The sequence below is a fragment of the Mercenaria mercenaria genome, chromosome 3 (assembly GCF_021730395.1).
Source record: "Mercenaria mercenaria strain notata chromosome 3, MADL_Memer_1, whole genome shotgun sequence".
NCBI lineage: Eukaryota > Metazoa > Mollusca > Bivalvia > Venerida > Veneridae > Mercenaria > Mercenaria mercenaria.
Window position 1 is genome coordinate 36,818,687 of NC_069363.1, and position 128,394 is coordinate 36,947,080.

General features: G+C 33.8%; 2 protein-coding genes across 7 annotated transcripts; one reads left to right on the forward strand and one right to left on the reverse strand.

Annotated features, from left to right (window-relative positions):
* Positions 1-18,092: 18,092 nt before the first annotated feature.
* Positions 18,093-112,391, forward strand: LOC123525061 (uncharacterized). 5 transcript variants are annotated; one of them, XM_045303767.2, is made up of 2 exons: positions 18,093-18,246; positions 109,314-112,391. In XM_045303767.2, the coding sequence occupies exon 2, from the start codon at positions 109,387-109,389 to the stop codon at positions 110,035-110,037; it is 651 nt and encodes a 216-aa protein (XP_045159702.2). In that variant the 5' UTR covers positions 18,093-18,246; positions 109,314-109,386; the 3' UTR covers positions 110,038-112,391. The 5 variants fall into 5 exon arrangements, with proteins under 5 accessions (XP_045159702.2, XP_045159704.2, XP_045159703.2 ...); XM_045303769.2 differs by lacking the exon at positions 18,093-18,246 and adding an exon at positions 38,799-38,917; XM_045303768.2 differs by lacking the exon at positions 18,093-18,246 and adding an exon at positions 94,474-94,616.
* LOC123551820 (uncharacterized) lies at positions 29,025-32,188 on the reverse strand. Of its 2 annotated transcripts, none has more exons than XM_053538206.1 (2): positions 29,966-32,188; positions 29,025-29,802 (listed from the first exon to the last, which is right to left on the reverse strand). In XM_053538206.1, exons 1-2 carry the CDS (start codon positions 30,077-30,079, stop codon positions 29,533-29,535), a joined length of 384 nt encoding a protein of 127 aa, XP_053394181.1. In that variant the 5' UTR covers positions 30,080-32,188; the 3' UTR covers positions 29,025-29,532. The 2 variants fall into 2 exon arrangements, with proteins under 2 accessions (XP_053394181.1, XP_053394182.1); XM_053538207.1 differs by having other exon boundaries at positions 30,053-30,774.
* Positions 112,392-128,394: the final 16,003 nt, after the last annotated feature.

The following is a 128,394-nucleotide window of genomic DNA, read 5'->3' on the forward strand; positions in this document are numbered from 1 at the left end:
TCAACTAAGGCATATGAGGTCAGAAACTGGCATTCTTGCTGATTTCGTTTTTCTTCTTCTCAACTTTGTGTCACCAGAGTTTTGTGATAATAGGGCCGAATCATAAATTATAAACAAGATATTTCACGCGTATGATGTTTTATGTATTTGTGTCGAATAGCTTTTTGCTTTTTCGAGAACATTTATAATTGTATCATACTGAGCAAAAATATAACTTCGTCTTTTTTACACCAAAAACCGGCACCGGACCTCGCGCAACCCATTTTAAGCGTATTCCCAGCGGGCAATGGATTGCCCGTTTACCACCTGTATCGTTAGTGTACTCGACTGTTGATATTTTTGTCAGTGTTTGTTCTATTTCTGCTTTGGTTGCTTTAATACGGGTTCCCCTCCTATAACAAGCTACATTGATATTTGGAAGAGTTAAAAATAAAAAAGTGTGGAATAAATGCAAACCAGTTAACTCATTTTGATAATCGATCCGTCGTGTCATTCTTGAAACTCGTTTAAAGCTAGTTATCACTCATTAAAAACGTTGTTATAGTCTTATCTAATTCCTGGTAGTATTCTTGTAATTTTTAACATTGCTTGAATGTCATCCAAACAATAAATATCAATTCTCTGAAAGTGCATCATTCTGTGTAATGCCAATGCCGTCCTTGAACGTCTGCCTTCTCTCTAGAGACAACACGTCTGATTGCATCAGAGATAATTTCTGAAACCCATTTAATCATTTGTTTTCATGGGAATCCATGCCGCGATCCATTTTAGATATCTCACAATATCAGGTTTCACAATGTCAGCCTTAACTGCTAGCGTATATAACTACATGAGTGTGTACGTTTAGTTCACAGTAAGTCAAATAGCAGTGTTTGAAAATTTGTTTCGTATTTCTATCTCGAGGTAATAAATGAAGTCAATTTTAACCAAATCATGCTTATGAAATGACGCGCGTCCTTTAGTCTGTAATGTCTACATACTGTTATTTTCTTGCTCTTTCGTTTTGTAGTGTTGCCATACTTTTCAGTCTGAATTCATAGAGCTGCAAACGTATTCAAACTATAACACTCGTGGTAATGACATAAAATGGTGACAAGAGACGCTTTTAGTTGTATCTAATTATTTCCAGTAAATGTATATTTATACTATGCTATAAAGTGCAACAACTGTTTGTTTTGAAGGTAAAGTTTAGCATGTGTGCTATTATATGTTAAAATTAAGTAGGTAAGGACATGGTAATTATTAATATGCAAAGAACATAACGTATGAATGATTTGTTTCAATACATACAAAACTGTTAAGAATTGAACAGCAAACTGGAAACAGAATGAAAAACCTCTTTTATTATTACAAACAGTAAGAATGCCAAACTGTCACAATATACGTCCATCAGAACCAATTACTTTTGACTAAACAGCTACATATAGAACATGTCCGTAATATCATGCCCATTGTGACCAAGTATTGTAACGTTAGATAAAAACTGCAACAAATTAGAGAGAGGACACTGTCAATGTTTCCAATTTTGAGTAATACAAGGGTCGTAACTGCAGGAAGGCTAAGACGCTTAGACGATCCAAATGGTTATCGAACTTGGCCAAGATATTGTGATCAAATTTAGTAAGCATTGGATAAAAACTGTTCTAGTTAGAGAGCGACATCTTTTGTGCATTTAGCACACACACCCACACACATAATATATCCCATTTCATAGACGTATTTAACGTAATGAATTGACTGTAGGGCTAAATAACGAACCGAGACTGAGAAAAATGGTATATTTTCACGGATGTTTGTTGTACAAATACCTAAAAGACGTGGAAAGAGGGCTTTACCTGCAAGCTCATGCAAAAAAAAAATGTCTCATGAGATTTTGACATGGGACATAGCTCTTTTCTCTTTTCTGCATGTTGTATCAAATGTCAAAACATATAATTTTGTCCTTGAAAATACCCACCAGTACAATACATAAACATAAAAGCTTGCGTTTATACAGGTTTTAACTACATTTACTCCTTTTGGTTTTTCATACTTTAAGACACATAGATAATACAAGTACTTTGAATAAATGAAAGGTAAGTCTTAGGGTTTATTTCCCGGGAGCACAGATTACCCCAAACACAGCCAGAGAGCCATGTATAGCAAAGTAGATATGTCAGACTGGTTGCTTCAAAAATCTAAAACGAGTAAATTGTAATTATATGCAAGAGGGGTTTGACAAAAGGGTGAGGTTGGTTGGGGAAGTGGAAAAAAGCAAGGATGAGTATTCAACAGGGAAAAATGACAACATGTACTCTTCTTGGCTAGTCAACATGTATCATAAAATGATAACGAGGGATAAAATTAAACAATCTACTTTTGCAGCAAATAAAAATATCGGATATACATTGACTGGTGCACAACCTAACCTAGTAATTGACAATTACATCGTAGATAATAAATATCAGTGTTGTTATTTGCGAGATAACGGTTTGAAGGTATTATGTAGGGAGAACACCACTAAATCCGGCTCTTCCTTGTTGCATGTAAAATCTATTTACTTGACAACATTATTTCGATCTTTTCTTGTATATCACATTTCCAGAGACTAATTTCTCATAAAGAACTATATCCCTACTATAGGAAAAGAAAAAATAGGGGTGTTTATATAAGAAAGTAAAATAAAACCCTCTGAATTTACTTCTTTTCGCTTCCTTAAATGCCTTTTTGTATAAACTTTTTACGCAGCCATTTTTACCTTACAAGTGATATGAGCATGCATAGTTCGGTACAATGCTTTCTATACATACTGAAACGCAGTTGAGTAAGAGAACACGCGATGCCTATATGAGAAAGGGCAAATAAAACATGAAACATTTTGTATTTCTATAAAGTTTCCGTCCTGTCTTCAAATTGAGTTAGGACAGTAATCTAATACCAGTATGCAAGAGCATTTAATGCACCCATGAGAGGAAGAAAGAAAATAAACTTGTTTCAAATGACAAAATTATTGTAAAAGCTGTCTGTGCATACAATAAACTTGTTTGTTCCTGTATGTTTTCCTGTATAGGAAACTCCGAATTGCCTGCTTTTCCATGTTCATGGGGTTGTCAATATAATAGTAAACATTTCAAAATATTGCCTGGGCCGTGTACAAAATCCTTAAAATTAGACTAAGGCTGTATAAGTATTTATGGATGCTTTATTCATGCTTTATTATGCGATATATCTGAGCATTGAAAAATAAGATCGCAACTGTCAAATGCTGACACAACGACAGCCTACGAAAATGCTTGACAGAGTAAATATGCCAAATGTGGAAACTAAATATACAGAACAAAAGTGTTATATTCCAATCTTTTCATATTCAAAGGAAGTGTAGGGGTGGACGCGTCTAAACTTTACATGAATCTAAACAAAAAAAACAAATATATTTTTGGCACGATGAACCTTACAGCCTGTATGTTGATTACATAATCATTAAGAGATAAAAGTTATCAAAAAAGACAGTCATAAAAGAAATATAGAACTTTACCTTCTATAAAGACGCAAATGCACATAAAATGTTTAAAATTTGTATTCATAAATTTCCATTGAATTTCAAAGAATGTAGAATAGTATGAAAATATATATTTAAGTTTTTCATTCAGCATATGAAATTCAAACCACTGCTTATATGAATTTTTAAATGTAAAGTTTTATCGGGCATCAAACTTAAGATTTTCTGCGTGTTAAATTAGTTATTTGTCGTAGAAGATGGTTCAGATTTATACTCTATTTGATAAGAATGAAATTTTCTTTCTACACACAATCTGAAATGGATGAAAGTTGATGATTAAGTTTGTTAACATTTAATATTGAGGTGTTTCTGTGGCTTTGTTTTGTCTCCTCAAATAGTCGCAAATGAGAAATGTTTGTGTATTGAGTGTTATTTCTCTCTTAAAAATTGACACATGAAGATGATTACTTTAACAGAGCAGTGCATTTGAATTTGCACTGATGGTAGAAAAAATCTCACGAGGATTGGTAAAGTGTGAAAATTAATTACACATGGTGACAGGCTATTTGTTCTGTTCAATCTTAATCATAGGAAGTATGGAATCGGAAACAAAAAACAATTGCAAACATCCAACAGAAATAGCAGTGTTCGTTCTGAGAATGCAGTGTCTCCGGAACCAGACCTTTTGGGGAGCGCATCTAAAGATGTTTAAATTATAGACAATAACACAAAATACGTTGACAAAGTACACTTATAAGAGAACAAGGATCAAACAAACAATAAAGGAACTCAGAAGCGCATTGCCTTAGAACTGTCACTGGGTCTTTGAAACCAGTATATGGTGTACATCAAACGTCACATATCAGTCACAGCAGGCCTTAAAAGCAGAGTCTTCTTTTGTTCCGTAAGACACAATCAAGAAAAATAGATATGAAGTTGCACTTAACACGTTGTTTCAATATCATCTACAGAATTTCTTTGACAATGACAAAGTATAAAGTTGTTTACAGAATTTTATTTATAAAGCTGAGCATGTATACTACAATAACTGATCAGATTTTAATAATCTTTGAACAACACACTTAGTCTTACTGCCAAACTGGCTATAATGAACAAATGAGATTTCTTCAAAAAAGTTATTGGTGTTCCCACGTGTAATATTAAATTTTCGAAACATTATAGAGACGCATAAACTCTCATACAGCGCATTTAAATGAACAATTACTGTAAAAACTAATATAAGGTTTTATGACAGAAAACAGTAGCTTCTAGAAAATTTGATACAACTTCTATACAAATGTTGGGATATACATTCCGTTTCTGTCGATGATATGCAGCAAATAAATATTGGTTATAGCGTTACTGATGAGATAAATGACTGTCATTAATATGGAATGACGTAAGCTAAAAAAAGAAAATAAAAAATGCATACAAGCGCAGAAGTAGTTAGGTTTACAGTTTGATAGTTATCAAAGCATGTTATTAACCGAATTTTATGCATTTCGGTTGAGAAATATTTAAATACTCTAAAGTCTGTTCCTGGTATACTGTTTTTTAATATTCCTTATTTTTACATATGTAAGTATAAGCACTATTTTCTTAGGTCATTTCCCAACGGATGATCATGGTTTGGATTCAATATTTGATAATACGTTGTATCAGAAACTTTTGGTGCGGAGAGCAAAATCATTAGAAAATAGCCAGAGTACAAATATTCTAAATATTTTACAGGGTACATAGGCACGCACTAAGGATGCAGAAATAAATCATCAATTAATTTTGAAATTATTACTAGTTGTCAGCATTTTAAATTTAAAGCATTATAGGTTGGTTTTATAGAATTAACCACCCAAGGCATTTTTGGCTGTATATGCAAATAGAGACTCAATATCACAGACATTATTAAACGACTCCAAAATACGCTGTTACAACCCGTTTCCGGCAGTCTAACGGTTAATCGCTCCGTATTTTAAGTATGTTAGAGAAAGTATATATATTATTTAGAACATCTCTACTTTACGCAAGAAACAAATTAAAAATTCTTACCTTGCTTTTTATTTCATTTATGTTTATCCTAATTGGCTGACCAAATTTGCCTTAAAAAAATTCAATACAACCACTTTCCAGCAGTTGTAGTAAAAGTATACTGCACAAAAAAGTCTACGTGTCACTAAAACTGGAACTTGTACATGTTAACTTTAAATAAATTATCAACTGTTTTTGAACTCTTTGAACTGTCAGTAACGTATATACAATTGTCTTTTTATTGACTGAAATGTCTAGTTGAGTTGGTGAGCTCACTACAGTTAGGGCAAATGAATTTATCTCCCCTTCTGATTACCCTGGTACTACTTAAAATGACAAGTGTACCCATCCATTACAGGTATCACACTGTCCCCAGTTTACTAAAATAAGTTCAGGCCTCTTAGCACCTTATACATACAATGCACTTGTCATTTTCATGCATGTCACCATCTGATTCTGAGCTGGAAAAATTCTCACTTAAAGCTGGTTTCTTTGTCTTAATACCTAATGTTGAAAGTTCTACATTCATGGTTCTTTTACTTTTATTACTAATTTGATTAACAAATTTCTTTGGTTGTTTACATTTTGAGTTGTATTTTTTTTGTCATGGTCAATGATTTTATCAAGAATGTCATCTTCTGTGATACATTTCCCACCAATTATCTTACTTAAAGTATTCTTTGTTTTGGCCTTCTGAACATTCTACAATATTTTCCACCTCTATTCAGTAGAAAAGATTCAGCTACATCTGAGTGTGCAGGGTCTCTTTCAAAGGATGTTGATGGTGCAACTTGACAATCTGTGATCACACTCTGGTCAAAGGGATATATTCCACTTTTTCTGAAGGCAGATTGAATATTACCAGGAGTCAAGGTGCTGGAATATACTTTACAAGCCAATCTGCAGACTTCATAGCGTGTAACTACACTGCCACCAGATTCCCGGATGAAATTGTGACAAGTAGAGTTACCGGATGTCATGGCGTACAATTTTGAGAATTTCCCACCTATAACCTTTGGAGGCTTATGCGCAGTGTCCAAACCCTTCTCATCAATGTTAAAGATCCTGTGTGGCTTGCCATGTAGGTTATACTTGGTAAGGATATAGTCAAGCTCTTGAAAATTGTCAACTGCTCCCCAAGTTACTGACTTTGCCCTTGCAATCTCTAAGCTACGAGGTTTCTTCACACCAATGTCAGGCTAACTGCTCAAAAATTTGTACAACCACCTGTCAGTGAGTGGATGGTTCTTGTCCTTAATCATAATTCTACTGCATAGTCAGATGCTAAATGTATAGTATCCATAACCTACATCATCCATAGTCTTTAAATGGCCAGCTAGAAGTGCCTCCTGTTCCTGGTTAAACAAAGGTTGAGGTCCAGACTTAATTGTTTCAAAATTAACTTTACCATAAAGTCTATTTTGAAACGTGGTTCTTGGCACGCAGAATAGTTTTGATGCTTTATTTGTTGACATATTATTTTCTTTGACAGCAATGTAAGCCTTGGTCAAGCTATCTGGGTCATATGACCCCCTTTCAGGTATATGGTGCTGAAAAAAGAATGGAAACACATTAGGATTACAAAAGCCAAATAATCAATTAAATTTCAATTAGTAAACAAGTTTCCAATATGTTGATAAGGTACCAGTTACATATTGTCGCGTTATTTTTTCCGTGAAGTATAGAAATGATTGACGGGGGCAGTGTTTAGACATTAATCTAGCGAGCTCACTTGGGATTGTAAACATTCAGTCTATATGCAAGAAATATTGATTTACTAGTGAGGAAAATTTGGGAATAGTAAAATTATGCAAAAACACGTGCGACACATAATTTTTAAAAATACTTATGGTTCTAATCTCAATTTTGACTCAAAGAAAGTTGCGTGACATTTCCGTGTTGCTTGTAAACAAAACGCGCACACTTGACCCGGATGTGATGTATTTCAAGGGGATTTCCGGGGTCGTCAGAAACAGGTTGTTGCCGAAAATAGGTTGTCTCGGGATATATGATTTTCACATGATCTCGGATCACCTGTGAGCCGATTTTGAACTATTTACATTTATATTTGCCAAAATATACAGTGAATTATTAGACTCATGACATTTTTACTTCATCAAATAGAGAAAAGTGGAAACTTCACAGGTCGCTCAACACGACAAAAACGAAAATGATGCAGGCTGGGTTTGATTGAGCCTGTTCATGGACGGTAGTGGAAATGCATGCTAACGTCCACGGCCTCTAGATCTTGCCCCGGGTTGAGCAGAACATAATATTTACACATGCTAACAGTACAAAAAGCAATTTAGAGACATCCGCAGATGTATTCAAACGGCGCTGAACATGGAACCTTCAATGATACACGTGTTGAGGCGTGTAATTCCATGAAGAACGGCGTTTGGTCCCCAGATAAAGTAAAGGGTTTGCCCCAAACGAGAAAACAATGGGCAGAACTAAACAAACTTCACAGGTCGCTCAACACGACAAAAACGAAAATGTTGCAGGCTCGGTTTGATTGAGCCTCTTCATGGACGGTAGTGGAAATGCATGCTACCGTCCACGCCCTTGTTTATGCATTTTCAGTTTATTGCATTTTTTTAATATAAATAGACACTGTTGGTTGCAAGCAGGATTGAGGTATTTATGAGATGAGATGTGCCTTTGTTGAGAGTTGTCATGGTAGGTAGGGATAAACAGTAAGGGTTTAAATGTTATTAACCAGTTTAAGGTCCCCAGTGGTATTTTTTTTTCATTTACTGTTCCAAGGCGACGCCTACATGTGTTCATTTACGTGTCGTTTTTCTTGTCCTTAAACATTGCCTATATGTTTTACTTTGTCCACGTTTTTATGTTATCTGTCTATACATACACTGCTGCGTGGGTTTCTTTTTGAAAGCTAAGTTCTTTGATTCACCTATTCGTACTGGATCTTAGTCCTTATTTTTTCTTGTACAACTTTAAGTATGTCTGATACTTGGCTTTCCGTCAACTTACAAATGAAAAGCAATTCTAAACAACTTAATTATCTCTTCTTGAGGTCTTTATACACTATTGAATTGTTCAACAGTATCAAAATATAAAACACAAATAAGAAAATACAATAAACATTGGATGAATGATCGTAAAATGACGCCGGTAGCATGATGGTAATTAGAGAAATGTCACATTTATCCTTTGTTCATTTATAAATTAAATGGTGTCAAGAATAATCTATCTAACAGGGAATCTTAGAACTGTTTACTGGTATGTAAGAGGAGAATAAAGGTTTGCAGCAATCCTCCCGGTTTTTACTCTAGTAACAGCGAGACAAACAATTATGGTTTTATTTGCATTTAATTCTTAAGAACTTGTTTTGTTGTAAAATTATATTACCATTGCTGTGACTACAGTCAAACGTAATCCAGTTTGATAACTTTTATTATCTGTTAATAAATGTCAGAGAGCAACGTCAAAGCATCTGCATAATAAACTGATTAAGAGCTATTGCAGCGCAGTTGCAACAGATTGCGTCTGAAGATATGACAGAAAACTGGACTGAAGACTACACATATATTACATGTATAAGAGTTTGAATTTTAGGAACACTGTTCAGTTCAGAATAGTTCATCAAATTGTTTTACGGCTGGCATGTGCTTTTTAACGTGTAAAAGTAATAATGATTTAATTAAATTATATCATTGTCTTATATTCTAGACAAACAAGGATCTTAACCTGATATATTGTATGTTTAACTAATGTTTCAGCCGAGCATTTCCTGTCACTTTACTGGCTTTTTTGATCTACAGGGTGTAACTAAGAAACATATTAACGTCGATGAAATACACCTTAAAGACACAAAACAACATAGTGACCTACTTTTCTTCCCATACGAACTTTGTGAAAAACATTCCGATAATACTGGTATATTACAGGTATAATGCAAGGTGACAGGTGAACAATTTAAGCCCTGCCTGAATAAATGTACTTTACAATTACATCCGCAAACGTATTCAGTCAATTTGTTTTCGGTATTAAAAACATAGATACCTAATTATCTTACACTGTAGAAAAAGGTGGTCTAAAGTCAACTTAATACATCAAATGCTGTGCTTACTGCTTTATTTATTCAATACAATGTTTAGATATTCGTGTATGTCTCATATTTTTCATGCAAATCATGTATAATGACCATCATGGAAATACAAAAGAATGTAGTTATTCTGTGGCGCGTCTTTAAGGTATGTTTTTGTTAAATGTGTTAATGACAAAAAGTCAAATTTAAATAGGCAAAGAAACTGGCTTGAAGTCTAGACAATTTGTAATGAATTAGGGTTAAATCTTAGGTATATGTTAGTTTAATTTTCAGTAACAAATCGATGACAAGTTTTAGAGAATAGCACTCATATTATTTCAAATAGTTGCATTTCCTGCCTTTTTTCGTTACATTTGGTTTTGTTTCAAAGATTATGCAGTTTTACGAGCTAACTAAGATCAAGGACTGTTAAAATGTCATGCAACAACTTACACATTAATCTCATTATCTAAATTAGCAATAAGCAATTTTAAGTTATTGTTCCCATTTCACGATGAACATTTACCATTTATCATTTGACAATGGCCATTTGAGGATACACAAAAACATTTACACACATATACATCAATGGCGTTGGCATCACTATATACCAAACGATAACATTTGATGAGGTAAATCAAATTTGCATCATTAAAAGTTTGCATTAATATTGGCAAAATTGTCATTTTAAGCAAGGGATAGCTGGTAATATATTTAGGTTGTTGGTAGCTTTGTCATGGCAACTGAAACAAGATTTGAGCCCTTTCAAAGCACTTTGTATCTACGGTTAAGGAAATATAAAACCAAAAATGTAACATACCAGATTTATATTTAAAAAACCGAAAGTTGAAAAATAATGAGTCAAAATTATCTTTTTAATGTGTATTAGTTGAAAATTTTTACAAGAGTAAACAATTATTACTACAGATAAGAGAAAAAATGGAATGGTAATTATAGTAAATAAAACTTTAAAAAATGAAAAGAATTGCAGAAATATCATACCTATAGCTATATATTCTTACATATGAGAACCAAACAGTTTTTCCTCCGATTATATATTAGTAAAATATCCAATATTGACATGATTCGATTTGCAAAATGTATGAGTTTATGGCTACTTATAAAAATGAAAGTGCAAACCATTATTCTACCCGAATAAAATCATCGAAGAAATACTGAAGAACTAAGATGTCAAACGTGTTTTAACTGATGAAATGTTTCCTCAAAAGGCCCCAAAATAGCCTTGTAGGAAAAATGATCTTAATAAGGCAACACCAATATCGCTGTATCACTTCAGATTCAATTTAACAATTATGCCGAAGTATACAAACACAATCTTTAAACACTGCTTAAAATGGGTAGAATTTTGAATTATCTTGATTTTAATTACTATCAATCTGTGAGTGCCGTATGACAATCACTAAATAGTTCCTTCTAGTTGTACTTAAGGTTGTTATTATACCCTCCTTCGCAGAAGGAGGGTATATTATTTTGCAGATGTCGGCCGATCTGTCTATCTGTCGGTCCGTAGACCAATGGGTTTTCGGATGATAACTCACAAATGCTTGAGCTAAGGATCATGAACGTTGATAGGTAGATTGTTTATGACCAGCAGATGACCCCTATCGATTTAAAGACTGGTAGGTCAAATAACAAGGTCACAGTGACCCGGAACAGTTAAACCATTTCCGGATGATAATCTGAGAACGCTTAGGCCTAGGATGACGAAACGTAATAGAGAGGTTGACCATGACCAGCAAATGACCCCTACTGATTTTGAGTTCAGTAGGTCAGAGGTCAAGTTCACATTGACCCAGAACAATAGAACATATTTTGCCAAATAACTAAGGAATGCTTTGGTCTAAGATCACATTTGATACGGATGTCACTTATGACTCAGTCTGGTAAATGACCGTTAATTATTGATTTGAGGTCAGTACGTCAAACGTCAAGTGTACAGTGACCAAATACTTTCAATACTTGTGCAGTTACTGAATGCATAAAGGGGGGCATTTTCGTGTTCTACGCTCTTGTTTTACTAGTTATTGTAGATTCTTGTGTCCATTCAGTTACTTTATACAAAACAATTCCTATTAAGACAATGCTAGTGGTTTCCAAAGGGTCTTATTACAGATTTTATTTTACCATAAAGACAACAGTTAAATAGTTGTAAAATGTCTCCCCGTATTTATACCGTGTGTTGTTATTATTTATGGTCCGTCTTAAGTTGTTTTGAAGGGCGTTGGACATTTAATTTCCTCTCATGAATTAAAAAAACAAACTGTTTAACGCATCTGTTCATATCTTGTCTTTGAAATTCCACATCATCTTTAACAAATATATAACGTAATGATGTCCATAAAACAGAATTTATAAAATCCTTAGCCAATGTATCTGAAAAATGTTTGTGTAAGCGGAAGCAGGTTCCATGTCGCATCAAAATATTCAAGATTGCATTGAGAGATTCAGAACGATGTAAGCGGGTACATTTACTTCAAGCATAATTGTATAAATTCTTGAAAACATGGCATGAATAAATAATTGTATTTTGCAAACCTGTTTCAAAGAATTTTGTATATGAAACTGAATCTAGATTCATAAGACCCACCTACGTTAAACAAGACGATCAACAGGACTTGATTTTTCGACCATCTAACGGAGAGCCAGCTCCAGCTACTGACATGAGTCTGCCATTGTGTAAGTATTAGCATACCAATCCACTTCATACTTGCATGAACCTCTGCAGATAATGCCTCCTTGCGACATGATCACTGATGTTTGCCAAGCATTTCGGATGATGTTGGACCGTCGAAATATATCTCGGCCGCTATCAGTTTTAATCCTCTAGCGTCAGCCCTAGTTCCATAGGGAAGGAAGCGAAGGGTTTGCTAAATTTCTGGTGATCCAAACTTTGTACCATTTTTCGTAAACTTTTCTTGCAAATGCGGCTTTAACAGAAAATCCCAACACAAAAATGCAACAGTTTAATAGACCTTCACTCTGCATAATGCCATTGCACTCCGAGAAAATCTGAAGTTTCCCATGAGACAAAATCTCAGATTGCAATTGCTCGAGAAGTAATTATTGAAAACTAATTAAAAATGGATTTGCAGAATAAGCTATTTGAAAGGAATTCTTGTTGGCATTTAAACAGAAAAAAAGATTATAATACAGGAAAGCAAATTGCATACTGATAGAACACCAGCCTATTATTCGAAAAATTATTTCTTTCATATCGGAAATCGCATATTCTTTAAGGAGATTCATTAAAACATACTTACATTTAGCTGAAGTTAAGAGTCCGTAACTTGTTTTCCTGAGTCATAGTGGACGCTTTAATAGTTATTGCTACAAACAGAATATAAATTAAGCAACTGAATATAACAATCACGATCACGTATGCCAACCAGGGTCTGTGAGTGTTTGCAGTAGATTTAAAGTCAGGATTTCAGTTTTAGGTTCAAAAGTGATATCTATAGCTTTTATTTACATATTTATTCGAAATCATAAACGCAATAGTGGGTTAAAAACTAGTATTAAGCGCACCAATTAGCATAGTTATCTACAACAAGTTCTTAAAATGTATATTATGAAATTTAAAACAGTGTTGTTATGTTTTCTGGTCCTTTGGGAGTCCATTCAACATATGTGTAATAGAGTTCCGCTTAAGCCGGTGCTAGGTGGCGTGAGAGGTGTTGCACATTTCATTATCTATCATGAACAGATTCAATCAAACCGAGTCTGCTATTCTTCTTTATATTTTTCTTCCAAAGGATCTATTTAAAGATTTTATTCTTTGTCCATGAAACAATGCAAACATATAGATTAAGATAAATTTGTACAGTGCATAGAATGAATTCGAGTATATAATATTACTATTTTTACTACAAATTCCATTTCTTTACCTGTACAAGCCAAATTCAAACTTAGATTTAAACGGTTTGAGAAGCAAAGGGCATTATTTTACAGATATTTGAATTTCTAGTGCTAACAAACATGGAGTCCGAATACGGACTACTTTTGAATTCCTATGGAGAATTGTAAGACGAAATATTAACGCTAAATCAGAATTAGTTAGAAAGGATTGTTGTCAACTACGTGTGTATTTAAGAAGATTCCTTCTGTCCACATTTGATATCCAGAAGAAAGTACTACCGCATGCATTGTGTCAAATTGATACAGAATGTGTAAAGATTATCGTGCCTGCCCTAATAACTTCCATAACAAATCAAGGTTCAACAGAACAAATTATACATACCAAATTAAGATATGTTTAAGGTGACACGTTTACAGATAAATGTACATCACTAAATCAATATATAAAAGATAATAGGCAACTGTAAATTTCTCGGAAGCACAGAGCACTTAAAACATAGCCACAGAGCCACGCATTTGCAAAGTAGGCCCACAACAAAAAGAAGCTGTAACGGAAAAATATTACATTTTGCAGCATTGATATGTACGTTTCCTGCAATCCTTGACCACTGCTTTTCCTAACTTGTAATTTTAAACACCCAAATGCCATTTGCAGCATTTATATACATGTACGTTTGCTGCAATCCTGGATCAATGCTTTTCCTGTTTTGTAATTTTAAAGAGCCAAATGCCATCAAATATAACATGTACAAGCCCATTTCATTAATGTAATCCTGATAACTACAGCCGGCCATTCAATTAAGTCTCGTACGGTATAAAAGTATTGCATCGAAGTCATAAATCATAATATTACGGATGATTTATATTTATTGTCGAGTGCTCCACAAATATTGCGTCTGCGAACCTCTCATTAGTAATACTGGGGTTCTCGGAGAATTGATCCAAAGTATTGAGCGCAAGGATCATTACATATAGTTTATATAATATATATCAAAATTACTATATTTCATAAAAACCTGAAAGACGTTTCACACAACATCTTATCAATAGATGATATTATTTGTAATATTTGTTTTTCTTGCTGAGTTCGAAGGTAGGACATGCTATTACATATTTTGTTCTGATGTTGCGTATCCTTAAACATAGCCTATTTCTTTCTCAGATATACCGCCATTATTCTCTGTATAATGGTAAAAAGGATACTGATGTTGCTTTCTTGCTGTATATATTAGTGGTAAAATGACACACTGAAATATTTGTATTTGCACAAGTCTTTGCACGTGCATAACGACAAAGCAGCATAACGATTTACGTTTTGTTTCATTATTTCAAACACAGTACAATTCTTTCATGTAAGTGAAGAGATTTTGCAAAAAAAAAAAGAAATCTGACAAGGTACTGGTTTTAATGTCCACGTTACAGTTTTAACATCGCACACAAGTAATGGCATGTAAATTTGAGAACTTTTAAAAAGTATGGTCGCAATAGCGTACGTTGATAAATTAGTAAATAAATAGCTCTCTAACTATCACAATTACATCACAATGTGACTCCATGGCCGAGTGGTTCAGGTCGCTGACCTCCGCTCAAGGCGTTGAATTCTTAATATGAGGAAGCCATCCAGCTGTCTTACGGATAGTCAATGGTTCTACCAAGGTGCCCGCCACACGAAAAGACACCTAGGGTCATCCTCTACCATCAGAGGTAGTTGCCATGTGACCTAAAATTAATATTTTTGTATACTTTCAATGAAAACTAACTTGGAGTTCATTGATACTGATTATTTTTTTCATTTCAAAATTGTAATTTAAACTTGTACTTAGTCTATCAAACTGTGAAATGAATACAGAATTCAGACTTTCGCTTTTCTATCGACTTGATGATAGAAATCATCGCACAAATAAAAAATATCTGTATTTTTTTCTTGCAAGCATAACTGATTTTTAAAACTTGTGATTACAAAGACTTGGTATTGGTATAAGTTTTGAAAATTTGATTCATGGAGTCAATTCATTAAAAAGAAAATGTTGTTACGGGGTGAGAGGGAAGGAGTGAATCTGTGTCTTATATTAGTTTTCTCTTTTAGACGACGAAATATTGTTATTAATTTTTCTTTATCCCCAAACTGAGGATAGCAATGTTGAATAATACAATAGTAAAAAGAAAAGAAAAAAAAGATGCCATAGTTCATATACTCTGTCTTAAAAGTTCTGGACGTCAATTTCCGTTCGGCATTCTTAGGATAATTATATATCCATATAAATTCTGTCAAAATACGGTTTGTGGTTTACAAATATACGTACAGGTAGAAAACATTCGAATTATATCTTTTGTATTACATATTCCGGACAACCTTTATTTAATATGCATTACCTGACACAGTCCTATAAATACTAGTAGTGCACACAAAAGCTGCTCAGTTCTATTTTAACATTAATAAATTGTTAAAAGATTGGAGATAACAAAAGGACAAACAAAAAGGTGGAGGTGTATAATAAAAGGATCAATATAACAGTGGCTGGGAATTTGTATTCGGCTAGTGTTATCCGAACTGGCAAAAGTCTCTCGAGCCGAATTCAGCATCCGAGATCAAGCTACTATTATGAAAACCCGATTTTATAACATATAGATAAATTGGATACTGGATGTGGAAGCTGCTGGAAAGATGACGTTTAGGACAAGAGCACATGCATACATTCTCATCTATTTGTGGAGTTCTCAACAACAAAGATGAAATAGCTTTAATTTTCTGATAAAGGAACTGATTACAATATTTATTTCCCACAAGAATTTATAAAATCCATGTTCCTGGCAATAACGGGTGAACAAAAAATTGCAGAAAAACTATAATCGCCAGAAAATCCGATACAACTTCCTTGCAAACGCTTCATATCTGTAGATCATCTGCAGCAAATGAACAAACTTGCATAAACTAATGAGACGTGTTGAATATAGTTCAAAATTCGCAATTACGACAACAGAACTTGGTTTGTAAATTGGTTTACGAGGTAGACAGAAGAAATATAATATATTCAAACAATAATTTGTGCATTAGATTTTTAAAGAAGGAATCATATGACAATAAAACTCAATTTCTTTCAATTTTATCGCACATCTTTCTTATTGATTTTTGAGGAAAGATGTTGTATGTTTTCGGAGTTCATGCGAAATAAACGACATAATGCAATTGTTTTTTCATGATCTTATTCTGTCTATCGTTTCGGATGAGCTAGATTATATATCCCAACAACCTCTAGGTAAAATAAAATCCTCACACGTTAAATTGTAATCCGCCTTCCGCTAAAAAAAGTAGTTCCCGATTTAAATGTAAAGTAGCCTTAAATACAATAAAAATCACATGTTACCGTTTTAAAATGGGAATTAGCTAATACTGAATGTTCTGTTTGAATGTCAGTTGCGATTTTGACCGCACTTTCTGTCAAATGACTCCAGTTTATTTATGTTTTTGCGATTGACATCAAATCACTCTGGTAGTCTAGCGGAGGGTTCTATTTGATAATATTGCATCAATGATGTTTATACGAAAATAAACGTTTTCATCTTTCTATTCAAAATGCATGGTGAATTTAATAATTTACGTTCAACATATGCGATGGTCAAGAATTTACATTGGCGCTCTTAAGTGTGTATACCGTTATAGATGTTACATCGTAGGCATCCCTTCTATCTAATGTCACTGTTTGTTAAGTACAATAAAGGTAACAAGATACTAGAATACGTTGATACTTATGTACATGACGTCAACCGCCACTAGTACGTTACGTATGCAATTTAGGCGGCACTCCCTTCTATTTTTTCATCAAATGCAGCAAAAGTACGAACTAGTGTTTTAAACTGAAATAAATTCATTAGAGTAAGAATTACGTTTACACGTAAATGTATGTTTTCTTCGGAGGTCAAATTTCATTCTTGCGTGACGGCTTTTGTCTCGTAAACACCAGTCACCCTTGCACATGAAATATATACATTTTGGGGAATTCGGTTGTATTTATCAGGTTGGATTAAATTTGATGTCACACTGGAATAGATATTGTGCGACAAATGTATTTTTGAATGAATGTAAGAGATAACAAAGTATTCTTACAATTAGAAACAAACGCAAAACATTCTTTTTGTACTGTGTTCGTAAAATTGTTTAAATGATGCTGAAATACACTTAAGATGCTAGTCTTATAATGAACACCAGGCACTTTCAGCATCCATTGATATTTCTTAAATATATACTCCTAAGTTACAATGCTGTTTTCAGTCCTTTGTTGAATTAATTGGATACTACATTCCAACCTTATACTGTATATTTCAACGAATTAAACAATCTTTATTATTTACCATTACGAATAAATGCATTTCCTAGGTATTGCTCTCCTATTATTAGAATCAGCATTGCTATTTTATGCAATAAACCCAAGGAATCTTTGTGTTAATATGCAGTTTCTGTTAAATTAAAGTTAGACTCTAATTTCATGGCAAGCATCAAGAATTAATTAAGAATTAATTACTTCGTATTTACTTAAAAACAATTAATTTGTGATTCAAGGTCTGTGACAATTATGTTACTGGTATTATAATTTCTGCTGCAGTAATTGGAAATCTGTTACCATACAGTACAGCTGTCTCTCCAGTTGCTCATTGTATTTATCAATATGTCAGCAGATTAGTTTTTAGCGCTTGTTTTGTTTTATTATTGTCGAGCGGCTAATTTTATATAAATGCTCATTATATAATTATCTGGATATTACTACGCGCTATTGCAGTTGTTTATAAACAGGACTTTGCTGGAACTTGATTATAATAGGTAAGTTTTATTTTCACGTGATTAATGTTTATATCGGCAATTATAACACATTTAAACGTTTAAATATCAATGTGGCACCGAGGTAACTGGTCTTGGAATATAATAAACACAGTTCTAAACTAATATTAAAAAAGATCCAAAACCTATGTTAGATTGCAACATTTATTTGCATCTGACTATTTAAAGTCTACCGCAAATAAAACATAGTTCACTTTATTTGTAGGTTTGACTGTTATAACATTATTTGGGGTATAGCATATTTAGTGTTTCTTTTATTATTTATCGTAATATATCTTGATGTCTGAAACAATGCTGGTAAATTCTTTGAATTATTGCAACCGTATGAGAATTTATGCATTAAAGCCTGGGCTCGAACCAATGGTCTCAGAATACAAATCCTGTGCTATATCGGCTTCCGTTCCATGCTGTGAGTCAAGTCTAAAACCGATATAAGCATTCTCACCTGACCATGACATAATTCTGTTTCAAAACGTTTTTTTTTCGTTTTGCCTATACGTTTTAAAAACGCACATTTTTGAGGTTCTACCCAATCTTGTTGTGAATAGTTAAAGTAAACGTTATAAACTCTGTAAAAAGATCCTTATGAAGCATAGGATGCAACCGAGCAGAATGATAGCAGACTCGGTTTGATTGAGTCTGTTCATGAGAGGTAATGAAAAGTTCCAACACCTCTCACGCCCCTAGCCCCCTAGCACCGGCTTAAGCGGAACTCTATTACACATCTATTGGATGGACTCCATGATCCCAAAGAACCAGAAAATATAATAACACTGAATCCAAGTACGGGGAGACTTTTAAAAGCACAATTTTAGACAAATATCTTACAATATTTAATGTATAATTATGAAACAATTCATGTGTGTAAATGAAGTGGGCGGTTTGACGAGAAAATCATTTTTTGATCTTCGATGTATTAGATGCGATATAAAAGGTAAATAAAGACAGATTTGATCCCTAGAAATTGCCAGACAGGAAAAAAGAACAAAATTTCATTAAAAGATATAATCTGACGTTTCGGCATTTTCCTGCCATGAACAAGTAACATCACATAAGTGTCTGTCACTGTTAATGGCAACAAAATAGAATATACGTTAAAATGGTCTGAAATGTATAAAACGTACTGATTCAATGTATTCTTGTCAGTGTGGTGTATTTGAACAAGTACGATATTTATAGGTTATTGGCTTTGTATCGGGAAATATGCACGAGTTCTTCAGCGGAAATATTGCGCGACTTTATGAGCGCAATATTCTTCCGCAGAAAACGAGTGCATATTTCCCGATGCAAAGATAATAACCTTTTTATTACATACTCATCTACACGTATAAATATAATGTAAATATCATGAATTTGTTCAATAGCCTGAATAGGATTGACAATACTGAACTAAATAGAAAAAAATAGTGCAACAGCACACACTGAATTACGTCACGCACCCGATATGAAATTCAGGCGTCAGTGTATGGAAAAATATTGACGTTTCCGGTACCAGTGTAACTTAACGGGGAATAGAAACGAGTATGTAATAAAAGTTATGATTTTTGTTTAATCAATGTAGAACCAAACTAATGATATTCAAAGCTAGAGAGATCAAAGGTTACGAATAAGTAACGTAGAGTGTTTAGCGTATTCTTTGGTAATCATGTAAAATAAACTAAAGGTTTTTCAATAATTATGATATTAAATCTGCGTTTTAAGAAAACATTAAAATAGTTATTTATATCTAGAACTGAATTACACGAAATATGTCATCATTTGGCATTTAGGTTTTTTATATGACAATCGATAAGTGACGCCAGACCTTTCAAATGACTGTTTTTATATTATGATACTTTAAAATTATTCAGAGTTATGTCTCCTGCCTGTCTTCCAATTGCATCAGTGCGATACTGGTAATGTAGCAATTGAGATTATTCAAATTCACTAAAGAAATCTCTTGGTTCTGGAAACTGCACAACATGTGAAAATGTACAGATTTTCAAGAATAAGAGATTTATTAGGTTAGTACATTTTCAATCGATGCATATGTTTCAAATGTATCTGACAATTTGACACAAAAAAAACAATATATCAAACAGGGAATGCAATGTTCCAAAATCGCAGCCTCCCCAAAACAAAACCCACAGCACGCACACACACACACACACACACACACGCACACACACACACACACACACACACACACACACACACACATACAAAGTAAACACACGAGGACAAAACGAACAAATAAAGGAACACAGTGGGGCACCGCCTTGGAACGGTCAGTGGCAAAAACACCACTGGGGAGCTTAAACCGGTTTATGGTGTGCACCCAACCTCACTCTTACCCCCACCATTTTTCAAAGACACGGGATAGTGTAAATAAAAGTGATCCCCGCCAGGTGAATCTCTAACACACGTAGTGGAAACAAAAGGGCATGACATGTAAAACACTGTATAAATATATAAAAAGCAAACCTTAAGAACCAAAAACGTATGTACTCAATGCCTTTGCAGAAGACAGAGCAACAAGAGAAACACCCATAAGGGCTCGAGGAAACAGGATAGAAGACAGACATCAAAACAGTTCAGTCCTGGTGGGATTTAAAAACTGCTTATCATAGAGTTCTCCCCCTCTTCCGTCAGACACAATCAAAGAGGAAAGTGTAGTGTCCAACTGTAAACGGGTTGAACACTAGACATGCGGTATGTCTCAAAACAGTTGGGTCGTAACCTCTTAAGACACAAACCTTGTCTCTTATCCTTTAGACATATGCACTTAAATAGACTACCAAGTTGCGTAAATGAATTCGAGACTTCAGCATGTGAAATAAATTAAGTAAAACGCACATTAAAGAGAAGACACAAAGTCAAATTTTAACAGTTTTTACCTTTAAGTAACAGAGAGTTGTAGAATAATTACATTTTCATACGGCTGGAAATACAATTTCACAAAGAAATAGTGTATAGTTTATTGCATTGCCACAGTATTTGTTGTTAAGTGTTCAGCAGCTGAATGTCATCTACATGGTTTTAAATATTCGGTAGATTTCATTCTGAGCGCTTCTGCATCTTGCAAAAGCAATACATGTAAAAAATAAGCATCCATTATTGTAACAATAGTTGTATGAATTATTCATGATATTATACATATTATTTGCCACTTTGTGGAAAGACGACAACTTTCATTCATCATTTTATATCTTGTTTGCAAATTAGCTTTTATCTCTATCTGTCTGAAGGCAAAATAGACATTTATGATTACATCTTAATACTTCCTACATTATTATGCGTTTTTTAAACAAGCAAATTCGATGAATTGGTATACGTCACCGAATGGGTTTGTGGTGAGGAATGGCAAAGAAATATATTCCGGCAAAATGTTAAGGATGTTACAATGAAACAAATAATTTCATTACATTTGAAATTAAAAGAACAGATGTCCTTAAGAGAGCGTAGGGGGTAACGTGGGTGGGGGGTTACAACTTCACATGTTGATAAATATTCATGGAAGGTTTGAAAAAAATAAAAAAAGGAATAAAAAATGTGTTTGTGTGTTTGGGGAGAGGGGGGAGGGTGACCGTGTGAGGGTGCAAAACTTCACGTTTGTTGAAAATAAATATTGATGAAAAATGGGAAAAAATGTTGAGAGTGGGGGGGGGGGGGGGGCGCATGATCGGGTTGATGGGGGTGATATGGTGGAGGAGTGAGGTGGGGGAAGGGTACAACTTTGCATGTTAAATATTCATGGAAGGTCTAAGGTTTTTAAAAAATGAAAAAAATTGAGGGGGAGAGGGATGGGGAGGGGAGGGTGTGTGACCAGGGAGGTAGGGGTGACTTGGAGTTGGTACATAACTTTACATGTTGATAATAAATGTTCATGGGAAAAAAATTAAAGAAGTTTAATGAAATTCTTCTATTGGTTAGTTTGTTATGTGGATTTTTAAACAATTAAAAGGCAATAAGAGATCCTGACGAAATTGTGTGTGCACTACCACTTTATGGTGATCTAAATTCAGTTAAAGTTTCATAGTTCTACGTCAAGTATGTCACATCTTATGAAGCAGAAATTGCCATATTTATAGTACCCTTAGGCTATATAGTTAACCCTAGAAACTACTAAGGGCCATAACTCTGGTGTTACTTGCGCAGTCTGACTGAAACTTGAAGTGCCGCATTTCCCTGTAGTGGTGAACATGTTTTTTTTAAAGTTTTATTCAAATATTCCAAACCACTTCCTGGATATGGCTCCGGACGGACGGATGGACAGACGTCGACTGCCTATTTTTTTGAATTAGGGATAAAACTTGCAATATTTTTTGGAAAGAATACTTCCGGTTCAGCCTGCAGAAGTAAGTGCGTATACGTTTGCAGTGTCTCGGTCCAAGTTGAGAAAACACGAGAGCAATTATGCAAAATATTTAAACATTTTAAACATTTTTGTGAATATAAAGCTAAAGCTTGTCACTGGCACCAGAACAAAAAGACAATGTCTCTGTACGTGTTATAACCCTACCCCTAGGTATTCTATAAGAACCATGGTCATGAACCAGAAAGTGCACTAACCCATTTCAATCGTACATTTCTCACCTAAAACGCGCAGTTCGGTGAATGGGTACCTAGCATATTAAACAAGCGGTAATTTATCTTCCATCGTGCACCAGTTACATTGTCTCAATATTTCATATTGCAGAGATACTCCACATATTTTACGCTTTCGTCAACGTTACAGAAAAACTTGCGTGAACTTCTCTAATGAACATCCGGTCTAGAGGTCACAGCAGTGTGCACATATTTGGCGAAATGTAAACAAACAAAAACAGAATGCAATTTATCAAAGTTTTACATTAAAGCTCGAAATGATGAATGAAATTAATCTTAGTTATGATTTTGAATTTGAAGTCATTCATTGGTATACACCTGTACTGTTTATCTAATCCATATTGCACATTTATGCTGCATATATACATTTTAGCGTACCCGTGTAGTTAAACAACGACTGACATACATTTTCACATCAGCAAGTCAGAATGGTTTTATAATCTAGACCGGAACTTCACCAGGGAAGTTCAACCAAGTTTTTTTGTGTAACGTTGAAAAAACTATAAATTACGCGTTGTTTCTCTAAGATAAGAAATATTGAAAAAAATGAGACCGGTATACAATGGAAGATAAATTACCACTTGTTCAATATCCATAGTACACATTTACCGAACTGCGCGTTTCAGGTATGAAATGCGCGATTGAAATGGGTTAATATATTTTCCCGTTCATGACCATGGTTCTTATAGAATACCTAGGGGTAGAGTATAACACGTAAAGAGGCATTTTCTTTCTGGTCTGGTGCCAGTGAAGCTTGTTTGGAAATTGTTTCTAAACAATTGATGTTTACAGTTCATTGCCATTAATTTTAGCTAGACAGTAATTTTATTCCTGGTAGGATAGTTTGTATATTTCTAAACATGCTCAGATAATAACATTCTTACAAGAATAGGTCTCAAACCATTCCACAATGGTTTTCAAGTTAGTTCCGAGTTTTTGTTTTTTGCTGATAACCTTGATGAAAACTTTCTGCCTTAGCTCACTGTACTTATTGCTTTAATGTCTTTATATGGCATTTTGAAAAAAAACTATTTTTATTAAATTTTATGTTTCCTTCTGTGTGATTTCATTGTTGTCCTTGAATATCTGCTGCAGTCGCATCTCAAGGGACATCATTTATATCAACTGCAAGGAGTGAGAACGAACATATCTTAATTTCTGTTTCTATTTGCGTTTAGATTAGTTTTGCTGTGATCCCTTGATTTGAGCAGTTTATGAAACTAAGTAAAAGATATTTAATTAATTTGTTTTAGTAGGGTTATGCTTGTTTCCATAAATTAAGTGTTTTATAGAATTGTCTTTATTACGTCCATATTCGTCGCCACATTAATATTTAATAAGGTTGATCGAGTATTTAGAGTTAATGATGTACTAAAGTGACTGTCTCGAAAAAGACTTTAATAATCATTATGGCAACAGAAACGTCATTTAGTAATGGCAATATTGTTATGAGAGATTCAATCTGTGTGCCATCCTACACTATGAAAGAAATTAAAACAATAAAAAGATATGACGTACATGCCATGTTTACTTGACTTTAAATCAAATGTAAATGGAGGAAGACCGATGCTTAATTGGTTTAAACAATATTTATTGACATGGTTGCAATTATTACAATATTACAAATATCAACATAGAGGATTGAGTAGGAAGTTATAGCAGCTTTTATTAGAAACTTTCTCCCTATACATAATGTTATTACAACCGGTGGTAAAACAAATAATTCATCCTACATGTTTAATTGCTATATATGCTAAATGCGAAATATTTAAATGTAAATGTTTTTTTGCCAAAGGCTTAATGTCATATAATGACTGTCAAATAATAATTGTCGATTGAAAAACACTAAGTTTCATTTAACGTGCATAATTATGTGGAAGATTTCTATTATATTTTTTGGTACTTTATTAACACACACCAAAGCTATTTGCCTGCATTCCAATTTAGATTCCATTAAGACGGTGCTAGAAGAAGATATGGTGCTGAACATTTCATTTCATCTAATTAACTTACAAACAAATCTTGCCGGTTTATAGCTCACCTGTCACGTAGTGACAGGGTGATCTTTTTGATCACCCTTCGTCCGTCCGTCCGTTCGTCCACAATTCCTTGTGAACACGATAGAGACCACATTTTGCAAGCAATTTTGATCAAACTAGTACAAAACTTGTATTGGCTTGATATCTCGTTTCCTTTCGAAAACTGGCCAGATCCCATCATTGGTTTTACAGTTATTGCCCCTTAAAGGGTCAGAATTTGCTATTTTTGTGCATCAACAATTTCTTGTCTGCTCGATAGTGGTTTCATTTATGATTTTATTTTAACCAAACCTGCACAAAACTTCTATCTCAATAAGATCTTGGTTCTTTTCTTGAACTGGCCAGATCCAATTATGGGTTCCAGAGTTATGGCCCCTAAAAGGGCCAGAATTAGCTATTTTGACATTGTCTGCCTGCACAATAGCAGCTTCATTTATGATTTTATTTTAACCAAACTTGCACACAACTTGTATCAGCATAAGATCTTGTTTCCTTTTTAGCTCACCTGAGCAATGCTCAGGTGAGTTTTTGTGATCGCTCGATGTCCGGCGTCCGTCGTCTGTCTGTCTGTCGTCTGTCTGTCGTCTATCGTCTGTCAAAATTTAGCTTGTGTATGCGATAGAGCTGTATTTTCAACTGATCTTCATGAAATTTGGTCAGAATGATATCCTTGATGAAATCTAGGCCAAATTCAAAAATGGGTCATCTTGGGTTAAAAACTAGGTCACTAAGTCAAGTCAAAGAAAAACCTTGTGTATGCGATAAAGGCTGTATTTTCATTTGATCTTCATGAATTTCAGTCAGAATGATTATCTTGATGAATTCTAGGCCAAGTTCGAAAATAGGTTATCTGGGGTCAAAAACTAGGTCACTAGGACAAATCAAAGAAAAACTTTGTTATCCGATAGAGGCTGTATTTTTCAAATGATCTTTATGAATTTTAGTGAGAATGATTGCATTGATAAAATCTAGGTTAAGTTCGAATATGGGTCATCTGGGGTTAAAAACTAGGTCACTAGGTCGAATAAAAGAAAAACCTAGTATATGCAATATGGGTTGCATTTTATACCGGATCTTCATGCAATTTGATCAGAATGTTTGTCTTGATGAAATCTAGGTTGAGTTTGAATATGTCATCTAGGGTCAAAAACTAGTTAACCCGGTCAAAATAAAGAACTGCCTTGTGTATGCAATAGGGGCTGCATTTTACACTGGATATTCATAAAATTTATACAGAATGATTGCCTTGATGAATTCTAGGTCAAGTTAGAATATGGATCATCTGTGGTCAAAAACTAGGTCACTGGGTCAGGTCAAAGAAAAATGTTGTGTATAAAATAGAGACAGTATTTTTCAAATGATTTTCATGAAATTTGGTCAGATTGATAGCCTTGATGAAATTAAGGTCAAGTTCGAATATTGGTCATCTGGGGTCAAAAACTAGGTCGCTAGGACAAATCAAAGAAAAATGTTTTGTATGTGATAGTGGCTGTATTTTTCAATTGAGGTTCATGAAATTTGGTCAGAATGATTGCCATGATCAAGTCTAGGTCAAGTTCGAATGTATGTCATCTTGGTTCAAAAACTAGGTCACTAGGTCAAATGGAATAAAATACTTGTTTACACTTAAGAGACCACATTTTTGGTCCAATCTTGATGAAAATTGGTCAGAATATTCGTTTCTATGAAATCACTAGGTCAAACGTGTTTACACTGTTATGGTGTGTTTCTCAGGTGAGCGACCTAGCACCATCTTGGCCCTCTTGTTTGAGCTGGCCAGATGTCATTCTTGGTTCCAGAGTGATGTCCCCTGAAAGGGCCAGAATTAGCTATTTTGACCTTGTCTGCACAATAGCAGCTTTATTTATTGCACAAAACTTGTGTCACTATAAGATCTCGGTTCCTTTCTTGAACCGGCCAGATCCCATAATGGGTTCCAGAGTGATGGCCCCTGAAATGGCCAGAATTAGCTGTTAAGACCTTGTCTGCACAATAGCAGCTTCATTTATGATTTGAATTTAATCAAACTTGCACAAAACGTGTGTCACCATACGATCTCGGTTCCTTTCTTGAACCGGCCAGATTCCGTTATGGGTTCCAGAGTTATGGGCTCTGATAAGGCAAGAATTAGCTATTTTGACCTTGTCTGCACAATAGTAGCTTCATATATGATTTGAATTTAATCAAACTTGCACAAAACTTGTGTCACCATAAGATCTTGGCTCCTTTCTTGAACCGGTCAGATCCCATTATGGGTTCTAGAGTTATGGCCCCGGAAAGGGCCAAAATTAGCTATCTTTACCTTGTACAATAGCATCTTCATTTATAATTTGATTTTAACCAAACTTGCACACAACTTGTATCACCATAAGATCTCGATTCCTTTTTATACGCCCGAAGGGATGTATTATGTTATCGCCTCGGTGTCTGTCTATTTGTCTGTCTGTCTGTTGGTTAGCAATTTCCCTTCCGCTCTGTAACTCTTGAACCCCTTGAAGGATTTCAAAGAAACCTGACACAAATGTTCACCTCAACGAAACGACGTGCAGAACGCATGTTTCGGATGGCTTACTTCAATGTCAAGGTCGCACTTAGGGGTCAAAGGTCATTTGAATTTGTTTGGTGTGTATATTGTTCTGCATTTGCATTGCATTGCAGTGCTCTTGTTTTTGTTTGGCATATCCTTCCTTTGTTTACTTACAATAATTGTTTTTAATTACTCCCCTTTTATGTTACTATAAAATGATTCTTGTCCTTAAGAGCAGTGATAACAGGTGAGCGATATAGGGCCATTATGGCCCTCTTGTTATTTTTAGTTGTATTCTGTGTTCCCAAAGGACTGTCTCATAGATTATTTTTTTACTTTAATTTATATGAATTGTATGAGATTTTACTACGGAACGTTTTGGCAGAGAACGAACCCGTTAGAATAAATATTTGTAGATTTGTGTATGTTGTGTAAGGTCTATATTTGTTTCTGATAACTCCAGGACGTCAACATTAAATGATTGACAGTTTTCCTAGAAAACAAAGTAACATAGACCATGGCCTCAGCCCTGTCAAAAGACACAGTTGCACATATATATTTTTCCTAGAGCCATATCGTACTTCCGAGTGTCAGTTTGTATTACATTACTTTTTAAAGCTTTATTACCGTAGGAGTTACATGATGGTTCTTACATTTACATGGAAACAGCTTCATTTGCTGTACCAAAAATCTAGGGAAACAAGTATTGAAATAAAAAAAATAAAGTCTAGAATAATGTTCGAATACTTTCTTGTATAATGATAAATTATCTATTTTTGCAGAGTTGTTTATCCGGGTTAAAGATCATAAGTTGCTTTAAAATGCCTTTAATTATTTGGTAGATATATAACTGTGATATATATATATATATATATATATATATATATATATATATATATATATATATATATATATCGAGGGGTATATGCATAAACCACGTAAATCTGATTTTGAATTTTTTTCAGAATTAAGAAAAAACTATTTAGTTTTTCTTTGCACTAGAACTTGATGATACTACTTAATTGTTGGGTGTGTATAAACATTTGCTAAATGGTGTAATATTCCCTAGTACGTAGCATTATAGGAAAGGGTGATGAATATCAAACTCTGTTTATGCATGCAGGTTTTTATCATTTAATAATTTTCTTTCCGTGCGAAAACCACGTATTTTTTTATACTTCATTTTTCCACAGATATACTGTGCCACTTTAATGGTAAGAGTTTTATGCACAACCAAAGTATATCAATTTGCGTTTCTTTTGCAGAAAAGATTTTTCAAAAGTTTAAACATTTAAGTCTGTAAAAACCATGCATATATAGAGACGTTATTATTCCATGTTCACAAGTTTTCAAAAAGCGCAATGTCTACTCAAACAAAAAAGATGTGTCTGGATTTGCTCTTTTGTAGTATAAACTTTTTTGATAGTAAATAGCATATTTTGACCAAAATAATAAGGTAATATCAGAATACTTGTTTTTTCCACTAAACATTTCGTGACAACAGTATATTTTAAAATGTGTATAACAACGTCTCTTACGAACTATTTTACACATTAAATGAAATTATTGTTTAGCAATGATTATAAGTATAACAAAGTTATAACACCTCTCTGTTATGTTATTTATTAAAATATATGTCTGCTCAAAAACATATACAGTTGTTGTAGCATATTTTGGTGTCATACAGACAAAGAACATTAGGTCATTTAGTCTTATAGAGTCTTCATATGGCATCAAACCATACTGTTTCAACAAAATCTAATCCTAGATTCCGTGTCATTAAACTGGTTCTCATATACCATCAAACTCAAAAACTATCACAATGTTCTTTGCTTTGAGATTTACATTTCTTAATAGACATAGAATTATTTTGATATCAAATCTTGTGCAACATTTAGTTCCCTTTTCACTTCATGCTCAAAAGATTGTCATTTATCACTAAATTTTATAGTCCTTTAAAATTATGACTAGATCTTAATTATAATCTTTAGGTTTATGAATCGCTTCTGCAGTCAATACGTTTATATACAATAGTTAAGCAACCATTGATTTTCGGATAGTTGTCTGATTCATCACCATCAGATTCCTCTACGTCTGACTCTGGTAATCTATCCTTCACTGGGGCACTTGATGGTAAGTTTTTGTTATACTCAAGACGTGATAATCTTTAGGAATTGCTCCATTCTTACACAATGTCATTAAGTCTTTCTTCTTAGCTGCAGAGACAGGGAGTTTCTGTCTGTATTTGTTGGGTACAACCTCGTTGAGTTTGACGTCCTTTGCGATCTTAATCGCTGTAAAATCATCCCTAAGATCGTTCTTGAACAGCATAGTATCGGGCAAGTCTTTCACAAAACGCATGTGTCGAATCTGAATCCATGACACCTGAAAACAAATGTAAGAACTGTACATTTTTGCAAAATTAAGTTTACTATTATAATAAATATTTAGAAATAATAAACTAAAACTACTGTTTTAACAGATGCGAATTTATGATTATTGTTTTGTATGCAGTTAAAAATATGAATATTATAAGTTATGTGTATACTTTTACTCGAGCGTTAGTCTGGACCTTAATTTGGTTCTTCTTTACATCTTTGTAATCAAGAAAATCTGAGTATCTAAGTGGAATTACATGGTATGGATGTCGTCGTCGCCCCATAGTTATAACTTTTCCTGACTTTGAGATATACTGTTTTCCACTTAAGCGTAGTTTTGTCTTTATATTTCGTTTCCAGTTCTCTGGTGTAGCCTTTCGTTTTCTTACTAAATGCCTTTTCACGGGAGTGTTGTAATTTGCAGGCTTTCTCGGAGTAGCATTTACATTTTTGTTTAATGGTGTAGACTTTCTTGGAGTAGCACTGACATTTTCGTTTAATGGTGTAGACTTTCTTGGAGTACCATTTACTTTTTTGTTTAATAGTGTAGCAACCAGCTTGTCAATATTATGTTCATTTGCATTCTCTTCATTTACAGACTGGTTCTGTGTATCAATGTTATTGTCAACCGTACATGCGTCATAGTGTTCTATAAGTCCTGGAATAGAGATATATGCCAGGTTAATGATATCACTTGGCGCTGGTTCTGCAAGATTTGGTTGTATCTTTGTTTGTATAAATGATAACACATTTCTTCTCAAAATTTGCTAAAGATAGTGGCAAAAAATCAGCCACTCTGTTTGACCAATATCCATCACGTTTAAGATTTTCTACCTCATTTAGATATTCATTCAGAAAGACTTCGTCATCATCAGGTTTGTGCTTATTGAGTAGAAAGCAGGCATACTCCTCAGATTTTTCCTCAAGATGTTCACTTAATAGCTCCCTTAATTCCTCTGCGGTTCTATTTGTTCCACTTGATTTTATTGAAGCTTCAAAGAAGCAATTTCCATGGCCTTGTACTTTGACCCGTGTTAGAGAACTCTTTGTGAGAAGACCATCTATTGTTCTTTCAGCTACCCTGATCCTTGCGTTTTGTATAAGATTTTCCTTTATACTTGCATTTACTGCTACATACTTTTCTGAAATGTCTGATATTTTATTTCTTTTGCAGATGGAGAGTGTTGTTGATTCTTTTAATGACTTTATTTTGTTGTTGTGGTTGCATTTTAGGAAGCTTACGAGATTTCTAAGTGCATTTTCAATTAGTTTTTTAGTTTTCTTCTTTTGATTACGGTCTCTTTTTGTTTTTTCCGATGCATCTGACATAGATTCGGAATCGGTGGAATTCAGATCTTTGGATGAAAGATGATATGTTTATCTAACCCACTGTCACTATCAGAGCTATCCTTTTCATACGACTTTCTTTTTCCAAGTCCAACAAAATGGCTGAGAGGAATATTTTCGCTTTCACATCCACTATCAACGTCGTCCTTTCTTCCATTAGTATTTACATTGTCAATATACCCAGTAGGCGAGTAGGCTTTTTGCGCCAATTTTTTCGTTTGGGTTTAGGTGATTGGCCTCTGCACATGTCATCGTCATTACATTGCTTTCTCGATGCAACATTTATGACATTTTTGTCACAATCAGTATCTTGGCTTGCAATATAGTAACTTATAACTCTTTCCTGATAGTCTGCTTCGTTTTCAATAATCGTGATATTATCTGTCAGATATTCTGCATTTTCATCGACAGAACACTTATCTTTTGCATTTTGAGTCTTAATATAATAATTTATAATACTTTGACCATACTCTGCTTCAATTTCTATGACCATGCTATGGTCCGTCTGATCTGCAGCGTTTTCTGTGTCGTTTTCAACAACAATACTGTCTATCAGTCCCTCCGCTATTTCAACTACCTTACTGTCGTCTACCATATCTGCTGTGTTATCAATAGCTGTTGCCTTTTCATCGATCGTGCTTTTATTTGTTGGATGTACTTCACTGTCAACGGATCTTAAATCAGAAGTTGCAATGTAGTAGTTTATAACATTTTGTTCATACTCTGCGTCATTTTCAGCGACCACGCTAATGTTCGTCTGATATATTGCATTATTAACTATTGTACCGGTGACCATCAAACCTTTCAGATTTTCATCGATTTTAATATCATCTACCCGAGTTCTTACTGTATTAGAAATGTTGTCAATGTCCAGTGATTTGAAAAACTCATCTTCACTATCATCTAAAACAGAAGAAAGCGCATTTAAAATTGTGCAATGATTAATAAATATGATGGCATTAATTAACGATGCAAGAGAAAATCTTTGAAAAAATAAGTAAAATGGTAAATGTAATGGTCACTCTGTGTATATCATTAGTCATTTTGATTTCATAATAAATTAGTTAGTTTCATATTATTGTTTATTTTAATAAGTTTTACTATAATCCATAATATACTCCAACTATTCACTTATTAAGTTTTATATGGAATAAAATAATTAGAATTATTGGTAGAATTATTGGTATAACAATATGGCAAAACTATATTTGTAGCAACTTATAAATTATAATACATCAATTTAATATTCAAAATATTAAATATGCATACCTTTTTAATTGTTATCCCAGCAATTCTTTTTACAAATCTATGTACATTAGACTTGTTATTCTGTAAACTGATATATAAGAAAGTTTGGGAAACATTGTTGAGACATTCCAGATACATTGTTTTATCTTAGAACATGAGTCCTTTGTATTACCATGTTCTCTGGTATAACCAATTAACACTCATTAAATGTGTTTGTGTTCTGAATGGGGTGAACAACAGATGTTCAATTTGCAAAGCAAAACCACGTATTTTCATTTACTTTATTTATGCAGAAAAGATTCTTATGACAACATGAACTGTTTCTATGTGCAAAAGTGGTATATTTTTATTTGCGTTGTTTTTGCATAACTGAAATTAATACACTTGAAGAAAACGTTCTGTGCAAAAAGAGTGTGTCTGTATTTAATTGGTTTATGCAGAATATTCTTATACTATTTTTGAAAAAATATTTAATGCAAAACAATTGTAAATTTAAAGGAGTGTTTGTTGCATAGAACAAATACTTCAATACCGTTGGTAGTTACAACATATATCGCTTTACGTGATTTTTGCACAAACATTAATATGTGATATAATTTACGTGGTTTGATCACAAATCAATATCTCAATAACCAGTCGTGCTATAGCCATGAAATTTTGACACATTATGTATCACTCAAAGTTACACCAATTTTTCGCAAAAAGTCAATTTCACAAAATCCATCATTTACGTGGTTTATGCATATACCCCTCGATATATATATGTGTCGAAGACAGAATACAACATTTCGGAATAGAGCAGCGGACTGCGTAAGAAATTCCTATTAAAATTGTCGTTTTCACAGAATCTCGTACCTTTCAAAAAGTGTAATACAATTTTTGTACAAATACTTGATTAAAATGTTCTCCATTTCTGTCGGATATGTACAGGAAATTAAAAAATCGACAATATATTGATTTCATGCGTAGGAAACAGATATAATAACTTCAATATTAACGTTAAACATGTCAACTTCTTCATATTTAATCAAAACAACTTGCTGTATTGATTATGCTTTAGAAACGTCTATCTCATCAAGTACGAGAATGTAAAGGGCATTACACAGGTATTACCAGTAAGGCGACTCAGTATACGCCAGAGTTGAAAAAAAAATCATTATTGTCGTGTACAGATTTAAAGGCACTGAACTCCAGATTTTGGCTAAAAATAGTCTTTCTTTCAAATTGAAGTATGGTCATATTATGACCATTAGAATATGATTTTTTGTTTCTAAACTATTTTAAAAATGCCAAATTAAGAAAAACAAGATGACCGCGTCGTGAATCGAAACCGGACCGCCGCGGCAATAAAAATGCTTTTCGCTGTAGTTACCAATAGCGCATATTGGATGAGACTTAAATAAACGGAGGATTTATTGTTCTTGTGCGTTAAATTTAGAAATTTATACCCGAGTAAAGCGTTACAAACGCTTTCCGATTTTTATCGTAAAAAGTAGTAAAAACAACTACATGTAATTCTCGTGTGTTTCAGTAGCATATAGTCTGTCAGTAATCAAGTTTCAAAGCATTCTTAAGCAATACAGCATTAATTTTCAGATATCTAAAAAAGTCTTTCTTTTTTGTTTTCGAACGATCTGGAGGCCTATATGAATAAATATCAGCAAAATATGTTCAAGTTCATTTCAGTTGAATACTATATTTGCATTAAATTTCATGGTTTACTTAAATACTGTCAAAAATTCCCTATTTTTGTCTAAATAAAGGGAACATTCTGCTTGTACTTGGTCAAAGGGGATTATACAGGATGTGGGCAATGGTCATGTGCTACTTAATAATAATGTGAGGATTAATGATTCTAGCTGAAATACATTTTACAAATCATCAAGTTTAATTTTCTTCTCTAAGACCAATATACTTTTGTGACAATCGAACGGAGATGGCCAAAGCTCCCTCTTAAGAGAGTAATGACAGGCTTCCTTCCTCCTGTCTTCCGATTACCTCAAGACATTATAATCTAGCATAAAAGAGCATTCAAAGGAACTCAAAATAGAAATGAGTGATAGACAATGGCACAGCTATTGTAAAAACGGAAAGCGCAGACAAATTACTTGCTGTGCAAGATGTAAATTTTGGCCAGTTAAAAAAATGATGTTTAAAGAATATTTTGTGTTGTAAAAACCTTAAAACATAAGTTTTGTAAGTAAGGTTTTCGTAATTCAAGCTTAATAGTTATTACTACGTACTTACGGGTTCTTATAAAAATAGCAAATACGGATGTATTTAAGTGATAATTGAGCATTGAAAAAGAACTTGAATGTTTTTCTGACCGTCTGCCATATACTTTACAATTTCCTATTATAGAAAATTCTGTTTGCTTTTGTGACTAGTAGATATTTAAGAAGGATGACTAGTTAATTGAGAAAGCTTTTACTAAATGTGATAGATACTTTCTTAGTTTTTTCCACGCAAATATAGATGTTTGAACTTTTATAAATTGCATGAAAATAAAAGCGTTTACTAAGAACCTACTGCTAATGCGTTAATACCGTAATAACATCGTCTTCAACACCACATGTATGACTGACACAGTCAAGAAAAACAAGACAGGGATATTGAATGCAACATAAAAGAAGCAATGAACATTTTTAAAGGTGCAGTTACAGGATGTGTTCAGTTTGAATATATATTTTGAAAGTCATAAGGACAGACAAAGTCATACGAAAAAGCAATATGTCATAAACGCCTCACTAAAAAAAAGGCCATTAATTTCACAGACCATTGAAAATATAGAAACAATTACATTTTACACAGGCTGTAGCCCAAAAGAGGTAGATGTATTAGAATTTTTATATGGAAACAAACATGTCTGTGTACGAGTCGTAATGCATAAGTATTATCATTATGCGATGTCGTTGATTGTCCTCCTTATGCGTGCACATAATGCGTCGGTGGAGATGATGTACCGTTGTTAGTTCTAGAAATTCACGCAAGATGACCGGATGTAGTTTCAAACTTTCAGATATTGTCAAAATAAAGAAATATTCTAAGTTTGAAGATTACCCGGTCCGATTCTGTGAAATCACCTCAAACTGTAGAGCTTGCTCCAGATATCCGAACTTACTTGCTTAACTCCGTCGGTAGAGAGCGGATCTACGGATCGTGGAGTTGTGAGTTTGCTTCCCGGGCGAGGAGAATGCTCTCCTTGACGTTTTGCTTGACGTGTCTGAAATCATTTGTCTCCACCTCTGATTCATGTGGAAAAAGTTCGTCTTAATTGTAGAAAACAGATAAGTACTGGTAGAGAATCCAAGAACACTTGTTAGTTAAACTGCCCGCCGTTACATAACTATAATACCGTTGAAAAATAGTGCTAAACGCACCCCCACTCCCTCCCCCGCAAAACAATAACAACAACAACACACACACACCAGTAAATCGATTTTGACCCCGAACGGTAGCCAGGACCAACAACTTTCGTGTAGGGTACGGCTACATTTCCTTCGTATATGGGTCTCAAAGCGGGGAGAAAATCTTTCAGTCTAAAGCAGGGTTAAAATAGTAATATTTTGAATGTCATTTTATGACCCTCTAGGGCTACATGAAGTCTACACAAGGTACAAAATCTTGACAAAGACCTACATCTACGACCGAATATGGTTGTTAGTCAGCTAAACTTTCGAGTTACATAGGTCAAAATATCGAGCTGAGATAGGAAGTCAAAATTTCGAATAAGTTTGTAGAAACTTCGAAATAGTAATTTGAAAGTTCGAGCTTATAAGTCGATTGTGTATCCCAGTTTGTATTTACAGTTACTTATATTAGAATTCCTAAGTCGAAATTTGGAGTTATTGAAGTCAAAAGTACAATACTCAGTCGAAATTGCATTTTACATATCTCGAAATTTCGACATGTATCTCGATATGTATCTCATTCGCAATATGACTTCTTCTCGGCGATATATGACCATTTTGTGTCGATTCGCCATAAAACCCAACTCACTCACTCACTCACTCGATATGTATCTAGAACGTTCGAATGTTTAAATTAAAGCCCTGCTCCGCGGCTATTCAAATTCTATTGTGTGTATGCAACCCACGATTACAGTAGGTAACAGTAAACGGCCACGCGCCACACTTTAGCACGCAAAACCACAGGTATTTTATATAGATTTTATATAAAATAGACTCTATTTTGACAGGCGTCACTGTTCAGAGTCAGGATTTTCATGCTTTTTCAATGACAATTTAAGGTTAAAAGGTCAGAGTGGAGCAGGTCACGCAACATCGAAAAATTGGAAATGAGCAAAAATATGTCCGTGTATGAAAATGCCCTTTCTATCAACCTAAGGACGAGCGTGATTTATTTTCTCTTGCAATATCACGCACGGATAGGTCAGTGATGTTAGAAATCAACTTAATGATGCTCTAAAGCCGTAACGGCCTTATTTGTATTCATTTCTTGACACAAAAATAATTTCCGAAAAGTCTCACTTAATAATAAGAAAAAAGAAAAAAAGAAAATCCGACCTACCTACCCTAATTATTTTGAGCATGTTACCGGAAACAAAGATTTTTTTGTTTTTGTTTTAGGCCAGACCACTGAGAATATATGAACAACTGTTTTGTATTCTACATGATATTCAAACAGAAGAAACCTTCAGCGTTTGGAGACAAAGTATAACCTTTTCTTACATTTGTATATTAGTTACAGATGATGATTTTGGACATATGTATTTACAATAAGAAAGCAACTCAGTTGTTGTCTTCAATTACCTAATGAAAATAAGTATTTACTTTACCAGAAACATGTTTCAGTTTATCAAATATAATGATGTTATGGACTTGCACATTCACCTCCTCTTCTATTTATCTCGAGTTCTCGAGTTATTTGAGCACCCTAAACATAGAGAAGGATTTAACGCTAATATATAAATTCCCAACTCTGCCTATAAAGTAACTGACCAATTACAGTTTTGTCCTGGCAACAATTTATACTGCCTTTGCCAAGCTTATTCTACTGGAACATTACAAGCAGGAATCATTCAACACATTCTTAGAGCAGGGTAAAAGGAGTTCAACTCTCAAACAGTTTCACTAAAACCTCGAACATTCAGTCTGTGCGAGTCTCATGAAAAATAAAGCAAAACATGAAATTAATGAGTCAGGAACAAGAAAAGAATAATGGCAATGTTATCTCTAAAACGAGTACCGTACACAAAATAGAAAGAAGTAATATCAACTATTGTCATCACAAAATCAGCATGCAATAAGAAAGGTAATGATGTTCATTTAACATGTATACAATATGTTTGCAACAAAATTGATACCGTTTTAGTAATTATATAGAAGATAATCATTCCTCCCATATAACCATACGAACGCATTATATAGGGAGCAACTTCTGTGATATATTTTATTTCCGTGATATTCACTTAACGTATTGTGTATTAGCCCATTAGTCTGTCATCTCTGTAATGTAAAACTTGTGTACCTGAAGTTTGTCTTGAAACACAACAACATTATGACAGTTCTAACATTTTTATTTCTTACGAAGAGCAATGCACAGTTACTTATAAATGTTCAGTCGAATTTCAAAGATATAATCAATGTTCAATGAGCCTTTTAAAACAGTTCTGTTAATAACTCTATAAACACAAGTTCTTAATTATAAATGTACTTCAGCCTAGCTTTTAACAATGCTTATTAAGTTTCAGCTCATGAGAGCGGGAACATATATCCCTTGCCCGTCACCTGGACAGCTCCCTCTTTTACAACAGAATATATTGAGTTTATATAGTATAATACAGGATAACATTGCAGACACATTTTTCAACTTCCGTCAACTTAGTAATTAATACACGGATGTGACCCTCAAGGCACAAGTCAAGCTACTGAAGATTTGAGACAAGTTATGAAATGTACAGCTTTCATCTTCTATAATTTTTAAAATCTTAAACTTCTGAAAGAAATACCCGAAATAAAATACAAAACACCTAACCATTACACTACATCTCTATCTTTAAAGCAATTGTAATGCGTATACTAAGTAACTTTAATTAGACGACAAACTGTATTTAAATCTTTATTGCAAAAGATGAATGATAACCCTGTGTACATGTGAATTGAATAGTCTCATTCTGTCATCAACATTTAAATATTTCTAAGGTCACAAACATTGCATAACTTACCCGTTACCTCTGCAGGTTGGTTCCATTTGGCTAGTTCTACTGTGGTGCCTATAGATGCCAAAAATGCGTTTTTAAAACAAAACAAACACTGTAAATGTCACTCCTTCCACAATATTGTGACAAATGATAACTTCCTCTCTGTTAAATAACTGCTATTATATTGCAGAATTTTAAATTATTGGAAATCTGCTATTTGACAACACAGCTCAGTTGTCTGTAACATTTATTAGACCATATTTCATGAGAAAATCAGTTTCTGTTGAGTTGCATTTGTTTGAACGATAAATTTTCCACGTTTATTGAAACTGAAACTACTGGAACTGGATAACTATTACAAAACGTAATTTTGACAATTTAGATTTTCAGTCAATACATGACTATCTGTATTTTGCAGCAGGTCTTATTATGATAATGATAAAGTTATTTACGCGTTGTTGATGTTCTTCTATCCGATATTTAGTCCATAAATAAATGTATTTCTGCAGCGGATGTGTCGAACCTGATGTAAATTCAGACTTCAATATGGAAAAAATATTGACGCTTTCTTAACACAGAATGTAAACGAGTATATAATAAAAACAGTATCAGAATTTTAGGTAATTATGATATAGTTTATTTATTTGTTAGTCTAAGAACCCACGAAACATTTCGTTTGTTACTGTAAATGTAGAACGGCATGTTTTAAAGATATAATATTAGAATTCACATGATTTCTAAATGATATCGGTACAGGGACCAGTTGAAATATCTTATACTGCTTTTTACGCATAGTGTTTATGTCCAGCAAGAATTGTAAATACATTAATTCTGCCAACGGCGCAACAAATGCAATTATTTACAATGTATATAATTATTGTTTTTATTATCATTATTATCATTATTATCATTATTATTGTAAAACTGAATCACAAAAAGTCAAAGCAATCATATACAAATTGTAGAAATGTTAGTACAAATATTAGAATGCACATGTTTTCTAAATGATATCGATACAGGAACCAGTTGAAATATCTTATACTGCTTTTTACGCATAGTGTTTATATCCAGCAAGAATTTTAAATACATTAATTCTGCCAACGGCGCAACAAATGCAATTATTTACAATGTATATAATTATTGTTTTTATTATCATTATTATCATTATTATTATTATTATTGTAAAACTGAATCATAAAAAGTCAAAGCAATCATATACAAATTGTAGAAATGTTGGTACAAATATTAGAATGCACATGTTTTCTAAATAATATCGATACAGGAACCAGTTGAAATATCTTATACTGCTTTTTACGCATAGTGTTTATATCCAGCAAGAATTGTAAATACATTAATTCTGCCAACGGCGCAACAAATGCAATTATTTACAATATATAAAATTATTGTTTATATTATCATTATTATCATTATTATTATTATTGTAAAACAATCATAAAATGTCAAAGCAATTATATACAAATTGTAGAAATGTTAGTACAAATTTGGACTATTGATATAATGTTAAAATTGTTAGATATTATTCTACACTATATAAAATGATACTTCTTTGAAAATATTTAAGAAATAATATATCTCATTTAGTAATTTGTCGCTGAATAAAATCATTGTTTAGAGTTCACATGAGAAGGAATTATATCACGAGGGCGCAGCATCTGGACGACAAACAACGATTTTATTCAAGAGCAAATCACTAGCACATAACTTGCTTATGATTTATTTCCATACAATAGATACCAAAGAATGTATGGGATATTAAATTATCTCACATTGGTTTGAACAAACCAACATTTCGACCTTATAAAATGACGTCTGAAATCGTTTAAATACCGCTTTCTTAAAACCATATGCCAATTACGTGTTTATTAACTTTTGTTCAAAACGGTCAATAACCGAACTGTAAATGTTCATTATCACATTTCTCTAAATGCAGTTGCAACAGTTGTTGAAAATCCCGACAATCCCAAGTTTTATAAACCTTCGGTCTACATAATAATATTGCCTTCAATGAAAGTCTGCTGGTTCCCAAGAGGCAAAATGTCAGATTACGCAAGAAGTAACTATTGAAACTTTAATAAAAGTTGATATGAAGAAAATGTTTGAATTCAAAGAAACCCATGTCGAAAATCCAACAATAAAAGATGTTGCAGAAAAACATACATTGCTAATTGAAAACCATATCTATTCAAAAACTTAAGCGTTCATTCAAAAGATCAAAGGAAAATGCTTTAAACACGGGGCAAAGAGTTCTAAACAAGCTCAAAGCCTTTAGCTGTTTTACTGTTTGTTCATTTCTTAAAAATAACCTTAAGTCACCTTTATTTCTGTGAATGATTGAAATATACAAAGTTGGCCCGATTGCAAGAGAAAATGGAAGATGTGGTATAAACGAGTGGGAGATGTTCTGATCTTACATGTAAAACAAACACATATTCTTCTAAATTTAGTGGTAATTAAAATATGAGATTAGACAATTTGAAGTATCTGACATGAAATGTATCTGCTGAAAAGACAAACTACATCGCTGACATGAATCGTTTACTTTCGAACCTTTGTTATTAGCCTGACTACAGACTAGATAATATTTTGTTCTCTTTTTAGCTCAGTTTTTGTGATCGTTCGATGTCCGGCGTCCGTCATCTGTCGTCTGTCAACATTAAGGTTGTGTATGCGATACAGGCTGTATTTTCAATTGATCTTCATGAAATTTTGTCAGATGATAATCTTGATAAAATGTAGGTCAAATTCGAAAATGGGTCGTCTGGGGTCAAAAACTAGGTCACTAGGTCAAATCAAAGAAAAACCTTGTGTATGCGATAGAGGCTGTATTTTTCAAATGATCTTCATGAATTTCGATTAGAGTAATTATCTTGATAAAATCTAGACCACGTTCGAAAATGGGTTATCTGGGGTCAAAAACTAGGTCACTAGGTCAAATCAAAGAAAAACCTTGTGTATGCGATACAGGCTGTATTTTTCAATTGATCTTCATGAAATTTTGTTAGAATGATTGCCTTGATAAAATCTAAGCCAAGTTTGATAATGAATTATTTGAGATCAAAAACTAGGTCACTAGGTCAAATCAAAGAAAAACCTTGTGTATACGACAGAAGCTGTATTTTTCAATTGATCTTCATGAATTTTGGTCAGAATGATTGCTTTGATGAATTCTAGGTCAACTTATAATATTGGTTATCTGGGGTTAAAAACTAGGTCACTATGTCAAATCAAAGAAAAACATTGTGTATGTAATAGGGGCTGCATTTTACACCAGATCTTCATAAAATTTGAGTAGAATGTTTATCTGGATGAAATCTAGAAGGAGTTTGAATATGGGTCATCTAGGATCAAAAACTAGGTCACCCGATCAAATTAAATAAAACATTTGTGTAGGCAACAGGAGCTGCATTTTACACTGGATATTTATAAAATTTAGTCAGAATGATTGCCTTGATGAAATCTAGGTCAGTTTAGAATATGGATTACCTGAGGTCAAAAACTAGGTCACTAGGTCAAATCAAAGAAAAACCTTGTGTATGCAATAGAGACTGTATTTTTCAATTGATCTTCATGAAATTTTGTCAGAATGATTGCCTTGATAAAATTAAGGTCTGTTTTGAATATGGGTCATCTGGGGTCAAAAACTAGGTCGCTAGGACAAATAAAAGAAAACGTTTTGTATACGATAGAGGCTGTATTTTTCAAATCGAGGTTGAGGAAATTGGTCAGAATGATTGCATTGATCAAATCTAGATCAAGTTCGAATGTAGGTCATCTTGGTCCAAAATTGAGGTCACTAGGTCAAATTGAAGGCAATACTTGTTTACACTTAAGAGACCACATTTTTGGTCCAATCTCAATTTTGATTCCATACCTCATGTTTTTATTTCGATGTAAATGAGATGTGAAACCAATCTCTATAGTCCTGTTTGGCGCCATATAACCTATACTGTGTTGGTGCGCCGTTAAACCCAAATAAATGAATAAATATTGAAAATTGGTCAGAAATTTTGTTTCCATTAAATCACTAGGTCAAACATGTTTACACTGTTATGGTGTGTTTCCAGTCAAACAATTCTCTCTCTTAGCTTCGACTATACATGTATATTGTTTTTAGAAACACTGAGTATATTTTTCCAGATACATGTACTGGGATAAAATCACGAGTTACTACAAGTGCTAAATGAAAGGTCAAGGTAACAAATAAAATCCATAAGAAGATCCTTTGGCAACACAGAACGCAACAACAAGAAAATCCTTTTAATATATAAATAGAAATAAAACATAATCAAGAAATTCACTGAGTCTGTTCAAGAAAGGCAATGAAATGTGCAGCATCTCTCACACATTACTTGCTGTACAACAGTGTTAACACTTGCCTTTAAAAAGTTCTGTCAGCGTTAATGCTAAGTCCGGTTATAATCATTCGACTTTACATCTTTTGTTTGGGTCACATATTACTACATGTTAAACAGAGTGGTTTACAAGGAGTATAATAACAACTGAAAATATTTTAAAACCTTTAAACCACTTGACGTAAGTCTCAAAACATTATTCTTGAACAGCCAAGTACTGAACTTTTCCAGGTTCATTTAGATATCATACATGTCAAACCAATAGTATTGATGCAAGTTGTCATTCAATAAAGTCTCGTTCGAATAATGTCATGAATCTCAATATTAATGTTGATTTATCTTTATTGCCGAGTGCTCCACAAATATTAGAGATGTGCTCATGCCTGCTTATCTCTCATTTGTGATACTGGTGTTCCCGAAAAATCGATCCAAAGTAAAGTATTATTCCTTACTTGGAAAATTCTCTTTTTAAGAATACATGTGATACTGGTGTTCCCGAAAAATCGATCCAAAGTAAAGTATTATTCCTTACTTGGAAAATTCTCTTTATAACAATACATGTGATACTGGTGTTCCCGAAAAATCGATCCAAAGTAAAGTATTATTCCTTTCTTGGAAAATTCTCTTTATAAGAATACATGTGATACTGGTGTTCCCGAAAAATCGATCCAAAGTAAAGTATTATTCCTTACTTGGAAAATTCTCTTTATAGTAATACATTTCATATATCAAATTTTACACAACGTGTTATTAGGTCATAACGTATTATTCTTAATATCATTTCTTCCTGATTTTAAAGAGAGCAAATGGTCTGTTTTATATTGCATATCTATCAATAGAACTGGTTATATCTTTACACATTGATTGCAGTCGGTCTTTGCAAAGGCTCCGCAACTGTCATGTAATAAAATTAATGTTTATTAATCAGTTACGAACTTCGATATGACATAAACTCAAAATTTAACAAGCTTTAGAAAATTCCATGTTGCCATTTCACGGTTGATATCACTTTATCAAAAATATATAATAGACATCTGAAAATGCTATCAGATTTTAATAGAAAGTAAAAAAAATACATTCAATAAATATGGTACCAATAGTACAGTAACTATACACTTAGGGCCATTTCTAACCAGACACCGCCTCAGTAGCCTAGTGGTAGAGCGTCCGCTTCGAGTGCGGGAAGTCGTGGGTTCGATCACCGGCCGCGCCATACCAAAGACGTAAAAAATGGTACTAGTAGCTTCCTCGCTTGGCGCTCAGCATTAAGAGGATAGTGCTAGGACTGGTCAGCCCGCTGTCTTTATAATGTGACTGAGTTGGGTATCATGCCACGTGTCTACGGCGTGATATTCCAGTGAGGCAGCACTATAAAGTTGGGCATTATGCTCACTGCTACAAGTAGACACCGTCCTTTATATGACTGAAAAATTGTTGAAAAGACGTTAAACCCCCCCCCCCCCCCCCCACACACACACACCTATAAAATGCAATGTAGTTCAATTATTTGTGAACGGATTTCGTTCAAATTTTGAATTTAAATAATTTAACACGTTATATTTACTTACTCATAATTTAATCCCAATTGATAACCATATAGGTATAAAACTAAACAAATAAAAGTATCACTGTAAATCCGAATTCACAAAATGGCATAACGCAAAATTCTAACAATGTGAAAAAGCAGTTTGTACGTCCGAGTAATTTTATTTAAAATACTTCGTGTGTCCTCCCATGGCTCTCAGAACATGCACACAACTGTGCCTCATCGACAGCACGTAGTTCCGGATGACTCATTTGGGAATATTCCTCCATTTCTGCACAAGGACCTGTTACAGTTTTGGAGATTGCGAGGGGCTGTGGATGGCTCCGTACTCGCTTGTTCAGCCCGTCCCATAGGTACTCAGTAACATTGAGATCGGGTGACTTAGGCAGGAAAGGCAGGCAGCTGCCGCACGTTCTATTGTTGAAGCAATATATGTGTCGTACGAGTGGTATGGGCCGGCGTTCCGTCTTGCAGCGATTGCATGCTACGTCCTAGATGTCCTGCTGGTAACTAGCTGCATTAAGGTTTCCGCGAAAAACTGTCAAGTCTGTCTTGGTGTCTAACGACGCTCCGGCCCATCAGTGCATGTCGCGGTCTTCAAACGATCTCGAAGATGATCTGTAAATATCCGCGCCGCATCCCACCCCTCTTCGAAGCTGCCTGGGCTCATCATCAGCTGGGCCTGTGCGTTTAAATTTCTGCCGACGGCTAGCCGTGGTGGACACATGCCTGCCAAAGACTCGGCAACCTGTAAAGAAAATTACTCAATATAAAAATTTCACAGATCAATGTACATTTGTATTTGCAGTCAAAATATCGTTATATAAATAAAATTGTCTGAGTGAATTACCGGCTTACAACATGCTGACCGCACTCTTGGGTATTCATACTAACCAATACAATTTTAATAGCTAATTTATGGTTTTTTCCAGGGTGAAAATAGAATTCTAGAATAACTAAACGAAAGTTAAAATCGATAGTTTTCTTTACCAACATTTCCTCGTACAAAGTGTTGAAATCGTGCACGTACCAGGCGCAAAACAGATCGTCACGGTTGAAAGAGTTAATATTTTCTGTACAGCAAATGTAGCCAAACAACTTTACGTATAGTTTCAAACTAAAACATTAAACCATTTTTGAGAAAGCGGAATTTCAAAAGTGTCGAGTTATAAATGGCCGTAAGTGTAGATATTGTTACAAATCTAATACTGATAAGAAAAAACACAGACCACGTCCATTTTTAAAATCAGGGGAAAAAATAGTAAAAAATAATACTGTATGACCTGATAACACATGTGATAAAATATGATAAATGCTCGTTATTCTGTTCAGTCTTGATTTTGCAGCAAGAAAAATCGAGTATTTGCGCAAATTATAATAGGCATGACTAGTACAAATTGGCTATGATGCATGCAGTAAGCCAGAAATGCAGATGTTTTGGAAACTGCAGAAATTACAGAAGTTGTGTTTTAGAACAGATAACGGAAGTAGAAGTTTATCAATAAAGTGTATGTTTATTCATGGTTTTTATTATGACTTCTAGGTATAAGGGAACCAAGTACAATGTTTGCTTAAACAGTAAAACGGTCTCTGTTCATGTTAACATTAAAATACTGCCATAACTATGCATAAACACACTTTTGGATCTAGACATTAGTACGTTCCTCTAGTTTTTACATTAGTTTTTCTACTTATTCAGAAAGGTTGCCTTCAATATGGGCATTTTATTCTATACAGTCGAATGAGACGTAAAAGTGCATTGTTATCAATGTCATAAATCAAAATGTTAATGGCACGTTATCTCGGCTGTTGAAAGCTCTACAAATATTGAAAAGATGACTTGCCTGTTAACTTGTCATTTGCACAGCTAGATATCTCAAGGAAGTAACATGAAAAAGGAGTGCACGGATCATTACAGGAGATTTTAACGTGGTTACTACATATCTCATTTACTATCACGTCTGGTCGAATTTCTAGGGAGACACTTTTTTGTTCCTGTCTTCCCTCCGTCAGTCTTTCACAAAATGCTGTCCGTCATGTATTGTTTTACCCCATTTATAGAAATGTATTCATCAATGAGACAAAATGTATAAATCAAATGTTGATTCAGTGTCATGGTAAGTGGTGGGATCAAATGTAATGAACAATATTTCGAGTCTGCTCCATATCATATAACTCATTGGAGGGTTTTGTAATTACTCATCTAAATGTCTTTTTCATAACGAGACGAGATGGAGAACGCAACTTTCAGCACATTTTGTTGCACAAAGGACTTGATGCAGAAAATAAAGTGCAATCAGGTCAATTCAAGAACAAGGTCAGAAGGGGGAGAAAAGTCCATATAATCGGCTTAATATCCTTACTACCTCAAAGGATTTTCAATAACTTGATCTAAGTGCAGAACTTAACTTTCAGCTGTGTTGATTCAGTAGCAAGGCCATACATTCAGCCATATCCGTTTAGGTCAAAGCCACTGTTATCAAAGATTTAATTTATTATAATGACAAACCTTTAAAAATCAAAGAAGTCTCTTTTTTGAAAAGCTCTGCTATTTACCAAAAAAGTATTGCACTATCTTAAATATAAGCATAGAAGTTACGGCTTACTTGAAGATAGGTAATCATATATTTAGACAGAAGACAAAAATATCAAAATACTTCAAAGTATGTCTTGTAAGCGACTGAACATGAAACCGTATTAGATTTGACATTTTCAGATATTGGATTTACATACTTATATTTTATTTCATTTTTATGAAAATGGAGCGAAATATGCACAATTGTATATAAACCGAATGCAAAAGTGAGTGCCATTAACTACTCCTTTACATTGAGCTGAACTTGATTTACCTGAAAGCAATCTCTGTAGCCGTGAAAAATGAAATTGTCTTATTATATAATTACGTACTTACATATCATTTAAGGCAAATGTCCTTAGCTGAATCCAAAAGGACATTCTATCTAAAATGTGAAGCAAAACGCAATAAAAATTGGTCTAAAACAAAATCCACACTCCCGCACAAACCCTGTTAACGCGGTTCTTATAGAAAATTGAAGACATAACCTAGTAAAGTGCGTGCATGCGTGCGTGCGTGCGTGCAAGCGTGTGTGCGTGCGTGTAGTTAGTTCAGAAGGTAGGCTCATATTAAGCAATCACCAGTATAATCCTATAGTGATATAAGAGAGAAACACGAGTGCCAGAATTTCACAATATACGCCCGTCACAGCAAATTTCTTTACACTAGCACCTGTATTTGAAAATGGAATTTTAATTTTGTGGTTGTTTAGTAATTATTGTAATTCTTTTGTTTTTCTAAATCCACATAAAACTCCTTACCAGGTAGAGATACCTTAAAATACACCTAAAATTTAAACGTAACATCTATTTTGTACCACAAAAAAGTGGTCTTGGTTTTTCTCTATGGTCAATTATAAAAAAGTTACAATATAAGTTATTTATAGTAACTAAGGGAAGTTAATCTTAAAATCTTAAAAAAAATTATAAAAAATCCAAAAAAAATGTGTAAGTCCACATAAAAATCCTTACCAGGTAGAGATAGGTCAAAATACACCACAAAATTGGATGTAACATGCGTGTTGTTCTACAGAAAGGTGGTCTCGATTTTTCCCTATGACTAGTAATGAAAAAGTAACAATATAAGCTATTTATAGTAACAACAAAGGGAAGTAATTCTAAAGAAGAGACCTGCGCATGACACTTCGAAGATGATGGTGTACAATTGTGCCAAGTTACATCAAAATCCCTCCATGCGTGAAGAAGAAATGATTCGGACAAAGTCATTCTTGAATTTGACATTGATCTCTAAGTGTGACCTTGACCTTAGACCTAGGGACCTGGTTCTTGCGCATGACACTCCGTCTCGTGGCGGTGAACATTTGTGCCAAGTTATATCAAAATCCCTCCATGCATGAAGAAGAAATGCTCCGGACAAAGTTTTCATTCTTGTATTATTTTACCTCTAAGTGTGACCTAGGGACCTGGTTCTTGCGCACGACACTCCGTGTCATGATGGTGAACAATTGTGCCAAGTTACATTGAAATCCCTCCATGCGTGAAGAAGATATGCTCCGGACAAAGTCATTCTTGAATTTGACATTTGATCTCTAAGTGTGACCTTGACCTTAGACCTAGGGACCTTGTTTTTGCGCGTGACACTCCGTCTCATGATGGGGAACAATTGTGCCAAGTTTCATCAAAATCCCTCCATGCATGAAGAAGATATGCTCCGGACAAGGTCATTCTTGAATTTGACCTTTGACCTCTAGTGTGACCTTGACCTTAGACATAGGGACCTGGTTCTTGTGCATGACTCTCCGTCTCATAATGGTGAACAACTGAGCCAAGTTTCATCAAAATCCCTCCATGCATGAAGAAGATATGCTTCGGACAAAGTCTGTGGACGCCGCCCGCCCCCATAATACGTCCCGTTTTTCAAACGGGCGTATAATAAAAAAGAGTTGTAATACTGCACAAAAATTGTACGAAGTTAATTGTCATATCCAAATACTGCCGTAGAGATAGGACACACATACATTAAGAAATAAGTTGTATGGTTCACAGTATATCAGTTGGTTATTTGCTTAGCATTAGTACCTACATAGAATCTTTGTAAATACGAAATAAACAGGTTTGTGTGTAAAGCAGTATTGTGTGTTAGGTAAAACTATAACACACATAATGGATAAATAAAGGTATAAATATTGTCCATAATAAAATTCGAACTACCACTAAAGACTTATTTCCGTAAACCTACTTCACAAAATCTCCATCGTCATATTTGGAGATACAAGAACGCCAATTTCGACCTGCTGAGACGAAAATTTGCAGAAGCTGATTGGAACGGTCTGAAGAATGATGATGTAAACGTGTATGCTTCCAATGTCACGTCCGCTATTGTTGACATATCTCACCAGTGTATCCCGAATAAGAAAATTTCTATCAACCCCCGAGAACCTCCCTGGATGAATATGGACATCAAACGTAAAATTAGACACAGGAAACGCGCCTACCGAAAGGCTAAATCTTCAAACTCAAACGCTCCCTGGAGAAAATTTCGAGAACTTCGCAATGGTGTTGTAGGTCTCATACGTCTTCACAAAAGCTTATACTACGAATCTCTTGCCTCAAAACTAAAGTCTAGTAATCTTTCATCTCGTGATTGGTGGAGAATTCTTAAATCTTTCATATCTCCTTATATGCCCTCATCAATACCACCTCTTTATGACCCAGTCTCAGGCCGGTTAGTTGTTGACGACCAGGAAAAGGCCAACGTTTTGAACCAATTCTTTGCCCAACAATCCTTAATCGATGACTCAAACAGCCAGCTACCAGTTATTCCAATTAAAGAGCCTGAACAGATTCTGGACTCAGTTATAATACACCCCTCTGAAGTTATCGATGCTATCAAGTGCTTAGATGTAGCCAAAGCGTCTGGTCCTGATGGCATTAGCAACAGAGTTCTTGCTAAAGCATGTAATCAGCTTTCCATCCCCCTTTGCGATCTCTTCACACCTCTTTGAGCTCAACTACAATGCCCTCAGTGTGGAAACTGTCGAATGTGTGTGCCATATTTAAGAAAGGTGACCCATCTTTACCATCGAACTATCGCCCCATTTCACTTCTTGATACTATTGAGAAAGTCTTCGAAAAAATCATATTCAAACATCTGTTTAATTTCTTCCACGACACTAATTTCTTTACTTGTTGCCAATCTGGTTTCATGCCAGGTGACTCTACTGTGAATCAGTTGGCCTATCTCTACAATACATTTTGCAGTGCTCTCGATAAAGGACTAGAAGTCAGGGTTATATTTTTGATATAAGCAAGGCTTTTGATAAGGTTTGGCACCGCGGTCTTCTGTACAAGTTTGAGCGCGCGGGTATCCGTAGAAATCTACCTCATTGGTTTTCCAACTATCTTTCTAACAGGTGTCGACGGGTCGTTATTCCCAGAGATTCCTCAAGCATCGTTAAAATACAAGCCGTTGTCCCTCAAGGGTCCACTATTGGCCCCTTAGGTTTCCTTGTATATATCAACGACATTGTCACTGATATCGAATCTAATATAAACCTTTTCGCAGACAACACCAGTCTGTTTATGATCATAGAATCCCCTCTTGCGACCGCTACTCAGCTACAATCTGATGTAAACAGGATTACGGAATGGACCGACACATGGCTTGTCAATTTTAATCCTGCAAAATCAGAATCTCTTGTCATCTCTCGTAAAAGGATGAAACCATTTCATCCCTCCATCAGCATGACCAATTCTACAATCCCCTCTGTCGACAGTCACAAACATCTCGGGGGTAGTGATTTCCAATGATTGCACATGGCATCAGCAGATTGATTTGATCAAAGCTAAGGCCTAGACTAGAATCAACATCATGAACCGATTGAGATACCTTTTCGATAGAAAATCACTCGAAGTCATTTATCTTTCATTTATTCGCCCAATAATGGAATATGCAGATGTAGTTTGGGACAACTGTAGCCAATACGAAAAGGATGAACTGAAGAAAATTCAAAACGGGGCTGTCCGTATTGTTACTGGTTGCACCAAACTATGCTCCATTCGTAATTTACAGCAAGAAACTGGATGGGAGCCGCTGTGGGAAAGGCGACACAAACATAAACTTGTTCTTTTCTTTAAGATGGTAAATGGACTTGTTCCTGACTACCTGTCGTCCCTTGTTCCGGATACGGTAGGTCAGGCTACACAGATGAGGTTGAGAAATGATGCCGATCTTCTCAATATCCGTGGTAGAACTGTCCAATACATAAATTCCTTTCTCCCATCTGCAATTGACAGCTGGAATGCTCTACCCAACGAGACCAAAGAGATCAGAAATTTAGACTCTTTCAAGTCCTACATAAACACTAATAAACCCAAACCCAACTCACTGTTACATTATGGAGCCCGGCGAACGCAGGTTCTTCATACTTGTCTTAAAACTGACTGTAGCGGTCTCAACCAAGATTTCTTCTCAAAAAAACATTATTTATTCGCCTCTCTGCGCGTGTGGTGCCCTTGAAACTACATACCATTATCTATGCCTTTGTCCCAACTTCTCCGATATCAGAATAGAACTCTTTGACAGCATAGTTACTATTTTGAATTACTGCTGCTCTATAAATGAAGCTATGAAAAACTAATTTAGGATTATTACTTGATAATCGTTACGTACTCATCTCACTACTTTTCAAATTTTCTTGTTCACCATTTTTTAAAATTTCAATGTTTAGTAAAACAGCTTATTTCAATGTAATGTATTTAAGATCGTATATTCAATGCCTGCCATTATTGTATGTAATTCATCTGTAAGGAGAGGAACTATTTTAGTTTATTCTATCGTTCCAATCCTTTTCCTATTGTGTGTAGTCTTGTCAGTTGTCATGCATAAATGTACATTACGAAATAAATATGTTTAAACTAAAGACTGGTAGATATTTATGCCCCTACCCCAGTAGGCGAAGACCAGGGATGCATATAGTGTTCGAACACTCCGTTCTTCATAAGTTGTAACGTACTGATCTCCTCCTACAAATTTCATTCAATTCAAACGAATTTTTGACATACATTATCAACATCAAACATATTTTATGGCTTTCATGTCCAGTTACTTTTCTTGAGTTACTTCCCTTTTCTACACAACTCCTCCTGCAGTATAAAGTTTGGTTTACATTATCAACATGACATGGAAATGCGCATATTAGTGGAACTTTTAAGTCTAACAATTTGCCTTTGCGTTCTGCCCTTTTTGGACTTAACAATATTTCAACTACATTTGTACCTTGTGTTATCAATTATTCATAGTTTCCATTCAATACAAACTGAATTTGGTAATAATTATATATGAACAATATGGACACGCGCGTATTGTCGAAACTCTTCAGCCCAATTTTATTATACTTATATTATGTCCCTATTTGGTCTTTACAAGACTATAACGACATTTGTAATGGAAATTGGTATTTCACATCAATATAAAGTGGATATGCGAATATCGATAGGCTTCTTGTTTTGAGTAATGCCCCGTTTTGGATTTAAGCGTATTATAACCAATATATCTATTCAACCTCCCGTACAATTTTATTGAACAAATGCCAATGACAACAAAAATTTAATTGCGAAATTAGCTAGACATACATACACTCAGTTATTATATTAATATAAATTCATGTAGGATATTCTACATTCAAAGTTAATGTCTTATCATAAGTTATTTCAGTGAAATATGCGTATATTTTATTTTCTGGTTAACAATTATCATGTCCAATTAAGTATTTAATATAAGTTGGTGTATGTACTCCAATAAAATATTCTGGAATTAACCAAATTTCTATATAGGCAAGACGCCATCTTGCCATTATTTTACACGTTACAAATCATATATGCCTTACTTTTCATGTGTAATATTTGTGATTTTTCCATTTAGAAATGGAAACGTTATACACATCCTTTATACCCACATTCGTTATTTCGCTATCAAAATTTACGCCAAAACCAATACAATACTTTTACCATTATCAGCGATGTGCTCAGATGCATTCTGAAATATTAATGAAGATTCAATACACCATTGCTTTTGCGTTTCCATTTTGGCTGGATGGAATATGTAAATGCATTAGTTGATTACCTTTATAAGTATGTACAAGTGGAATTGTCAATCTATATTTTCCAAAGCAACAGTAAGTAAACTTAAACGACACATTTTATTTTACCACGCATCTTAACCTTTCTGTACAACTATGTCGTCATTAAACGCGCAAAGAAAGAAATACATTTTATATTTTGCCGACTAAACTAAATGTGTTTTCACGAAACGACGGCCCCGTAAATAGCAAAATTGTGACCACTTTCTTGTTATGTCAGTCGAGCCAGCTAATGATATTTAAATTACAGAATATATAATTATTATACTAGTTTTGCAAAGAAGTGAAAATGTTTTCTTAGCAAACATTATGTTTTTGCCAGCATAATAGCTAAAATATAACAATCATCATGATAAATGGTAATGAGAATATCGGTTCAGCAGTTAAACTTTAGACATTTACATTAACTAACGACAGGTTAGCACTTGTCATGAATATGTTTACTGTGCCCGACTGTGTTTCTCTATTCATTTGTCTTTTTTTCTTGTTGTTCCATTGCTTTACTGCTGTATAGATGTAAATTATTCATACATCCAACGCTATAGTTTTCATAGTGGGGAGGCTGCACGGTTCGAACGTGACAATTTCAATTGGATATTTTGCCTTGAGTTTCTGTATTTATCTTCTCACTTTCAGGCATTCTGTGCGCATTCCAATCATGCCAATACTTTCGATCGTCTTGCTGAATAGTCTATTAGATATTAGATAATTATTACAAAAAATTAAGTAACCGAAAACGTTAAAAGGCATGATGCGAAGTATGTCTTTAAAAGCATTTTAACGTCGGCATGCATCACATATGCATTCTATTTCGTTAAATTCTAAAAAGTGTTATTTTGATACTGTTTTGATTGCATTTGTTTATTATTTTGAAAACTGATTAAAACAAATTTACTGAAAAATAACGTTACCGAATAGTTTTGGCTTGCTATATGACATTTTAACTCTTTTTAACCACTTCCTCCATAGATGTTCAAGTATTTTAGTTTTCATGACTGTGAAAAAACCATGTGTTTTTAGCTCACTCAGGTGAGTTTTTCTGATTGCTCTATGTCCGGCGTCCGTCGTCTGTCGTCTGTCTGTCTGTCAACATTTAGCGTGTGTATGCGATAGAGGCTGTATTTTTCATGAAATTTGGTCAGAATGATTACCTTGATAAAATCTAGGCCGAGTTCGAATATGGATCATCTGGGGTTAAAAAGTAGATTACAAATCAAAGGAAAAGCTTGTATAATATGCGATATAGGCTGTATTTTTCAATTAATCTTCCAGAAATTAAGTCAAAATGATAACCTTAATAAAATCTAGGCCGAGTTTGAAATTGGTAATCTGGGATCAAAAAGTAGGTCACTAGGTCAAATCAAGGAAAAAACATTGTGTATGTGATAGAGGCTGTATTTTTCAATTGATCTTCATGAAATTTGGTCAGAAAAATTGCAGTGATGAAATCTAGGTCAGATTAGAATATGGGTTATCTAGAAACAAAAATTAGGTCACTACGTCAAATCAAAGAAACACTTTGTGTATGCGATAGAGGCTATATTTTTTAATTGATTTTCCTGAAATTAAGTCAGGATAAATGCCTTGACAAAATCTAGGTCAACTTTGAATACGGGTCATCTTAGGTCAAAAATTAGGTCACTAGGTCAAATCAAAGAAAAACCTTGTGTATGCGATAGAGGCTGTATTTTTCAATTGATCTTCATGAATTTGTTAGAATGATTGCCTTGAAAAAATCTACATTGAGTTTGATTACGGGTTATCTGTTATACTAAGTCATACTCAAGAAATTTTTTGGCCGTAATTTTATGATTAATTTCAGAAATTTTTGTGCCTGGATAAAATCTAGGACAAGTTCGAATATGGGTCATCTGGGTCAAAAAGTAGGTCACTAGGTTAAATCAAAGAAAAACCTTGTGTATGCGATAGAGTCTGTATTTTTCAACTTATTTTCATGAAATTTTGTCAGAATGATAGCCTTGATGAAATCTAGGTCAAGTTTGAATATGTTTCATCTGGGTTTTAAAACTAGGTCACTAGGTCAAATCAAGGAAAAACCTTGTGTTTGCAATAGAGGCTGTCTTTTTTCAATTGATCTTCATGAAATTTGGTCAGAATGATAGCCTTGATGAAATCTAGGTCAAGTTCGAATATGGGTCATCTGGGTCAAAACTAGGTCACTAGGTCAAATCAAAGAAAATACTTATTCATACTCAAGATTTTTTGCTCCAATTTTAATGATAATTGGTCAGAATATTTTTTTCCAAGAAATCACTAGGTCAAATATGTTTACACTGTTATGGTGTGTTTCTCAGGTGAGCGACCTAGTGCCATCTTGGCACTCTTGTTTAATATCCTAGAGTTTTCTTTGAATTACAATATTTTAAGTTCTAGTTTCTTCATGAATAGCAGGAAAACAAGCAGGGTTATGAATATAATGTCACTGATACAGGTTACTTGTCATGAACAGACTCAGTCAAGCCGACTTTGCTATTATTTTGCTTAGATGCGTTCTATACTTCCAAAGAATATTCTTTTTTTATTTTATTTAACGGAATAGTCTATTATCATATATTTCTTTTAGGGGAGACGAGAAAGCTACTATTGTCTTAAACATTGGTTATGAAAGACTCATGGCTAATATAAAACAGAGTATAATTTTATAGACAACGTTATCTAAAACAGTAATTTACTACCTGCATTATTTTGGGAACTTGTAAACTTAAGAAGTTAAGAAGTTAAGCTGTTTCAGGAGATGATGAAAGTCACGAACAAATGTCAAAAAGCCGTGTGCAAACGAAGACCAGAAATACGGTCAATCATTTTCAAGCGTTTTGAGAGCCTAATAATTAATCCTTAGGAAATCAACATAGTTACATCAGGACTCCCCTATCTTGAAGAAAGCAATGATTCTAAGAACGCAAATCCCTCAAAGAGTAGTCATGCACCAGTGTATCAACAAACGTATACGCACAAATACAGACAGGTCATAAACAAAGTAAACAAAGTAGACGACAATGACAGTTCGAGCAGCGTGTCGCAGCCTTGGAACGTGCATTGCATTGAAAGGAAACTTTTACTTGAAAGTTGGACGTTAACTGGGATAAATTGTACATAAAAACCCTCACTCTTAAGCTTTTTACTTAGCAAGGTAACTTGACATTGTAGTCCCCACACGAACCCCTACACAGACAATTGTATAACAAAATGCGAACATGAAGAATAAGATTTGCCTGACTGTAAATATGTAGAAATACATCATTTGTCAGTGCTGTGTGTACCTTTTCTGATAGAATCTATATCATTGAAACTTATGAGAGCAGTATTCAAAAAGTCATACCGTCGCCTAATAAAATTCAACTGTATAAGTTATTAACATTAATCAAGTAATACTGCTATTGTTTTAAGCTGTTTATTAACCTTGATTTGGTAAGCGGAGATATCTAGCTGACAATCAACTGATAAGCACTTCGTATTGTTTTTCCATTGGCAAAGCTTTGTGTTCGCATTCAGTCTGTAGATATTGAAACAACAAAACATTGTTGAGATGAGTGGATTAAATGTAAAAGGTTTAGATTTTTTTTAGGAAAATTATATAAGATAACAGTTTTATGTTTCGTTTAGTTTCCTTTAGCACTTTGTGTTTCTTTGCTAATTGTTGGCCGAAATACATGATAATTTGTTATGTATCAAGACTATTTAGTGAATTTAGAGTTTTGATACTCCTTTGAACTGAATCGTTAATACCTGCATCTGTTAAAAGATGAAATTAAGTCCGATTTTAAATTAAAATATATATTTGATGCATAAGAATACGAAAGAAGACATATAGAAACAGACGTGTACGTTTACAAAAAGGTTGAGACTGAAACAAATAATAAAAAAATTAATGAAAGTCGTTATTGAATTAAAGGCTCACAACTGGTAAATGGTTCAGTAAGGGAAGAATTAAATTTCCAGTCATCAACAAGAGGTAACATTTTAGTGCCAAATCCAGTTTTTATTACTACTCTTGATCCCTAGGAAATTATGTACAGATAATTAACGGTTACAGTGAACTTTCTTCTGTGAAGGCAATGGTGATTTAACTTTATAATACTTTTAAAAAATCGTTTATAAAGTGCATAAGTTTATTCTCTGAGAGTAATTGCTGACTAAAAGCGAGTATATCTGGAAAATGTCTTTTACATTCAACTGGACAAAATCAACTGCTACAATACGTATTGGTTCGTTAACGCCACAAATAAATAATTCATGGCGGATATTCTAAATGTTCACTCGATGTTGGAGTAATATCCCGCTACTATTACTTTTGACACAATTCATAATAAATGATAAGAAAGAACAAGAAATATCTTCAAAAATTATGGTCGGCGAATTGTAATAAGGAAAGAACTTTATGAATTTTTCATCTAACATTCATCTTTCATCTAACATTTTTCAAACTGCAAAACTAAACACCGCGTTTTAACAATTTAAATGGTTCTCTTTTAATTTTTCGCAAAGGTTTCGTAGGGTTGCAATTTTGTTTCGTTTATCCTTAGACGAATAATTACAGCAGTAGTTTGATGAAGATTCATGAAGCGGTTCATGAGAAGAGGTCATTAAACGTGTTTATATTTTTAGCTAAATTGGTCCCTATCCCCATTTGTAACAAAATAGCAGGAGACCTTACGATATTGTTACACATCGAGTTTGATAAAAATCCATTACATTTTAGTGGTTAATGCGAAGAAAGGCATATTTATTTTTAGATATAGTGGTCCCTAATAGGGCCCAAGTTCCTATATAAATAAATTTGGAAGAGGACCTTATAATGATGCTCCAGACCAAGTATGACAAAGATCCACCAAGCTGTTCATGAGACGCTGTATAAAGGCATTTCTAGTTTTAGCTCTAGCGGGCTAAAAGGGGTCAAATGTCCCAGCTGAACAAAAATGGCTGCGGGCCTAATAAAGATGCTACAAATCAAGTTTGATTAGAATACATGAGAAAAAATCAATTAAAGGATTTTTTTATTTATTATTTTTATTTATTTCTAAAATAGGCCAAATGATCCCGCTTTAACAAATAGCATATTCGCTGGACAATTACGTCACACCTATAAAAAGTCGAGCAAAACATACAATTGTAATTATTTCAATATTTCTGTTTCATAAGCAAAGTTTGACCGTAGTCATATCACATAGATAAACTGTATGCATCGTACCTTCATTTCAGTGTAATGAGATTCAGTCATTATATAGCATATATATAATAAAACAGATTTCAACTGAGTTCAATATTTGCATACCATACTAAAGAAAAATATTCATATATAATAAATCAGTTAAATAATTTATAACAAATATATCAAAGCAAACAAGTACTCATTTTAATATGCATTCTGAATAAGTCACAAAAGCAAGAAACCTTTTCATATACAGATGGCAATTGTAACAAGGGGATTTTTTAAAAGGCACTTCTCTACGTAAAAGACTCTTATCACACCCTTATTCATGTGATACGCAGACCGTATTCAGCTCTTTCTTTAATTTGATATGTGTTGGTATTTGAACAGGTTTTTATCATATTTATTAAACTTACTTATCATTTTGAGATATATCAATATTCTTGCTAAATATACTGAGCCAAAGTTAGCTTTAAAACTGTGAACAGCGTCGTTTAGGATAAACGCTTTGTCTACATTTCACTCAGCGTAGCACAATCAACAGAGTGAAAGAATTTGACACTCTCGTCCAATCAGGCAGAGTGTTGCATAAATCTTCCATTTTGATAAATTATCTATAATGCGTTATCAAGTAGTTTGATTTGCAAACTGAAGTCACGTGGCATAGGTAACGAAAACGAATTTAGACGGCGTCGCCGAAAAACAAAACAAAGTGATATTTAGATGACTTTGTGTTCTTTAATGCGAATTTCATACTATAGACACTGGATCGAAACTATAAACTAAAGAAACAGAATCATTTATCCGTAAAGAGAAGTACTAAACTCAATGATAAGGCAAAAGTATAATATCAATTTTGTTTTTTACCACCAAAGCGTGACCTACATTTATTCTTATCATATTTTCTGACAAATCCAGCAAGCAGGGATTTGATACAATTATGTGAAAAAGTAGAAATCTTATTTGTAGTCAATACATAAATAAAATTGACATTTATCTTATACTCGAGAGCTTCACAAATATTGATGCAAGGATATTCCTGTTAATTTGCCGTTGGCACCTCAGGTTTCCCACCTACCCTATCCGCAATATGTTTGTGTTATTAAATATTACTGAGATTAGATTATCATGGTATGATGATCAATATGTTTATATAACATTAATTTGAAACTGGCATTGTAATATTGCAGTGAGACCCGCCAAAAAGACCAAGACCATATTTTAAATGAAATTATATAACTTAACAGTTAAGTATATTTAATGTGCGAAAAAATGGCGATCGGATTTATAAATAATGATTCATAAATAAAAAACTAGCATGAATTCAATATACGGTCAACAACGAGTTGTACTATGGATTTCGTTAAACAAAACTTATCTTGCCTCTTTCTCGCTTTCTTTAACAGCACCTCAGGGTTATACTTTCTATCATAAACTACAAAGTTGTTCTAGTAGCTGGTTAGGAAAACAAGTTCAACCTTTTAGACAGATGCTATGGTAACCGAAGTAACATATTGTTGCAACAACTACAAACACAACTTTATACTTAACAAACAGAGGTGGTATTGCAACACGTATTGCAATTTACACAATTACAATGTTCAGTGGAGTACATTGTATTTACGTACAAACATTGACCTGAAAAAATGAACTGCATATAAAAAGAACGAAATGAAAGGTATTCATTAATATGTTAAATTGTTTGTAAATTTATGTCGAATGCGGAAACCACAAATAAAAGATAGATGACAACATATGGACACTAGCTACAGTAACACTCAAGAAATAACGAGAAAACGCAATACTTCATGGCAGTGTGACCTTTACCGTCAGAACGTCTGACACAACTTGCATGCAAACGCTTAACATGCTGCATCTGCAAATAATCCGCAGCAAATAAAGACTGGCTAAGTGGAGTTTTTGTCATCCAAGTAATCTGTATTTGAAAAAGCTGCCGTTTCATGAAGTGAATGAAATATAATAAACTATAAATGTGATAAAAAGACAGTCTCCCCGTCCATTCACTCACGGCTTTGATATTTTCGATCTTTCATATCGTTCAGCACGACTTTTATGTTGTGTTATTGGTACTGTTTAGTATTTTGGCTTGAACATTTCGGCTTGGGTGGTTCCAATACTTCCGCTTTCATAGCACTGGGTATTGTATAATCACCCCTCGGATATAGTGCTGCTTTTTAATTTTGACTTTTGACAGTTTCTGTGATACGCAGGCTCCTTAACCTCAGATCCCCTTTCTAAATTCTATTTTGTTCAGTTCTGCCCACTGTTTTCTCGTTTAGGGCAAGCTCATTATTTTAGCCCGAGACCATATGCCGTTATTCATGGTATTACACACTAGTGTATCAGTGAATGTTCCATTTGCACCGCCGTATGAACACATCTGCGGATGTCTCTAAATTGTTTTGTAAATGTTGCGTTCTGGGCGTGGACGGTAGCTTGCATTTCGATGTCCATGAACAGGCTCAATCAAACCGAGCCTGCAACATTTTCATTCGTGTTAAGCGACATGTGTAGTTTCCACTTTTTCTATTTTGTTATTTTTTTCGATAGACAGAATCAGTAATATAAAATAGTTTATTATTTAATCTATATATATAGTCCTTTTCATTGGTCTAGATGTAGTCACATGATCAATGATAAAAAGTCGTATTGACTCGAAGGCGGAGCCAAAAACACGTATTGACTTCCAGCTGGTACGTCATCACGAATTGACGTCAGAACAACGCGACGTCGTACACAATTTACCACGATGAATGACCAAAGGCTGCAGATATTTGTATTTAATGTTTATACATTTATGTAGTCACATGATCAATGATAAAAGTCGTATTGACTCGAAGGCGGAGCCAAAAACACGTATTGACCTCCAGCAGGTACGTCATCACGAATTGACGTCAAAACAACGCGACGTCGTACACAATTTACCACGATGAATGACCAAAGGCTGCAGATATTTGTATTTAATGTTTATACTTTTAAGTAGGCTGAATGTAATAATAAAACAATTGTTGCCTTTAAGTTCGGTCGATATGTGGATTTATCGACCTCACCAAAAAGGCAATAATTGTATAATATACTCCGTATAAACTCCGTTAAGCTACAGTTGAACCTGAATTGTTAATATTTTTCCATATTGACGGACAAATTTCATATCGGGTTCGTGATGTCATTTGTGACGTCAGTTTCATGAATGACGTCGCGTTTAACTCTTACCCTGCTAAATTTCTAAAATGAACTGGTCCATCATTCAATTTGGGTAATACCATTTATTATTCGAAGGGGTGTTAACTGAAAATTTACTGACAGCGAACAGTGCAGCCCATGATCGATCTTGGTCTGCACTGGTCGCAAAGCCAGAATCACTTGCCGCCAGCAGGCTAAGGGTTAAAAGTTCTTAAACGACGATATTTTCAATTTAACTAAGGCCTCATAAAGCATAATTTAATAATTTACTTCAGCTGAAAATGAAAAGGTTAGGAAATGTGAATCATTATCGGCAGGAGATGGGAAAGTGACACATTATCGGCAGTGAGTGACCAGTAATCATAAAACAAGTCTGCTGACATCTCCTTTGTAACATAACCGATCGTCATTTATGTGTTTTACAACGAATCTGTACGATAAGTATTGTTCATATCTATATCTTAACAATGAACTTGAAGGGTGTACTCATAGTATGTTGAAAAACAAGTATCATCTGGATAAAGTACACTTTAGTAATTGCTGGAAGATAGGTATATCTCGTTAAATTGGTCGATGTGATATTCTCTGTCTGTCTGTCTGTACATGAAACTCCTCAAACACTATCAGGCGAATTGACTAAAAAGTTAACAAAGATGATCCTTGATTCTTTGTTTCAACTGTGTTATCACTACTTGACTAACAGAATTGTACTGCGGTCCATGGTCATTGGGAGGCGTAGTTGTGCTAATCACTAGCATTTTCAGGTTTAATGATTTACACAGAGTAAATACCCCTGATTCGTCAAATTCTATATTGTCTCTGCCAATGCTCCTATACCACTGTTTGGAATTCCGCCAAACTTCCAAGGAGTGATCTGTTGCAAGCCATTATATATCATTTTAATGTTATTGTTCATTGATTTGCACATGAGTTATTGCCCTTAATTTGTGACATTATACAATGTCTGGGTATAAGTTATGGGAGACAAGAAAATGAAAAACAATCTCTAATTTTCAAAAGATATACAGAATATAGACTTGTCCATATATGACGTGTAAGTAAAACATGTTCCAAAATATAAGTGTAGAGACGACAACGTTATGTTGAACAGGTATCGTATGGGCGTTAAAATATTAATTTCCTATCTGCGTGATTTCAGAAACGTGTACATAATTATACCGACATACACACAAAAATCATAGACAAAATAAACAAAATAGATGACAAGGATTACCCGAAACGCGTGTCACACACTGGAAAGAAAATTTACTTGGAGGTTTATTGCGATAAAAGGTGACAATGCCTCACCCATAGCCTCTTTGTGTTTGCAGGGTAACTTGACATGTATCCTGGCACATATATGATTGGCGCAGACTATGAACCAGAAGAATAAGATTTAACTGATGGTAAAATACAAATGACATGAATATATTACTGTCAATCATTTCACAAGTACAGCATACACTTATAGAGTCCATTTTGCTAATAGAATTCAACTTCTGATATTATTCTAGTGATACTGCTATTGTTTCAAGCTGTATACACAATATTCATAGACAAAGTAAACAAAAAGACGACGACGAGGACAACCTGAGCAACATGTCAAACACTTGGAACACCTGAAAGATTTTACTTACTAGATTATTGCAATGTGATAAAATGTGACAAAACCTCACTCTAAACCAGCCTGTGTTTGCAAGTACCCGGACACACATAAAAGTGTCACAGACTATGAGCCAGAAGAATATGAATTGACTGATAGTGAAATACAAATGGCATGAATAAATTTCTGTCAAATCATTTTACGAGTGCTGTATACATTTTTACTAATACAGTTCATTTTATTGAACATTATCAGAACAGTATTTAAATTACGATACTGTCGCCTAATAATAATAATAATAATATAATAATAATAAGAATAATAATAGTATTTTTCTGACTTAAATTAAAAGGAACTGTATCGTAAACAGTTCTTGTCTAATTACATGTTCTTAATGCAGCTAAATTCGGTTGTAAGCTTGAGCGTTTTATACCTTACCGTGCATAATGTGTTAGTCTGTATTCCAGCACAATGTAATGTTTCCTTGCAGGAGATTATTCCTGAACCTTTTCGAATTTTATATAATAATTCCCCTTGCGCCTTAAATCACATATAATCAGTGCTGAAATTAAGATTTGCTGAGCTGGTCAAATTGAACAGTAATAATTTAATAAAAACTGTAACCAGACAAAAAATGCGATAATACAAAAGAAATAGGATATATCAGCATAATACTGAACACCAGGCAATTTTGGTATTCAGTAACATTTCTTACAAATTCATTCCCAACGTGTTTGAAGTTTTTGCTAATCAGTCTATGGCACATTGACGGTAATTTGTATGTTTTTGCTCATTAATTCCTTTGCTAAATAAATGAGAAAATCAAATTCTTTCGGAGAAATCTTTTCAGACTTTTTCAGTTTATACACATTTTCTGTTACCAGTTAATGCAAAATTACAAGATGATAACAATTTAGAACTAGAATTTACGTTTTACACTATGTTGTCATACAAACATTATATACTGATTAAAAATTGTTAACTGCAAGTTATTATTTTGACAGAAAGTAGTTCACAAATTATAATTTCATCCATCAATGTTGTGCTTCTTTTATTATTATACATAATACTCTTTTCTCCATGCTTTCTAAATTTCATGAAAAGAAGTTTGTGGCGTGGATGGGGAGGTGAGGGGTGTGGGGGGGGGGGGTGAGAGAGAGAGAGAGAGTGGTGAGGGGTGTATGGGGATTGGTTTCTTGAAAGATAAACTGTATTTTTGAAAGTTATCCAGCATTAGATAGGAAACCGTCTTGAGGTCGCTGTGACCTAGACCTACTGACCATTAAAATGAAAAGTGTATTTTACAAGTTACATGCAGATGTATGAAAGTCTTAGGTCCAATCAATCTCTAGTTATCTATAGATCAGCTAATTAAAGCACACATTGATACGTCGAAGAAAAGAAAAGATGAATTAACAGAATATTTAACTAAAGGAGTGGCTGTCAAGCCCCAATAAATATTTAAATCACAACCTTTTAATAGTTATTTTATCAATCCCTTTTTTATTTAATCTCCTGAGAGCTTTGTTGGGAATATCACATTGTTTATTCATTGTTCAATATTAATCGTTTGTTTACTGCTTTTGTTCCAAGTTGCTGTTTAAATTTACCGGGAGAACTCACGTTGCATTTGCAGTGTAATCAGTTAAGCTATCCTTTGGGGGTTTATACGAATAATCAGGAAAGTTTGTTTTCTGTAAATTACTGTAGAAGATAATAGTGTATAATTTGTTTAGTTTTTTCTTTAACGATTCTTCCATTTACTTTGTTTATTTTTGACAGGTATATTACTGTTGAATATAGCACCATCAAATATTCATGGTCCAAAAGTGATGCCCCATGCAAAATTACAGGCAATACAACGGAGCCATATAATTTTATACAAGCGTCAAAAAGTAGATCACCAGCTATTTAGTACTAAGCAATTATTAGACCTAATGCACGACTTGCACAAGGAGCAATATTTTTAACAGCAACATTGAAATCAAGATTTTTATGTTAAACGAATCCTAATACAGATTCTATGTTACCATCACAACATGTAAAAAGAGTCCGTTCGTGTAAAAGAATTGGACGAAAATGTGTTCCATGACTTCTACAATATTTTACCATGCTGATATTATAGGTGACCTTCACTTAATATGTGCTTGACAAATGTATCAGGGGAATTTAAAACAAGCGGATAAATCACATTTTTACATTTGCTAAAGAATATCAGGGAAATAGCGGAAGACGGAAAAAGAACCTTGATGCATAAGATAGGCTGATAAGTCTATGATTTCAGTCAAAATAAGTAAATAAATAAATAACGGAAATCCGCATAGATCACGCGTGACCTTTAAACAATTTTAACGGCAAAACATTTTATGTAAATGAAAATGTGTCTTGTGATGTAAAAAATGTACTTTCTGTAATCACCTGCAACAGATGTGGAGAATTTTATACTGGTCAAACTGGCGATAAATTATTTATTATAAGATCAAGAATAACTATTCACGAACAATAAATTAGAGACCCCTCAACTAGACAAATTCCACTAAGTAACCATATAGATGTTTGCAGTAATAAAGATCCAAAGGTTCAAATGTTCCCATTTTTTAAAATGAAAGTATATAGTACTTCAGCTAGGTTAGACCATAGTATTACCCAGAATTAGTCTTTTATATTCAAATGTGCAAAAACAACAACTAGATTAAGTTCCATACACTTTACCCTGAATAAATGGCTATTTTATGAAAGATAACCTCAAAACTGTAGAGGTAGTATTAAGAGACTGTAGCAAACATACAACATCAGAATAATATATCAATTAATAGAGGAGGGTAGATCTGAATGAACACACAGAACGACGGCCAACATTTCTGTTAGTATATTCGTAATTAAAGTCCATGTAGTTGGATTTAATAAATATTGTGGGAAGTAATAAATAATGCACCTTTGTAATCAGCTCATAATTCAAACTATTGCTTCATTTGTCCCTGTCATTGTAAGTGCTTTATAAATTCATCATTCAAATTATTACATGTATTTATTCCTGTTACTCCGGATACTTTATAAATAATGGAGAGATGACATGCAGGCCTGTTAACTTGGCAGCTCACATATGTATTGATTATTCAAAGCAATATTAATATGGTATAATTAAGAAATAATTTATAGCAAAAGAGTGTTTTAACACTTATTTATGCACGATGGGCGGTTGTACGTCGGGCGTAATAATTTCACGAGGGCGCAGCGCATTATATGTACGACGTATTACCGCCCGAGTGTATAAATAGTGTTATAATAATAAGTTATTTCGATTCTAATATGCCCTTAATCTAAAACAGTAGATAAAATATAGTAGCGCTCTTTCTTGGTCGCAACAAAAACATTGACGTCACCGCACGTTAACATGACGTCATTCTAGCGTAAGAGTGTTTTAACAGAGAAAAACATATTAGAATGATAGATATATTTATTTAAAGTGTACGTGTATAAACCAAACTGACCATGTGGAATGTTTTACATAAAAAGTCCCAGATTGTTGGGAAAATTGCGATCGGATAAATAGATTATGATTTATCAGTTGACTGTTACATGTTACATGAAGTCTACAAGTGGTACATGAGCCTCAGTAAGTTACAAATGTAGCATTCCACAGGTTTGAGGAGCATTTTGCGGTGGAAAAGCATACTTTGCTCATAACTACTTGCTTCATTACAGAAATTTAGCATATTAATTTTGCAAAAATGTTTCTTGTAATTTCATTGAAATAGAGGAAATGTACCAAAGAAAAACAACAAACAAAGTCCCTATATTTAGTCTTTGATTTCAAACATGCAAATGTATTAATTTGTTTCAAAATGACTTTAAAACATTCAATCTAAGACATTGTTTGGCAAAATATTATACTTCATTGTAAAAAAAAATCATTTTAATAGAATCTTTTTATTATATTGAACGAACCACTATTCAATGCCAGGTTGCAGCATACGGACACCAATTCAATAAACCCATCTAGCAATTACGGGAAAACACGACAGTTTATGGCAGTGTGACCATAAGCCTCAAGAAATCCGATATAACTTTCACTGGAAAGCTTGATTAACATGCTGCATCTGAAGATAATCTGCTGCAAACAAAGATAGAAGTCAGCCGAGTAATCGAAACTAAATATTTTTAGATGTATAGTATAAAAGAAACCAAAACTGTAACTACAGAATACATTTTCTGGGGGTGGGGAGGGGTAGCGTGGATGGTGATGGGATTGGTGGAGATAGTTTGACCTTTTGAAAATGTATTCAATAATACTGTTTAATGATATATAGTATTACTTAGACGATTTTGTATGCAGTTTAATAATTTGGAATTGGGCTACAATAACCAGTTGATGTCAGCAAAATTTTATGTGAGAAATGCACACCTTATGATTTAAAACATGCATTTGGAAATAAGTGAGCCATGCCATGAGAAAACCAACATAGTGGCGGATCCAGACCAGCCTGTGCATCCGCGCAGACTGGTCAGGATCCATGCTGTTCGCTTTCAAAGCCTACTGCAATTAGAGAAACTGTTAGCGAACAGCATGTATCCTGACCAGACTGCGAGGATGCGCAGGCTGGTCTGGATCCATGCTGTTCGCAAAGCCACTATGTTAGTTTTCTCATGGCACGGCTCAAGTGTTTTAAGGACCGTAAAGGTGTTAAAGCGGTCAATAAAGATAAAGCTCGAAAACAATGGCTGGTTTATGGAAAAGAGTAGAACCATATTTCTCACTTTCAGTGGTACTGAAGAAAGGAACATTAGTCAAACACTTTCGGCTTCTTTTTGGTTGGGCTCTTAAGCTGGGTTCTTGTTTCATATCAACTTGTATCGTAAACATATCGCTTTAGTCTTTATTCAGGTCCTTTGTTTTTTCATAACAGCTTACCTCCGAAGCTACTCAAATAATGTCAAAACATTGGTAATAAGAGCTCTTATAAAATATTTTATCTAGTACAAACTACAATATGGAAGTGAACAAAAGAATTGTTTAAAACAGCAATACTTTCTAGTCAGTAGGCAGACTAATACATTTTGTATAAAGTTAATATTTTAAAAAAAGTAGGATACTAGTATGATAATTTGATAATACGTTTTTACTTAATCCCATGTCTTAAAAACACAGCCACAGGGCAGTGTTTTTTTTTGGAAACGAGTTTCACAGCGAAAGGAACCCTTTTTGATTTTGCTAATTCAGTCATTTGCTGAATAAACGGAATGAACGAGGCCAGCTTTTAGCTATTTTCCAACACATTATTACAGTACATGTTTGTTGCGTCGTCTTTTCCTAAATGCCATATAGAGAATAATCTATTTCAGCTTCTATATTATAACGATCTGTGATATTACATTGAACTAATGCGCTCCCTAGGTAATGCACGCGGTTAATAATCTTTTAGGAATAAGAATTTGTACTTCTATTTGATGAAACTGACAGTAAGCTTTTAAGATCCTTTCTGTTACAAATAAATATATATTGCTGGAATGCTTTAAATATAGAACCAGAATTTACGTTTGGCATAAAGTTGTCCATTCGAAATTATATATGTCGTAAAAGATATTTCCCACAAGTTATCATTTAGACCGAGTATAGTCATCTAATTAATAATTATCAAAATAATTACACCCATTTATTGATGTTTAAAGTTTGTAATGATTATATAGTTAGTTTGCTGGTACTATTTTTATCTCTAACAGCTCAGATATTAGGAAAATGTTAGAAACATTTTATCAATTACGCAGCATAATATGCCATGTGTTTTGGTGAAAATTGTGCAAATATTAGACTACCGGGTTAGTTGTGTCCATAAATACATATTTTGCACCGTCATGAATTTTTCAAATGACCAAAAGGCTAAATTTAATGTTACTGTATGTTAAGTTCAAAGCCACGCATTTATCTAGACATGAAAATATTAGCTTAAAATACTATCAATGTCACATTTTAGAGTCACTGTTTTCAATGCTGATTGGTAAGTTTTAAGAAATGAGAGAAAAATATTCTTTTACACAATGACACATAAGAAACGATACAGAAAGAGTGTCATCTAGAAAATATATGAGTACGTCGTCATGTGTATAGGTTGCGTCAGGATTGTGGAATAGGTCCATCATTTCAACATCGAATGTTAGATTTCTTCTTTCATGCTTTATGATGAAGAATTAACGGACAAAAACAGAAATCCTTTCGATTAGTCATATCAGTATTGCTTTCTAATATGCCCTTTCTACCTCTTTATGTTATCAAATCATCAATAAGTTACCCATTAGCAGCGTACTTTATTTAACATTTTGATCTATTGAACAATAAATTATTAATAGAAATAGCAGAACTCTTTGCGTTCACGTTTCCTACCGGGCCATTGAAGTGCTACGTAATTATATAAAGTGTATAGAGTTGTGTATATTCGAGACTATGGGCGGAAAGAAAATAATCACTCCTTTTGGCAAAATGAAAAAATGATGCAAACTCAATCTACCTTGACACACTGATCGACCTTTTCTTTGTGCTAAAGCTAAACCTCAGTCTTGTCAGAAATTTCACTTATCATGTGCTTATATAAAAGATAAAAGGCCATAGATCTATGCGTCGCTAAGCCCACAACAAAGGTATGCTGTAACGGAAAAATAGTGTAGACGGGTTGCTTCAAAAATCCAACAAGTACATTTTAATTATATGCAAAATACAGAAAAATGGGCGGGAAGGGGTATGGGGTAGATAAAAGGGACGGATCTTGGGGGAAAGTGGAGCAAGGGGAAAAATTCAAAAGGGAAAGCAACATTCCTTAAACGCAGTAATCCTACAATGTAAACCGCAGCAGCGCAGACATCCACGTACAAAAAAAAAAACAAAAAAACTTACACACACAACTAACATACACACAAGTAAGAAAAATCAACACTGTGGGGCACCGCCCAGCCCTTACGGAAATATTATAGTTTGCCGCGAACACTTGTTGCGATCATGCCGCGAATATCATGCGAACATGCCATGAACACTTTTGATAAATTGGTATAATGTTTGCGGGATGTTCGTTTGGTGTTCATTTTTCACACGCAAATTAGTTTTGCCGCAAACAAGTTGTCGCGAACTTCCCGCGAACAAGTAGCTGTGAGCTTCCCGCGAACAAGTTGCTGCGATCATCCCGCGAACTAGTTGCTGCGATCATCCCGCGAACTAGTTGCTGCGAACATGCCGCGAACTAGCTGAAAACCATCACTACAGAAATTGTGCACAATTTAAAATAGCATGCACAAAGAAGTGCAAAAACAAATAAATTAATATGAGTCAGGGATATAAATTTATTGAATAAACTTGAGCACTGAGACTGTAACAAATTCCAATTGTCAATGTCTGAACTTTTTCATATCATGTTTGGTGCATTTTGAACTTTAATGAAACTACACCTGCGGTGGACACCGCTGTGGGGTAGGGGGCACTCATGTGTTGCTCACTGCGCAACATAGGGTGTGCTGCCATGAAGATGGTCTGAATGCGATCCTCTCCTGGCGGCTTGGCACCTCTGCATATGTGGTACATACGGTTCGTTTTACATTTTACTCAGTTCATATGTCAATTAATTATTTCGACCCATATACTATTTATGTTTGATTCATCCTTAGTGCAATTGACTTTACAGTCAGTCTTATAAATGCATGTATAAGATATTTGTAATAAGTTGGTCAGTGTGTTATATTGTACTGTACAACTTGTAAAATATTTACAACGTATGATATCATGTCGTGCAGTTATAATAGAACAACATCTGTTAAATATGAAAGTCTGTTCTCCATTTACAAACTGTGATTACAATTTGCATTATGTTTCTTTTCTTTACTTTTTTTCTTTACGTAAACATTGCATGTGTTTACCACGTGACCATGAAATAATTATATAAAATTGTATGTATGTAACGAGATACTTTGTATGTATAAGTTACTGAAATAAAATTATGTTCTGTTCTGATAAAATATGTTTGAATTTTAACTGTTAATAAACATTTCAATAACAGTGTCTCAGTGCACGTATTCATTTCATCCAAATGTTTTTTCTTCACATTGCTTACAAGTTATATATATGACTGTCATAGTTTTACATGTTAATTATCAAAGTTATGAAGCTTAGAAATTGTCATAATAAGTTTTATATTTCTTTTTAGATAATCTGATTCAGCTCTGCAAAATTTAAGCATCTATTTCATTTTCAACCTCATGTTTATTCAGATATATGAGTATAGATATCAAACATAAATTTTCTTACTTACTGCAAATAAGAATATATTCCTATCAACCTCTAGGAATCACTATTCACTTAAGAAAAATGTCTAGAATGCATACAGATTTCCCTCTAAACATGTCCAGAATATTATAACTTATCAGACTCATACTGTGACCTGACAGATAATGTTACAAATTAATTGATCTACAATTACCTGCTCTTATCAAAACTCTTCATTAATATTTTACCAAAAGATTATAATCTTCTAAGTTCTTCTCGTGATCATGCCGCGATCATTTGTCTTCATGCGAATATCCCGCGAACTAGTGTCAAATCAATCGCGGCATGACCACGGGTAGCAGTGAATATCCCGCGAATACTTCCTGCGAATAAGTATGCTCGAGGCATGTTCGCAGCATGTTCGAAGACATACACACGCACAAATATAAGACATTTTTTTTTATTCAGAACTGCTCTTTCATTTAATGATATTGTAAATGTTCCTTTCAATGGTATATTTTTGTGACAGTCAATATATATGCATGATATAGTTTCGATTTATTTTGTGAGAACTTTTCATACTTATAGGAATATTTATCGTTATATTAAGTGATAATTAAGGAGATTCTATTTGTTGAGCTCTGGACATCTACATAATGGTTCAGTGACAGTATAAACATTCGTGTATATAGTACATGTATACAACTTGCCGCTCACAAGCACAATCATAACCATCAAATTAAGTAGGAAATTCCTACTTTACAGCTTTTGTCATAAATAGAGAAAATGAATGATATTATAATGCATTTCTTATTGCACAACCAAAGTTATTGTTAACTTTGCACTTAAAATACTGTGATGGTAAACGCAGATGATACACGAATGATAGCTTCTGTCTTTACTCTATCATCTCCAAAATATTTATTATAGTTTTTTTTCTAAATTATGTTTCTGTCTCAGACTTATTTTAGTACTGTCAAGCATTCCCTTCTGATTAGCTATCTTTGTACAAGATTTGTATTGAGGGAACGATTTTATTTAATTGATTCCATTGTTGACTTCAAAAGGCTGTCAAGTGGTGATCTAATCGCAAAGTCGTTTGCAAATGCAAAACTATTATTTCAATCACGATCAATACTTGTAAAGCAATATTATAGCATATCAACAAATCAGCTGAGAAATGTTAATAATAGCGAAAACAATAGCCTAGTAAGATTAACTTTACCTGCTGCAAAGTACAGAAAAGAGTAATTGTCAAGCCGTCGTTAGTTCTGTAAATACTTATTTTACGAACTTTTGGGATAGCACATAAACGGGATTAATCATTAATTCACTACTTCCGTTTCAAGTGTTTTAATTGTGATTGTTCCACCGTAAATATCCAGCTTCGTTCTTGCATTTACAATGTTATAATGTACATACTTCAACATACTTCGACAAAACCTTACAGTTTAACGGAATAAAAGGGAAGTTTTAAAAGTAGCTCTAAGTAGCTTTTCTGCACATGAAAATCAAAGCGCCCAAAGCGCTGATGGTGGCTGCTAATCAATGTGTAAAATATTCTTAAGAAAGCGACATCTGAGGAACTGTTAATATAAACCGGAAGAACTCTTTTTTTCCAAAATGGCCTTGGTTATAAAATTAATCCTTTTTCACTGCCAGTCATTGTTTATATACACACTGATTCAGTCTTTAACGAATAATTTTGATCCTTTTTGATTATTTGTGACAAAAACTACAACATAAATTACATCGACGATGTTTTACTATAAATAAATAATATAATCTTTTTCTCCAAATCATTCAGCTTTTAAGATTTCTTTCTAAAGCTTTCGGACACTGCCTATCATGAATTATATACACATTGATTTGGTACTTATCAGATATCTGTGAGATTTTGTGAATGAAAACAACACAAACATATACCACAAATGCAACTCAGAATGTCAGTTCCTCAACCAGTGTATTTTAGAGGTGCATCATCCGTTATACTAAAAAGATCCGCTCTACATAACAGCAAGCTTCGCAAAAATGCTGGACATTATGTCAGACAAACTTACAACTTTAGTCAGACCGAGAAAAAATCGAAAAATATGTAACTGGCGAAACGAAACCGTTTTAATTTTTATACATATATTTGTATCAAATCAGATATATTGAACCACACCATAAGAAAACCAACATAGTGCGTTTGCGATCAGCATGGATCAAGACCAGCTTGTGTATCCACGTAGTCTGGTCAGGATCCATGCTGTTAGCTTTCAAAGCCTATTGCAACTTGAGAAACCGTTAGCGAACAGCATTGATCCTGACCAGACTGTGCGGATCCTCAGTTTGATCTGGGTCTATGCTGGTCACAAATGCACTACGTTGGTTTTCTCATGGTGCGACTCAAATGAATTTAGCTGAAGTGAACAGAATCTGTCTTAAAACTATTTAATTTTTAAGGTGGTCAAATCTGTTATCCGACGACTTGCTATAGACTGCCGTTTCAAAATATCATCATTAATTGGCAGTATCAACGCCTTGGGAAATCCATATCACTGCTGATTATCGATTTTCTATAAATAGCCTAATTAACATTTGACATTCTTAGATCACTAGGGTTGCATTAATATATCTTACAAGCTGATAGCTATGACGAACATTTATGTTTATTCTGACATATTTAAAAATTGTTACAACTTGCTGGAAAACCTATGGGAGGTACAAACTGGTATTGTCTATGGACCGGAAATGTTCGGAAACTTTTCCGTTGAAATTCCATTTCTATTTTTAGCCGTGGATTATTGCTAGCAGAAGTCATCGTTCTTTATGAAATACATCCTTATATTTCGGGAGTTATACATGTGACACTGCGGTTAGGAAACATGTTTGAATTTTCAGTCTAGATTCCCAGCCTAGGTTTTTACCTTTTCTACGTTATAAGCTATCCTCTACCAAAATATCAGGCTTCCGGCAAACGTTGCGGCAAATTTGCCGCAAACGTTTTGGTGAATTTGCCGCAAACTTTCTTTTGGCAAACTTATACCATGCAAATTAGTTTGCGGCAAATTTGCCGCAAACAATTTATGCAAATGAATATGCAAATGAAGTTTGCAGCAAATTTGCGGCAAACCTAATTTGCATGGTAAAAGTTTCCCGCAAATTCGCCAAAACCTTTCTGGCGAACTTCTGGCAATGTTCTGGCGAGCTTTTAGCAAACTATTTATGCAAATTAGTTTGCGGCGACTTTGCAGCAAACAATTATGCAAATTTGTTTGCCGCAAATTTGTTGCAAACTTTTGGCGCTAAAGTAACAGACCTTTTGTTTTTGAAGAGCAAAGGATATATTTTCAAGAAAAGTAAGAAAGGTCTTTTAAATTAGCAAAATACCATCTGCTTATAATGATTTATCGTTTCTAAATAATTATAAAGAAAAAATGTAAATGCACGAGATTTTTATGATAAAGTATGTCGTTAGTAAATATATTTTATGTTACATGGGTTTGAAACTCTTTAAATATTTTAAAGGAACCGTTGTGAAAGCTGATAACTGATTTTCAAAAATTTCCTCTGTGTGCAAATGTCTTAATAAATTTGCAGATTCACTAAATTATTTATTGCAATCTATTGTATCTAATGGTCTTTAGGTGACACAGGTCTGAAATAAACAAAGGCTAACCGTATAAAAATCATTCTGCTTTTGTATGCGTAATAATGTGAAAACTAACCTTACATCGCAACATTTATCCACGGAATTAAAAACAGTATACTTCAGTGATTTATCCATCTTTTTGTTGAAGTTTTTATTTAGTAAAGAAACATAAATAATTCATGTTAATACATCGATGTTCAAATACTGTTTGGCAGTTTAAAATTGAGCCAAACTCTATGCAGCCAATTAAAACAAAGAAGAAGTCATGTGATACTGTTCTGGCAATCCTCTGGCGAACTTTCACATCTGGTCAGATAATTAAAAGATTATATGGCGATTTTTTGGAGAAGAAAATATAGATAAAAGATTCTGGTGACGTTTTGGTGAACAAAATCATGTGATAAAGTTTCTGGCGATGTTATGGCAAACTCTTAATTCAGTAAAGTCTATGGTGAGTTTGCAGCAAAGTCACCGAAACGTTTGCCGAAAGGTCGCCGCTACCGGCGAACTCTTGCAAACATTTATTACTCTGTTCTGGTGAACTAAAATGTTTGCGGCAAATTTACCGCAAACATTTCATTTTGGTAAGGGATATGTGAACTCTAGGGCAGTACTATGCAATAGCTAATCAATATCATCGCTCCAGTTCACATGACATGAGGTCATCGTTTATTCACGTGACCATAAATTTGCATATTTGTATTCATACACGTGGTTGTTTTAATTAAAACGTTGACTTCAGTTTGTATTGATTTTAGTCGCCGAATTTACATTAAAAATGATATTAAGGCATATATTGTAGCATTGCATATTACGCACGTTGTGTAGATAATTGTTTCCCTGAAAAGCCTGGAACTATTTTTGATTGTGTTGTTAGGATGGTCTTAAGAACTGACAAGATTTCTCAAACTGAGTATTCTTTTTTACACTGGTGGCAGCAGCCATCAAAAAATCAGACATATAAGTTTCAAATTTTGTTTATGCTTATTTTAGACTTGTTTTGCCTTTGATATTTATATTGGACGTTCGTTCTTTGTTAGTATGTAATTATACATAACATTCGACTCTATTTTATTGTTTAGAAAATATCAGGAAATCATTTGATTTTATATTTTCTTGTTGTTTCTGCACGTAATACAGTTCCGTTTATACCATGCTTATGAGTATGTGGGTGTCAATTGTTTAATGTAAAGAAACATTTTATATTACCCGTTTGAAATTATTATTTGTATATCAGTATGGTAGTATTTGTTACTTTTGAAATACTTGCTTGAAAATATATGGCAGAAAAATGAAAATCAGACGGACAGGAACTATGTGTTACATTTGTATCACGTGAATCTTAGAGAAATAGCTCAAACTTTAATGCATATGATCTGTAGATGCATAATAATGAAAATGATATTTGAGCCGTGCCATGAGAAAACCAACATAGTGGCTTTGCGACCAGCATGGATCCAGACCAGCCTGCGCATCCGCGCAGTCTGATCAGGATCCATGCTGTTCACTTACGGTTTCTCTAATTGCTATAGGCATTGAAAGCGAACAGCATGGATCCTGACCAGACTGCGCGGATGCGCAGGCTGGTCTGGATCCATGGTGGTCGCAAACGCACTATGTTGGTTTTCTCAAGGCGCGGCTCATTTGTGTTTGTCATGATTTGTTACACTGAACTAGAAGAAACATTTAGATTTAGCTTAACTCTCTTATAAGTAAATTGGAACATGAGGGCCCTATTCATTATATTTTCTGATAAAACCTTCCTTTTCGAAATATAATCATGAGAAAGAAAAGTGGAAAGTCAACAGATAGCACAACACGACAAAAATGAAAGTATTGAAGGCACGGTTTGATTGATCCTGTTCATGGACGGTAGTTGTAATGTATGCTACCATCCACGCCATCTAGCCCCGGGCTGAGCAGAACTTAACATTTGCACATGTTACAAATACTTAAAACATTTAGAGACATCTGCAGTTATGTTCATACGACAGTGTACATGTACTTCAATAATACACAGAATGCAATTCAATGAAAGGCGGCGTATGGTCCCCACTTAATTGGCTGGACCTTGCGATGAACAAAACTAATCACAATGCCAAAAGACAAAATTAATCAAAGGCCTGAAGGGCCTGAGAGTCGGCTAATGATTGATGTACTGGTAGTATAGTCTACCAGTTTCAGTTTGGTTTTAGTTTTTTTCCCCAACTGAACAGAGATTTTGTTACAATAGATGAAATGGACATTCAGTCGATGCCTAGTAAAACTTTGATTGACATTATACAAGTATTTAAACCCAATATATTTCTCTAAAATTGAAGAGAGGTTCGCAAAAAAAAAAAATGTTGAAAGTACAAACTACAATTTGACAGGTGACACTAAGATACTGCCCATGACTATAAATATTTTTCCAGTAAACATTTGCCTCCGGCATTACCAAAACAGGCAATTATCGGCTGGTATATATTCGCACATGATAAAATTTGAATATGAAAATTTATATATTGAAATTTTATAGCGCGGATTGCCACATACAATTTGTAACGGATCGACGAAAGAACTGTTCAGTTATTTTACAGATAAGGGGCCTGGCAATAACCGTGTCACACAGTAGGTATTGTTCAATCATATTATAAGGGATGTGAATTTAATGTATACTTACTTTTGCGTTTAAAGATATGTAAATGTTGCTGAGTGTCAATATATAGTGTCATGAATGTTTACACTGACAGGAAAATTGCGCATTCGAAACTACGAGAAGTTACTCGGACTAGCTACCAATTTCGGAAAAGACAACCAATATTAATAAATGCAGTTCTTTTTTAGTTAAAACCATCATTTATTCTATTTCAGACCTGTTAACCCCTTCAAAACCATGTCAGTAGTCCCCAAGTCTATGTACTTTCAATTATCCGTTTTGATTCATGTAGACAGACAGGCCCAGACTGGGCTGAAAAAATGTTTGAGCCATTTTTACGTGGTCGGTAGCAGGGTGGGTTTGGGGAGGGGTGTTCCTTCCCGCTTTGAACTGCAGTCAGATTTTGAAATGGGCATTGTGGCAGGTGGTAAAAGGGCAAATGTATCAAACTGTAAAGTGGCAATATGGGGGGAGGGTGTGGGAGGATGCCCCCTCCTGCAATTAGGGTTTGGGGTATCACCACAAGGAAATTTTGAAAATGTAGACCCTTGATACAGCCTTTGGTGCGATTTCTAACTGAAAATTTTATGTTTCAATTTCTAAATATTACCTCTAGATTCTTTTTAGTATTACAATATTCAAAGTATGAATGACTGTCACTTCATATTTTTACTTTCAGGTCATGCCTCAGCACTAGAATATAAGTCTGATATTGATTCTATGTATGTATTATAAAAAATAAATTCTAGAATCATTTCTGTTACAATAATATCTATCATGTCTGTTACTTTAATGTTTAAATTTCATAACACAGCTCGATATTTACCCAAAATATTATATCCGGATATGATTACACTTTCTTTTATACCGCCAAAATCTCCAGTTTCAACAATATGTTTTACAAATTGTGATGATATGAAGACAGTTTAGCAGCAATTGGCAGTATCTGACATTGAAGTTTACGGTGAAATTATTTAAATCATTTCATAAAAAAATTGTTTCGTTTCGTCAAAGCACTCTAACATAGACGATCTACTTTCGATTTCAAAAACTACAAGAAAATACAACTTAATGTTTCGCCGATTTGTTTATTTCTCGAAAAATAAGAAATAAAATCATTTTTAAAATCAGTAGTAATCAAACAAATCAGTAAGAGCTCTTTCTCGGGATAATTTATCCGCTTACTGACTGCAAAAATCAAGCCATGTGTCATCATGAAAAGCAGAATGGGTGACGGTTTCATTTTTTTCGAACCTGATTCGTAAGCAAATTATCCAGACCAGTCAAAATTCCAGAAAGGTTACGATCTAGATTTTTTCTAGTATTACAATATCCAAAGTATGACTGTCACTTCATCTTTTTACTTTCAGATCATGCCTCAGGACTAGAATACCAGTCTGACATAGATTATATGTAGGTGTAATAAAAATAAATTCTAGAATCATTTCTGTTACCATAATATCTATCATGTATGTTACATGAATGTTAAAATTTCATAACACAGCTCGATATTTACCCAAAATATTATATCCGGATACGATTACACTTTTCTCCATTTTCAACAATATATTTTACAAATTGTGATGATACGGAGACATTTAGCAGCAATTGGCAGTATCTGACATTGAAGTTTACGGTTAAATTACCTCTTATTTAAATCTTTTCATAAAAAGTTGTTTCGCTTCGTGAATGCAGCCAAACATAGACGATCTACTTTCGATTTCAAAAACTACAAGAAAATACAATTTAATGTTTCGCCGATTTGTTTATTTCTCGAAAAATAAGAATTAAAATCATTTTTAATATCTGTAGTAACTAAACAAACCAGTAAGAGCTTCTTCTTCCGATAATTTATCCGTTTACTGACTGCAAAATTCATGTGTGTATGTAGAAACCCACGCAAAGTTTATAGAAATCATACGATGCGTGTATACGTTCAATGTGGGAGAATTAAGGCTGATCGGGATCGGCTATGTTACCTAACGCATCCAGACGATTCAGATTTTCTTTTTAAAAAAGCATTGTTTGCATTTCTGTAATTTTATTTACGTTTTTATACGCTTAGAAATTATTAGACATGCGTATTTGCATTATTTCTATACGTTATTTACGCTAATACGCATCCTATCTGGAGCCCTGTGGAACTATTTTTTGTCTTTCGCTGGATGTTACGCAAGCTTTGTAAGCCTGCGCAATTCATAAAATGCACATTTATGCTTAATGAGTTACATTCGAGTATTGCACAATTACAAGTCATAAATATGACAGATTACATCGTATATTGGTCATAGCAAAGGGAATTCACACAACTTAACTTCATTCATGCAGTGAACTGTTTAAAGTTTGAGAAATCGAATGGAACTACATCCCTTCACTGTGTTATTTGGTCCATTTAGACTTAGAGAATCGCTGGATAGCAAGGACTCGTCAAAACGATTTCATCGTTTAGCCGACTCAAAAATCGATTCAGAAAGGTTTCTGTTGATACACTAACTAATGATTTTCAGCGAAGTTATTGCCGTTGATTCATCAAATGTTATGGTGTTTAGCCACTTCTCTTATATAATAGGGCGGATTTCCACCAAACCTTACAGGAGTGATAAGTGACAAGTTTTATAATGCATATTATCGGCATGTTAAGCTTCAGTGATTTTCAGTGGATTTATGGCCCTTGATTTGTCATATTTTACAGTGTTTACACTAAATGTTGTATACAAATTAGGCTGAATTTCACCAGTCCTCATAAGTGATCAGTGTGAAGCATAATTGTTCAAATTATCGTCATGTTTTGATTAAATGGTTCTCAGTGGAGTCATGACCCTTGGTGGGAGACATACGTTTTCCGTGAAAAAACCTCTATTTGATTATGATTTAATATTAGTTGTACTACTACGTGGCTCCTAGCATAGACTCGTCGTTGAAATGCACATTATTATATAATTCGGACTTAAACGTGCAATATATTTGTTCTTATATCAATTGTAAAATAGCTTTAGAGATAAGATAATAATATCATTTTCCTTGTTGCTCTTTTACATGCTCGCCAAAGATACAAGAAACAAAATACGTGATGTAATTTATACTCGGGCATAAACATATTGTATTTTGTATTCTAACAAGACCAGCAAATAACCTATATACATGTAGAGCAAAATCTATCTCGGGTTATTCTGCAATAAACCACTCGCGTGCAATGACGTCATCCGATCCAGGTGCGTAGCACGGTCGTAAAAAGTAGTTACCATTTTTTTCTAACACTGTTGATACTAGTATGTCGTGTTAGAATCGAAATAATAAGTTCCCAAGTGTGATTTATCGTAGAATAACCCGAGTTTTTTGTTCTTATGCGAAACAATATATCACTCAGGCCTACCGCCTTCGTGATATATTTCTTATGCATAAGAACTCAAAACACGGATTATTCTACGATAAACCACGTTTGGGAACTTATTATTTCTTAATTAACCCGTCATTGTCTAGCTTGCAAACGTTCAAAGCTTGACAATTGACGTTCGCTATTAAACGTATGCTCTCCTCAACATTTACCTTTATGTGCTGAGGCTGGTTGAATGCATACAAACTAATGTTACTAAGAAAACTTACGTTTAAGCATGGCATGCTCTACAAAATATTTAAACGTTATTAAAGTGGCATTATGTGCATCTTACTGCACATAGTATGTTTTTGGTGAATGTTTTTTATAAAAGCAATATTAGGTTGCTGTGCATTTAAATGTGTTAAATTAATGATAATGCCGCATAAGTACTTGAAGTTGATGCTTTAGAAATAAAGAAATCGGACTAATAAAATAATAGTTCTTTTCTTCAATCTTGTACGCAGTGATCTCCCTTACCTATAGTAGAGATTTCTGAAGTTGAAGGGAAGCAACTCCTGCGTGCAGTTTGACCTTTTTAAAAAAGACTGCCCCAGTCAAAATAAGAAAAGTCATATTTGGAAAGTTATTATTTCGTACTGGTAACAGAAAGAGTTTGGTATATTGGGTTAAAAGCCATAACTTCCTCCACTCTTTTTACACACACATCTATTTCAGCTGGATTTTTACTTGGAAAATGCGCATATTTCCACTTTAATTTTGCGCCTTTTCAGAAGATTGTTAGTTTTCCATTTGCTTCAGAATCAACAAATATTTAAGCTGATGAACAATAACATTGAATACTGTAGATAAATTTAGAGTGTCCTACGTAAAACATTAGCAGAACATTTCTGGAAAGATAAAGCAAATATTGGCTTAGTTATTGATTACTTTAAACAAAGTTTTATTCATATGAATCGTAGAATTACAATAATTACAACAAGTGTTTTTCATTTATTAAAAAGCTATATTTGAAGAGCCAGGTGCAAGTTTTGTTGGCTATTTTGTCACTAAAGTTCGATTTTGACGCACGAGAATCCTCTGTTGATTAGAAACATCAGAATGATTTGCTTAACCTTCATAGATTTGAACTACTACCTGTTGTAACTACTCAAAAGATATTATGGTCTGTCACACAGGCGGCTGATGTTCAATTCTTCAAAAACGCTATTTTAATTTAGCAAAAGGTGTAAATAGGAGTGTAATCATATTCATTTCATGTTTTTACTGTTAATTCGTTATTATATTTTTCATTATTATTGCGATATATAAGTAAACTTCGTTACATACAAAGTACGGTGCACAAGGCTTCATCGGCGGCGTCTGTAATTTCTCAAAGACATCAGATTCCTGACGTCAGAGTCCAAAGTTGTTGCAAACTGACACACACAATGTTTCCTGTCAAGTATTAGATACAATCATGATATATCTTATTTGCACATGTACGCAGCAAATGATTTTGTATTCTTTATTATATTCACATGTTTACAACACATTAATTGTGTATAAAATATTTTATACCTATTTGAGAAAAGATATTAGAACAACAGATTATATTATATCATTTCATTTTATTTCATTTATCTACATCTGTCATAAGAGTATATAAATTCACATAAAGCTATGTTAAATATTTTTATACAATAAAATATTAAAACTGTATAATGACTCTATCAGACACTGAATTATAAAATCTATGAAAGACCCTTTTGAAGCGCAGAACGCAACTATGCAACAAGATAAAAGACTGGGATTGATCGAGTAGGTTCGTGATAGGTTATAAAATATGCAACTACCCTCGCGCCTCCTAGCACATGCTTAACATGCTTAAGCGGATTATTCAAATTAAAGTTCTTCACGATCTCAAAGAATCAGAAAATATAACACCACTGAGTCAAAGTATTGGTGGACGGATTGCAGCCGACACACGGCACTTTAATATTATTGTACTAGTGAATAAAATCATAACGTATGTGAAAAAATTCCTTTTGAAGCATAAAACGCAAAAAAGGAACATAATATCAGACTAGAACAAACACTCAGAAAAATACAAATATTAAAATGCTTGTTCTTCATGTACTTACATATGCTGTCACAATTATAAAGGCCACTCATTTTAGTCATAATTAATTAGTTAATCATTATTCCATATGATTCTATTGAATCGTACTGATTTGTACAAATATTATCAAAATAACAGATTCTTCCTTTATTAAAAGTATGAAAAAACATGGACGACCTCGAAACGGAAATGTATGCACTTGCACCATTGTGTATTGTTACAATCATGCAATGTTTGGCAATGTTCTGAGTCCATAGATAAGGTTCCTCTTTCCAAGATAGTTTGATAATAGATTGGATATGGCATAGCTAAAACCAAATATAGTTGTGTTTCACAAAGAAAAGCGCTATAATAATTATTCTTGAAGCAATGACGTCGAAAGGCTGCCTTATATTACTTCCAGCGATAATGTCAAAGTGTATTGTGAAACTTTTAATTTGCTTATGTCTTGACATCCAAATTTGCTGGTACTTATAAGCGGAGGCTTGAAAAATTAAGTACATACATTTCGTCGTTAAATAAAAGTACACATAAATGTGTCGGTTTAAAATTATGAGCAGAATATGACTGTTGTAAAATTACCCGTCAGTTAATTAATCCAAGTAAGAAACGCATCATCAAACAACCTTGCCCGTATTACACAAACTTCTTTACTTCAACCTGCAGACTGTAATAATGAAAGTTCTACACTAATGTAATTTTCTACCCATCATTAGATTAGTAGATGGAATTCATCCCTTGCTATTGCTGTTGGTATTGCTTTCCCGTTTTATTGCACTTTAACTACTAGAAGAGGAAGTTTTTCTTATTATTTTTGCATTGGAATATAAAAAGATAAACTTAGAACTATGGACCGCTTAGCTCATTTGGGAGAGCGCAGATCTAGGGAACACGGGGTCGTGAGTTATATCCCTGGGCGGGGTGTATGTTCTCCGTGACGATTTTATAAAAGACATTGTGTCTTAAATCATTTGTCCTCCATCTCTTATTCATAAGGGGAAGTTGTCAGTTACTTACGGAGAACAGGTTTGTACTGGTACAGAGTTAGGTTAACTGCCCGCTGTTACATAACTGAAATACTGTTGAAAAAAACGGCAAACAAAACAAACAAACTTAGAATTATGGACAAAAGACGGCTAGTGGAATAAACTGATTTTTAATAAATTAATAAATGTTCTTGTTCAAGGTAAGATAGAAATATGTTTCCAAATTTTGACATCAGATATATTGTTTTCACGTATTGCGTATCCCCGATAAAAGGATAAATCAGGTGCACACAGTGTTTAGATATTTTCATCTTGCATTTAAAAAAGAGCTTTATTTTAATGTCAGTTAATGGCTTTAACTAAATTTACTTATATTAGTCCAGAAAGCGTTCAAGCTAATTTTATGATAACCTTAAGATATTTTTGTTTGATGTGTTAAAGTTAAAGGCACCTTGTTGTGTCGGCTTTAATGCACGTCTTGTTTTCGCTCACAAGTTCTGCAAATCCACTCCAGTTACAGCGTTGAAATATTCATTCTTCCTACCTCCTTCGCATGTCAAATAGCTTTCTCTCCAGTAGGGTTTCAATATGTGACATTTCAATGCATACATGTATATGCATCAGTCTGTTGAGGCTTCAACGGACAAGAAGTTTGAAACAAAATCAATAAATAAGATAATTGTGAAATATGATTATGTTTCCAATGTATTGTGAGCGCACTAAATTTGGTCAGAACAAAACTATGTAAATACACTTCTACACCGTAGCAAATTGCAATTTCGTTACGTTTATATGAAAGCTAGAAAAAGCGGATCTGTCGATCTGCATTTCTCGATATGAACTTACTTCACAGATTGATGATGGGTAAACTCTTAGTAACAGCAAGTCATCAGTTTGTTTGTTAACAGAGCCGAAACCTAAAGATATGTTGCTATGAAAACATTTGAACAGTTTTCTCATTTACTTCTAATACAAGGAAAACCAAACATAATGTAGACAAAATCCAGGGTGGATTTAATATGATTATAATTTAACTATATCCATTTCTGAGATAATTCTCCTCTTGTCAATTTTCTTCCACAGCTTTGGTCCAAATATTTTTCACACATTAAGCCTGGTTTGTTTAGATTTGAATTTAAGTGTCATTGACTTGTCACTGTAATTCATATCGAAACACATACTACAGTACGTATACCTCGAAATACCGTCAATAGCAATTAACTTTCAATTACAAACACTCCCTTTGGATTAAGACAGGTTTATATAATTATATATATACAGGTTCATATATTTATACTACCTTTATTATGTAATTATAAAATATTACCGGTAAATCTAAAAGCAATTTCAAAGCAAAGAATATTGCTTTCAGAGTAATCAGTTAGTCAGGTGGGAGACACTCAAGAACATCTCAGAAATTTCCAGTTCCTGGACCGGGATTCGAACCCCGAACCTCTGGATTGCAGTCAAACGTGTTACCACTAGACCACCGGCCCACCAGATGCTTGATAAACATAATCTGTTGAAAAACTAACGTCGTTGTCATCTGCTTAACCTACAGTAGAAACGAGTGTCATTTCTTAGGCTTAGTGCTACAAAGGAACAGGGTTTATAATTAGTTTCTGAGACGGACAAATTAAAGATATACTATTTGTAATACATAAGAAATATGCTGGAAAATATTTTTAAAACAAATAATATGAAACATAGTTTACAGTTTTATTTCTTTTCAGTACATATTTTGTTTTTAAATTCGTTTTCAAATTTATATGTACATATAGCAAGTTGATAGTATCCTATTAACTATAAACGAAAGTAATTGATTTGAAAAGTACATACAGTAAAATATGTGCTTTGTGCGGTGATTTCATTTAAAGCCTAACCTGCGAATGTAACTACTGTATATACCGCCAATACCAATTTTATTGAAAAGACACAATAGAAATATCCACGTTTGCAGAAAGCAGCCTTACAAAACAAATGGTAGGAGTTAGTCTATAAACATCAGGGTCAATTTTCAGTTTCGTTAAAATTTGATGTTACGTTGGTACACCTAATATATGAAGTTAATTCAAGAAGGACTTTATGTGATAACATGGTACAATACTAGTGAGGAACAAACGCAATGAAACGATAAAAGTTTTATTCGTTTAAACTGAATTGTAGGAAAGCGCAATAATGCGAAGTTATTCGTCTACTGTTTCACCTTTTTAATGAAGCTGTATCGATTATTTCCTTAAGCTCCATACCGGTCTTTATTGTAAACGTATATTTAGTGTTAGTCTGGTACTACGTTTCATTAAGGCAGCCTATCATACAGACCTAAAATAGAGTTTTGCTTAAGTAGTAAAATTGAAAAGCAGACATTAAAACTATTATTTATTACAATGTAAATGATAAAAACTCGCATTTTCTGTTTATTATATACTCAAATGGCTTAAAACGTTTTTGTTTACATTTAGAACTGCATCAACTAAAGCTTTGTCACATTACAGATAAATTCCTAGAACTATTTGGACTATATCTATCAAATAGAGCACAATAAGTTAAAATAAAAAAAATACACGATCAAACTATGACTGAAAGATTTGGAATACCGTAACGTTCGATATTCTATTTCTTTTTTGATATAACAATACGACACTTTTCTCAGATACGGATAGTATTGACCTTTATTACATACCTATATAAATTCTGTCAAAAATACAGCTTATATTTCACAAGTAAATATAAACAGGCAGGAAAAAAATCCATATTGTACCTTTTGTATTGGATGTTGCCGGGCTACTTTCATTTAATATGCATGACCTGACACAGTTCTATAAATAGCGCACACAAAAACTTCACTCATTTCTATTTTAACATCGACAAACATTTAAGATTTCGTTCGATAACAAAACAACAAACAAAAAGGCGGAGGTATATAATAAAAAGGTTATTACAATAGTAGCTAGATCTGGGATTTTGTATTCGGCTCCCGTGGATTTTGCAACGTGAGATCCGATCTGGCAAAATCCACTCGCGCGGAATACAGCATCCCAGAACGAGCTACTATTGTAATAATCCTTTAATATTATGTTATATTTGTCAGCATTGACAGTATAAGTCTGAGATATTAGTCCGACATTGATATTTTGATAATATATATATTGTTTAGAGCTGCAATGATAATTGAATGTCGGTCTTGTAAAAATTGTTCGATAAAAACAATTTATTTGTTTTTTGGGTTTAACGCCGTTTTCCAACAGTATTTCAGTTACGTAACGGCGGGCAGTTACCCTAAGCAGTGTTCCTGAATTCGCCAATTTCCCCGCTTGATTGAATCAGAGGCGGTGGACGAATGATATCAGACACAATGCCTTTTATCAAATCGTCAAGGAGAAAAAACTTGTAGTCTTTTAAGTGTAATAACATATTTATATTTGTCATCTTATATATATATGTCCGGTATTGTGTAGTTTTTTATACCTTACACCCAGTACTGTTTATACATAAAAAAATTATACTGAATTACAATGTTTATTTATATGTTTACAAAGGAAATGTGTTATATTTCTTTACATTTTGCAAATGTTCGTATACAAATATGAAATTTTATTTAATATAGTACTAGATGATAATTAGCAACATTCTTTTTAAAAACATGCTTATCGCTATGTTTGGAACATGGTAATGTTTTATGCATCTTATGTTTACATATGATGCGTTTGCTCTCAGACGCGAACATTGTGAAAAGATGTTGCCATTTACTTAGGAGTGATTCATTCTTTTAAAATAAGATTCAAAGCAGTGGAAGTTGTAGTTTTAAACAAGACTGGTACGATATCATGTTTTGTGATATAAAATTGCAAGACAAAGGCATAAATCCTCTCCAACACTCGTTCAATGCTTTTTAAAATGTTATATCTAGCGTTATGCATTATCAAATCAGCGAAATAATGAAACCAATACGTAGCCATTTGCAAGCGGACTTTATGAAACAATATGATCTGTTGCATAATAAATCATTAATGAGAGTTCCATTCACCGTTTCATTTTGCATTTGCTGGGCGTAAGGCGTAATTGCATTTGTGTTGATTTCACATGTCTAGTTTTTTTCTTGAGACATACTGTTATGCCAAACAATCCTCGTTAATTGTTGCCATCCTTAAATTAAAATAAGATATTTTACAAATGAATAATGTGAGAAGAATTCGTTTTAAGCAAAAATATATGTAGTGTGGTCGGTTTTTAAATGCAACACTGAAATTATTTCAATTATAACTAATGTAAAACCACTGTCGTAACTATCAATAAATCAGCTGATGAAAGGTGACAATGAGCATGTGAAATCAAATTGACCTGCTGCAAATCACATAATGGAATCAGCGTGCAAATTCAGTGAATCTAAACCTTTTGAGAGCAGTGCCTACTCGCCGTAAGATATTAATGGAATTATTTGTGTGTTTACTGCTGCTATATAAAGTTGTTTTTTAATGATTTTGATTGGACTTTTCATACACGGAAATATCAACCAGGTATTTCATAACAGAATTTTCTTTTTGCTTATATATAATAGAAAGGCCAAAGGAACTGCAATAAAACAATTTATACAAATGTACTGCATGACTTAAAAATGCAACAGGCATAAATATTGTTGAAAATGAAAAGCATGCATTGTTTGATTGTTCTTTGTATTATGTTATTTGATAAGGGATTTTAAATAAAGTATCATTGCGAGGGAGAATCATTTCACATGAAAATTGAACATTTATATTTTCTACAGAATGATTGTCAATTTACTGATACGATGCAATGCCTTTAGAAATGCTATTTACAACGAACTGTTACCTACCTTCAAATAGAAGCATTTGCAGTAATGTTCTAGTACTGTAATTTCACGTTTTATGGTTTTAATATCGATTTCAGCAATTATTTTGAAAATCGATTACTTTTGTTTCTTTACTTATGTTTTTTACAGGAGGCAACTTTTCGAAACTACTTTTAAGTATCAAGAAGAATGATAAAACATGTATTGAACAGGTAAATTGTTGATATAAAATGTTGTTTACCAACAATTGTGAGATGTTCGATTTATGATTTATTCCTGAATCGTGTCGATGTGTTCATTTATTTACAATAGTTGTGTCCCTTATTCGAATTAATTGCGGATGGCATTCTGTCAAGAAAAAATGCATTTCCGGATATATTGAAAAATGATAAAATCAACAAAAAATATATTGCCAATATATAATCAAAGCCTTGAGAATTCTGTTTGGGGTTTGGTAGATGAATTTTCTGGTTATAGCAACTATTGTATACCTCAATGTCATTTATAAGATAGAATAAAGCAGAGAATACCTGAATTTACATTTTGTCTTTTAAAAATGTCGTGCGACCTTTACAAAATGTAACTTAATAAATAAACACAACAAAGAGTTTGCATACAAATCGAAAACAAAACTTCACTGTGAAATTTTAGCATTCAAAACCTTTACTTATAAATATCTCACTTATAAATTGCGCTATTAATAGTATACTTCTGGTCTTTTTGTAACACTCTATTAGTAACAATACAAAGAAAATGCCAAACTGTCAAAATACATGTATGAGAAATATATACAAGTGACTATGTTGAACTCCAGGTGACCTCACATGAATCAGTAATTAATGTTATCTAAGTGGTCAACTGGAATGCACTGATATTATTATGGACTGGAATACTTTATATAATCTTAATGGTCAGTGTGAATCAGGACAGCCTGATCACTGATAATTCATCCACGATGTGTATGAATGATACTCTTTCGTGCTCTTTGATTAGGAATAAAATAAAGATTCTATGTTTGTCAGAAATATACTTATAACTTTGGTGGCGGGTAAACACGTCCCCCAATAGTGAACAATTTTTAGTTTTAAGACTGAATCAACGTTTTCAAACATTGAAAAGGTAATCAAATTATGAGAAAAATTATTTGAGTGCAACTGTTAAATTTCAAATGTACCATCATTTGGATTTTGTTCTTTTAACTGTAATAGAAAATAAAATATGACACTGAAACGATTAGATGAACTCCCTTGCATGTAGATGGAACATGAATCACTAATTACCGAAAGTTTTCGATATTTTCTTTTCTTTTCTAGCAAAAACAAGAAAATTACAAATCCATCTTAAAACCTGTTCTGCGTATTTCATTGCTTTTATCAAGTTAAAAAGACATTTATTACTCATATGTCTGTTTTAAAGACAAAAAATGACATTTAGTCTAGACAGTACGCGCAATAAGTCTGAAAATTGTAGACACAGCAAACTATTGATCGAAATTCATGCTTCAACTCGCTCAGTAAAACGATATGATATTTCTTTTGCATTTATCTTTAAAAGTGATGCTGTAGCTGCTTTATATGTAGGAAATCATAGAGCAATAGCCAAGGTGTCCTTCCGTCTGTACACTTTGCAAGCAGTACTAAAGATATTAAATTAGTTTTGAAAAATCTGATAGTTCAGAGTTTTCGTTAAAATTAATCGCAGTTCAAGCGAAGTCAGTACTGATTTGTCTTTTCACAATCGTTAAACCCTATGTAATGAAAATGAATACTTACGCTTTTAAAATAGATTCAAACACTTTCTGTTTAAATACGAACGCTGAAATTACGTTTAAATATAGATTTCGTTTCTGCGTTGCATACACATAATTTTATCGCGATATTTGTACGGCACATTAATGTTAACGTTGTATAATCAAAAGGAAATTAAATTGCTGAATGCTGATGAGGTCATAAGTCTAGCAGCACAAGATATTTTCCATATACAGGATCGTTCATTGACAGAGTGGGATCAGTTCAGTACGATTTGGCTTTCGTGTCCCTAGTATCCTTCAATTACTTAAGATGACTGCGGTATGAAAATAGAAAAAAAGGATTCTTGTCTAGAATTAAAAAATAAATCGACAAATAAAAAATTTTAAACGTAACATAATTAAATATATATTTTATTGTCTTAATGTAAAGTGTGTAGTCTACACTCTTTAAATGAATTTTTAATTTTGAATCCGACTTTTATAGATCATTGTCCTTCAGAAAATATACCAAATTGAATTGTTCTGGAACGGAAGGAGATATTCTCTAGGGGTCTCTGCTGAGATAACGTTTGCTTTAAATAGAATTAATTTTACTGCTCTACTCTATTTGGAAGGAGATGTTGAAACTTCTTTTTATATCACTTAGCGTTTTATATTTTTGTCTTGCATACTTATTTCGGTATCATAACAAAAATGTACAGCATTGCTTCTTGTTTGGTGTACTAGATGTTTTAGTTATTAAGTCAGTTCAACCTTGTATTATTGAAAGAATAGTTTGTAGTTATTTTAAACCTTTTATAATTAGTAAAATATTAAATACGTTTACAAAAAAAGCTATGTAGATACATATTTTCAGTAAATGACACTGACAGTATATGTTACATATATACAGACAGTCTATCCTATTTGCCCTGAATAAATAGAGCACTTAGATATTGAAATACGATTCGCCAGTAGTAATATATACAAACTTACAAAATATCGCGTAACATAATGCGCATTAGGCAGAGACACATACATTTGTATATTGGGAAAAGTTCAATATATATTTAAATGACTTTTGAGAATTTTATATTTCTTTGATGTTAGCTGCGACAATCATCTCATTACAAGTTTGTATTGTATGGAGAAAATTCAATTAACAATGTTATAAGATTGATAAATGAGTTTTCAGTGTTGTTTACTATGAAGACACAATAACTGTGTTTATAAAACATGATAATTACAGACAATATTCTGCTTATATATTCTAAGCAATCCAGCTGGCATACAGAAGTCCGGTGGTTCTACCCATGTGCCCGCTTGTCGTGATGAAGTAATGTACGGAGGGGCATAAGGGATCTAAAACTGCTAAATGAAAATTGCTATGTGACTTATAGTTGTGTCGAAGTCACATTAAATCCAACAAAAACAAGAAATAAGCTAATTCAGTATGAAGGCACAGTAACTCAGGAAGGTCTAATACGTATCAGTTGTTCCAGAGTTATTGTAAGAGTTTGTTAAACGTGGTAAAATTAAAAAAACTATAAAGATAATATCCAATTCAAAACGCTCCGTCGGTCGGATTATTTGAAGTAGTGGCGCTTAGTCTCTGATCGTGGTGCGTAAAACAAGGTATAAGACAAAAAGTTGGAAATAAATAACACGTTCTGCGTACCCGGTCTTGCTTTGCAACATTCATATATTCTCATTCTATACAATTTAAATACTTACATCACCTTATGAAATGCAGAAAACCACAACAATCGCATCAGTAACTTAACGTATGCACTGCGTAATTCCAAGAACGTGTATTTTCATAGATTAAAAACATCTCGGCAGGAATTCAAGGATACTTTTCGTCGATTTGGACATTCACGCGACGACTGTTTTAACGTTTACGACGTTTTTTCCTCAAAAATCATACATGTATGGATAAGGTCCTTTTATACACGACGCAAATCAGATAGTACGAGATGCAACTTCATATTTCTTGTATTACACGTTACAAGACAGCTGAAAAAAAGAAAACGTTGTTGACCATTCAGCACCTTTTCTTTGTGTTTTCAGAACAACGTTAATTATGTTTGGTTGTAAGTTTTAAGGTAGAAAATAGAGGAATTTGAAAAAAGTTATTCATTTGTGTTAGGGATCAACGCCACATCAACTTCGGCAGTGGTTATGAAAACCGATCCTTCAAGCAAGCTGTCAGCACATTTTGTTCTGAAAAATCTTTTAATAGACACATTTCATATTGTAAGAATTGTTAGGAGGAGCATCATTTTATATTCTCGTTCGGAGCAAATAAACATGTTAAAAGTTTCACAATACTTACACACTGTTTTTCCCTAGAACTAATCGGGCAAACTATCAAAGATGCCATATACATGTTTTTATCTTTTACAAGAATATTTAGTCTGTATTTAGTATTTTAAACCAAAAAAAAAAAACAACAACAAAAAAAAAACGTTTACACGTTTGCTTAGATAAGAAAGCTCAATGTGTGTTTAGCTACTTTTTAAAAAAATAAGCTTAAGGATTAACATAATTGAAAAGGTTAGTGGTATGTCCAAATTGAAACACGGTCAAGTTCATTTTTGAAAAATAGCAGGGTTAGGGTTAAAATGATACGTTTGTCCTGTTAAACAGATGTTACACGAACGTCAGTATGGAATTAGAAATTGATAATAAAAAATGCTTGTCGAAGTGGTTTGAAACAATATTATTAGAATTCAATAGTTTATGTTTACCTTTATGCATTATCAAGTTATTAAATTAGTACGCATTCTATCAGTAACGAAATAAGTATGTTTCCAATTACCAGCGTACTTTCTGTAACAACATGATCTGTTACAGATTAAATTATTAATGAAAATACCACGCACCAAGACTTTTGTACATCCTGTGGGGCCGTCGAGGTGTTAATATTTTGTAAACTGCATTAATGTAATTTCCGTTTTGGTGTTTGTTCATGTCTAGTGTCGGATAGAAGTGGCAGACTCAATCCGCCTTGACAGAATGCTCGATCATATCAGACTAGAAGTTTTCTGAACAGCTTTGATCACAACTAGTAAAAATCAATGACACTCATAACATCAATAGCATTGTAATGCATATCTAAGTTGTTGTTTATTTTTCACTTATGCTAACGTTGGCTGATTTCTGCCATCTCGTTCTGTCCTGTTGGCGCGTTTGAGGAGCGCCAAGTTGTCAACATAACAGTACGACAAATTAGCAAGCCAATACGACACATGAGATACGTGTGGTTCTGATGGGACACAAACACGCCTAACCAAGTATTTTTCGTACGGTCGTTCTGGCATGTTTTGGTGTTGATACATTTGAGGCGCCTTCACAAGAACTACAAATAATTCATTTGTCGTATTGGTGCACTAATTTGTTGTTCTGGTCTGTCTGAAGAGAACCAAGACTCCAGAACTATATGGCCGAATTCAGTTTTCATTTATTTTAGTTTAATCAAAGTATTTTAGTGACACCTTTTTCCTTAAAACTTCTATCTCGGGCTTAATTAAATACTGACATGTCTGTCATTTTGTAATCTATTTTAGGTATGCTATCGTTTTGCAAAAACTACCATAAGACATACCGTTATGCCAAACAATCGCCATTGATTGGTACCATCCTTCAAATGTAATATTTTACAAAATGAACAAAAACCAAAATATAATCAGAAATTGATACATTGCAAAAGTAAATAATATGGTCGTTTCCAAATGCAATATAACTTACTATTGTCAAAGCATTACTATAACGATCGTTAAAACTTGATGGTATCATCGATTGCAGCGAAAACAATTAGCTAGCAATATCAAATTGACCTGCAGCACACCACGGAAAAGAATGATTGTCACGCCGTCAACAGTTCAGTAAATACTTAGTTCACAACTTACTGACAACAATATTGGAAATATCACATGCGATTATTTTATTCACTGTTTCAGTTTTATATTATATAATTTTGTTTGGATTTTACATACACGGAAATATTCACCAGGTAATTAACGATGAGATCTTGCTTTGTTCTTAGACTAGGTATTTAACATATTAACATATTATGAAACCAAGACCTCAAAGGATTCATTTTTAACAAATGAGCCGCGCCATGAGAAAACCAACATAGTGCATTTGCGACCCATGGATCCAGACCGGTCAGGATCCATGCTGTTTGCTTTCAAACCCTATTGCAGTTAGAGAAACTGTTAGCGAACAGCATGGATCTGGATTCATGCTGGTCGCAAATGCACTATGTTGGTTTTCTCATGGCGCGGCTCATTTGACGATCAAAACTACTCTTTGGTTTCATATAATATTCAGCACAGAGGGGTTGTAAGTGAAACAACTCCAATATACATTGAAAATGGGAAGACTTGTAGCACATAACTTAAAATTGTGTAAGTTTTGCATAGGCTAGGCATAAATATTGTTTGTAATAGAATAACACATGAAAAAATAGCTGCAGATATTCTGTTTTACCGGTTCTTGTCCTGAAGAAATAACATCAGAAGAATTATTTTCGCGAGTGCCAGAGCCACGAGTAAAAATTTAGAATCTAGAGTCCACGAGTGAAATATATTTCATACTGACCTGTAAAAACCAAACTTCATGCCTTTGATAGAGTTTGTACCATATATCACTAGTATTCCCGTGCAACATCAGACGCTTTCGTCACATGTAAAGTCATCTCGTCAAACAGAAACTAAATATTTCTTTGTCAATATTTCTTTGATAATAATAAGATTGAGCGCATAAATATTTTATTTTCCGTAGGTGTTTATATACTTCTATGCCTTTCGGAAATAGGTTCCGATTATTTATTATTCATAATACTTTGCATGCAATTGTAGTTATGTAAAGGCCGAAAAATAAAATGAAAATTCCCCTTTTGGAAACAGTGAAAGTTTCAAATATAATACATCGTTATATCAAAATAACATACTGACAAACATAGACCAATGGTATGAATATTATGTGGAGAGCAAAGAAGTATGAAACATAAAAATTTCCAGACTAAAATCCCTTGATTACACTTTGCATGCACCTTAAGCCAAAAGTAACCATAGAGTTTCGGGTTTTGACGACAAGCCGACTATTTACCTGTATTGATTATAAAAGCATTTCAGCGGTAGTTCTGCACGTTTGGATCAATTTTTTTTCTACAATGTAGAATTTGATTAAACTCTGATTTTTTAAAACTTCAGAATATACCTAGCAAATTCAGCAAATAAAAATGATAGGGTCGTGTGCTTGATTTTTGCATGACTGATTTGAAAAATTTGGACTTCATGCAATATTTCATAATGGGAGTCTATGGGAAAATCATAACTTGCATAACATTTCATTAACATTTTCTACAATTTAGATTTTGATGAAACTTCTTACAGTTGTAAATAAACACATGGCCTATAATTTGGTGAAATAAAATATATAGATTCGTGTGCTTATTTTTGAGATATTTGACCATGATTAAAGTGAACTGGACATTTTACGCTAATTCTAAGACATTATTTTGAATTTTTAACGTGCCATATGTTTAAATATCATATTTTGACTTTAGAAATATAGCAACAGTGCCATTGTAATAAATTTACTCACATGTTCGGATAATTCATAAAATAATTTTCATTTCCGTACGCCGAGTCCAGGCTTTATTCTACGTTTTCTGGATAAATGACGTTACGCCATCACTTTCGGTTTATCAAACGTGCAGAACAACCTTAAAGCCATATACCTTGTGTAGCTGTTATTCATTTCAACGTATTTACATTCTCTGTGTATTCTTTATATAGAGAAAATAACGTTTACGTTCGTATTAACAACATTTATGCAATGGTATCAAGTGCTTCCCTTTCCGCGAAACTGAACATACGATCTAGCGTTGTTCGCAAAAATAAAAACAAAATCGTTATGTTTGTAAAACTAACATTCAGTTCAAGCTAAAACTCCTTTGCCAACATGGTAAAGATAAGAATTGAATCGACATAACTGTGTGCTTTTAACCTTTGATTTACTGATAATTTAAATCAAAATAAGGAACTGTATTTAGCACAATTAATGGATTTGTCAGAAGTATACGTGCTGTTTATACCCGTATAAACGTACAAGAAATAACATTCAATTCCTAGACAAACTTCAATAATGATACATTCTTGCTCATAATCGATACCCAGGATTGTCGAAATGCATATGACGATTGTTGGTCAGACGCATGAATGAGAATCAAAAATTATCACCAAAGTGTTACACCTCCATCCCTTCACACCTACATTCTACTTTAGATCTTTATTTAACCTGCTGTGGGCGATATTGGATTCTGTCCTCCACTGAAGTTTTATTCGCTGTTAGTTACTAATGGAATTATTCTGAGTGACTACGTTCATTGCTCTATCTGTTTGTATGTTTTCGATTATTTTTCATTCCAGTTATGCGTGCAAGGAAATATCATGGAACTGTTTCTAGGTTATAACAATACCTTGGAAAGTTTTATTGAATGATCTATGAAGGTATATACATCAAATTTATATTCTCTGTATATATACTGACGTATTTTTCTAAATATTTTTCACATTTGATTGACTGTTCCCGTAAACAAGTGTAAAATATTTTATGGAGTTGAAGAAAACATGTTGCAATTTGTTATATTGTAGCTATGCGTATCTATATAATGCACCTTTTTCCAGTTAAAAACTTTTGATTTATGGTACGCGTTTCCTAAATATTTTGAAAGTAAAAGTGAATGCATACAGTCACCCAAACATGGTTTTCAAATTAACTTTTGTTTCGATAGAATTGGTTTGAAGTTTGATACCTATTGGAAAAAATGTTTGATTATTTTGCTGAATGATGCTGATTTTTTTCACAAATTATACAACGTAATTCAAATAACATTTTTGTACAGCCCTTAGAGAATTACAAATGAGATTTTAAGACAATTGCTTGAATTTATCATTAAGGTTTGACACACCAAAGTAAATGAGAATAGGCCACACAGCGTCAGACATGCTCTTTCTATTCAATAAAATGACTCTTGTAAAACGCACCAGAAAGGAATGAAGTACACCATCAAATCGATAAGAAATGGAGTTCTCTGATGTCCATAATTCGGTGTATCTTTCAAAACATGCTATGTAATTGTTTCCAATTGGCAGATGGTTGAAAGAAGTACCGGAATGAACGCGTTGACTTAACATAATCATCGCTGTTCTGGAGAGTTATCAACTTTCTACAATTTGTTTAAGGCATCTGTATAGTTGCCTAAGGAATAAAATGATTAATTCAATATGACACAAAATTAAAAACCATTCAGCTGATCAATGTTAACTTACTTTACTTAATGTGTTTAAACATATTTCAGGCTATAATACCATCACTGTAACGATGTGTTGCAAATCTCTGCTAAACGTTATTTTCAAGAGATGTCATTGTCATTTGCCATACGTTTGGAATTCTCGTTTATTTTTCCACTTTAATCCATACAGAAATCGTTCCCGATTCTGATTTAAAATATACTTGGATCAACAAAGACGTCTGCATAAAGCTGCATAGAAATCACGATGTTAGGCAAAATATTAATCAATTCTGCTGTTCTCTTATAGCTAGAGGTAATCTCATTTAATCAATGGGTTTAGTTTTTTTCTAAAACAAATAAACTTGTTGCTGCTAACATTCTATCATGAAGAGTAATATTTAAGAATAATTTAAAGCAAACCCGTGCCTTAACATTTTTATACACGATGTGCGGTTATACGTCGGGCGTAATAATTTCATGAGGGCGCAGAGTATAACCCCACACATTATGTATAAATAGTGTAGATAAAATATGATAGAACTGTCTATTGTCGCATATATGGCGCCAAATGGTAGGTCGTCACGCTCCGTTGTTTAAACACGCCAGGATCGGAAATGGTAATACGTCTTGCGGAATAGTTCCATTAGGTACAATGATGGCGAATTATTCTGAACTGCTAATAACCAACTCCGTGTGTGTTTAAATTAATTAAAACAATTATGCTATGTGACATTTCGTTTTAGGTAAAATAATTGATAAAAATTGAAAGCGCCATTTCTCGAATGCGTACATGGGGCCAAATATCACGTCGAAGTGACGTCAACATAATATCGTTGTGACAATAAAAGCATTGTTAGTCATATTAGAATAAAAGGTAAGGTAACGTTACCGTTAAGGCCTAAAAATTGTTTGTTTCCGGTAACATTCTAAAAAAAAATAGGGTAGGCAGGTCGGTATTTTTTTTTTTTTTTTAATATTTAAGCATAAAAAGTGCAGTTTTTGTTAAAAAGTTGAAAGAATTTCTCCAAGGCCATTAAGACATTTAGGGTATGGCCAAAAAAAATTAGGGTAGGTCAGGATAGCGGAAACAAACAATTTTAGTCCTAATTAACTGTGAAACAATATATCAAAACTGTTATTTGAAAATTAGAAATATGTCCAGAAAAAAGTCAATGTTAAAAGCGTTCCTAAAACCATGTTTTTAGTGCAGTAATGATTATATAGGTTATTAGATTTGTATCGAGAAATATGCACGAGTTCTGCAGCGAAAACATTGCGCGACTTTAGGAGCGCAATATCATTCCGCGAAAGAACGAGTGCATATTTTTCGATGCAAATCTAATAATCTTTTTATTACATACACATAGATTCTACTAGACTTATAATTATAATACAAGTATTAATGATATAAATAGAGAATAATAGGTTAGTGCGTAGATGAGAAAGTTATTGGCGAGGTGGAGAGGTTATCGGTTGATGCGAAGGCGAACCTGATAACGTCCGAGCGAGCCAGATAAAATTCTCCATTTAGGCACTAACATTATTATCTATTTATCTGTCATTACTCATTTTCGATTTTGGCAATTTATTTTACAAAATAATTAGTGGCTACGACAACGCTTTAATGACGACATATTCGTAATGACGTCACTTATATAATGACTGATTACCGGCAAAATCGCAATAACTTTTCGTTTTTGAATAAAAACTCATTATTTGACCACTCATTTTCTTAGTTCGGACATTTCCAACACAATGATGAGGTTCGTTTGCAAAATTTTTTATGACAACAATACCGATCATAAGGTCACATGATCAACTGACCGTATACACGGCACATGATCAACGACGGTAATCAAGAAAGATATACGGCACCCTGATATCGGGTCGAAAATACTGCAAGTGACAGGATAAATTTGCTCTTTAGCCTGAGTAAAATTGAAAATATTGTCGCTAAAGAGCTTCTAAATGCATGAAACTGACGTCACAAATGATGTCCCGCACCCGATATGAAACTGAGCGTCAGTATGGAAAAAATAGTGACGTTTCAGGTTCCACTGCAACTTAACAGAGTTTATAAATGAATATGTAATAAAGATGAAATCCTGTTGGCAACATTTTTGTACAGCCAAGTACATTGCAATACTATTGCTTTAGGGTTTTAAAGTTTACACCATTGTTCAATAATGCGGGAGGAATCATAATGCATTCAGGACATAGCTTGAAACCTCAACGATATAATTATTTAATTTGACAGAATTTGAAGTGATAGAACATTCACTTACATTTAACTTTGTATCTGAAATTGAAATGTCCTGTGATAAATATAAGCAAAACGTTTGCGGAAGATAAAGCAAAAATTGACATAATAAATTATTAATTGTACAAAAGCCAATATGGATCGAAAAACTACGATCAAACACTGTTTTCAATAATTTGAATAACTACTGGAGGTATTTTGATAATATTTTGGATATAATGTGAATCGCAAAGAATAGAAGGCTAAAAGGAACTAAGTGGAAAGCATAAAGACTCCAGTTGGCAGAAATGGGTTCAAAACATTATGGGCTTTATCACATAGATTGACTTTTGTTAGAACTCACGTACAGGTAAGATTATATGTAACATATGACTATGACATGTTAAATAACTTCATAACTCATTCCATACTTTTCAGCAGACATGTTTATTTTAACTAGCCGAGAATGATATTGGACATTTTATACTGTTGTTGTGTATTATTCTACCCGTAACTATGTACTAACGGAGCCGAGTCTCCGCTATTATGTTGTTATTGCTTTTCCGTTTGACTGCAAGTTGTTTGTTAACCTTGAATACGGAAATATCCAATTAGAAATTTGCGAGCAAGAGTTCTAATCGGTGCTGCATTGGAATTTAGATAATTATGTAGATTTTAATTGTTTGTCACATAACACTGGAAATGAAATTGGAATAAAAGGGAATGACTGAAAAGGTATATGTTATAAAAAATTAATGGTGCTTTGTTCGCTTAAATGTAGCGCTGAAATACATGTCACCGACAACGCTATTGGGAAATATGTGAATATTAAGGTAGTTCTGCACGTTTGGATCGAAATTTTTTCTACAATGTAGAATTTGATTAAACTCTGATTTTTTCAAAACTTCAGAATATACCTAAAAATTCAGCAAATAAAAAAGATAGGATGTGTCTCGATTTTTGCTAGACTGAATTTGAAAATAATTAGACCTCACGCAACTTTCATAAATGGAAGTCTATGGGAAAAAATCATAACATTTCATAACATTTTCGCGAATAAAATTGTTCTACAATGTAAATTTAATTAATCTTCCACAGTTGCAAATAAACATATGGGCTATAATTGTGATGAAATGAATGTTATAGGTCCAGTGTGCTTAATTTTGAGATATTGACATGTTAAAGTGAACCGCACTTTTCACGCTAATTTTAAGACATTATTTCGAATGTTTAGCGTGTCAGATGTTTGAATATCATATTTTAAACTTTAGAAAGACAGTAACAGTGCCATGTAATAAATTTACTCATAGGTTGCTATTAATTCATAAAATGATTTTCATTTCCGTACGCCGAATCCAGGCTTTATTCCACGTTTTCCGGAAAAATGACGTTACGCCATCACTTCCGGTTTATCAAACGTGCAGAACAACCTTAATAACAGTGTCATAATATGAATTATTTTTGTAGTGACACCACTTCAGACCGTTGTACCTCTGAGACTTGTGTGATAAACATCAAATGAGCCGTGCTATGGGAAAACCAACATAGTGGGTGTGCGACCAGCATGGATCCAGACCAGCCTGCGCATCCGCGCAGTCTGGTCAGGATCTATGCTGTTCGCTAACAGTTTCTCCAATTCCAATAGGTTTTAAAAGCGACAGCAGGATCCTGACAGGACTGCGCGGATGCGCAGGCTGGACTGTATCCATGCTTGGTCGCAAACAGTAGTGGTTTTCACATGACCGCGCTCAATATTTTAAATGTTGCTATAAAGATGATGTTGCTATGTGGAGAGACGATTTATTTTTGCTGAATAAAACTAATACTGAAGTTAAATGTTACTCTTCTTGCTGCGATTCCTAATATGATTATTTCGAAAAAAAAATGACATCATAAAGAATAAAATTGTCATGCAAAGTATATATCTGTTTTAGCACTTCTTCGACACCTGCTCACATTACAGTTAAGGGTAGTTCTGCATGTTCGGATCGAATTTTTTTCTACAATGAGAATTTGATTAAACTCTGATTTTTCCAAAACTTCAGAATATATTTAGAAAATTCAGCAAATAAAAAAGATAGGGTCATGTGCTTGATTTTTTACTAGACTGATTTGAAAAATTTGGAACTCACGCAATTTTTCATAATGGGAGTCTATGGGAAAATCATAACTTTCATAACATTTTCGCGAATAGAAAGTTTTCTACAATGTAGATTTTAATGAAACTTCTCAGAATTGTAAATAAACGTATAGGTCTATTTGCTTATTTTTGAGATATCTGACGATGTTTAAAGTGAACCGCACATTCCACGCTAATTTTAAGACATTATTTTGAATCATTTAACGTGTCTTAATCTCATATTTAAACTTTAGAAAGATAGTAACAGTGCCACTGTAATGAATTTACTCACAGGTTACCATTAATTCATAAAATAATTTCATTTCCTTACGCCGAATTCAGGCTTTATTCAACGTTTTCCTGATAAATGACGTTACGCCATTACTTCCGGTTTATCAAACGTGCAGAACTATCTTAACTCAAGAAGCATATACAATACTGCTTTGAAACACGATTGCCAGTTCCCTTTAGCAACTCACTCCAAATGATTTACACACGACCTTTTTTACAATCACCAATTTTCTTCAATTTTACATCTTGATTACGAAGAACTCACCAAATTAGATTATAATAGCATCAATCAGGCGTTTATGTTCAAACAATTATCAGTTTAATCATTCAAGACGATCCCATCATCCACAAATAGGGTAATTTGGTATTTATTTCTTGTACTAGGCGTTAAATCATTAAAGATTCAAGATAAGTTAAATGTTCTATCGCCGTTCAGTTTTGTGCTAGAAGGGGTATACATACTTACATGAAGTAGTGTGTCTTAGATGATTGAATGAGTCGTCGGGTGAACAGCTATCTTAAGCAAATTTCCTTTGTATAATGAAAAAAAGAATTATTTACAATACCATGATCTCGGCCTGAATATTTACATAAAAAATGTTGGTTTTGTTTTGTTTATGCCTCACATCCATTACAATAAAACTGGAAGGAGAAATGCTACTGTCGATGGCTCTCTACTAGACTGAATACCTACATCCTTCTTGTTTAATGCGAACACACATTTAATATTCATTTCGTTGTATATTTTTGTTTTGCAAACGTCATTTTGTCATTTAAACATTATATCCCCTGTCAATATGTAGGTAACTTCTTGCAGCACCTCTAAAGCACAGCGACACACATTTTACCTCGAGTAACAGTTTCGTAGTTCATTAACCAATAACAGTACAACTAATATACTCGATACCATTGTTCGTACAAAAATACAGTTCACAAGTGGTACTCTCAGTGAGATAAATATGTTTTAATTAAGTTGAAAACTACATCATTAATTCTAATAAAACTGTTTTGCGGTTAAGCCGATAATGTTTTGAACTATAAAAATCGTTATGTAGGTTATAGTCAGGAGAATATTGTTGAATGACTTCATTAATAAATTACTTTTAAATTTTCTGAACACATGTTCTTCCTTGACATATTGAGTTGTACATACAGAATTTTGAATTTTAGGATTGGCTTAATTAAAACCATTGCTATTTGACCTCACTTTTTGGGTTGACTAGTTTGATACTTGTCCTCTGTCCTGCTTCAGCTTACCCTTTATGGTGTTTCGTTTGGTTCTCTGTCCTTGTGGGGTCATCAATTGCATATATTTATGGTTCCATATATTTTAACATGAGCATATTTTGTGAATATCAGTGTATTCATGAGGTTGGTGTATATAAATCACCTGGCTGGGAGTAATTTTGTTATATAGGAACATAGAAGGGATTACAGAGTATTTATTTATTTATTTTGTTGGGCTTAACGTCGCACCGACACAATTACAGGTCATATGGCGGCTTTGATGGTGGAGGGAGACCTCAGGTGCCCCTCCGTGCATTATTTTATCACGAGCGGGCACCAGTTTAGAACCACCGACCTTTCGTGAGCAAGCTGGATGGCTTCCTCACATGAAGAATTAAAGGCCTCGAGTGAGGCTCGAACCCACATCGATGAGGGGCAAGTGATTAGAAGTCAGCGACATTAACCACTCGGCCACGAAGGCCCCGGCTAAACAGAAAGGTTTGGCACCAGTGAACTAGTTTAAACTCTCCAGTGCCACTGACCGTTAAGGCGGTACCCTACTTTGCTCCTTCTTCGTGTATGTTTGTGTCTAGGTTGTTTTTGCGTCTATGTTATTGTTGTTTTCATTTGTGCTAATGTGTACATGTTCACAATCACACATACCCATATTCCATGTGAAGTGCTGTATGGGCTGTTGCGTTCCTGAATATGGCTTTCCTGTTGTTTGTTTTTTCGAAGACGTAAATTGAGCCGTGCCATGAGAAAACCAACATAGTGGCTTTGCGACCAGCATGGATCCAGACCAGCCTGCGCATCCGCGCAGTCTGGTCAGGATCCATGCTGTTCGCTAACAGTTTCTCCAATTCCAATAGGCTTTAAAAGCGAACAGCATGGATCCTGACCAGACTACGCGGCTGCGCAGGCTGGTCTGGATCCATGCTGGTCGCACACCCACTATGTTGGTTTTCCCATGGCGCGGCTCAATTAAAGATACTCAAGCACGATATAACGCATGATTTTGTCGCGAACTTGTCTGAAATTATTTAAGTACAGTGAAACCTCCTGAAGATAACCTGTCTTTAAAGACCTTTGGTTTTCTTGTCGTTTTAACATTTATATGGTATTTTGAACAAAGAATTCAGACCAAATTACAAATTACAGCTGTAATTTCGTGACTTGCACGAGTATTGTATTTACATTTTGTATCACAAAAAGATTTGGATTTCGTCAGATCATGTGGAACTAAATCGTATTTTTAAACTATAATTAATTAACCGTTGGAAATAAAATTTCTCAGAATACTCAATCTCTGCAAACAAGTGTAGTTACAATTTGTTCTGCAGAATAAGTAAGATTTCATTTTATATGCATTTACATAGTACATGCTCAATACATAAACTTTAAAACAGTTTTGAATAATTTTTCTTTCGTACACTTGTTATGTGCCAGTTATTCTTTTTGAATTAGCTCTGCTGAATGAACAAACTGATGAATTAAATTAACTTCAAAATATTTCAAAGGTCAAAGTGTTCAGATCGGTTGTATACGTTTTAATGTGATAGATATGATGCATTAACAAAAAGTATGAATCTATTTTTCGGACATTCATATTTTTGTTAAGGTAATCTGCCAGGTGAAAGTATGCAGATAAGACCTAAATGCGATTTTGTAGTTTTCATCATAATACGAGTCAAATGGGTACGTAAAAAATGCATACCAACCGATCTGAAAGCTTTGACTTCCGAAATATTCTGAAGTTCATATAATGCATCAATTTTTGCGGTAACTGTAGAAAGGTTCATTTGCGGAAATGCAGATAAACAACAAAACTATTTTTACTGTGGTGTTGCTTATTGTTTTCGAAAAGCCGCAAAGTTGCCAGTCATGACTTAGTATTCTTTATACAATGTTACCGATCAATCCTTTTCTACGAGCAGAGAAAAAAAAAGATGAAGTAGTTAATTAGTATATCTGAAACTGACTGGTTGAAAAATCTACGAAAGAACGTTAAGCTTCATCCCACTGAACTTTGATTTTACATGGATCTCAGCGTAAATGTTTATGGCAAAAACTTAGAGATATATGTTTAATAAAGTATTATATACTGTGTAATGAACAAATAATCAATTTTGAAAAGTCTTTTCATCTACTTGTTTGGTAAATGAAAAAACTTAAATTTCTTTGTAGAATTTCAATAAAGAAGTACATTTTGAGTTGATGGATTTAAAAGATAGATATACGTATTTCACTAATTTTACCATAGTACGTTTTTAAAGAATGGCAATACAGTCAAACCTGTATTAAAGACTATCTCTGAACAGAAACCACCTGGCTCTAAAGACCACATGTTTTGTTTCTCATTTTTACATTTACGGTGTGTTTTTACCTATGAATAAAGACAACCTCCCAGTAAAGACCACATTTTGGCTCTCCCAAGGGTAGACTTTATAGAAAGGTTTGACTGTAAATCGAACTCCCTGTGGAAACCTAATTTGAGCCATGCCATGGGAAAACCAACATAGTGGGTATGCGACCAGCATGGATCCAGACCAGCCTGCGCATCCGCGCAGTCTGGTCAGGATCCATGCTGTTCGCTAATAGTTTCTCCAATTCCAATAGGCGTTAAAAGCGAACAGCATGGAGCCTGACCAGACTGCGCGGATGCGCAGGCTGGTCTGGATCCATGCTGGTCGCATACCCACTATGTTGGTTTTCTCATGGCATGGCTCATTTGATGCATAAGACACAGAATTAGCGTTCGATAATCTGAGTTTGTAGGATGCGTAATAATACAATACGATTACAGTCTTTGGCAGTATATTATTCAAAGAAACCAGATAAACAATGCCACGTGACATTTTCTCAGTGGTATTGATACTGAATTATTAATGCATTGATTCAATTTTTTATGCCAGCACTTAGTCTATAACTAAAGATTACTGCTTGAATATCGATGTATACGTGTACCGTTATTTGGTTCCTCGTCCCACGTTAAGTTGAGAATATATCTTAACATGTACTTGATTAGTTATTGAAAAAGGACAAATTATTATTCATCATTGTATAAAATCATTCAAATTTATCGAATTGGACTAAAAGGATATGTGGACATATGGATTAAAGTACATGGTATGTTTAAATGATGCACTCGATATGATGAGCAATTTTATATTATGTTCAAATCATTAATCAATAATTTTATTGTTTGTTCTACTAAATGGAGAAACAAATGATATAGAAGCAATATGTAAGCAACAGGAGGAACCCTATGTCTTGTATTTATACAATTTTTATATTTATTTATATTGATTACAATGTAGAGATTAATTTATATTATATACCTATATAAATTCTGTAAAAAATCGGCCCGTATTTCACAATTGAATATGAACAGGCATAAAAAAATCCGTATTGTACCTTTTGGATTCCGTATTGTACCTTCCGTATTGTATGCTGCCGGATTACTTCCATTAATATGCATGACCTGACACAGTTCTATAAATAGCGCACATAAAAACTTCACTTAGTTCCATTTTGATATCGATAAACATTGAAGATTACGTTCAATAACAAAACAACAAATAAAAAGGTAGAGGTATAGAATAAAAGGGTCATTATAACAGTAGCTAGATCTGGGATTTTGTATTCGGCTTTCGTGGATTTTGCAAGGTAGGGTCACACACGGCGCTTGCGCGCCTCCACGCCTCGTGAGATCCGATCTGGCAAAAGTCCACTCGAGCCGAATACAGCATCCCAGATCGGGCTACTGTTTTAAGGTATTCGACCCATAATAGAGTATCTCCTTTTTGAAGAGCATTCAATTTCTACCATAAACCTACTTTGACTGCAATTTTCAAGGGGGCTTATGTTCAAGCCCCACTGGGACCAAATTTTTTTTCCTTATTTTTTCTTTTTTTCTAGTAAGTTTTTACTTCTTTCAAGATTTGTTATTGATTTATTGTACAGAAGTGGAAAATATTCATTTGATAAGCGATTTCTTGCTGTTCCAAGTGAATTTACCTCGGAAATAGAAGGGATAGAGTTAGACATCTTTAAAAATACTGAGTTACGTGCGGTAAAAGTTCTCTATTTTGCCTGCATTCTTTAGATTACATATTGTGGAAGAAATGTAGGTAGATTTTACTTCTGCCCCGTAGTTATTTTTGAATGAAGTGAGCAAAATTCAAAACAGACCCGCAGGGTTCGACCTTAATTTTTCTCTATGTTGGAGATAGAGTTCTGTCTCATTAAATCCGTTTACTTGAGGCACCCTAGAAAAAATGATACTGACACTTTTATTTTTTAGTTTTATAATTGTTTACCAATAGTTTGATGATTCTTTCATAAAAAATAATGGTATAATGAGTTCTGTGCAAACGTTTTGGATAAAGGTCGCCACTTTGAAATTTGTCTATTCTTGAGCTTGAGGAAATACCATAAATTACACAAAATTTATAAAAAAAAACGGCACGGTAAAAGTTTTTAAAAATTTGCAACAAAGTGCGAAGCACGGTCAGCTGTAAGAATATACCAAGCAAATGCCATTTTTTAAACATTACTATTAGGGGCCTAATACCTTAATAACACTATTGTATCTAAAACATCATTTTGTATTGATTTAATATCTAGAAAATCGTCATCATATATATATTATCTTCGCAAATGTTTTATATAGAGTAACCTTAGATTCCAGTCTAGCAATCTGTAATTTTCTTCTCTTTTTTTTTCGGAAAATCATATAAGAAACTTTATCTACGCTAAGTACTTTAATTAGTACTAAATGGCGCCATATAAACTAGAATGGGTGCTAAATTGTCTTATGGACAAAGCATAAATTGTCAACGACTTCCAAGGCTGCCAGAACAGCTGAAATAACACACCATTTTCTAAAGAACGCGTCCTGCTCATTTAGTTGCATTATAGCTTTTTAACAACCATGTTTTGTATTATAATAAAATTCCGCTTAAGCCGGTGCTCGGGGGCGTGAGAGGTGCATATTTCATTACCTTTCATAATCTGACTCGATCAAACCGAGTCTGCTTTAATTTTGCTTGGTTGCGTACTATGCTTCCAAGTGAATTTCTTACAGTCTTTTTGTTATCAACTAGAGATAATACTTAAAGTCTTGTGCATTCACGACAGTATTGGCAAACTTAGTTTAATGCTACCCATGGACTTCGCAAACTTGTCTATTGCCTTTGTAAAGTACACGATGTGTAAAGTATAAACGTGTGTATCTCTCAGGTGTTTATTTATATTTTGCCTTGTATGGAACCTTAAATAAAATAATTGACGATTCTCTCCGTAAACGTTACCGCTTTCAGTGAGCTTGCTTATGAAACAAATTATCTCTGACAAAAATAAGTCAGAAACACTTCCATATATATTTTATATTTGTCTGTATAGTATTCCATTAAGTTGTAGTAGTTCAGTCTCAAGAATATCTGACTCCGCCAGCGAGATAAATTTCATACAGTTAGACAGTTTATTGATATGTCCCAGTGTTTAACAGTATTTTGCATGATTTCAGATTGATGTATGAATACGTTGTTGGTCTAAGAAAGTAGTTCCTTCAAGGGCAGATAAGTCGTCAAATTGCCTAGATGAAGCAGTTGATTTTCCAAACGGGTTGTCAGCCCTTTTATGGCGGGGGCGACGCAGCCGCGATTAACAGTACCGGTTCATCTTCACTACTTGCAAAAGTATTACAAGGTTGTGCTCAAAATGACTCAACAATACCAGTGTACATAGACATTATTGAAACAGAACAAGGAACGAACGAAGAAGCGGATTCAGGAGCTGTAATGTATATAGTTGCCGTGTTAGTGTTCTACTCCGCGGGAATCGTAACTATGATCATAAAATATCTACGAAGGGAAAAGAGAGAGCTTGAAGAAGAAAGAATTCTCGAAGACTTCTTTCGAAGTATGCCTGCTTATAAGAAAGAGCGGGAACAGAATAACGTGAATCGTGTTGCTATACATGCGTTCCATGCTCTGACGTCATTCTCGTACGATGACGGTGATGATGATATAGTCAGCACAGATGAGGAAGATGTGCGTGTGAATCGTGCAGAAACAATTCATGAAGTTGAAAATGAACATTACACATGTAATTCTAATGTGTCATTCACAAATGAATTAAAGGAAGATGGATCACCGAAAGATCCGCCTATTGGAACGAACACAGAAGCTTATAATACCTTTTGTAAACAATCTGGGAATTCATTTGAAGAACAAGAAACTATTCTCTGACAAACATAAAGATTCGGGAAGATCGTTTTTAAGAAGGGGCCTTTCTGTGAGATGTGGTTGCATATCATAATCATAAAAAAAGTATCTTTAATAATAAACATAAATATATGTATGCTGATTTGCCAGAAAATGCTACAAAGTACTTCACAATTTCACTTTAATAATGAGAAACGCTGCATACAATTCATTAAAATGAGCAGTAGAACTGACAAATTCATGTATTTATACTTTAAACATAAAAGAGTCAAAACAATTTAAGCTTTGTGATACGATGAGATGTATTAAAACAAAATGTGTTGCACAGTTAATACTGTATATAGCCAGTCAAACTGGACATGATAACGTATGTATGACGTTTAAAAGTTTCTACTTTGGTATTGAAACATTTGCATACAATTTCGATTTTCACTTTTATAAAAATAGCCAGTCAAACTGGCCATTGAATACGTCAGAAAATATCGAATTTTATGGACTGACAGCTCCTGCATCAGAAAATCATTTAGATAGTCTGATTTAATTTTTCTGGTGCAAATCGCGTCATATTACACATCACAGCTGAAAAGTCTTTATCTGTTTAATGTCATTTATGCTTTTCCCGACTTTTTTTTGAATTTAGACTCATTACGTGAGAGCTGAAAGGAAAAAAGCCAGCCACAGAATGTTGGACAAGTCAAAATATTCAAGGGTAAATAGAGAAATGAAGTACGTTGGTCCTTAACCCTTACCCTGCTAAATTTCTATAATGAATTTGTCCATCTTTCAATTTGGACAGTACCATTAACTTTAATTATTAAAAGAGGTGCTTACCAAAACGATACTGACTGAATGGCGGACAGTGCAGATCTTGATCAGACTGCATGGATGTGCAGGCTGATCATGATCTATACTGGTCGCAAAGGCAGAACCAATTGTGTCCAGCATGATAAGGGTTAATTTCAATTATCTGCAACAAATCGCAGCAAAATCTTCCAGAAACACTTCAAATAAGGTTGCTTTCCTCTACAGCTTACATGGCAAGAGATGCAGATATTTGTTGTTGTTTTTTTTAAGAAGAAGTGGTTCGTTTGTTTTAATTCGTAACAAAGCAATGAATTCGAAACGACTGTAATCAGTCCAAAGTTTTGTGTTGGCGCTTAGGGCGTCAGCAACGAGCAGTGCAAGCGAAAAAGCTCGGAGTGAACAAAAATAGTAGCATATACACGTTGTCCGCTTTTCACGCACCGGCGATTTTATAACCTGATCACATTACTATGTGAAATAGATGTAAATCAAATAATCACTCTTGCTTGACAGGAAATACACAGGGGACATTTCTTGCGGCGACAGATAAACGTCGTTAGAAGTTAAAAAATTTATTGCCTCGGGTCCGGGTCAGTACAGAATTGTCAAACAATGTCCATGCTGGTAAATAAGTGCATGAACTGGAATGACCGCAATAGGGCATTATAGACACGGAAGCAGTATAACGCATTGTTTGAAGTCTTGTGGAATTGATGAAATTCTCAATTGTTTAATACCAGCTAGTTATTATTTTGCGTTTAAAAGTTTCTAGTATTGTAGTTCATAGTTTATTTAAAGTTAATATTCGCTAAGGTATTCTAAACTTATAGTCTGAAACTAAGCACATTTATTGATATTCATATTTGCTACCAATAAACAATAAGCTTTTCCATTTTGTGCCCATGTGCAATATAGTACATTAACGCTCGGTGGTGTAGAATTTATTTCAGCCATAATTATATTTATGACAATTATTTATCACTTGAGTCTCCGAATTTAATATAAAATTCAGACGATATAATGGAAATATCCCATTATGTTTAATTACATCTTGCAGTTAATCAAACATTGCGTGTACGACTCCACTACCATCAGAATTCACGCTGTTATTATCATCTGCATACTAGATGACATTGTTTTTGATGTCTTTCATTACCCAGGACCAAATAGAAAACCCTTAGCAGCACTTACTGAATGTGTTAATTGGTTTTGCTTTGAAGGCAATATAACGCGCGAAAATGCTAAAAAAAGACAATTGTAAAATGTGTCTTTAATTGTATTTATTGTCAAATTGGGATCTTTCTTTGAAGTTGTTCATGTCTTTACTTATATATGTACACTAATTTATTACACTCGATTGGGTTATAATGAATTCCTCATAATATTGTATGAAACGTTTGTTCAAAAGGATATCAGCTGACCTGTAAAATCATGATGAAATGAAATAGACTTCAAGCAACAAATACTGGTATATAATAGCATGTATATCTATTCAACAAATTATTTGCAAACTTTGTGTATTTTTCAATCTGCTTACATGATTTGATCATGTACAATAAATCATCTAAAATGTTCTCGTATGATGTGATTTTTAAAAGACATTAATTCCTAAAGTAAAAATGATGATATTTCACATTTAACAGTGTGAACAACGTATGTTAGGATTCGTTCAGACTTTGTAAAGAGTCACACTGTTTTTTTTACCATACTTTTCGCAAGACTTGTGTGTTCGACACATAATTCGGCTGAAGCTAATGGAAAAATATGATTAGTAAAAAACAACAGGCGAATAGACTGTAAACAAGGCTCTTCGCCTTTATTGGCGGTTGTACACAAAGTGTTACGAAAAGGAGTAAAATCAATACTGACCTGACATGACCTACTACCGCTTTGGGTGATTGTTTGTATATCATCCACATACCACATGCGCTTGCAGGTTGGTTTGGTTGGACTGTCAGTCATTCCGACACAAATCAAGTCATATTGCGACTTTCCAGCTTTAATGATGGAGGATTCCCCCAAAAGTCTATCCATAAATTATTACAGGTACCTAGATAGAGTCACCTTGTTGGCTTCTTTACACAACAAAAAATAATAGGTAAGGGTAGATTTCTCGGAAGCACAGAGCACCTAAAACACAGCCTCAGAGCCACACATTTGCAAAGTAGGCCCACAACAAAAAGAAACTGTAATGAAAAAATATTACAGACGGATTGCTTCAAACATTTAACAAGTACATATTAATTTATGTGAAATATAGATAGAGGGGGAGGAAGTGAGCATGGACTGAACTCCTAGAACGAATTATTCAAAGTCAAGTCAGCGACCGTAACTATTTGGTCGGTCGCGGAGGCACATAATTGCCACAAAGGAAACCACACACTGAACACAACATAATGTACATAGGAAACAAGTACACATAGTAAAAGAGGAAATACTACCATGTAAGTATGTTTGCAAACCAAAACATAAAATAACACCAGTTTATCACCACGTAAACAGCATATGTACTTCATGCCACATGCAAAATTTGGACTGTTGATCCGTTTTTATTGATAATCTGGTATTGATATAATAATAATTATGCCAAAATTGTCCATATTTCAATACAAAATAGTGATACCGAGAGTTGAATTAATGTTACCATAAAAACGAACCTCGTGGCTTTTATATCTAACTTAAAATCGAATGGCTTTGACACTGGTATTTTAGACTTACAAAGTCTGTTGAGATCAAGTAATCTGTAACACAATTTCTTTCTTGTTTTATAATGACACTGATATTTTCTTGAGAAAGTGATATTTAAGAGTATTTTATGGAAGAGATATCTATTTGAAAGGGCTCTAACGACTGATGCCAGTCTACTTGTCCTTCTGAGGAACACAGTTTCAACTTTTTAACTGAATTTCAAAATGGTCTGTTAGAATGATAATTGCAAGTACACATTATTTTTCCATACAACTGCCAGACGAAAGTACTGCATTAAGCATTTTAAGCTTCGATATTTGTTTAAATAAATGATAAAAATACTGTTTAAAAGCTACATCAAATAGAAAAGGTAAATTTATCTAACACTTTTTAAAAACAATAAGGAAAAAGCAAGACCTTATAAGATATTATAAACATCTCTGTTGCCATGGTTACTTTTAACTTTAAGGTACGATAGGATGCAATGTTAAGTGTTTCATATTCTACGCACATAATAACCGTAAGATTTCATTTAGGTATAAAGAAAATGACACTGAAGCCGTTAAAAAACAACACTATCAAATACACTTGCTTAAAAATGAGAGAAAATTGGTTACCACGAAAAAACAGCTATCACTGCGACATATACATTTTAAGCTTGTATTAGACAGTTTATGAACATACTAACAAATTTATCATCAACACAGAGAGTAAACCGAGATGAGCTGAAAGGTGTTAATATCCATATTATGCTTCATTACCTTTCGAGGGTGATGTACTTGAAGCCTGTATGAACTTCTAACTTGAAGGGACAGACACAAACAAACACATTTTAACAACGGAAACATTTCATTACATAAACTATAACGAACTGCTACGGTTCAATCAATTTGAATCTATCCTGGTAACAGGGTATCCTTCATCCTTAAATTACCTTAACTAAAATTATTGCTCAAAATCACGTACTTTCCAGACAAAATCTATTCATTTTGCGCGGTGACTCATGTAATGTCATGACATATAGACATTATAATTCATTTAAAAACGAAATGTAGCGTTCCTTTGGTAATTTGTCTATTATTTCAGCACAACTTCACAATTTTGCATCAAACCGGAGACAGGCTTATAAATATTCAAAAATGATGAGGTATAAACACAGAATGTTGTAAATAATGTTGTAAAATCCCAACATTTGATGGATATACGCACTTTCAAATTTTAGAGTAATATACCAAACAAATTAGCCGGTGTTTTAATAAGCCAGAAGTGTTTGCACATTGCATGACCTCTCACGAACAAACTCAATAACTAGCCCTGTCTGCAACTATTTTCATTTAAATGTATTGGACCCGTAATGATAATTAAGAAATAATTTATAGCAAAAGAGTGCTTTAACACTACAAATGTATTTATGCACGATGGGCGGTTATACGTCGGACGTAATAATTTCACGAGGGCGCAGCCCGAGTGTATAAATAGTGTTAAAACACGGCTTTGCTAAAAATTATTTCAATTCTAATATGCCTTTAATCTAAAACAGTAGATAAAATATAGTAGCGCTCTTCCTTGGTCGCAACAAAAACTTTGACGTCACCGCACGTTAACGGGACGTCATTCTAGCGGAAGTGTGTTTTAACAGAGACGAGCATATTAGAATGGGTAATATACTTTCAGTATTGGTATTCGGCATTCTTCGGCTGTTACGGAAACAATTACGACCGGAGAATGCGAAAAAAATGCAGATGGTATACGTAATCGTGCGGAAAATGTCGATTGTCATTACCATCTACTACCTTGATAACTGTTGTTTAAGTGGCGGCCATTAAAATTCCCCCTATCTTTACTAAGTGTTTAAACTTTTTTTTCTGGTCCCTTGGGATCTGTATGCAGCCGTAGTTAGGGAGCATGTCGGTTGCTTTTCGTAAAGTGTCAATCAAACCAAGTACGCTACTATTTTTTGCTTGGCTGCGTTGCGTTTTATACTTCCAGAGGATCGATAAATAATATATTTATTTATATACCAACATATATGAAGCGAATGTTAATGCTACATAGTCTATCTACAATAATGTCCTTATTTGAAACCTTGACATGACTGTCATGACTAAAGCATATTTACTGTTAAAAATACGGCATACAGGTCCGTCTCGAAATTTAACTACATAGCGCTTTGTTTCGTATTTTTCGCGCACAAATATGTTGGCTATATTATGACCATACTGAAGGACAAATATTATCTTTGCAAAAAGGACATGAATTGTTTTATGGATTCCTTCAGAAAAGTTTTAGTGATAAGTCATTTAAACATGATCAATACTTAACATGATTTAATAATCCGCATGTCTTACCGAGAAACATAAAAACGTTTAACAGAAGGGAGCATTAATATTTCTGGTTTTGTTTGCGACTGATGCAGTCCTGACATAAACCAAGAACAAAGACAAATGGATAAGATCATATTAAATAGGTAACACTTGTTTCCATAAATATCTAAATGTTGGTCAGACAACTGAATTAACGTAAAGGAAGAGAAACCAGGTTTGGGCATGTTTGGAAAACTTTTAACCGCCTAAGAACTTCAACAGAGGTGTTCTCAATATTTTTTCAGTTGCAGTTTTCAGCAAAGGTGTGAGCGATACAGCTATCCATTTAGCCCACTGAAAATTTCAAGAGCGGTGTACCCAGTAAATATCTGTCAGACTTTATCCGCTGCAAAGTTCAGCAAAGGTCTGATTGTACAGCTATTTAATTTGTTATTTGCCGTGTAGAATAATTCAGTCGGGATTCATCCTCATGTAGTTACGCCGCAGGCATATAACCTGTTCGTCGTATTAAAATATAATAAAACATGGTTCCTAAAGTTGAAAACCCATGATCCGTACTTACATAATTCTGTTCTGAACAAATCAAAAGCCAGGATATATACGCTTTACTTCTCACTAGAGTGAAACTATCAATATCTGATAAATGCTTAACAATTTTGCAGGCGTTTTATATGTTGGTTATTGAGAACTCTTTAAATCAAGTTTTGTTAGCTTCAATCAGGCGATGTTAAAAACTTTGTCAGTTTAATCATTTAAGCAAGCTCCGTTCATCCTATATGGGACAATTTGGAAATAATTTCGCGCCATTAGTCCTTTCAGATTTAATTTAGACCAATGAAGAGTCAAGACAAGCGAACGTTCCTTCGTGGTTTAATTAGTGGCTATAAAGAAGTCTTAGACGCCGAAATGACGAGCAGTAGAGCAATGCCTACATAAATTTAGACACAATTGTTAGCAGCTGGACATTACCAACGTGTAAAGAGGCATTATTAACAGTGCAATGATCTCTCTATGAATGGTGTCCGTTCACACAATGGCTTTTCGTCTAATTATTGTACGTTTCTTTTCCAAGTTACATCGACACTGTGTAAAGGGTAGTTTATTACAGTTCGAAGAATAAATCGCAATTATTTGAGATACAGTATTCCCTCCCGAAATGACACCTCTCTTGAGTGATTCCCTTCTTTTAGCAGTAAACAAGCAAATTCAACGTACTTATATATTATAATGGTTTGTATAAAAATAAGTCCCCCCCCCCCCCCCCCCCCCCGGGAAAATATTTGGCTTGATACTGTAGCTAATGGTAAATACTGATTTTGTTATGGCTTTCTCTTAAATAAACTAAATAAGTAATTACCTGTTATTGCACATTTTATTCGGTATTGAAAAACTATTCATTATATTACGATATTATACAGTATCTAAAATGGCCATTGATACTCCATATAATACACCTGCCTCAGCAACGCGACGTGGTATTCGGAATTGAAATACTTTGCGGTCAATATATCACTGTTATTAAAATTAGCCCGTCAAGCCTGCCGTTGAGAAAGTATATTAGTAGTATAAAAAATTAAAAATATGTACCATTTTCATTTAAGTACTGAAAAACTGTATATAATAACGATACTGCATGTTTATTAAACATATAATGTTAAACTGGCCATTAAGAAATGTATATATATACTTTACACCTAATAAGATATCTATCAATTTTTATAACGGGCAAATATGTCTGCGCTCTCATTCTCAATGATGTTTTCATTCTACATATTACACGGAAAAGAATAAATAAGTGAAACAGATTTGTAGCTACCTACGATGTATTTAAAATTAAATGAAATAAAATAAACTTTTAATATCAAAAATGCCTTTTTCATAATGGCCCTGAAATGAATTCCTCGAATTGTCGTACTTGCCCAAGGCCACTTGACGAGACTGAAGTCGACAGTTAGCTAATCTATATCATAGGGTTTCGTGAAAACACTATTGACAAGTTGTTTAAGTGTTTTACAATAAACCAATGTTATTTATATACTCTTATAACCTGGGAAACGGTCGTCGTTTGCATTCTTAATGCAACTTGAACCGTAGAATTTACAAATTGATGCTAAACAAATGAAAAAAAAACGATACCTGATTTAGAAACACTTATAGAGGCTTGTACAGTTACTTCTCAGGGAGTGCTAGATTTAGGTACACTGACAGAGCTGTATACAGTATGCAAGCTAATTGTTGCAATAAACGAAAATCGAATAGCTGTGAATCACATGCAATTTTTGTATGGTTATGTATAATAAACTCTGAGTTACGATATGTTTGTCCTAGATTCTTCAAAGGCTGTTATTGAATGTGTTGCAGACCAAAGTGTACTTCTGAATGTAAACAAAACAAACGTGAAGACATACAACAAAGTAGTGTAAGCTCTTGTAACATAAAATAAGCATCGATTCGCATCGACATTCGAACATTGATACTGCCTGTTCAACCATAAAGTCCCAATCAAACGGAATAGATTGCATCATAATATAAGATTAATCCTTGTTTCTTGTCTGAATGGGAGCTGTCAAACATAAGTTTTATCTCTAAGACTAGAACTAGATCGATCGTTACACAAGCTTTATTTTCAATCTATTTCCCGATCAATGAATGCATCAAATCCTACTTTAACGAAGTAATAAAATATCTATGTAATACGTAATCTAAAATGACATAGCAACCTCAATGTGAAGATACTGTCCCCGTTTTCGTCTGAATATAAACTTTTACAATGTGTATATACCAAGTACATTGCTTGTTTAAAGTTATGACTTTTGTCATTTGAATTTGTCGCTGTATTCACCAGGTTCGTAAGGTTCTAGAATAGATTTATGTTCATAATTCTTATAGATTTCTTACAGATCCAGCAGTAAATTCATAGTTAAGTGGGGGTAGGAGGCACTCTGACAAGCACACGGTTTCTTAGGCATAAAATGCTTCGTTCGCACGTCATTAATTGGTATTTTTATACCACAGGGTGCATCATTTCTATGCATATTAGTCATTTTGTTTCCTTCCGATAGCGCGTGCTCCTAATAAGTTTTATTAATACCACAGAAAGACGGAATCTAATAGAATGATACAAGTTCTCCTTGTTTACCTCGCACAATATCATGTTGCACCTATTACCACAGAGGCGATATTCCTTTGAAATTAAAAGCTGAAAGGTAAGACAATGTCTCCGCTTGCAAATTAATATGTGATATTACAACCATCTTTCCAAATATTTCTAAGCCACATGCAAAACTTCCTGCTCACGTAACATTATCATTATTCAAAGCGTGGAATTTCTATATCTAGCATGCACTTTTAAGTTTGCTTCGCACACATTATTTATTTATTAATGTTTATACAAGAGTGATTGAACAGAGCAAAACTGTCACTGTAGATAACGTAAAAAATAACTTCAAAAGCCATTTCGAGATCTATTTACATTTTTCCTATGCTTTTTAACAAGCTAGTTTATGCGCACTTCATTTCCGGGTTTCATTAGTAAATCATAGTAAGATGCAATTAGCTTGTTCGCGGGATGTTAGCAGTAACCTGAATGCGGGAAGTGTGCAGCAACTTGTTTTCGGAAAAAAATAATTTTCGTATGAAATCACGGTGAACATCAGACAAATATTCCGTGATCAGTGAATGTGGCATGTTCACCGTTATGCGCAAACTGTAATACGTGTATTTCCATTTGGATACATCTATCAATATCAATCCACAAAAGGCACTTTTCAGATGATCTGTCAGCACTGCATTTCCAAGAACGGTTGGCCATAAGATTAATGAAACAAGTCATGTGAAAACAAACATTGTGGTAGATTGACTCGCTAGAAATTAACAAATGTATAATTGAATATTGAATATTAGTTTTCGCTGTCTCAGGGGAAACTGTCATTGTATCTCATTAGGAAGATATTGCTTGGCGATTAGAAAATCGGATATTGTTTCTAAAATTCAAATTATGGGTAGTATATATGCCATGATGCTTTAATATGCATATGCATGCATTGATAATGCAGTTTCATTCACATGAAGTTTAATGATACATATCCAGAAAGATAAGTGGGTATCCAAGAATGCAGCCTCGGTAAAATACAGTAAAATCGTACTGTCGCACTTTGCCATCGTACTGTAGCGCTTCACTTTCGTATTGTCGCGCTTCACCATCGTAATGTCACCATCGTACTGCCGCGTACACCATTTTTTTAAATAGTATATATTACTTTGACGACGTAGGTACACAATTTTCATGCTTTCGCTAACGTATGCCAGGCCAAGAGAACACCCAAAACTACTATAAAATTGTTACATTGCCCTTTAAATTTTTTAGTTACTCATTTTCACCACGTACAATGTGAGATAAGAATTTCATGATCAAATTTGCCATGTTTTCGCGACTTCACATATGAGTTATATAGCTACTAGCAAGTAACTGCTCAATAAGATCTGACATGAGCCTCGTCCAACACCCTCAGCAAAGAGTAACATTGACCTTTCAATAGCGATCTGGTATTTGCTCGCGACGACCCATCTCACTGAGGCAGACATAAAGTATTTTCCCAATGTATGACGAACTTATGCACTGTTGAATTGAAAGTCGAGGGATGAGGTGGAGTTTGGGAGATGGGGAGGAGGAGTGGGGATAAGAGCGAGCAATTTCTTCTGGTTAAACTTCAAACTTGATAAATATGACTAGTATCTTGTCATCCCCGAAGGCGAAAAGACGACGTTTGGCGGGGCGACATTCGGCGGTGCGATGTTCGGCAGGGTGACGTTTGTCGGGGCGACGTTCGGCGGGGGTGATATTCGGCGGGGGTGATATTCGACAGGGCAACTTTCGGTGGGGCGACGTTCGGCGGGGTGACCTTTGTCAGGGCGACGTTCGGCTGGGTGACGTTTGTCGGGTTGATATTATGACGCTCAGCGATATGCATTGGAGTCCATATCCAACAAGAGCGAATCGTGAAAACTATTAAAGCAACTGCATCATCATAACATTTTGAAGAAAATGGTGTTAAAACACCACGCTCGCACATATAACAGTATGTTATTTTGAGACACAGTGCTACTGAATTATATTTAAATGCGATCTTCAAAGATTTCAAAAATAGAGAGAAACTGATAATCATAGTCATTTTTGATATGTTTTAATAAATCAGCTTAGCTGCTTAGCTGCTTAAACATTTATTATTAAACTACTTTTTTTTTTCAATTTGGGCAGTTTTTTTTAATTCTGGTTTTGAAGTATTTTCTACTGAAACATAAATTACGGTTATAAAAAAATAAAAAATTGTAGTATGTAAATGCTTCTGTCAATTTAGAATATAAATGTCTAAGCTCAGAAAACATTGTTTAAGACTTTGTTGCGAAGTAATTTTCTTTTCTTTGACTGTGATCTGAACGATTCGTTTAACTGAAACAAAGAAACACAGTCATAACTCATTTCGTATGGACAACAGGTAAAAACATCCACAGGTCATTCTCACATATCTGATGTGTACCACGGTTCTGGCACATTTCGCCGATTATATGACAGATTAAAGGGTTAGATAATCAGCTGTGTTTCGCAATAAATCCTTGAGATTCCTTAAACATTATAAAATTATGAGGATATTTCTTCCTTTATGAGGTAACTCCCTAACACTATGGAATATGATGTCGCTATTCCTCATTAGCAATTGTGTTTGCCAGTAACTGTTGTTGATTGTCATTTGTTTCGGTACGTTGAATATTTGGATTCATTGATTGACATTTCCGCTGCTACTGGTAATTATGTAATTATGAGCGCGTGCACATGTTTGCCAAACGAACGAAAGAAATAAATCAAAGGTTCGTTTTCACAGTAACAACTTAGTGTCTACGGGCTTACTTACTGACGTATATCACGCATGAAAGGGGAAATACGGCATATGACGGCTTGACGCTAAAAAACAACAAAAGTAACGTAGATTTTCAGTGAAAGATGCATGTTGATGATATTATACGGTATATAAATTTTAGATGGCATGGTGTCCACTTTTTATATGAAGCTTTTCTTAAAATCTAAAAAGTTGAGGTCATTACAATACAATTTTTTTTCTAAAAAATTTACGCCGTTTAAAACATAGCTCTAGTTACATTTGAAGTTGTAAATCACAAATTATTTACATAACGAAAATACAGTCTATAACCGGTGATTACGCATCAACGTATTTCAGCAACATAATTTTTTTACACGTTTCGTGTGCACATAGCCTGGCGCCCGGTAGGATAGTTATTTACATACTAAATAGGCATAGGAAATAGAGATCAATATAATTGCACCTTTACTAATCCTACCAGGTGTTCTGTATTACAAAAGTGGATCTATTGTGACATTTTGATACAAGCAAAACTGTATTATCTGCACTATTATTTACCTAGTGGTACTTCGTTTTATTACTGGCTTGTTAAAAGTTAATTTTTTACCATATGTAAGTTGACAGAATCATAGGAACCATGTCTTGAGGGGTAAATCAAACACAAATGAATAAATTCTTAATGATTTTGTTGTGCAACAAAGTATGATATTATGTCTAAAACAGTTTTCATTTTCCACTCAATTGTGAAATTGCAAGGGAAGTAAACTAATAGATCTCTACTTATAAGTACTAGCCCAAGGCAAGAGTTGTCATTCTTTGTGGATCACAACTTTAAATTAAAACTTAAAACTTTTGTTATTGGTATTAACAAAACTATCATAAACTTCACATTTGTGGAATCATTTTTTGGTTATTTCAAGGACTTGGAAATTATTTTCTAGACTTTATTTAATGTAATTCTATCATTGAAATTTTTAGAGCCTATCTTTATACTAAAAGCCATAGCTTTCAATATATTTCTGACAATTCGGCGGAAACGCAAAGAAGGAAACGGTGTACGCAGTACTGTATAAAAATGCGCGAAGCACGCCCAAAGACAAGCACTGACCCTTGTCTCCGTGGTCTGGGGACTATGTCAAAACTGGTAGAAGAGAATGACAAAACTTGATTTTAAAACAACTCATATCAATGTTTTCCAAATAACATGCAAAAGTATTGTTCTAAGTATACATTTATGCATTGTTATGAAAGCTTACCACAGACAGAGAACAATAAGCGGCATATAACTAAGAAACAATTAACGCCAAAATACCGTTATGTAAGCATATACCATATAAAAGATGTTAGACACCATCAGCTGATCATCATGTAAACATTATATTATACTTCATTTAACATGAAAATATAGAACATACGTTTTGCACAGTTATTGATAAACGAACATAGACCATCTTTTAAAATCAGACTGAGAGGCATACTAAACAGTCTTCAGCAAAAATAAGTAAAATGGCTTTCAGTTATTAGCAAGAGACCATGGGAGTTGCTAGTTGTGAACTGTACAATAGACATCAATTCTATTTCATACAAAATATTTGTATATGTTGTAATTCTATATATTATATTGCCTGCTAAAAAGCAATAAAGTAGCAAATTACATTTCTGTCGCAAGAATAATCAATAAAGTAAATAGCAACTTTCATATCAAATCATACTAAAAAGACCATAATTATACTCCGTTTTTGTCATTTTGATTTTCACCACATTGACTATAAATTGCATTGCTGCGCGGCTAACAAATAAGGAATATATTTACGTACTATTTTGCGTTTTTCAGCGAATTCATAAATCATGTATGGACCTAGAAGCCCACCAGATATATCTCGTTTCATAGCATGGACTGCCTTTATTTCGCAGCAAGTATACAAAAGTGAAGCCGGGTCACATTATTATAATGTTTTGTATTGTTAGTTACAATAAAGAATAAAGGCATTTAATGTATTAATTTATTATATTACTAATGCTGAATGTTGCAAAATACTAAGATATGTTACTCTAAAGCACAGTGTAGCTTTTTGGTGTCATACCATCACCATGTTATTGTAATTTATCAAAATAATTACTTCTGCAGAATCCAAATCGAGATGAACGTGAAAGGAATATCGCTTAACTCCTTTCCAGCAGTTCCTCTTATAAGCAGCTCATGCATGGTTATTTTATGCTGTCGGAGTACTAGAACGGCGGTTTAGCTATACCTTTTTTCTCTTCCAGGAACAATAGTACTAAATAGGTTATCAATCAGCACTTCCGCAAATTTATTTACTACTATACTTGTACTGTACCACCGTTCAATATATGTCCGCATTGGATGCAATTTATTCAATACTGGACGACGAAAACAAATGGTTCGAATCTTCATGTTCACTAAACGGTAAAAGCCGATAAAAATATACATCAAAAATGAACGTTTAAAGCTATGCTTCTGTACCCGATATATACCTGAAACCGTGTTTGTATGTGTTACTGGCGAGGTTCTCATTCACTATTCGTAACGGTTTATAAATGGAACTTGAAATAAGAATTTTCTCAAAGATTATGCACGTGTCTAAAAGCAGGCCAGAATTGATAGGATACAGGTTTTTTAATTATATATTCTGATTGAAATTCTCTTTCTGACTTCTATAGAACCGATTGCCATTATTTCAAAATGACCCACAGGAATTATCTCAGAAAAAAATGTTTAATACATATTGTTTAATAAATTTTAGAACATATGGGTCACAAACCTATAACGTTACGTCCATTACGTGGTTAAATCGATAGATTTAAAGACTTGTAAGGAAGCACACGATGAATGATATTATTTACATTTATTTGAAAATATAGTCAATAGCCTTATGGTTTTACAAAAACTAGTCATAAGGGTAATCTCCAAATGTTACACATTACTTATCTAAAATAGTTCTTCGACTCTGGTGTCTCTCTTTTTGCGTACATTTAAATTACCATAGAAAGTATCTTGCTTACATGTATCTTTTTGTCAAATAGGTATATATCAATTTCTAGACAGTCCGAGCGCTGAAAATGGATTTACATTTATTTCAAGAACAAATCATCTTAGTATAGCTTTTATGGCATATAAATGACATTTCGATTCTAATTCACCTCGTGTTAAATATATATCCTATCTACCCCTACATATTACACATACTTTTCTCATATACAGATTTACCTGAGGTAAGTAAAATGTATAATTTTGAGCCCCTGTTTATAACACTTCGTTTTTACTCGGTAAGCATTGTGTTGTAAATCCGTGTTACTGCATTCTTATGTAGGACAACAGCGATGGTCACGACAGCGCACTGGAAATAAAATTTGTCATAAAATTTAATTTTATATAAAATAAACATGGTGAAACATGCTCTTCAATTTTGTTAGTGGTGGCAAAGATTCATTTCTATACAGCGCTGAAATAAACTGATTGTCACTTGTGTCATTTACGGGTGCTTATACTTAAAGCAAACTGCCATGATTGCCAGTAATATGAAGGGATTACTGAAGTGTGCCTTAAACGGACAGCCAGTAAAAGAAAGACCAGGGGCCGTATTCATAAAGCATCTTAAGTATAAGTTTTGACTTAAGTTGAAGATTTTACTTAAGTTTGTGGTAATTTCAGCTTAAGTCTAAGTAAAAAACTTAAGTCCTATTCATAAAACAGCTTAAACTTAAGATACGTAAGAAATGACTTAAGTCAGAAAACAAAATAGCACCGTGAGTTCGATTAAAGTGTTGTTTTTCAGAAAAAAGCACTTTAAACATACAGATCAGCTCACGCGGAAAACCCATTCTACTCGATACTCGGAGGATGGCCAAAACGAGTACTAATGCTCCAACTCGAAGTTTCTTCGAGTCAGCCATTTTCCGTCAAGGAATTACTCTATCTTACTCCGAGGATTTATGCGAAGTCACTCGAAGGAAATCCTTGGAGTGACTCGAGATGAAATCCAATAAGCGGAATACACACCTGTATTTGTTTCTTTAGTTTCCGAGTCGCTTGACGGAATTCTTTCGAGTGACTCCGAGACCAATTAATAATTACCTGTATAAATTTATTTGGATATTCGAGTAACTTCGATGACAGATTTCAGATTGTATCTTTTATTTTACATTAAAAATAAACAGATTTCTCTGTTCACTGATTTTTTATGACTCCTTTAACAGATACGGCAGTAATTTCTTTCTCCTTTTTATAATTCCTTCCAAATGTATAAAAGAAACACCAACTTCATATTGAAAAATAAGCATTTCTCCTATAATTTACATTGTAAATATCACTATTCTTTAACGGGTTATATACCAAAGAATATTCCTGCGGCCAATAATCGATAGCGGTCAGATTTTACTAAATAGAAATGAGAAGGGCATGTACACATTTGCTTCATAACAAAATTACTAAAAATAAGAAACCTTAGGTGCGAAATAGTACCCGTGTTCAAAATTTGATTCATCAATTTTACTTTTCTTTTTGATTCATAAACATAATAAAATATATAATGCCATCATTTCGTCGTTTTTCCTTCCTTTTTCTATATAAAATATGTAAAAAATCTCAGATATGTGTTTATTCAAAGTAATATTTTTGTATAACTCAAATGATATGAATACTTAGGTGCAAGTAATTTCCTTCTCTCAATGAATATATTTTTGTATGATATATATTTTATTTTGGTGAAAGAAAAGCCACAGACGGTTTATTTCGACTGATTTTGAAGAATAATTCACTTCAGCGCGAAGTTGTTGTTGTAGCGTCATGATTGTTTTAATGTAATTTTACTTCACGAATAATTCTTTATTATCATGTTAATATCATAAATTTTACAACATAAGAAATTCAATTTTACCTTGTTTCATAATCATTTCAGTTATCATGAAAATCAAGGTAATTTTATTTACTTCATTGTGAAGTTTTCAAAATTGTAATTGTGCATGTTGTATCTGTCTGAAATTAATGTGTTTTTTTTTAATGTTTTCGTCCACAATAAAAGCCAAGAATTATTTATTAAGTTGTTTTATGAATAACAAATATACTTAAGTAAAATAAATTTCTTACCTAAGTAATACTTAAGTAAATAATCAATTTCTTTTACTTATACTTAAGATGCTTTATGAATACGGCCCCTGAAATAGGTTCACTGTGTTGAAATGGTGATATAATGTACGAAAACATCTTTAGCAATACAAAGTCAGGCAAGATATAGCCATACTCGATTTCTATATTTCAACTCAAATCCCCTATTATAATTCACTTTAGTTGATTTCAGCATAAAATAATTTGAAAGTACACAGGAATTGTGCCTCCTAATTACCATTTCATTTCATTTATTAGCAAATCGGCATTACAAATGCCTTTGATTATTTACAATATGTTTATTCAATATGGTCAAGACATACAAATACATAATCATATAATATACACAAATACACCAAAAATATCACTTCAATAAAACATTTATACTGTGCAAACATAAATTCAGCTAAACATTATATGAAAATCTAAAGAGCAGTTAAATCTTCAAGTTAGGAGTTTGATTTCGTAACCCTAAGGCATGTTTACAAAATTTTAAATGTAGTTTGTCGATTTCTTTAAATTCGTATATTCCCCGAATATCAGCAGCATACAAAAGAATAGGCGCAAAGTGATAATTTTGTTCTAATATCCATACTTATCCTACTGAAAACAGATAGCAAATTATTATACGCCCTTAAGGCTTGGTCAGAGAGAGTCTTTACAGCAATTTTCATATTTCTGGTATAAGTGAAGTTAACACCCAGGTAACAAAAATGATCAACAATATCCAACTTCTCACCATTAACATACCATTCAAATGTACGATTTTGTTTTCTTTTTTTCAAAAATACAAACTTTGGTCTTTCTGACATTCATCTTAACACCCCATTTATCAGAATATTGATAAATACAATCAAGTTGTGCGTGTAAGCTCTCAGCATTTGTTGTGAATAAAACAATGTCGTCCGCAAAAATCAGCATATACATTGACAATTGAGTTAAATCATTTTCACTAAGGTTATTAAAATCGATACAATTTTTAATATCATTTAGGAATAATATAAACAATAGGGGCGAGAGTGGTTCCCCTTGTTTTAATCCGATAGTGACATCAAAGAAGTCTGACATTTTCATATTTGGAGTTAATTTTACATATGACTTAACATTTGAGTATATACATGTAGACTTTAGCATGGTTAGCACTTTACCACTAATGCCTGAATTACAGAGTTTGATCCACAAGGCATCACGTATTACTGTGTCAAATGCCTTTTCATAATCTATAAAAGCACAAAATAATTTAGATTTATTATACAAGGTATTCTGAATAATTGTGTGTAATAAAAATATACAGTCACTAGTGCAATGATTATCTCTGAAACCAAATTGAGCATCATTAAAGGCATCATCAGATTCACACCACTTATTGATTCTATTTCTAAGAGTTAACGAAAATATTTTTGCAGTTATATTGACAAGAGTAATTCCTCTGTAATTACAAGAGTTTGATTCATCCCCCTTTTTAAAAATAGGTATTATAACACCTTTACACCATGACTCGGGGTATGTCCCCGAGTCATAAGTCATAAATTTTGTTGAATATAGAAACAAGATAATGAGTTAT

Excerpts from the sequence above, each read along its gene's own strand:
- LOC123551820 (XM_053538206.1), bottom strand. The coding sequence starts at position 30,079 with ATGGGGCGACGACGACATCCATACCATGTAATTCCACTTAGATACTCA. Across the intron at positions 29,803-29,965 it reads AGACTAACGCTCGAGTAAAA|GTGTCATGGATTCAGATTCG; the intron begins GTATACACATAA and ends ATTTGTTTTCAG.
- LOC123525061 (XM_045303767.2), top strand. The coding sequence starts at position 109,387 with ATGAAGCAGTTGATTTTCCAAACGGGTTGTCAGCCCTTTTATGGCGGG.